Source organism: Neovison vison, chromosome 4 (genome assembly GCF_020171115.1).
Source record: "Neovison vison isolate M4711 chromosome 4, ASM_NN_V1, whole genome shotgun sequence".
In the NCBI taxonomy this organism is placed as follows: Eukaryota; Metazoa; Chordata; class Mammalia; order Carnivora; family Mustelidae; genus Neogale; species Neogale vison.
This window is the reverse complement of record NC_058094.1, coordinates 155,247,273-155,388,629: the sequence shown is the minus strand read 5'-3', so window position 1 is coordinate 155,388,629 and position 141,357 is coordinate 155,247,273. Positions and strand designations below refer to the sequence as shown.

General features: G+C 39.8%; 2 protein-coding genes across 6 annotated transcripts; one reads left to right on the top strand and one right to left on the bottom strand.

Moving 5' to 3' along the window:
• Positions 1-20,904: 20,904 nt before the first annotated feature.
• Positions 20,905-86,387, top strand: ABCB4 (ATP binding cassette subfamily B member 4). Of its 2 annotated transcripts, XM_044245942.1 has the most exons (28): positions 20,905-20,954; positions 21,165-21,250; positions 24,191-24,245; positions 27,466-27,616; positions 33,358-33,415; positions 35,266-35,457; positions 36,558-36,729; positions 37,765-37,889; positions 40,413-40,584; positions 42,863-42,976; positions 44,082-44,192; positions 44,403-44,528; positions 47,591-47,794; positions 48,158-48,328; positions 56,765-56,926; positions 62,001-62,177; positions 64,711-64,857; positions 66,524-66,628; positions 68,483-68,560; positions 69,653-69,736; positions 70,968-71,171; positions 74,327-74,427; positions 75,897-76,037; positions 78,296-78,452; positions 80,419-80,616; positions 82,089-82,295; positions 85,579-85,725; positions 86,134-86,387. In XM_044245942.1, exons 2-28 carry the CDS (start codon positions 21,171-21,173, stop codon positions 86,338-86,340), a joined length of 3,846 nt encoding a protein of 1,281 aa, XP_044101877.1. In that variant the 5' UTR covers positions 20,905-20,954; positions 21,165-21,170; the 3' UTR covers positions 86,341-86,387. The 2 variants fall into 2 exon arrangements, with proteins under 2 accessions (XP_044101877.1, XP_044101878.1); XM_044245943.1 differs by lacking the exons at positions 68,483-68,560; positions 69,653-69,736; positions 70,968-71,171; ... (5 more) ...; positions 85,579-85,725; positions 86,134-86,387 and having other exon boundaries at positions 66,500-66,531.
• Positions 86,388-89,363: 2,976 nt separating this feature from the next.
• On the bottom strand, positions 89,364-139,409 carry CROT (carnitine O-octanoyltransferase). 4 transcript variants are annotated; one of them, XM_044245938.1, is made up of 18 exons: positions 139,370-139,409; positions 138,701-138,793; positions 135,858-135,993; positions 129,475-129,599; positions 127,701-127,882; positions 127,404-127,528; positions 119,881-119,989; positions 117,013-117,106; positions 115,734-115,859; positions 114,287-114,388; positions 107,730-107,813; positions 107,544-107,651; positions 106,739-106,869; positions 96,312-96,435; positions 95,278-95,356; positions 95,095-95,188; positions 94,851-94,970; positions 89,364-90,261 (listed from the first exon to the last, which is right to left on the bottom strand). In XM_044245938.1, the coding sequence occupies exons 3-18, from the start codon at positions 135,970-135,972 to the stop codon at positions 90,141-90,143; spliced, it is 1,839 nt and encodes a 612-aa protein (XP_044101873.1). In that variant the 5' UTR covers positions 135,973-135,993; positions 138,701-138,793; positions 139,370-139,409; the 3' UTR covers positions 89,364-90,140. The 4 variants fall into 4 exon arrangements, with proteins under 4 accessions (XP_044101873.1, XP_044101874.1, XP_044101876.1 ...); XM_044245939.1 differs by having other exon boundaries at positions 139,302-139,379; XM_044245940.1 differs by lacking the exon at positions 89,364-90,261 and adding an exon at positions 93,213-94,037.
• Between the last annotated feature and the right edge of the window lie 1,948 nt (positions 139,410-141,357).

Below are 141,357 nucleotides of genomic sequence, written 5' to 3'. Positions count from 1 at the left end.
GCAGTTGGGCACCCAACTATAGCTAGTATTTAAAACTACCTTCTTATGCTGCCCACCTCTATTCCCTTTGTGCTCAGCAGGCACTCAGCTGGCTAATCACGTGTTTTTTGAGTGATTTCTGCTACTGTATGTTTTAATTACAGCAAAAACATTGAATGTGAAATTTATCCTCTTAACACATTTTTAAGTGTACAATTAGGTATTATTAACTATAAGAATTATGTTGTACGGCAGATGTTAAACACATTCATTTTTCATAACTGAAATTTTGTTTGAAAATTTAAACTCATTGAATATTTAACCATTTCCCTCCCCCCAACTCACTAGCAAGCACCATTCCTTTTTTTATTAATTATTTTTATTAACATATAATGTAGTATTTACCCCAGGGGTACAGGTCTGTAAATCGTCAGGCTTACACACTTCACAGCACTGTCGTTGTTATTAGTATTTCTTCTTTATTTTGTTTTGAATATGCATCTGTATTAAATTCTTTGTTTTCTTGCCTTTTTAATCACTCTATCATATAACATAATCAGTATTAACTTTTCATCATAGTACTTAAATTACAGGTTATCAAGGAGAAGTATGAACATCACTCAAGGACTTCCCATCCTCTTCTGGGGACAGAATAGTTTTTAATAGTTTTTAATAATAGTACACAGAATAGATGCATCATTCTAGACAGAAGTGTGACTTTGTTGTTGTCTTTATTAGGAGATTAAGTATGATTTAAGGAGAAGTGTATGAGTGCTAAATTGATAATGAATCTAGTGTGATGGTAAATTTTATGTGTCAGCTTGGATAGAATGCAATCCCCAACTCTGATCAAGCACCATTCCAAATGGTACTCTATATTTATTTTTAGATGAGATTAGTATTTAAATCAACAAAATTTGAGTCAGCATTTACATTCTAGTGGAAGAAGACAATAAATAACAAACAACTATATAAACTAGTACACAGCTAATCATATTATTAAAAAGAGTAATAAGAGAAAAAATAAAAGCTTATAAAGGGCCCCTATATGGCTATACTTGGGTTTCTCAGCAGAAACCTTGTAGGCCAGGAAAGAGTGGGCTGATACATTCCAAGTGCTGGGGAGGGGGGAATCCTTGCCAACCAAGAATATGCTGTCTGGCAAAGATCTTCAGAAAAGGAGAGAGATTCTCCCAAACAAACAAAAGCTGAGGGAATTCACCACTACTAGAACTGCCTTATAAGAAATGCTGAAGGGAGGGGGGCCTGGGTGTCTCAGTCATGGAAAATCATCAGTTTACACAGGAAGACAGCAAGAGAGAAAGAAACAAGGGAATGACAAAACAGCCAGAAACCATAAGATGACATTGTAAGTTCTGTCAATAATTACTCAGTGTAAATTGATTGAATTCTCTAATCAAAAGGAATAGAGAGTTTGGATGGATAACAAATCAAGACCCAACTATATGCTCCTATAAGAGACCCACTTCAGCTTTAAAGATACACGTAGGCTAAAAGTGAAGGGATGGGAAAAATATTCCATGCAAGTAGAAAGCAGGGGTACCTGTCCTTATATCAGACAAAATGGACTCTAACCCACAAATGATGATAAAAGCAAAGAAGGTCCTTATATAATGATAAAGGGGTTCAATTCTTTAAAAAGATAAGACAATTGTAAATATATATGCATCCAACAACAGAGCATCTAATATATTAAGCAAAATACTAAGAGATCTGAAGGGAGAAATAGACTATAATACAATAATAGCAGGAGACTTCAGACAATGCTAGAGGATTCAGGCCCCCACTTTGAATAGTGGATAGATCATGCAGACAGAAGATCAACAAAGAAATGTTCAAAACCAAATGGGTTAACAGATATGTAGAGATCATTCCATCCAATAACAACTAAATATACATTCTTCTTAAGCACGCACAGGACATTCTCCAGGATAGGTCATGTGATAGGCCACAAGTCATAGCAAATTTAAGACTGAAATCATACGAAGTATCTTTTCCAACTACAATAATATGAAATTTGGCATCAGTAACAGGATTATTCATAATAATGTAGAAATTAAACAACATGCTCCTCAACAACCATTGAATTAAAGAAAAAATAAAAGTGGAAATCAAAAAATATCTTGAAAGAAGCAAACAAATGAAAATTGAAACACAACAAACCAATATCTATGAGATGAAGCCAAAGTAGTTCTAAGAAGGAAATTTATAGATATAAATATTAACATTAAGGAAGATCTAGAATAAATTGATTTTATATGTTAAGGAACATGAAAAAGGAAAACAAGCTAAGCCCAATGTTTTCAACAAGAAGGAAGTAACAAAGAAATGAAATAGAGACCAGGAAAAAATAGAAAAGATTAATGAAATTAAGAGTTGGGTTTTTTTTGAAAAGACAAGCCTGACAAAACTTGATTCAAATTAAGAAAAACAGAAGATTCCAGTAAAGTCAGAATCAAAAGAGGAGACATTACTACGATACCACAGAAATGAAAAGGTTTGTAAGAGATTACTAGGAAGAGATTACATGCCAACAGATTGGATAACCTAGAATAAACGGATTAATTCCTAGAAACATACACCCTACCAAGACTGAACTGTGGAAATAGGAAATCTGAATAGACCAATATATAAGGAGATTGAATCACTAACTGAAACCATCAAAGAAAATACCAGGACCAGATGGTTTCACTGGTGAATTCTATATTAAAGAAAAATTAGTGCTATTCCTTCTCAAACTCTTCCAAAAAATTTAAGAGGAGGAAACAATTTAAACCTCATTTTCCAGGCCAGTATTGCCATGATACCAAAGCCAGGTAAGAATACTGCAAGATGTGGACACCTGGGTGGCTCAATTGGTTAAGTGTCTGTCTTCAGCTTAAGTCATGATCACAGAGTCTTGGGATCAAGTCCTGCATCGGGATCCTTGCTCAGTGGGGAATATGCTTCCCCTGCCTGCCTCTCCCCCTGCTTTTGCTCTCTCTCTCTTTCTGACTAATAAATAAATAAAATCTTTTTTTAAAAAAACAATATTACAAGATGTGTGAAACTAATATAACACTGAACATTAATTATACTGGAATTAAGAAATAAAATTGAATAAATGAATGGATGGATGGATAAATGAAAAGGCACACTACAAGAAAAAACTACAGACCAATATCCCTAATAAACATAGATGTAAAATTTATCAATAAAATACTAGCAAAACGAATTCAAAAGCACAGTATAAGAATCACACACCATGATCAAGCATGATTTATCCCTGGGATGCAAGAATGTTTCAACATAGGCAAATGAATAAATATGGTGCACCACATTAATAGAATGAGGGATAAAAATCATGTGATCCTCTAAATACCTGAAGAAAAAAACATTTGACAAAATACAACATACTTTCTTGATAAAAATTCTCTACAAATTGAGTATAGAGGAATATAATAAAGGCTATGAATGACAAGCCCACAGCTAACATCATACTCAACGGTGAAGGATTGAAAGTTTCTCCTCTAAGATCAAGAATTCCGTTAAGGGTTAACTTTTACCATTCCTATTCAACATACTGGAGTCCTAGCCAGAGCAACCAGGCAAGAAAAAGAAATAAAATTGGAAAGGAAGAAGTAAAATTGTCTTGGTTGTAAAAAAACAGGACTTTATATAAATAAATATATATGTTACTAAAATCCTCACCAAAAAATTTGTCTTTCTCTGTCTGGCTTATTCCACCTTGCATAGTGTCCTCCAGTTCATCCATCTTGTCACAAATGGCAAGATTACCTTCTGTTTTATAGCTGAATACTATTCCATTATATATATTTATATACATGACATATTTTCATCCATTCATCTATTGGTAGACACGTGGGGTTCTGTGTCTTGACCATTGTGACTAATTCTGCAGCCAACACAGGAGTGCTGATCTCATTTTCTTCAGATACATACCCAGAAGTGGGATTGCTGAACCATATGGCAGTTCTATTTTTAACTTTTTGATGACCCTCCCCACAGTGTTTTCTCTAATGTTGAATCACCAGATTTGTGGTGATTGGTTACAGTAGCCTCAGGAAACTGATGCAGGTCTCAAATCAAAGAAGCTAAACATATATTTTTATTTAAAAAACAAAACAGTGAGGGTAACGAAGCTCTGAATTGGGCTGGTGAGAACAGAGAAACATCTGTAGTGTATATGAGAAAGGTAGAAATGTGATAAAAATTGGGTTAAAAAATGCAGTGACATTGATGGAGATGAGGAACTCTTTTAGAAGGAAGACGATTTATTCTTCTGGTTTAGAAGTGACATCAGGTGCTCAGAAGTGCAGCCCTCAGGGTACTAACTAAGCACAGATGGGTCCTAATGTGTATTCCTTGCTTGAGTTCCACTCTTACTTTCCTAGTTCCCTTCTAGTTGTAGGATTATCCACCTGTGTCCACCTCTAAACAATGACAGCCCTTCTGTTTGCTTTACCAGAATCAAGTTCTGAATTTAGTCCAAAATGTATTTCGGTCGGTTCCTTCACACACAAAGTAGCTACTTGTTCCCAGGTCTCAGTGATAAGAGGCCTTTGTGGTTCATTTTGCTCACTCACATCTCTGTTTCAGATGCCTGCTCCCAGTTTGTAAACCCTTTGAGAAAAGGACTGTGTCTTTGCATCACTTGATTCTTGGTTTTGGCAAAGTCCTTGGTATCTAGGAGAGGTTCAATGAGTATCTTTCTTTTGCCAAGTTTTTTATTTAGTGTGTATCTTTCTCTGGTTTAGTTTTTATCACAGATTAACATCTGAAGGTCTTCTGTTAATATATAGTAAGAGAATTTTTATCTAAGGCCATAGAATTTTATATAAAAAATAGGGAGGAGAGAACATCATTACCATAAAATCTATAATCTAGCCTTTCCTACTCTACCAGAAAAATAAATAAATAAAGGCTTATGGGAATTATATCCGTAATTTTGTAAAAGGAAAAAAAATGTTCTTAAGATATTGGAGTGGTCTGGTATCAGTATTGTACCAATGTCAATGCCCTGGGTTTGATTTTGTCCTGCAGTGACTATATGCCGTCATTTGGGGAAGCTAGATGAAGAGTCAGCAGCCCTCTACAGTTTTTTCAGCTTCCTGTGAGTCTATAATTACTTCACAACACAAAGCTAAGAAAGTAGAAATAGGAGAACCAGTTAAATTTAAGGATTTGTGGCTCTTGAAAGGACAGTAATTTGGGCTGAAATCTGAAAAAAGAGGAGTTACCCAGGAAGTAGTAGGAATGGGGAGACAGGCCGTAGGGAAGGAGGGAGAGATTTAAGGTGAAGGTAATAGCCTGCTCAGAGAGATTTTGAAGTGCGTAAAGAAGGACATTGTGGTTGGAGCTGGCTGGCCAAGGCAGAGAGCGGCATGAGGCACCCAGGGGGACTAGGAGTAAGCACAGTTGCCTGCTTTCCTCTGGGAGCCCTCCCTGACAAAGTGGAGATGGGGAATGTTTGAATCTGAGGACCAGATCCTAAGCTATGTTGACATCCCCCCACCTCAGACCCAGCAGTGCTGTAAGGAGAAATCTAATGCACATGGGGAGGCCACAAGACTTGACTCAGCAGATCCTCCAGCCCACAGCCAGCATCAAGGGCCAGATGAGTGGGGATCTCAGACATCCAGCCTAGTTAAGTCTTCAGATGCAGACCCAGCCAGCATCTGACTGCGCCATCATGAGACGAGACCCACCTCACTGAGCCCAGTCAATTCAGAGAACTGTAAGGGGTGGTAAAAACCGTTGTTTTGGTTCGCCTGGGTGACTTGGTCAATTAAGCATCTGACTTTTGATCTCAGCTCGGGTCCTGATCTCAGGGTTGTGAGCTCAATCTTTAAAAAGATTAAACAAAAGATTTTCAGGGAACACCTTCTGCACTTGTAGTCCTTTGTTCCAGTTGGAATGGCTAACACCAAGGTTAAAGACCTCTGCCCTTGGAGCCTGAAGAAATCAGAATAGCAAAGAGAAAAGCAGGAATGTTTCCAGATATGTGCAAAAGGCAAAGGTACATGATGAAATATTGTTACCTGGACTCTTTCAAAAGAGCCAGTTTGGGTCATAAGGAAAAGTGACCTTGGAGCTGAAAACTAATATTTTCGCTTCTCCACTGGGCAGCTACACAGAAGTGTTTTCTCTCTTATTGATCGTCGTCTAGTGTATGGAGAAGCTCCTAGTCTCTCCAGTCAGAAAAACCTGGGCTTCTTTTTCAGTTGTCAGTTTGTATGGTTCTTAGGCAAGTTACTTCCTTTTCTCTAAGACTTTATTTCCTCATTGGCAATTAAGGTATTTCAAGAGCTCCTTGTTGGATTATCTGGGCATAAACTATTACAATAAAGGATTTAGGACAATACCTAATATCTAGAAATTTCTCTGTAAACAGAAAAATGGTGTTGGCTGCCTTTACTTCATATTTTTCTTGCCCTTCAAGGCTACCAGTTCTCTTGTGTGAAAAGGAAGTTGTGTTTTGTATTTATTCCTTTGACAATTACCTCAAGTGCCTTCTGGACTGGATGTTGGATGCACACAGTGTAGGAGACGAGAAATTAGTTTGGTCATCTGTATGGGTGCCACGAGGCAAGACGTCTTGGAAAATCAAGTAGAGAGTGATCGCTTCTCTTTGGAGTGGTTTGAGTGTTAGAAAACTTCCTGGAGAATCCAATAGGTACCTGTCAGGTGGACAGTAGGGAGAGGGTGTGGACACAGAGAACAGTGGAGAACAGCCCAGAAGCCTGGAATGGGAAGTGAGTTTGGGTGGTCAATTTCCTGTGTTGTGTGTTGGGAGGAGCAAGTGACTCATCCCACCATCCCTGTGGTGGGATGAGTCTGGGAAGTAAGGTAGGAGCCAGCCCCAAAAGGCCTGCTGGGATAGATGGATTTGTATTCTTGCTGTGGTCTATTTGAAATAGTGAGAGTATTGAGATACGCCTTATTTTAGAGGGTCCACATTCCGACACAGGTGCAGTGAACTATCATAAAATGAACCACATCTTAACCTTTTGACTTCATTACAAAGGTGAAAATATATACCTTACAACTTCCATAAGTGAGGGAGGAAAAGAACACACTTTAAAAACCTACCCCAGGGGCACCTAGGTGGCTCAGTGGGTTAATGCCTCTGCCTTCAGCTCAGGTCAGGATCCCAGGGTCCTGGAAAGGGGCCAACTGCCTTTCTCAAAGCACATTGGGCTCTCTGCTCAGCAGGGAGCCTGCTTGCTTCCCTTTCTCTCTCTCTGCCTGCCTCTCTGCCTACTTGTGATCTCTGTTAAATAAATCGGTAAAATCTTTTTTAAAATTTTTTTAAAAAACACAAAAAACCTACCCCACATCTCCCAAGCATGTGGCCAATGTGCAAGAGAGAAGCATTTCATTCCCCAGCATCGAGGAGGCACAACTCCTAGCATATTAGGCAGGAAATCACACTATTCTTTCTGAGGAGGAGGGAAAAGGGCATGGTAAGGGAAGGAGTCAAAAGAGTCAAAAGGACTCTTTTTAGTCAAAAGAGAAAGCTAAAACATATTATCAAGGTCAGGACTCTAGTTTATTTCTATAATCAAACCAGTTTTCAGCTGAGGCTTCCCTATTCAATCAGAATTGAAAAGTGACAAATTCTTTCATTTCCAAAAAAGTTCATTGTCCTTCTTCAATTCTCTTAGGCAAAACATGTCTATCAGTGTGGGCATTGACCCCACGACTCCCACCCTTTAGAGTTTAAATAGATGACTCACCTGGGATTTATCGGTGGATTTTCTACATCACTTTGGGAAAGTGCCAGCTCCAGCCAAGTTAGGGCTCAGACTGTCTGAATCATTTGTAAAAGTGCATGGCTATAATAATCTACCTCCATAAACTAAAAAATGGTATAAAAGTCTTTGGGATCTGACATATTCCAAGTCTGGAACATACAGACAAAACCTGGAGAGAAGTTATCAGGTTAAAGGGAGAAACTGCTTGAGGGTTTCCTCTATGAGAACAAATACTTAAAAGGATGGTTAAGAATGTTGGATGATGCGGTGTTTCACAGCACTTAGCATACATGAAAGTCTTTTGCATATACTTTAATTCTGAAAACAAGCTTTTGAATAGCTAAATTTTCTGTTATGGGTTATTATTGGCTATTAACAGATGAAATTAAATTTCAAATACCTTTTAAAGTCTCAAAATTTGCATTTCCACCAGAAGAGTTACTTTAGACAACAATTTTATCTATTAGCATTGCATATCAAGGCCAATGTCATAAATGAGCTATGCAAATTCTCTGCACCAAAACTCCCATATATTTTGTACATCTCTTTATTTTAGATTTTACTCTGTATTTTAATCACTTGCAGCTTCTTCACTCAGTTTTTGGTTATTTTTGCATACCTGAAGGCTGGGTCTCTATCTTCTTGTCTTTATGTCTTCGCTGGGCTTAATGCCATGTCTTGACACAGTCGATGACTACTTTAGAAGTGTTGGATGAACCATGATAGTCATAGTCAGGAAATGGCACAGTTCAAATATCTTTATCCAGTTTCCAGAGACTTCCACCTTAAGACATGTGCCAAATATCTTCCCTTTGCTCTTCCCTGTTTACTCTCCACCTTCTCTCCGCACTGCTCTCTGCCCTAGGAGATCCACTTCTGTGGGTTTAGCTGAAGGGGAGCCTGGGAGCAGCTGGAGGGGCCAACTGCCTTTCTCAAAGCAGTTTTCCTTGTCTAACACTTATTGTGGGTTCTGGCAACTGCTATTTTCCCTATCATGCCAACCTAGGGAAAGCACTGGTTTCCCCCATTTTTGTGGCTCCAATGTCTCCCCTATCCATTATGATATATCCCCTACACCCTATATTCTGCCCATATCTTTGTTACTGGTTCCTTAATTAAATCCTCCTTGAATGTCCTAATTTGAGCATACCATTCTTCTCCTGCTGAGACTTGGACCAATTAAGGACAGTATGTATTATTGCCAAAAGGACCTACCCTTCTTGACCAGTATAACGACTGCTTTCTTAAAACCATCTCGATAACCTCTGTAAGTCTAAATTCCTCCTTCATTTTTAGTGTGTAAAATCTCTTAGTGTATAAAACCTCTTCTGAACCCCACTGCATCCTTACCTGCGTCTCAGCTCAGCTAAATGAAGATCACACCTTCTTTCTTCCAGAGCTCCGCTCTTCACCCCCAGCTGTTCTTGTGTGGCGTCCCTGCTCTTGGAACTCTGAGAATACTTTTCTTAGAAGTAGCTTTACATATATGGCTAAAGAGAGCATGGATGTTGTGTTTTCATTGGGTATTGGGGGAGGCGGTGGGGGAGGAAACACAGGTAAACAAAACTGAATGATTTGTTTACTACTGAAATTCTCAGTCTTCCCTGTGCCTTGTGACCCTCTGAGAGGGGGGTGTGGTAAGCAGCATTTCTCAAACTCATTTGACCAATGGAAACTTTTATCTAGGGGACCTTTGTTACTGACTTAGTACTTGCTGGCAATCCTCAGTTCACAGTTTGGAAAACTTGGCTCTAGGGGGATACTTCTAACTCCATCCCTCTCTCCCTCCATAAATATGTATTGAATAAATGAACATATATTTACAAAATTGGTCAAAGCTCTAAAAGAAAGAAGTGAAAGACAGGGTTCTGCAACCCTTCCCTCTTTTTTTCCCCCAAAGATTTTATTTATTTATTTGAGAAAGAGAGTGAGGGGGAAGGGGTGGGGACATAGGGGGGAGCCCTATGGGTCTTACCCAAGGAGGGGGTGAGGGGCTTGCTGGACCCTAAGACTTGATCCCAGGACTCAGGGGTTGATCTCAGGACCCTGGGATAATGACCGGAGCCAAAGGCAGACCCTTAACCTACTGAGCCACCCAGGTGCCCTGACAGCCCCTTCCTTTTAAATCCATGGTATCTACTGTGTCAGGATCTTCTAAATAGGTGTGCGCTGGGAGGTGGCCAGCGCTTGCTGCGCAATCTAGTTTGAGGTACTGATTGATGGTACCTGGCTATTGATCTAGAGGTCTTCTTCAAGACTTTAATAGTAGATTAATTGCAGATGCAGTTTTCCTCTGAGCTTTCTGCCTTGATCCTGAACTAGCAAAGGGTAGAAAAAGGGGTGGACAAGAAGGAGTAGGATTTATCAGGTACTTGCAATGTGCCAGCTACTATTTTTGGATTATCTCCTTTCCTGGAGAAGCACATAGTCTAGGAAGCTTACAGGAAGGAAAAAATGTAAAAATAAGCATAACGAATGCAGTCTAACATAACGCAAAACATAGCATAAGGCGGTATGAATGAAGAGCTTGTACCCTGGTTTCTTTAACATTGCCTCATTATTCCACTATGTCAGCATCCATAATTATTGGCATTTGACTCCCTATTTTATTGTGGCGTAAGCTTGAGGCCAGACTGAGATAGTGTCCACCTACTCTCATGTCTTACGTAGAACTTTTTTTTTGTAAGTGACATAGTGGACTGGATGGTACTATGAGGGTGGAGGGAGGACATGAGCAGGTAAGTTCGAGAAATCTTTTTAGTGACTACTTCCCCTCCCTTCCTCTGTCAATGAACAAATACAAATACTGGCTAATTTGATTTTAGGATTTTCTTTCTTTGCTTGTGCATTTTATTTTTATTTTTATTTTTTTAAAGATTTATTTGACAGAGAGAGATCACAGATAGGCAGAGAGGCAGGCACAGAAAGAGGGGGAAGCAGGCTCCCTGCTGAGCAGAGAGCCCGATGTGGGGCTCCATCTCAGGACCCTGGGATCATGACCTGAGCCGAAGGCAGAGGCTGAACCCACTGAGCCACCCAGGCGCCCCGCCTGTGCATTTTATTAAAGGAAAACAGATTTAGAAAATCAGGCAGCATGTTCAAGGAAGATGGATAAGATGTATTTTTTCCTATTCCTCCTGCTGAGTCCAACTAGGAACACTGAACTTTGTATGTAAAACAAACATAAGAAGACTCTGAAAAAGGCAAACCAGATAAGGACATTTGAGACCAAAGAATGACATGGTAGTAAATTTCCCATTTTCCTTTTTTTTTTTGCCTTGTTTCATTCTTGCCCCATATGTCCCCGGCTTGGAGCAGAAGAATGTGAAGTGCCAGTGTGCACAGACAAAAAGGAGCCCCACCAAAAGCCTGTTCTCTTCAGCCAAAGGACCAGGAAAGGGGCAACCTAGTAAGACAGAAAATGTTTAGACAGTAGCTACTGTACTCTAGCCAAACAGCATAGGAAAAAGCTTGTGATATCACTCAGAGCCACACCTAAAAAAGCTAAGTCGCAAGCCTCAGCTTCCATACTTGCTAGGCTATAAGAAGGCACCCCGACCTCACTCTCTGCCTCCAGCCATGTCAGGGAAGACTAAATACGAAGCTGACTTTTCATCCTCACCTGATAGAAGTGAAGCACTCCCTTCCCTTTCCCTCCTGGGTGGTGTCAGAAGGGGTCCAGGAAGGGTTAGGACTTTTACCACCCCAAACTGGTCCCAAGGCCACCTCGCCATTCTCCTCACTCCCACCCTTATCCATACACCCCCACTCACCCTCCATGGGGCCGACAGAGACCATCTAGAGAACTCTAACAATGCACTTCTTCTCCCCCCAGCCAGGAAGTTAGCAGAGGAGGCCTAGTAGGAAGCCAGGACTCGACCAGTGCCCAGCCATCACAAGGAACCCCCCTCCCACCTCATGTGTGAATGGAGCCCAAGCAGAGAGCCTGGACTTCTCTCCCCACTTATAGGAATGAGGAAGGAATGATACCCCCTTTCTGCTGAAACAATGTCTAAAAATCAAGGAAAGCAGAAGGCTTAAGAAAAATCTAGAATTTCATAATATCATACCTCCAGTGTCAATGTTTCAGTTGAGTCACACTCAATAGACCATAAACTGGGAAGATCTCAAACTGAACATGGTAAATTATTGTACCTTCTATTCCATTTTGCTGTGAACTTAAGCTGCTTTAAAAAGAAAAACAAAAAAGAAAACTAAATATAAAGAAAAATATTATGAACAGCAAGGGAAAAATGACACATCATTTTAGGGGAAAATGATCTGAATCATACTGGATCTCTCATAAGAAACTATTTTTCAAATACTGAAAGAAAAGCACCCTCAACCCAGAATCACATATTCTGTGAAATTATCCTTTAGGAATGAAGGAAAATGAAGACATTTTAATTGAAGGAAACCTAAGGAAATAGCTCGCCTAGCCCAACTACCCTAAAAGAAGAGCTAATAGAAGTCCTCTAAACAGAAGATAAATGATAAAAGGGAGCTTGAAATATTGGGAAGAAAGAATGTGGTAAGCAAGAATATTGCTAATATAATAACCTGTCTCCTATTGTGTTTTCTAAATGTTTTTGCTGGTTGAAGAAAGAAATGGACTAAAAAATTATCACACAGCCTGGTATTGTTTTAAATGTAAGTAGAGGAAATATATAAGACCATCAGGTTATCAATAGGAAAGAGTAAATGACTGTAATGGAAATGACATTTCTACATTTCACTTGGGCAAATAAAATGCAGCAACAGTAGTAGACTGTGGTAAGTTATTCATATGTGCTATATGATACTCAGAACCACACAAAATGGGAGTTTAAAAAACGTAACCCACAATCTCTTCCAGAAAATAGAAGTGGAGGGAATGCTTCCCAATTCATATTATGAAGCTAGTATTGCCTTGATACTAAAACCAAAGACAGACAGATGGAAGGAAGGGAAGGAGAGAGAAAGGAAAGCTGTACACCAATATTCCTTATGAATTTTTTTTCCTTATGAATTTTGACACCAAAATACAATGTATTACTACTGGGGAGGTAGAGGAGATCTCTCTGTGTTATTCTTACAATTGCATATGGCTTCTAAGTATCTCAAAATAAAAATTTTTAAAAAACCAGAGGAAAGGAGTGGGTGAATACAATTTAGATTCCATCTGATATTATTAGTAGAGTTCCAAAATTGATTTACACATGATGGCAAGTTCATTTGGCTTCAATAGGATTTCTGAACATTTTATAATACCCTTTCAATGGCTGAGGAAGCCTTAGGATGCTACCATTTTAAGGCTAGGAAAGAGTGTAGTGAGTAAGAGAAAACTAATATCAAATGCAAACTTGATGTTACTGTTCCTTTTCATTATACTACTTATGGACACTTCAATATCGCAAATATCTGAATCTGTAGCAAAGTGAAGTGCATTCTTTTGAAAAGGTACAGTTTGTAATAACCTTAGGAGTAAGTCAACATAAATGACCTAAAGCATAGTAACCCTCTTTCATGCTTATTCATTTCATCTCTAACCTTGACACCCTGCAGCCATTCCTGTCCACCTAATCATTCCCTTAACCCTCATAGAGCACAAGAATTTCATTAGGCAGTGTGACCTTGGAACTCTCAATATGTGCCATTACTTCATGCTGACAGAAATGATAGGACACTGTGATTCATAGCAGACTCTTCCCAACTGCTTCTTGAAGGTCCATCATGGTACTTCTGTAAGTCCTCCCTGGTTTGAGAGGGTGTAAAGAAGAATTCACTGGGAAAGAAAGAGCTGAATTGGAATCAATCCCATCTTCTTCATCCTACGAATACCTTCCAATGTGAGTCAAATAAGTCAGGAGAATTTTACAATGAACAAAAGAAGACTGAGAACAAAAGCAAAATTTTTTAAGGAGAAAGCTAGGTCAGAAATGGAGAGGGCTTTTTGTTTTGTTTTTCAAGCAATGAAAAGGTTTTGAAAAAAGAATTTTGGAGAGAAATGCTAGATGTAGTGTAGTTTGGAGAAAGTAAAGGCAGGGGCAATCAGTCTATGAACTCTGAGAAGATGGAAAAGTTAGCAGAGGTTGGAAAGGCCTGGTGGTAGACAGTTTGGGAAAAGTGCTGTTAAGTGTGACCACGTGCAAATACAGTAGTTGAAGATAGTATCTAACCATCTTCAGAGATGAAAGGTCAGGGTTTTTCATCACAAATACAGTATAGTGAGGGAAAGACCAAAAAGCATATTATGGTCAAGCTCAAGGTCAACTGGAGAAGGAGCTGAGTCCATCATAGTCTCTTCAGAGAAAAACTCTGTACATTAATTTGTATTTAAATATAAAATAAAAATATTATGTTATTGTACTATATAAATATTACATATTATCATATTACATATATATTTTAACATGTTAGTAGATGGCATTTGTTCTTCCTTTTGTCTCTTAGAGGAAACTCTTTTTTTAATAATTTTTTATGCTATAGCTTAAAATATTGATCTATTCAATACACATTTTTTTAAAAGAGTTTTATTTATTTGACAGACAGAGATCACAAGTAGGCAGAGAGACAGGGAGAGAGGAGGAAGCAGGGCCCCTGCCAAGCAGAGAGCCTGACACGGGGTTCAATCCCAGGACCCCAGGATCATGACCTGAGCTGAAGGCAGAGGCTTTAACACACTGAGCCACCCAGGTGCCCCTAATACACATTTAATGAGCCTTCTAGTCCTGTGGAGACTAGAACTATAGGTAGGCATAGCCTCTGACTGACAGTCGTCTTCCCTAGGGGTACTGAACAGGGCAGCTGGAGTCACATGGCCAGAGTTGGAGTCTTAATGCCACTGAGTCTGAGCCACGTGGAAATTCACCTACTCTTCAGCAATCCCAATTTCTAACGTTTAAATCAAGAATAGCTTCTCCCTTATTGACCTTAAACATGATTATTGTTTTGATAATCGAATGAGATAATATATGTGTGTGATAGGCTCTGTTCTCTATAAGGCACTCTATATTTCTGCATGATTTACGCACTGGTTTATTCTCAGTCCATGGAAGGGCAGGAACCATGCCCTGTTTTCTTTATATCCTCAAACCCCAGCACAGAGTCTGGCACATTTTAAGTGTGGGCAGCAAATGTTGGCTAGCTCAGTGAATCATCTTTAGGGGCATGCGTCTTACATACTACTGAGGTGACAATAAATAACAAGGTTAATAAATCTGTGAGTTGCATAGTATACTAGAAGTAATAAATGTTGATTTGAATCTCTGAATCAAAATAGAGTGATGGGAACTGAGAGTCCCAAAGATATGGACTGCAGTTTTTAAAGGGGATATCCATGGTTGGTCTCACTAAAAAGGTGGTGATTGGGAAGAGACTTGGAGAAGGTGAGGGTTTTAGTCATGTGAATATTTGGGGGAAGAAAATTGGGGCAGAGGAAATACCTAGCTCCTAAGTTGGTGGAACTCTGCCTCTCTTGTTTGAGGAACATGGAAGAAGCCCGTGTGGCTCGGGTGGAGGGAGGTGGGGAGAGGAACAGAAACCAAGGTCAGAGAGACCACAGAGAGGTTGAGCCTTCGCAGGCATGGCTCTGAGTGCATTGGAGGCCACTGGGGAATTGGGAGAAGAAGAGCAACATGATCTGACTTATTTCAAAAGAATCACTGGAGCTGTTGCTTTGAGAACGGACAAACGCAGAAAAGGGGGCAACAACAGCAGCAGAGAGATTGTTAAGGAGCTATTGTATAGTGGCTCCTGGGCAGTACAGTCAGTTAAGCAGCTGTCTTTGGCTCTGGTCATGATCTTGGGATCCTGGGATAGAGCCCTGCATGAAGCTCCCTGCTGAGTGGGGAGTCTGCTTTTTCCTCTCCCTCTGCCCTCCCCCCGACTTGTGTGCATCCTTTCCCTCTTTGTCTCTCTCTGTCTCAAATGAATGAATAAAATCGTGAAAGAAAGAAAGAAAGAAACCATTGTAGTAATTCAGGTGAATTACTGTACCATGGTGGTAGAACTTGAGAAAGAGAAGTGATGAGATTATGGAAATATTTTGAAGGTAGAGCCCATGGGATTTCCTGACACACTGAGTATGGATTGTGGAAGACAGATGAACATGCAAAACGACTCCAAGGTTTTTGCTGAGCAGCTGGGAGACTGGAGCTGCCAACTGAGAAGGAGGCTGTTGGGGTGGACAGCTTGGAGAAAAGATCTGAGTCATTTTTCAACATAAAGGCACAACAGACATCCCAATAGAGATGTCAAAGATATAGTCATATATATGAGTCAGGAATCCAGAAAGGAAGTCTAGGCTAGACCCCTAGGCTAGAAATAATAATTTAGAAACTGTTGGATACAGGTGGTATTTACAGCCGTGAGATTGGCTGAAATTACAGAGAGCGTGAGAATAGACAGAGAAGTCCAAAGAGGGAGTCTTGGAGCTCTGCAGTGGTAGTATAAAAGTGGAAAGAAGAGGAAGACAGGGGCGCCTGGGTGGCTCAATCTGTTGAATGGCCAGCTGTTGGTTTCAGCTCAAGTCATGATCTCAGGGTTGTGAGATCAAGCCTCCCCCCACCCCCGCCCCCACCTCGTGCTCTGCACTCAGTGGAGAGTTTGCCCCAGACTCTCTTCCCTCTCCCTTTGGCTTGCTCACGTGCTCTTTCTCTTTCGCTCTCTCAAAAAGAAAGAAAAAAAAAGGGGGGGGGAGACAAAGTAGACTGAGAAAGAGTGACCAGTAAAGCATTACAAAATCCAAGAAATGTGTGGTGTCCTGGAATCCAAATGAAGAAAACGTGTTATGGAAAAGAGAATGATGAACTTGTCAATTGTTTAAATTTGTGAAATAAGATAAAGACAAAGAATTGACCTTTGGGTTTAGCTATATAGAGTTTATCAGTGTTTTTTAAAAGAGCAATTTTAGTGGTGCAAAAGACTCAGACTTCTTAGAAGAGTGGGTTTAAGGGAAAACGGGCAGGAAATGAAGACAGTGATAGCAATAATAATTTTAATATGTCTAGCTGCACAGAGAGGGAGATAAACCATAAGAGTCTCTGAATCATAGGAAACAAACTGAGAGTTGCTCGAGGAGGGAGTGGAGGAATGGGGCAATTGGGTGCTGGCCATTAAGGAGGGCACGTGATGTAATGAGCACTATGTATTATATAAGACTGATGAATCACTGACCTCTACCTCTGAGACAAATAATACTCTATATGTTAATTCATTGAATGTATATTTTAAAAAAAGAAATCTAGTTGCAGAGAGAAAGAGAGAAATGGGATGGTAATTGGCAGGAGAAGTAGGGTCAAGAGAGTTTTTTGTTTTTTCTTTTTTAAGATGGAAAAAATAACAACATTCTATGTACCAACAAGAAGAATCCAGCTAGGATGGGAAAGTTGATGCAACAGGAGGAAAATCATTCTTCGGAGGATGGGATCTATATATAAAACTACAACCATCAGACCTGGTGGCAAGTAGGGGCATGGACTTTGTTTCATGGTGGGACCATCCAAATGGTTTTGTGCTTTTTCTTTGGCAGTGTTCTTCAGCACAGTGTAGCCTTGCAGTCATTGGATCATTTAAATTAGAGTCGTGGTTTTACCAAGGGAGAGCAATACAAAGAGAGGACAAAGGAGTTGCAGATGTTTACAAGATGGGTTATGAAGGAAGAAAGTACATCAAGGAAGTCAGGAACAGTAAAAAGGTGGTGCGATCAATGGATTGGAGGATGCATGTGTTTAACCGTCTGGTACATTTGACACATCTTCACCACTCCCACTTCCCTGCCCTTGTTAAAACGGTGGCTAAGAACACTGTCTGGATTAGAGTTCTGGCTGGCAGTTATAAGATCTCAATTCTGTTCCACTTTAATTTTGTTTAGCCCTGCCCAAAACACATTGCCTCAATTGCTGTGGTTTCATTGCAAAGGTCTTGATATCCAGTAAGGTGAATCCCAAATCATTTTTCAACATAAAGGCAAAATACATTTTCAGGAAAAAAAGAAGTGAGAAAGCTCACCACTAATTAAAGGAAATACAAGAGTGTTCTTCAGGTAGAAGGAAAATGACCCAAGATAGTGACTTTGAGATGTAGGCAGAAATAAAGAGCAAGAAAGGGACAAAAACAAAGATAAATATAAGTGAACATTGACTCTATAAAGCAGTGACATTCTCATTAAGAGCCATAAATAGAGAAAATCAAAGTATATGACAACGATGGTGTTCAAGTCAGAGGTAGATGAATTAGGTTTGAGAGTCCTAAGATATTTGCATTGTTGTAAAAGAGAAGAAGGTAGCAATAGTTAAAGATACCTGTCATAATCTTCAGAAAGGGGTTAACTATTGAAGAGATAAGAGAATACATACTTAATAAGCTAAGAGAAAGGAAACCAAAATAATAAAAATATTCAATAAATCCAAAAGAAGGTAAAAATTAAGATCAACGAAGAAAGACAAAATGAATGGAACAAATGGAAAAAGTAACATAACAGAGTGGTGGTAAGACAGCTCTCTAAAAGTGAGAACAAAGGAGAAATATTTGAAAATCCTACCCCAAAGAGAAAGTTAAGATTTCTTAGAGCCTGAATATCATCAAGAAACCCAGCTTACCACAGTGGCTTAAATCTGGGCTTTGAATGAGTGAGTAACTGCATGGATGTGCAAGCAGGGTTGTTTCATTGTTATCAAATAAATATTAAAGGAGCCCTTGGAATTGGCCTTAACACAGGCAAACACAGAAACACTGTCATGTCGGCCTGGCTCCTCTCTCCACGAACACCCACTTGTCCTAGATTCTCACTTCCGTTCTGAAACACAGAAAACCCATGATAAGCACTTTTTCAGGGACCACTTTGTGAGTTGACTCAGACAGCCAGGCAAGCACATCTTGTAACTGGGAGCCTTTGTTTGCTTATTTTTTGGTTTTAGTTCAACAGATTGCGAACTGCTTCCTATATCTGCCCTTTTACTCCCCCAAAATTTCTTGTGTAGAAACCAAAGAGGCTATCCTTCTTTAGTCTACCGACTCTATAATGTCCTCCAGCTACCATCCAACCTTCATTCAAACTAAAGAATTCCAATGGCTTTCGTCACTCTGGGGACGAAATCCTGGCCTTAAAAAAGGGATATGACAGGGCGCCTGGGTGGCTCAGTGGGTTAAGCCGCTGCCTTCGGCTCAGGTCATGATCTCAGGGTCCTGGGATCGAGTCCCGCATCGGGCTCTCTGCTCGGCAGGGAGCCTGCTTCCTCCTCTCTCTCTGCCTGCCTCTCTGCCTACTTGTGATCTCTCTCTGTCAAATAAATAAATAAAATCTTTAAAAAAAAAAAAAAAAGGGATATGACAGGCGCCTGGGTGGCTCAGTGGGTTAAAGCCTCTGCCTTCAGCTCAGGTCATGATCCCAGGGTCCTGGAATCAAGTCCCACATCGGGCTCTCTGCTCAGCAGGGAGCCTGCTTCTCCATCTCTCTCTGCCTGCCTCTCTGCCTACTTGTGATCTCTCTCTGTCAAATAAATTAAAAAAAAAAAAAAAAAAAAAGGATATGGCTACCTGTTAAGAAGACTCCTGAAGAGCAGGCCTTCTGGTTGATCTGAAAAAGAATCCTCATGGTGATGGTAGACTGGATGAAGAACAGCTATTCTGAGGAAAAACTACTAAAGTAAATTCATTTCTGTCACCTAATTTGAGAATATGTCGTAGTTTCAGTCAACCCCTAGAATGTTCTTCCAGACACAGGCGGCCAAGCTCCAGATTAATAGGCAGAGCAGGATGGAGAGGAGTGACCCATGTAAGAGTGAGCATCAGAGTGACTGCCTCCTCCTTCTTCCTCATCAGCCTCTTCTGATCTTTTAGCCATAATACTTAGGTCATAGCGGGGTCTACCCAAAAACACGAGTTCCTGTGATACCTGGCTCTGCTTTAAGGTTCTCTGGGAACCCAACAAAGTCATGGGGTGACTTTCATACTAATGAGGCACCATGGAAGGAAGGTAATGTTGCTACCTGATCAGGAGGAAGGAAGGGCATATTTGTTGAGTATATACTATGTTTTAAGCATAATACTAGGTATTTACCTTCCTGATTCATTTATTCCTTGCAGTAACCTGGAACAGGAGTTGTTATCCTCATGCTGTTTATGAGGAGACTGAGGCCCAGAGAAGTGAGCAAAGTGTCCACAGTCACATAGCTTATAAGATGTGAAGCTCTAGGTTTGAATCCCACTGGCTTCAAAGCTTTCATAATGTTTTGCTCTCTGTTTTAGACCCTCTCTTTTCAGAGACGTGTCCAGAAGTTAATCAGAAGGGACGGGAAGGCCATACAGGGGACTCAAGCAGGTGCGAGGGGCAGAGACCATGTAATATAGGGAGAAGTCTGAGATCAGAGTAGGGAGGCAGGGAAGGGCCTGGAGACTGGATTCTCCACCCGCTGATGCAGCCTCAGGCAGGACTCAGCCTCGCTGGCCTCCATTTATTCCTGTTTAAAAAAAAAAAGAAGAAGAAGAAGAAGAAGGAGAAGAAGAAGAAGGAGGAGGAGGAGGGGGAGGAGGAGGAGAAGGAGAAGAAAGAAGAAGAAGAAAGAAGAAGAAGAAAGAAGAAGAAGAAGAAGAAGAAGAAGAAAAGAAGAAAAGAAAAAGAAAAAAAAAAAAGCGGTTTTAATTAGGTGATCTCTACCAGCCTTTCCAGCCCTAAAGTTCTGTGTCTCTAAGTACTAAGAGGGCACCAACAGCGTTTCTCTTCTCCCAGGATCTGTTGATTCTGGGTCGTCCCGGAGATGGTGGGGCTCCGGGCCCCCAGCACCAGACCTGCGGACGCGTTAAGTAGGAGGCAGGTCTGGGGCGCCCTCCTCGGCTCCCCTATGATTGTTGAGGGTCTGGAAACAGCACCCCACCCCGCACGGGTGTAAAAAGAAAACTGAGCCCCGAGAGAGAGTGACAGTCATTTCTGGGGGCTCGGGTGGCCCGCCCGGCGCGGCTGTCCCAGCCCCGAGCACCGGGAACACCAGGCTGGCGGTTCGTCCGGGGGGGGCGGCGGCGAGGGCGCCCGCGGAGGGAGCCCGGCGGGTGGCGGGGCTGCCCCGGAGGCCGACGCTCGGGCCGGGCGGCAGCGGGAGGCGTCGCTGGGGCGCGGCGCGCCTAGGGGGCGGGGGCGAGGCTCCCGCGAGCAAAGTCCAAGCCCCGCGGCCGCAGCGCCCCACGCGCCCGGCGGCTCGGACAGACAGCGGGAGGTCCGAGGTGAGTCAGGCCCGGCGCTCCGGGCCGCGGCGGGAAACCCCCGGGACCGCCGCGCGCGAGACCCGGACCGCGGGGCCTCCTCCGGGCGCCCCTCCTGCGCGCGACCGTGTGGCCGGCTCGCACGCCTGGGCGGCGGGCTGTGGGGAAGCTGGTTGTACCCTCGAGCTGTGCCGGGGGCGCCGGGAGCTGAGGCTGTTGGTTTCTCCCCAGGTCGAGATGGATCTGGAGGCGGGAAGGAACGGAACCGTCCCACGCCCTGGGAGAGCGGAGGGCGACTTTGAACTGGGCCCCAGCAGGTACCTCCCCGGCGGCCGCCGCTTTCCTTACAGGCGCATCCGCAGGGCCCCATTCGGCTTCGGGAAAGTGGAGCAATCTGTGGATGCCTTTGTGTCGGGGGCTTCGCTGCAAGGGTCTTGTCTAAGGTTCTGACTTTCCTCAAGGAGTGCCTCGGAGGCTCCTTTTGGAACAGGCTTAGGAAGAGGCCGCCTTTAGAAGTACCGCTTCCCCACTTTGTGCGGGGTGACTCGAGGAGTATCGGTGCTGGGTAACATTCCCCGTATTATATAACTCAAAATCTTTACAGATAACTTTCATAAACATCATCCGAGTTCGCTAGTCCTAGAGCATCTGACACCGGCTGTGGATGGTCGCGCTTCTGGAACAGGACCCGAGAGGCAAGAGAGCGACAGCAGCAACAGCCACAAAAACCCTCCTCCCCCTGTTAATTCCTCTTCCGCCAGGGTTATCCCCTCCCCCCACCCCTCTCTCTGCACCTCGAAGGTTCGCGTTTCTCCCTCCCGGGCAGTGAGGTGGGGAGAGGGACTGTGGACTGCCTCAGTCTTCCGTAACCTGCGCTTCCAACATCAGTGTTTGCTCAGGGCAAGCCTCAGCCCTTCATTTGCTTGCTAGTTCTCTGAGGCTGACTGGCTCTCCGAGGCCCTCCCTCGTTAAGGGCACTTCACAGGCCTTAGTAGGGGCAGAAATGACGAGTCAGTGGTGTGTTGTCTTTGTTTCCTCTTTCAGTGGAGGAATCGTGAATCATTTTCGCCTTTAGACTCCAATAGTTTCTGAGGCGGTTATGGTCTCTGAGTTCATGCCAGGCCACCCAGGACTGACTGACCTGTGTCATCAAGTAATCACCCGGAGGGACAAATTTATCAGGTTGTGTAGTGTGTCCTCAAGCTGCAAGGGGCCTGATTAGCCAACTGAAAGTATGCCTACCTGATGTTTAAAGAATCATTTTAGCCTGTTATCTTCTTCCTACAGTGATACTGCTCTGTTCCTTCTAACCACCATGGTATTCATTCATAGAAAATTTAGTTTGCCAAAGAGAATTAGAAAACAGATGGATGGTATTATTTCTACCAAGGGGGGAAAAATGTGGTTTTCATCAGCTGGCAATATAGGCTGGGATTGACTGTGAATCTATAAATAGATGGCATTTTTATGAAGGCTATTTATGTACTGCACTGGCTGAACATTTGATGAGTGCACAAAGGAGCTGTCCCTGCAAAAGATGCAGTAATCCCCAGAACTCAAGGGAGTTCTCAGAAATGAAGTTCACAGCCTTGTCTTGGAAACACAAGAAAACAATTCAGAAGAGAAATACAGAAAGTTAATAGTAAGTTAAGACTGTGAGATTAGGAAAGTACATGTTGAGACTAATTTTTATTTAAGAAGAAAAATCAGATCAAAGCTTATTCATTCCAAGGAAGTCAAGCTCCTTCCAGTTATTTAGGACAAATGGCAAGTCATATGCTAGTTCCAGTCATCCTGCTATACTGCCTATGGCACCTTCTTTTGAACAGATTTAGTGGCAGATGTCTGTCTGATTTTAACAAGTGTTCTAAATAATTTGGGATCGAGTTTTAGGAGCAAAATTTATCACCTACCTAAATTAAATAATTAAATTAAGCTAAATGAAAGTATTTTGATTTTAAAAATCTCTATCCTCATGGAGTTTGCATCCTTGTTGGGAGGACAGACATAAAGAATACTTGTGCAAAATAAGTCAGCTACAGCAATTAGAAGGTAATGAATGCTATGGAAAATGTTAATCAAGGCTAGGGAATTGGGGAGGGCAAGGAGGAAGTAATTTGCAGTTTTAAATAGGGCCCTTAAGATAGGTCTTACTGGGAAGGCAGTATTTGAAGAAAGACCGGAAAAGACATGAGAAAGAGGGTGGTGTGTGGGTGTCTGAGCATTCAGACACAGCATTCCTGGCAGAGGTATCTGACAATATAAAGATCCTGCTGTGAGAACGTGTTTGGTGTGTTCAGAGAACAAGCAGAGAGGCCAGTGTGGCTTGAAGCAAAGCAAATAGGAATAGGAGTAAGAAATCTGGTGAGAGGATGCCTTCCTTGGTGGCTCAGATGGTTAAGCAGCTGCCTTTGGCTTAGGTCACGATCTCAGGGTCCTGGGATCAGGTCCCATAATCCAGCTCCTGGCTTAGTGGGGAGTCTGCTTCTCCCTCTTCCTCAGCCTCTCCCCCTGCTCGTGCTCTCTCTCTGTATCTCTCTGCCTCAAATGAATAAATAAAATCTTTTTTAAAAAAGAAATGTGATCCAAGAGGTGACAAAGACATCATGTAGGGGCCAAAAACCCAATGTAAGAATTTTGGCTTTTACTTTGAGAAAAATGGGAGCTGTTGTAGGCTTTTGGAGCATAAGAGTAGCATGATATGACTCGAGCTTGGGAATGATTATTTGCATGATGTGTTGAGGGCAGACTGAAGTTGGCACAACTGAAAGTTGAGAAACTAGGCAGGAGTTCTCCTGGGCTATTGGGATAGCAGTAAAAGTAATGAGTAGTGGTTGAATTCTAGTTGTACTGTGAATATAGAGCCAACAGGATTTCCTGATACCGCTCCCTCTCGTCCTTCGGAAGAGTAGACTTTACTCTATTTTTAGATCAATACATATTTTTTTAGCAACAGAAGAATTTAATTATTTGGCAGATACTAACCTATGTATTTTCTTTCCATGTATGAGCTCTGCAAGGCAGGTGACCCTTTCTCATCCATCCAGATATCCCTGTAGTACCTTGGACAGTTACCTTTGCACTTGGTGATTGCCTTGCAGTTTCTTAAACTGGTTAATTTGGACACTTTGTGGATTTCGCTGTTTTATATTTGAAAAAAATAGATGTGGTAACTACTCAGGTTTATAGTCAGTGACTGTGAAGCATTTGGTAACAGTTTTAAATTCAAACAATTATATATATATATATCTTTACAGCAACCAAGACAAGAAAAAAAAGAAGAGAATGAACCTGATTGGACCATTAACTTTGGTAAGCCATGAAATATTATATATGAATAATTCTTGTTTCCATTCAAATTTGGTGCCTTGAATCAACAGATGTGGAGTCAGTTCTTTATGATTGTCCTAGGTTGGTCATCAACAGACCACATTCTCAAGGTACTTAATAAAAAAGGTAGGGATAGGCTGGCTATGAAACAGGGCAGAGCTAGGACTTGTGTTCATAGCACCTCATGCAGAGATGTGTTTTCCTGAAACAGATCTCTGCATTTGTTTTACACACACACATATACCCAAATTTTGCTTAAAATAAGCTTGCATATAAAGAAAGTGATTGTTAATTACAGAAATTTAGAAATAAGGAAGAAATCTATATTCCAAGAAAATTGATTACATATGGAGCAACATTTTGAGATTTTGATTATGTTTAACACAATTGTCAGTGGTTTTCTGCTAGTACAAAGCAAGTCAACATATTTTTGGGAGAGGTCTAATCTGGTTTTCATTTGTAATATGTCTCAGAATGGTGGGCCAAGAAAGTGTTTCCCACATTGAGTAAATATGATGGGTTTCAAACTCTGACCGATTATTCCATAGCAAAAAAGATGGTATTAAGTGTCATGTCAGCTGAAACCTCCAGCTTCGTAAGTAAATGGATGAAAAGGCACAAACATTCTTAGTCTCAAACACTGGTGCACGTTTCTCATGTCACAACAAAGCCCCTATTCATACTCTTCTCCCTTATTGTTGTAGTGTTCTTATTTTAAAAATTTAGTGCTTTAGAGAATAAATTGTTTATAAAACTAAATCTGCTTTTAATGTGCATGTGTTAGATCTGCCTCCTATAGCAAATGAAACAACACAAACTTTGAGGCAAGAGCTTAGTACCTTTAATTTGAACTTAAAAGTTAAAATTTAAATTAAATTGAAATATAATCTTTTCTTCCTTGGAATAGATACTTTCTTTGTCCTGAAAGAGGTTCAGGACAAAACTGTTTTAAACAAGAATTAGAAATTCATTGTTTGGTTGAAAATCACTTAAATTTAAGTTTGCTTAAGAAACTGTGCTATTGCTGTGAAATGCTTATAATTTCAAATTTAAGCTCAGAGACAGTGAAATTTTATTTAAATAGCATGAAAAGCATTTAAAATGATTCTCGATTTTATGTAAATGTTCACTAAAGAGAACCTGACATGATGATCAGATCCTGTGCTTGTAACTGTGGTCAGTAGACCCAAGTGCTCTATGTCCCTTCCTCAGAGCCACTAAAATGAACCTTGGAAACACTAGTCCTTTTTCTAGCAATTCTGGGATACTTCTCCATTTACTCTTGACTTTACCGACTCCCACTTCTCCATTTACTCTCGACTTTACCGACTCCCCTTGATCTGCTCCAAGCTCCACCTAGCTTCTGACCCTTGTCTCTTTTGGCACTCTAGCTTGCCCTGTGTGTTTGATGATGGAATTTGGCCTTCCCATACTGAACTTCTGGAACTCTATGAGAACAGTTTGCACACCCTCCTCCCCACCAAATGTGTCTGACCTTAGACTGTCCTGGCCTGTTGACCCTGTTTGACTCAGCTTCAGCTCTCAAAGACCCCACTCTGCCAAGCCTGACTTGTGACTCATTCTCCCCATGACTGTCTTGTCCCCAAAAGGGGTAGGATGAGAAAATTGGGTGACTCAGTTGATTAAGCATCTGCATTCAGCTCAAGTCATGATCTCAGGGTCCTGGGATCAAGCCGTGTATCAGGCATGCTGCTCAGCAAGGAGTCTGCTTCTTCCTCTCCCCCTCCCCCAACTCATGCTCCCTCTCTCCCTCTCAAATAAATAAAAAAATCTTTTAAATAAATAAATAAAAAGGGACAGAGGTAAGGTATAGAAATGGAAATGTAAGGGAAGGTAGATGTAATCTAGAAGAGAGGAAGAGAGAAGACAACAGAAAGATCCATAGAACAATAGTAAAAAACTGGAAGAAAACATGAGAAATGAGAGAGGGCTAAAAAGACAGTGAGGGACAAAGTCTTGGAAGTCCTGTGACATTGATTGGCTGGTTAGTTCTTGGGCATTGTGCATGTCACTATAACAACTAGTGTCCGCCTTCTAAGTGATAGTACTAAATACACGGTACAGTGATACTTCAAAATCTAGGACCCTTGGTGTGGCCAAGGTGTGACCCACCAGACCTTTTTTGCCTCTTTCTAACATCAACTCCCATACTCTGCACTCCAGGATTTCCCCTGCAGGGAGTTCTCTGAGCACTGCATGCGATTTCGAGGTACCTTGCTATTCTAAGCCTAAATACCCCCAATTCATCTGTTCCCTCAATTCTTCTTCTGCAAATTCTCCCTTATCCTTCCAGATTCTTCAAGGAGCATCGTCTCCTTAAGCAGGACTTCCCTAGAATACACATGTAAGCACTCCATAATGCTTTTTCATTTCACTTCTGAGCTGCCTTTTAAAAAGCTACCTGAAACCTCTTAAGAGGAACTTATCCACAAGACTCAGGGGATCTGTTTCGTCCTTATTTGTAATTCTCTCTCTGAAATATTTTGAATATTGTTTTGAAGGATGTGATGTGTGTATGCTTAGTGTTTTCTCCTAGCTGCTTTTAACTGACTACATAGTAGCTCTGGAAGATCAAACCATATTTCTTCATGGAGCTAAACTTTTATCCCTTCTGATTATATTCTAATCATTCAACCAAAGAAGATACTGATGAAACAGAATCAGATTATTTCTTCACAGGATATAAAACAAAGAATCATAAAATTAATCTGTCAATAATTTGGATGGAAATCCTCCTTTTTCCCTATTACATTTATCTGCAACTACTGACCTTAAATAAAGTACTAACCTGAAGTAATAATATTGACCTTAGAGGCACCTGGATGGCTCAGTTGGTGAAGTGTCTGACTCTTGGTTTCGGCTCAGGTCATGATCTCAGGGTCCTGGGATCAAGCCCAGCAACGGGCTCCTGCAGGGCTCTTGCAGGGCTCTGCACTCAGTAGGGAGTCTGCTTAAGGGCTCCCTCGCTCTCCCTCTGCCTTGCTCCTCAACCCCTTCTCACTCTCACATAACTCTCTCTCTCTAAAATAAAATAAAATAAAATAAAATAAAATAAAATAAATAAATAAAATTTAAAGAAAGTACTGACCTTAAATAAAAATCCAAAGAATATATAGTTGCAGAGAAAGAAAAATTCTTTTCTATAATATATTATTTTATTTTCTTTCTTTTTATTTTGTAGTTTCGGTATTCTGACTGGCAGGATAAATTATTGATGTCCCTGGGCACCATCATGGCCATAGCTCATGGAGCAGGTCTCCCCCTCATGATGATAGTATTTGGACAAATGACCGACAAATTCGTTGATACTGCAGGAAACTTCTCCTTTCCGGGTAAGCATTTGTCTATTTTTTTTTTTTTTAACATACATTGTACTCCTTTAACTGGATGAAAGATCAAAGGTTGATTTTGCTCTTTCTCGTCCACTTGATTAATGGTTTGTACTCTGGCTAACTCCAGGTATCACTGAAGAAGTTATAAAATTCTCAGAAAATTCCTTGAATACTCTTTAAATTTCAACCACTAGACCTATCCTGTTTGACTTTTAATACAGAGTAAGAAAATGTACAAAAACATTTGCATCTAAATAAAGCAGGGAAATCCCTATCCTTGAGGACAGCAGAACTGTCATCTGAGTACACCTATGCAATGTCCATCCCTCTGGTGATGACAGACATGTTTCAAAAGACTTCCGTTAGTATGGCCATACTTCTTAGCTACACTCAGCTTGTAAATCTTTTGCTGGCTTTCTTTTTTCTTTTCTCTTCCTGCACCCTTTTGGTCAACATTCTGTCCATCTTCTGACTGTATGTGGTTCAACCAGGTTGACTGGAGCTTGATCTAACACTTCAATAAAGAGTAAACGGTTTCAGTATGAGAATGATGTGTTTTGAAACCCACACAGAGGAGTGTAATTACTAAAGAGCCAAGGATTCATAAGTTAGTGTCACCTGTAAGAGGGACTGTGGCAACAGCGCTAGAGTCAGGTTCCAGTGGACAGAGTCATTTTCATATTAGCCATGTTCAACACAGATGGTGAAACCTTGATGCTTTCTACCAAGCCTCATGGCCCAGCTCCTCCCAAGAGACCTTGTAGGCACTAGGCTGGAGAAGATTGAGGGAAGCTATATTGGCACACAGATGGTAGAAAGAAGGGAAAAAAAATTGATAAAGATATGGCAGCTTACAATGCAAAGATACCTAAGAAAAAGTGGACTCTGGCATTTAGATCAGTTGGCGTTTTCAGGGTTTGCTGATTCAGAACTATGTATTTGGTTAGCATTGCAGAACTTAAGTGTTGTTACCTAAGAGAATAGGATTGCTTGATTTGTACAATAAGGTCTATTTACATAAACATTAATATCTTTTAGAAATCTAGTAAAGGTACCTTTTAAATTTTTATTTATTTATTTTTATTAAAGATTTTATTTATGTGTTTGTTAGAGAGAGGGAGAACGCACACAGATAGGGGGAGTGGTGGGCAGAGAGAGAGAGAGGCTGGGATCCCAGAGGGGACCCTGGGATCATGACGTGAGCCAAAGGCAGATGCTTAACCAACTGAGCTACACTCCGCTGCCCCTAAAGAATAGACTTTAAATAAACATCATCTCTACAAGATGAGCAACTGTGTTCTGCTAAGGCTAAGTACAGATATGTACCGATCCTCTCAACTTCCATGATTTTTGCTAAACTCTAGAACTCTCAACATACCAGTGAGCTCTCAGGATTTAGACTGAGTAGGAAATTTAAAGATTTCACTTTCTCCAAAACGGTATGGCAATATTATTTACAAACTACTGAAGAGTGGGCATAGGAAATTAATAACATTTAAGGGACTTCTCATCGCAAGTCCTCTGAGACTGCCTATAAGCCTGATGTCAGATGTGGCTGTGGAAGACCAAGGGTCATTTCATCTGGAGGTTACAGAAAGTAAGTTGGCAACTCTGGGGAGTTTATCACCCCAGCAATGACAGGTTTTTAAGTGATTTGCTCATGCCTTTCCCCTGAGAGACCTTGAATTTGACCCTGGGCACAGCACATGGCACCTGTCTGCCATGCCCAGCTTCAAAGCTACTTGGTTGCATAATTAGAAACAAGTGAAAAACAAACAAACTGTTCCAAATAAGAAAGTTGTGGAGTTATTCTGGTCCTAGTGAAAACGAAAACAGGACTACTAAAATGGATCCAAACACTAACTTATCTGTGTTAAGTGTAGGGCATTATTTTAACCTCATTTAAAAAAAAATTAATTGAGATAAAATACATAACAAAATTTACCATCTTAACCATTTTAAGTGTGCAGTTCAGTAGTGTTAAGTATATTCACACTGTTTTATAGTCAATCTCCAGATTTTTTTTTCATCTTGTAAAAACTGAGATTCTGTACCCATCAAACCACCAGCCCAGCATGAGGCTCTGTACTCAGCATGGAATCTGCTTGTCCCTCTCCCTCCCCTGTCTTGCTCTCTTTCTCTCCCTTAAATAAATACAAATCTTTTTTAAAAGGCACTTTTGGGATGCCTGGGTGGCTCTGTTGGTTAAGCATCTGCCTTTGGCTCAGGTCATGATCCCAGGGTCCTGGGATAGAATCCACCATCAGACTCCTTGCTCAGTGGGGAGCCTCCTTCTCCCTCTCCCTCTGCTGTGCTCTCTCTCTCTCTCTCTCAAATAAGTAAATACAATCACTTTTTTAAAAGTCTATTCTTAAAAATTGTTGGACCCTTGGACAGTTAGACTTACTGGGAGTCAAATAGGAAGGGAATGTTAAAAGAAAACAAGGTTTAAATTACAAGAGGGTTTGACAGTGAATGATTGTGAAGAAAGCACATCCTGTCAACAGAATAAAGCTCCTCAGTGACAAGGTTTTTCCCCTCACAATGACTCAGTTGTGCAGAAACTGAGCTACGTGTGTTCTGTATCCAAAACCTCAATGACAGAGTCAAAGGAGACATTTTTTATGAAGAGTATCAGGAACTTAATAGATTTTATGTCAAGTATGTGTAACTGTAATGATCTAGAAAATTCTGTAGAGAAATCAGTATACACTGCATGCCTTTGTATTGCCACGTGGTTGAGAGGAAAAGGCATTTTGGAGACCCCAGTTATTTTAAGTAACTATACGTACTAAGTTGCCTGGACAAACACCAGCTCTTTGCTTTGTGCTGGGTATTTCCATATGATAAGAGAAGTTCTAGGCAGAACTGAGGAAGGCAGACATTGACTTGAGACTTACATGCGACATTTAGGACTCTCTGTATAATGTCTCCCTAGGCAATCCTTAAGATATGCATTTATCCACTTACTAGCTGTATGACCTTGGGCAAGTTACTTAACCTCTGTGATTCTTACTATGCTCATCTTTAAAAGGTGAACATAGACTTACTGACAGAATTAAATGAGATCTTTACCAAAGTATCTAGAAGAAGTAAATGATTGATAAATGTTGGGGAAAACTAACTGTGAATACTTGGAAAAGAAGTGACTGCTCTAATCCATCCATCCACGGACTTTATGAGAGCGCTCTAAAATGAATAGGCAACTTCAAGAATTCTCCATTTCCTTATTCTGGGAAGCATTCAGACAAACCAGAGTGAGACCCATCCTAGCACATTAGAATCAAATGGGGATAGTTTAGAAATGTGATGCTCTAGACTCAGCCCGAGGTTCTGACTGAACTGTTCTTTCATGAAGCCTGGGCAAATGTATTTTTTTCAAGCTCTCCATGTGAGTCTAACAGGCACATAGCACTGAGAATCCCTGAACCAGGTGACTTAGAGATTGTTTATGAGACTGAGGTATAATGTTTGTATGCATCTGAGAAGACCAGGACTAGGCCCTTTCAAATATAGAGTCCCATTAGATTTCCAGATATAGAATTTCAGATCAAGAGGCCCATGAGATGTCCAGATCTAGAATCTTATGATATTTCCTGATCTAGAATTTCAGATCTAGAGTCCCATAAGATTTCCTGGTCAAGAATTCCAGATCTAGAATCCCATGACTTTTCTAGGAACACATCAACACACATCTGCCTTACCTTAGTCCTTGGGCAGCAGAAACTTTCCTAGGAGCTCCTAGGGTTATTAACCCAGGCCTAGATTGCCATTCTTGGCTTGGACTCTAAGGAGCATTTCAAATTTTGAATGCCCATAGATTCTTATTTTCTAGGAGAGAGAATCAGTCTGAGTTATAATGTGCTCACTGAGAGAGTGTAAACATTTGAAGGAGGCATTTAGAGGACAGTAAAATTCATTCAAGATTCTACCTGATTTTTAAGTTCTGGGGGAAAACTAACCCTGTACACACATATATGTGGTGTTTCCCCAAGGTTTGAACAATGATTTCCACCATTACCAAGCTTTAAGTAGCTTGTCTGCCTCTAATTCCAAATACAATTCCAATTTGGCATCTGAGAGCTGCCATATTTAAGAACTCAGGGAGGAAGTGAGCACACACAACTGAACTGATAAGAACAGAAGTGAAATAGGGTCTGATTCCTCAAGGACCTGAAAGCTGATGGAGAGCTAGATTAATAAGCAGAAACATTTTACCATGAACATCAGTGGAAGTTACAGTTTTGAGGGAGAAATTATGTTATAGTCAGGGCCGCATGCCTGGTAATTGATCCTGACAGTAGTTTAAGTTTTAAATAAGTTTTAAAGTTTAAGTTTCGACTTTAGCCCCTTTGGAAGAAGATAAGGAAGATACACCACAACCAGAAAACATGACTATGGGGTTATTTATGCATGATAAGTGAACAAAGACTAATTTCTGTCTTAGCACCATGGTAAATAGGGAAATATCTACTCTGGTATGTTTTCTCAACAGTGCTGTGGTGGTTATTTTGTTCTATTATTTTGACATGGATTGTTTCTTTTATACTTTTTCATTTTGTGGTTGTGTGTTTTTCAATTTTTAAAGACTTTTATTTATTTATTTGAGAGAGAGTGAGAAAGAGCATGGGTGGGGCAGGAGAGGGAGAAGCAGACTCCCCTCTGAGCAAGAAGCTCAACTCAGGGCTTGATCCCAGGACCCCAGGATCATGACCTGAACTGAAGGCAGATGCTTGGCCAACTGAGCTACCCAGGGATCCCTCACTTTTGTTTTTTAAGAAGTGAAGATAGTCATTACTGCATGAAACCATCAGTGTACTATGAAGTTAGGAGCTATATGTATAGTGTGAGGACTCTCTGCCTCCTTGCTAACTGTGTGACTTTGGACAAGTTACTTTATCATCTGTGCCTCAATTTCCTCATCTGTGAAATGGGAATTCACAAAGGAGTCCTACATCATAGGGGTGTGATGAAAATTAAATGAATTAATACATGTAAAGTGTTCAGAACAGAGCCTGGCAGATAACAAATGCTCAATACATGCTAGCTATTATTACAACAGGAATGGCACATAGACGTTTTCATCAAATTAGTTCAAATTAATATACAATAATATTTCCTTCCAATCAATACCACTTTAAAAATAACAGAATATAGTTTTGCCAACAAACAAGGTGTGGAATCCAGGATCACAACCAATTGCCAGTGAGCAACTGTCGTGTCTTTAGACAACTGACTTATCTTCCTTGTCTCTAATTTTCCCTCCTTTACAATGCATGTAATTCAGCCTCTGTACCCCTGATGGGAAAAGGAAGCACCTAAGGGAAAACACACATGTAATCAAACAAAATTAACAAAAGCAATTATCTATAAAGTGCATTTGGCCTCTAAGAAAAAATGCCCCTTAAATTCTGTCCTTTCTCTTGAAACCATTTCTTTTTTCTTCCTCTGCCTTCTATATGCTCTGCCTGCCCTCCATCCACTCCTCTCTGCTGCCTTAGGAACCTGCTTTGCTAAAGTCCTGAGACCGCCAGGATCAGGGACGAACCTAGGAGAGCGATCTTTCCCCATCTGGGCCCTAGATGTCCTGCATCTAAACCTGTGGACTCTCTATTGGAGCAAAGTGAAAAGTATTCATTGAGGTTGAAAAAAAAAAGAAGATTTTTAAAACCTGGTAACATCTATTAATAGTTCAACTTTTCAAAAATGTCTTATTTTTGTTTTGTTTTGTTTTTATTTAGTGAATTTTTCATTGTCAATGCTAAATCCAGGCAGAATTCTGGAAGAAGAAATGACTAGGTAATTGGCTAATACGTACATATATATATATATGTAGGTATTCTATATATAAATATACATTTATATATATAAATATGATGTACTTTTAAAAATGTTTTATTTGAGAATAATTGCAAACTTTCAGAGAATTATAAGAATATACAAAGAACCTCTGTATACTCTTTACATTTTATTATATTCTTTGACCTATTGTTATCCTTGATTTTTTTATGATTTATTTATTTTAGAGGGAGAGAGAGAGAGAGAGAGAACAGGCGTGGGTTAGGGGCAGAGGGAGGGAGAGAATCTCAAGCAGACTCCCTGCTGAGAGTGGAGCTCCAGTCCAGGACCCCGAGATCATGACCTGAGCCAAAAATTATGAGTCAGCAGCTTAACTGACCGAATCACCCGGCACCCCCTGGCTGGTTGTTATCATTATACCCAGTCCCCTCACCGCCACCATCTGATGTAACTTGCATACATCATCATGGCCCCTTACTCATAAATATTCAGTGTGCTTTCTAAGCATAGGATACTCTCTTCATAACCATAGCACAATTATCAATGTCGGCGAATTTGCTGATACAGTACTTTGATCTAATCTATCATTTGTATTCCAGTTTGCCAGCTGATCCAATAATGTCCTTTATGGCATTTTTCCCTTCCATCATCCTTTTTTTTTTTTTTTTTTAAGATTTTATTTATTTGACAGAGAGATCACAAGTAGGCAGAGAGGCAGGCAGAGAGAGAGGGAAGCAGGCTCCCCGCCGAGCAGAGCCCCATGTGGGGCTTGATTCCAGGACCCTGAGACCATGGCCCAAGCTGAAGGCAGAGGCTTAATCCACTGAGCCACCCAGATGGCCCCCTTCGTCCTTCTTAAAAGAAATCTCAAAAGCCTGTGCCATAATGTTTGTATGCTTACTTATCAATTAATCCTGCTGATTTAAATGAGCTCCATCCATATGCTACTGCAGGCCTGAAAGGCTTCTTTCTGGAAACAGTTTGTAAAATTATATAAAAAGTATCTTTGAGAGTATCAAAACTGAATTTGTTCTTTTTTTAAAACTCTATTTATTTGAGAGAGAGAAAGCGAGCATGAGCAGGGCAGAGGGCATAGGGAGAGGGAGAAGTCGACTCTCTACGGAGCAGGGAGCCCGATGTGGGGCTCGATCCCAGGACCCTGGGATCATGACCTGAGCTGAAGGGAAATACTTAACCAACTGAGCCACCCAGGCACCCCAAATTTGTTCTTTTTAATGATACTAACTTTCCTCTAATTTAGTTAAGACTTCGCTCAAAGTTAGTTTGAATTTATGTTTTTGGCGTACTATTAAATATTTCTGAATTATGCCAGAGAGCAAGAGGACTTTTTGTTTTGTGTGTGTATGTTTGTGTTTTGTTTTGTTTTGTTCTTTTGGCAGGGTGGGGGGGGTCTTTCTGTAAACAATACAAGAACACTTATATTAAGAACCATTTTACATGCTCAATCTGTTTATTCCTATACCTATGGTATGCGAATAGTAGTGAACTTTTCCAATACAATAAGATATGCAAGTCTGGAATCTTAATTATGAAAGAAGAATCACATCATTATCTACAAATTGTATCAGTTTTATGATGATCCATTAACACCATTATTTTTTGCAATTAAGCCCCAAATGTTTCTGTTTTCTGGCAATTCAAGCGAACAGATTTGCTGTCATCCTCTTATAGTTTAAGAAAGAGAAGAGAAAAAGATTTCATGTGTATTTGTTATGATGTCCTACACAATCTATATGATTTTGGTAAACTGAATCCCCAGTTCCGAAGATTTTCCTGAAAAAGATGAATAAATAGGAGTATTTAAAAGAAACTTCCTAATTATTTTCCAGGTATGCATACTATTACTCAGGGTTAGGTGCTGGAGTTCTTGTCGCTGCCTATATACAAGTTTCATTTTGGACTCTGGCAGCCGGCCGACAGATCAGGAAAATCAGACAGGAGTTTTTTCACGCTATTCTACGACAAGAAATAGGCTGGTTTGATATCAACGACACCACTGAACTCAATACACGGTTAACAGAGTAAGTGTATTGTTTATGTCACACTTTCATAATGAAATTAACCACTAACTATGTGAAAATGTGCCATGGTTAGATTTTAAACTTAAAAAATTACTAGATGAAACATTTGGATACGTACTGGGAATAGATCACCTAACAGCCGTTTCTAGCATCTGTAGCTTATGCCCCCGTGTGTTTTCCTTATCAGTTTGTTCTCCTCAGTGATTTAGTAGGTTAATTTGAAGACTGGGCTCACATCTTATATTTGTTTATCTCTCTGTGGAGCTTGCTAGAGGGCCTAGCAGATGTTATGCATTCAGTTAAGACGGTTGAATGAATGAGTACATGTGTGAATGAAGTCACAGCGAGGCTTGTCTTCGTAATTGTTGGCTCTTCACTTATTCGACAAATACTTGAGGGCCTATTACATGCCACGCACTCTTCTAGATGTTTATGATATACCAGTGAACAAGACAAAGATCTCTACCGTCCTGTTGCTTACTTTCCAGCAGGGGGAGATAGATGGCAAACTTTGCCTTACTGGGATTCCTGGCAAAAGAGTCCTGAGCAAATGAAGTAAAAAAAAAAATCAGGCAAAGTCAAGGCATTTATTAGGACCTGGTTGGCCTCACTACAGACTTCAGCTTTAACTCCTAGTGAAATGGGCAGCCATTGGGAGTTTTGATCTGAGGAGGAACACGCTGAGACTTCCATTTTCAAAGGATCGCGTGGGCTACTGTGTTGAGAAGGGAGTGGGTTGAGGGTAGGGCGGAGGGTAGAAGCAAGTAGGCCTTCCTTATTAGTGTTGCAATGCCCTTCCTGATACCTGCTTTTAAACACATGGATTCATACGTTCAGAATGCTAGTGTTTCTCGAATGGGATTAACTAGTTTAATAGCATCAACTTTAATGATGCAAACTTCTTAGAGGCATGAACTGAACCTGAATTTCTTCCTTTGTGCAGTATTTAGGTGGGGAAAAATCTCATTCAAGAGGCTAAGACTGTGAACGAGGCTTGCCGTAGTGTGAATGAGATTTACCTATGTGTTTGTCAGATGTCTGCTTCAGCCCTCTGATTGAAGACCTCCTGCCTGTAACCACTTAGGTGTGATCTTTTTTAGTGACATCTCCAAAATCAGTGAAGGAATTGGTGACAAGGTTGGAATGTTCTTTCAAGCAGTAGCCACGTTTTTTGCAGGATTCATAGTAGGATTCGTTAGAGGATGGAAGCTTACCCTTGTGATAATGGCCATCAGCCCTATCCTGGGACTCTCTGCAGCTGTCTGGGCCAAGGTGTGTGAAACGGGGGCATTTTCCTGTGTGTTAGCCCACACTTTCAAGAGTTATTTTTTAACACGCAGGGTTCGGGGTCTTGTAGTTGTCCATATCTGTGCGACATGTCAGTTGAAACATTTAAAAGCATTCTGTAATGCCATAATAAAGAAATTCATTTTTAATGTGATTTTAAATGTCAGTTGTTATCTCAATTATGGATTTTTTGCACTGTTATTATTTGTTCGGATAAATCTGCTGACATAGTAGTTTAAACTGCTTAAATGGTTATGTTCCTATTTAAGGAAACACAATTTTAAAACCTAACATTCTACCAAACCATTGCATGAATATTTTTTTTTTAAATGAAGTTTGTATTTGTTTTATTTATTTTTACTGTTACCTCTGACAGTTAGGTGGCACTCTGCCAACTTGGCCATGCCATAAAAATGTTTGTTAACCTGTTCTACTTCATACAACACTGCAGAGTTGAGAAATGTTACTGGCCATTTTGCTCTTTTGGAGGTTGATGATCTGCTTAGTGACTTACTTGTAACTTTTATTTTGATCATTCCTTTACCTGTCTCCCGCAATACCTTGTTTAGCCATCTTATTATAAAGCAGAATGCCCGTGAGTAGATCTGGAGGCATTGTTCCCATAGTACTTAAAATCATGATATGATAAAGAATAGTGACTTTCCAAAGCAGTAAGATTTTATTTTAGTTCATTTTGCAATTAGCAGAGAAAAAAACACAGCGGATGTGGAACTTGACGTTATTCCTCAAGGCACTATTAGAGAATTATATGTGGATTTTGTGTTCCTGAATGCTCTCGAGGAGTGTACCACCAGGGGGGATCAGATCTAGCCTTTGTAAGGGGTGGAAGGAGTCCCAGGGTCTGGGACACGGACTGTTGTTCACTTCATGACTTCAGTGTCTGGAAAGGGATAGGGTTTGGGAAGAAAAAGCAAGTTAAAGAGTTGACCAGACTGCCTTTTAACTTTTCTTCCCATTCGAAAGACACGAATGTTTCTCCTCCTATCTCCCCATATCCAGATACTCTCGGCATTTAGTGACAGAGAGCTAGCCGCATATGCCAAAGCGGGCGCCGTGGCAGAAGAGGCTCTGGGGGCCATCAGGACCGTGATAGCCTTTGGAGGCCAGAACAAAGAGCTGGAGAGGTCAGGAAGGTTCTTTGTCCACTAGATCAAAGAACCCACCTTTGCATCTTGTTACTCATCTTTTGTTGTGTATGTCTACTACTTTCCTTTCCTTAGTACTAACCCCTCCCTCCCCCAATATAGGGACCCTTTCCTGATGTCTGGAGTTTAATGTCAGCCTCTAAAGCAGGGTTCTTACTCTTTTTATGTTCCATGGACTCCATTGGCAGTCTGATGAAGCCTACCGACCCTTCCTTAGAACAGTAATTTTAAATGCATAAGACAAAACACAGAGGATTACGAAAGAAACCAATTATAGTGAAGTACAGTTTTCAAAATATTTTTTAAACTGTGATACAGTAGATATTTGCCTTTGCTGTTAGCATATTAAATAATAAGAGCGAACTCTGGGTTCAGTAACTAGTGTAACTCTGAAGTAGAAGTGCAGGTGAAAGATACTTCAAGATACTTGTTTCAAGTGTAGCATGATCTAAAAATGATCCAAGATCTCTATTGGCAACAAAGGCATGGTTACTGCTAATTCTGCAGTGGTTTGTTGCCTCTGCTAAGAATCCAAGGAAATGCTATCTTTCAGGTATAAGTTCGTGAAAATAATGATATAATTGTTTCCACATTTGAATTCCTTGACCATGGATCCCAGGCCACGTAGCCCTGCTCTACAGGAACCTGATAGCCAAAAACCAAAGTGCCCAAACAAAGCCCTCAGAAAAGGCAAGTCTGCTTTTCTTTAATGCCCCCAACCAGTTTTCTTTAGCTAGCATGCCCCAGTACAGTCGAAGTATGATTCTGCGTCAAGTATTCTCTCTTGCCGTCCTGCCAGACTCCCGATACCCACAACTTTTTGCAAGAGAAATTCTCTGGAAATTCTTCCTCCTAAGAAGCCAAGTTGCCCCCAGTTTCCTCCATTTTCTTTTCCTCTTTTCCTTTTCCTGAAGCCCTCTTCACAAGCGCCATGTTCCGGTTCTCTAATCTCTTCCTTTTTCTCTCTCGCTGCTGCTTCCTGCACACAGTAGCCCCCACAGAGCACACTAACCCTCCCTGGGACCTCAGGATGGGAGTGTAATCAGTACCGCTCCATTAGCCGCAGTAAGCAAGCCGCCTCAGCGAAGGTAATTACAGCATGTCCTCCACTGTCACCGGAGCCTGGTGTCACACGGGGGCTGACCTGAATCTCCCTGGGCCTTGGGGCCCCGCCACAGGGGACTAATCACAGGGCTGGAGGCGGCCTGCCACGGGCTTCCCAGGGACACAGATCTGTGGAAAGAAAGCAGTGCCCCGAGCTGGGCAGGGCACACTGAAAAGTCAGCTGCTTTGAGTAATCAAACACAGAAACTTTTTGGTGGCAACGGCATTTAAAAAAAAACAACAAACATCTAATGAATCGTCAACATCTCATTTGGTTAAACTAAAAAGAGAAGTGTTTGTTTTTGTTAGAAACACACTATTTTATATGATATTTCCCCAGTCTCATTTTATAGACATGTATTTTTTTCCCAATTTTAGGCAGCCAGAATTAAGTTTTACACACTTTCTGTACCTAGCATGGAAAGGTAGATTTAGTTTAAACTGATGGAAACAAAAATCATAATTTATCAGACCCACTGTAGACATTTATATCTTTGTATCAAATCCTAGAAGCCAGAAATATGAATTTTAATTACTACTCAGAAATGTAATATTATGTGCACTATTCAGGGAGAGATTAAATACTAAAACAACAGTAGGAATAATAAGAGGAATAAGAATCACCAGGTTTTGCCTGGTGTGCCAGCACTGTGGTAACTACTCTCCAGAATTCTCTCTCAGTATCAGAATGATCTTGCAAGGTAGGCATTATTAACTCCATTTTATAGATAATGTAACTAAAATCTAGAAAAACCGAGTAAGAACCCCATACAAAGTGACCACTTTAGAACCTTGCACCCTGGCTTGACAGTGGAAGATCAGTCTGACCAAAAAACAAAACAAAACAAAACAAACAAACAAACAAAAAAAAAATCAGAAAAAAAAGAAGGCCGAAGTTTAACACAAGAATGTGTGAAATTCCGGTGCTCACCCAATGGCGCAACAAAAGAAGTCTTTTCTCTTCTCTAGAGAAGAGAAATTGAGCAGTGTAAAGAATCTGTTGTAAGCATCCTGAAACGTATGTAAGTTTTAGAGCCGTTCTCATTTGGTTTGCTTTTTCTTCTCCTACCTGAACCTCGGCTCGTGATGCTGGCCGGGAAAGTGATGGCTAAAGCTCCCATATCCCAGGAGAGGAGCTCAATCCTGGAACAGCTACAGGAACCCTGGTTAGACTGTGAGGGACCAAAGGAGATGAGTCCAGGCCAGTAAAGAGAAGGCTCAGATGGGTTCTAGCCCTGGCTGATCCTGAATTGGTTTGATTGCCAGGAAGCTGGGTTTCAGTAGGGTCTCTTACTTGGTTGGCTCTGTTCCTTAAACCTCCAACTACGTAGGAGGCAAATACGGCTCTGTTTATAGATTGTTTTCTTGTTACAACATTTTCCCCTCATTTTCTGGTAGGTATGAGAAACATCTAGAAAATGCCAAAAGGATTGGAATTAAAAAAGCTATTTCAGCAAACATTTCCATGGGCATAGCTTTCCTGTTAATATATGCATCATACGCATTGGCCTTCTGGTACGGATCCACTTTGGTTATATCCAAAGAATATACTATTGGAAATGCAATGACAGTAAGTAGTTTTCCTAATATTTATAAGAAACCAAAAATACTGTTTATCCCTCTACCTTGTGTTTTCTTTCATACTCCTCCTTTTCAAAGAATGAGCCTGATTATAGGCTTTTTTCTTTTGGGTAATCTTTGCTCTGTCCCGTGGGCAGACCTGGCCTTCTAGAATACTCAAGACATAATTATGAGTTGAGGGCAAAAAAGTAGCATGTGGATGGACCACTTGGAAGCTTTACAGCATATAAAAGAAAGTAAAAATTGAATGGATTTATGAATGAACAAATATGGATTGGAGGCATCCTCTTTCTGCCATTGAGTTTCATAATATAAGAAAGTTAACATTATTATAGATCAGTCATAGTATGAGAGAATGCCAAGCTTATATAATATAAAACATCAGCTATCCAAAATATAAGATGGACATTTATTTTCTGTTTTTTTAGAATGAACATAGATTTTATGATTCAGAAAATGACATATACTAGTTATACAAAGGATTAGAATACAGAATTTTTAGAATTACACATTACTTAGAATTTAATCATCCATACATACTTAGTGATAACTTTTGGTGTAGATCTCCTACATTATTATATATATTTTTTTCTTTGAAAACTGGGATTATATTATACATATCTTGTTATAACATTTTTTAAAAAGGCTTATTTATTTTAGAGAGAGAGAGCACGCACAAGCAGGGAAAGGGGCAGAGGGAGAGGGAGAGGAAGAGAATCCTCAAGCAGACTCCCTGCTACGTGCAGAGCTTGACATGGGGCTTGATCCCAAGGACCCCAACATTGTGACCTGAGCCAAAATCAAGAGTCAGCCACTTAACTGACTGAACTACCAAGCACCCCTACTAACCTTTTTGTATAAACCAGCAATATTTTGTGACCATCTTTACATGTCAGTGATGATCCAAACAACATGTAACCATTCAAAGAGCAATCTTTTAAAACCTACAGTTTCCTGTGTTTCTTCTACGCAGAGCATACTGATCCCAATTTGGCTCTTTGGTGATGAATGGGGACCATTAGGAAAATTAATCATCTCAAAATGTTTTTTGGAATGGTATCTTCAGATTCCATTAGGTGTTGAGGGCTATTTGCTGGATGAACTTTTGTAACTGTGGAGTGGATTTTTCCTTCCTTTTCTTTTTTTGGGGGTTGATTTGTTTTCTCATTTTGACCTCCTTTCTGGTGGTCAGCTCGGAAGCTCTCCACCTTCTTCACTTCCTCATTTGCTAAATTTTGTAAAGAAGAAAGAAGAGAGAGAAAATCCTGACTCGTCTCTCTGGCCCAGTCTCCGCATTTGTACGATGTGGACAGAGACGCCTCCCCAGCAGGGCTGGAGAGCGGAGCCGTGCTGCTGAGAGCCCAGCCACACCCTCTGCATAAAGGTCAAGAGTTCTGGTGCATGACCTTTATAGCATCTACTTTGGTAGAGACTTTTCTTGCTTCCTTACTTGTTCTCATCTGTATTGCAGTCAGTAGATTAGATATTGGTGGGATATTTGAATTCTGGGTTTGTGAAGTGTTTTTCACTGTGTTCAGAGAAAAGTCAAGCTAAATGTAGAAGTTTCATCATGCCCAGAAAGAAAGGAATAATTTCTCTACATTTGTTTTCTTCAGTTAAGTTATGCTAATCATATGCATTCCTGAAGCCATATTCTTGGCTTTTCTCTAGTAAAAGGAAATGTGTTAATTTCTGTTTGCCATAGTATAGAATAATTGTGTTTAAAAGAATTATTAATCAGTGCACACAGGTGTGATTTAGTGATTTATGTGTGAACTATTACTTTTAATATAAAAAAGTTATCAAAATATATATGTAAAATGCTTTTTTTTTTAAGGGAAATTCCACGGGCCCCCAATCTACTGTGTTTCATCTTGAGAGTTTTGTATAATTCCATGCATAGGTAGAGAAAGTCCTAACAATTTGAATAACAATATTGATGGGCAATGTTTCCCTCTAGTGGCCATTGGCTTCAAAGTCAAGGAACTAGGTCTGAAAAACCGTTCTGACTGTATTAAGTTCAGGAGAAGAACAACAGATGGTCCCACCAGCTAGACAAAGAAGGATTTTTGAGGTTAAAGAAGCCTATTGTGCAATGAAATGTTATATTAACATCATAAATTTTGCCCTTTTGCTAAAAATTATATTTAATGGGATAAACCTAAACTTAATCCTTAGTGTAGTAGGTGTTTCAGAGAGTCGTATTTGAGATAATAACGGGCAGCAGAATGGGGACTTGTAACTGTTCCCCATGTTCTTTCGCTCAGGTCTTTTTTTCAATCCTGGTTGGAGCCTTCAGTGTTGGACAGGCTGCTCCGTGCATTGACGCTTTTGCCAACGCAAGAGGAGCAGCCTACACGATCTTCAACATCATTGATAGTGTGAGTCATTCATTTTCTCCACGGCAAAAAATTCTTTGAGGCTCACATACTTAATTCTGCCGTTAGATGAAAAATCATGTGAAAATAAGGGACCTTTTCTTAGTAATGAGTGGAACAAAGTGCCTCTTCTTAATGTTTCTAAAGGTTTCTCTTGAAATAATAGAACACTGATCTCATTTTGGAAAAGAACCTCTGCACCAATGTGTGATTACTAAAGTCCAGAGCAAAGATGTTTGCTTTTCTGAGTTTTTTCTTCTCTGCTCTTGCATCTTTACCCACTGAGCCACCCAGGTTCCCCCTGCTCTTGCATCTTGTAACTGGGCTAGGAATATTATGATTTCTATACAGAGAATGAGCGGGTGGAAGAATTATTGGTGGGACCCGTAATGACAGTGTATTTTCCTGCGGGTTGCCCCCTTCGAAGAAAAAAGTCATTGCATGATTCATATGACTTTGAATCAACTATGCTGAATGCATGCAGCGAAGTAAAGAAAATCATTTTCACATATTGAAGCATGTCCCTGCATTACACAGATAAAATCCAGAAGAGGTGCCTGAAATGTGGTCATGTAATCCAAGCAGATCCTCTGGGTTCATTGACCCAAGTCAGGAGAATCTTGCTCAGCTTCTGATTGTATTTACAGTTTATGTTGCTCCTAAATAACTTGGACTTAACCAAGTCTTCTCAACCCAAATCCATTCCATTTGCTGTTTAAGAATAAGCTCATTTTCGTTAAATGCTGAAATATCTGGCTTTATCAATTCTAATATGTCTTGTTATCTCACTTGTAGAAGCCTGCATATCTGACCATTTAGAAAATGTATGGGGATAGGCCAAAAACTTAAAGAGAGGCATTATAAGAAATGAAATCAGTATACTCCCATGTATCAGAAAGTGTCTGATTTTTGCCAAGGAATATTTGCTTACACACACACACACACACACACACACACGCACACATATTCTACAACTAGGTTTTGTCTCTTGGGAAGGAAGTTGTGATGCCTTTCCAACTCCTTTTTTTGGAAATTGCTTAGACATATTCCTTAAAAGTGCAGTTGTTTGTCCTATGATGGAATAGTCATTGAGTTTTGTTTTATTTAGAATCCTAAAATTGACAGTTTTTCAGAGAGAGGACACAAACCCAACAGCATCAAAGGGAACTTGGAGTTCATTGATGTTCATTTTTCTTATCCAGCTCGAGCTGATGCCAAGGTACCGTAAGTGATACTTGTAAGAATTCCTAACTCAGATTGATTGTTTAATCATCATAAAGAATCTACAGTCTCTATTGTTTTGATATTTACATACTTTTTCCTTTTGGGGTTTTATTCCTTTATGTGATGCTTTTTTCAAAATTCAAACTGAATCAAATTAGTCCCCTTTTAGGATTTAGTTGTGATTGTGTTCTCTTTGCCCTCACAGATCTTGAAGGGCCTCAACCTGACGGTGGAGAGCGGGCAGACGGTGGCGCTGGTCGGGAACAGCGGCTGCGGGAAAAGCACGACAGTGCAGCTGATACAGAGGCTCTATGACCCTGATGAGGGTAGGGTAAGTGGGAAGACACGTTCTCAAAGTGGCCAGCAGGGTACCAATTAGCCCTTTGAAAGTGTTTTTTTCAGTAGCAAATTTGCATGTGAATCCAATTCTGGCAAAAGGCTATAGAATTGCAATCCATCTAGATAATGCATTCAAATATAGGGAAGGATTAGAAAAATATTCAAGATGATAAAAGCCTGGAAGCCTGGGTGACTCAGGGGGTTAAGCCTCTGCCTTTGGCTCAGGTCATGGTCTCAAGGTCCTGGGGTCGAGCCCCCCCCCCCCCCCCCCGCCACCCCGCGCGCCCCCCCAATCTGGCTCTCTGCTCAGCAGGGAGCCTACTTCTCTGCCTGCCTCTCTACCTGCCTTTCTGCCTACTTGTGATCTCTGTCTGTCAAATAAATAAATAAAATTAAAAAAAAAAAAAGATGATAAAAGCCGAAGAGGCTAGACAATACTCTGTTCTGTTCTAAGTAAGCATTTCATAACTCACTAACTCAACAGGAAAACAGTCATCCAGGCCACTGAGACTGTTATTTTCAAGAAATTATTGGGTTTGCTAAAAAATATTCCACATAGCAATTTTTGAGAAACTGATACTCAAGGTCACAAGGAATCTCAGGACAATAATTAAATTCATCAAAGATGGCTGAGCTTTTTAAATGCTGGGATATCTGAAGGGGAAAGTGGGGTAGTCTTTTCAAAAACTTCTGGGGACTTGTGAGACATTAAGAGTCTAGAGTAGATTTTTTTCCTTTCAAAAACTTTCTTATGAGGTGCCTGGGTGGCTCAGTCAGTTAAGCATCTGAATCTTGATCTCAGAGTTGTGAGATCAAGCCCCACATTGGGCTCCACACTAGGCATGTAGTTTACCAAAAAAATAAATAAGTAAGATTAAAAAAAAACTTTCTTATAAATTGAAACTTAAAAGTTACAAGCAGGAAACACATACAGTCTTCACCCAGATTTACTAATTGTTCATATTTTGACCCATTTACTTTATTGTCTTCTCTCTCTATCCACATATATAATAAATACACATGCACACACACACACACACACACACACACACACACACACAAGGGCATATTTTTTTCTGAACCTTTGAGACTAAGGTAAGGACATTATGCCCCTTAACCCTTACATACTGCAAAGTACATTTTCTAGGAAGAAGGACATTCTCTTACATAACCACAAAACAATTATCAAAAACAGTAAACTTAATTTTAATACAATACCAGCCCACAGTATAGATTCAGATTTCCTCAGTTGTATCAACTTTAGGACATTGAATTTACCTGATACTAAAATAGCTTATGAATCAACAATTATGAAAACAGAAGATTAGAAGGTATAAAGAAAAACAAGGAAAAAAAAGACATTAAGAGGCATTGAGATAGAACAGAGTTTTTTGGAATGAATACAGAGTTCTAGGGTACATGAATTATTTATTTATTTAACTTAATAAAATACACATTTTTGAAAAAATCTGATATTATCAGGGGAAATATAATCCTATCCCCATTTACTAAAGCAAACTCTAGGTTGGTTCAAGTATAAACATTTTTATTTTTAAAAAAGAACTTAGTAAGATACTAACCATTAAGAATACACATTTGAAAATATCTTCTTTTTAAAATTATTATTGGAGTAGGATCACCTGGCTGACTCAGCTGTTGGAACTTGTGACTCTTGATCTCAGGGTTGTGAGTTCAAGCTCCACATTGGGCATAGAGCCCAGCTAAAATTTAATAAAAAGGTTTTTTTAATGTTGATTAATTGAATTTAAATTATAAAGAAGAGGGGCACCTGGGTGGCTCAGTGGGTTAAAGCCTCTGCTTTCGGTTCAGGTCATGATCCCAGGGTCCTGGGATCGAGCCCCGCATCAGGCTCTCTGCTCAGCACGGAGCCTGCTTCCTCCTCTCTCTCTGCCTGCCTCTCTGCATACTTGTGATCTCTGTCTGTCAAATGAATAAATAAAATCTTTAAAAAAAAATTATAAAGAAGAAAATTTCAAATAAGAAAAAAGAAAATAATTATTGGAGTAATATTTTTTTTAAATATACATGTCAACATGGAAAAAAGTCTTCAGAAATTCTCTAACTCAGAGGTATGCACTGTTCACATCATGATTTAGCAATTTTCTTACTAAAATATTAAAAGAAATGTCCAGTGATGCAATTTATTTATTTAATTTTTCCTTAAACTTTTCTTTAATTAAACATAGTAAAGCTACTATAATAGGATATGAACATAAAAATCTTTAGAGAATAAATACGTATCTGTAAAATTTTTCAAGAAATGTTCAGCCTCATTTATAAATATATACAAAACCAAGCAAATATAAGGCACCAGTTTGCATTTATTAATTAGAAAGAAACAAATTAAAATGATAAAACCCAGAGCTAGTAAATTGCAAAAAAGCAGATACATTTACATATTTTTGCTGACACTATAAATTGTTAAACTCTTTTTAGAGTGTTGTCTATTCAGCCTTTATCCAACAAATAATAAATGCCCAACATGGCCCAGTCATTGTACAGGTAAGCAACTGTTATCAGAGAAATAAAAAGAAATCTTACTCTTCAGCCTGGTAACTCTACTTCTACAATGATTGTCTTTCTGTGTTCTTTGAAAGAAGTCAAGTACCTAGCAGGTGGGAAATGCTAAAATAAATTATGGTATAGTCCATCTAGTAAAACATCATTATGCCATCAAAATGATAATGTAGACTATGTAGGTAAATGGATACTTTATTCAAATTTAAATAGTGATAAGCAAAAAATAATAGTATGCCAAAAATATATAACCTCCTATCGCTTATAGGGAATAATCCATCCATGAAAAATCTGTATGTGTAAGATCATAAATATGCTTTTTATTTTTATTCTCACTCATTGCTATTTGTTTGTAATTCTCATTTCTAACCACTTGTAGCCACAAAAATAAGTTAAATAAGTTAATAAGTTAAATGTTAAATGGCAGCCAAGACTTTTTGGATCAAATTAAAGAGTCTTGATGCTTTAGATGTCAGATGGTTTAAAATATTAAATGGAAATATTTCTTTCTTCCAGATTAATATTGATGGGCAGGATATTAGGACCTTTAATGTAAGATATCTCAGGGAGATAATTGGAGTGGTGAGTCAGGAGCCAGTGCTCTTTTCTACCACAATTGCTGAAAATATTCGTTATGGCCGTGGAAACGTCACCATGGACGAGATAAAGAAAGCTGTCAAAGAGGCCAACGCCTATGACTTTATCATGAAACTACCACAGGTAAAGGCTCTGTTAACATCTTTGCCCTTGAAATTTGAATTTGACTTTGTGCGAGCAAGTTCTTCCTTCAAAGTTTAAGCTATGAATGTTTAAGATGTAAGGCTGTTCAACCTTCCTTAGGCAAGTCCCTTGCATTATTCAGTTGGAGGTATAAGGAGTACGGCCTAGTACAGGAATCCCATAAAACATTATACAGAGTATGTGGTACTGGTTTTTTAGAATTCAGTATTCATTGATTTTACTATAATTTGGGACTCATTACCATAGTCAAAAAGAAGCTCCATGTTGTCTTCATGAACTTCTATACTCTATGGCCTTTTCTATTTAAACTACATGAATTCCTCCCTGTTTTCCGTGCTGTAGAAATTCGACACCCTGGTTGGAGACAGAGGGGCCCAGCTGAGTGGTGGACAGAAGCAGAGGATCGCCATCGCTCGGGCCTTGGTTCGCAACCCCAAGATCCTCCTGCTGGACGAGGCCACGTCAGCCCTGGACACTGAAAGCGAAGCAGAGGTTCAGGCGGCCCTGGATAAGGTCAGTCAACCTGAAACGCCCAAAGGACCAGCACACTGAAGGCTTTATTGGAAATTCTTGCCGATGCTTTGTGATTCTAGATTGAAAAACATAAATGTGAGAGCAAGTGAAGCTCTCTCCTGGGGCTTTATTGATTTCCCTTTTCTGTCAGGTCACGTGGCAAAGAGAGGTAGGTGGCCCATTAACCGGCTTGCTCTTACCAAAGCACACGGAGCTCCAATCAGGCGTATGCTGCAAGCCACTTGGTCATGAACTCCTTGCTCGGAGGCTCTTGCTTTGATCAAAAGCAGTCCTGTCAAAAAAAATAAAAGTCATGTTAAAATGTCCAAAGAAAAATCTGGTTACCTAGACACCAGTCCAGATAAAAAAACAGCTCAAAATACTTACCTTATTCTGTAGAAAGGCGGTACCATTATATTTATTCACGAAGGTGAAAGGAAGGCCAAAGGAAGTAAAATCCAGTTTGTGTGTTTATCTAGGCACATAAATCAGTAACACATTTTAAGGATGTTGAGCTCACATGCCCAGCTCTGGAATCTCTGAATCTCTCACAGTCATTTTTCAAAGCTGAAGCTTCCCAGGAAGAACCTTATGCTGTGATACTCTTGTGGTCACTGCTGATGTCATCTGTACTAAGGACCCAGGATAATAACCAGAGTCAGAGGACACCGTCTCAATGGGTCTCAAAAACATAAACACCACAAATATATTTGATTTGAGAATACTTAGTAATCAAATGTGCAACTGACTTCACAGCTTCTATTCCAAACTACCTCTTGCGATTTTAGAGACAAGTTGTATGAATCTTATTTTCTCAGGAAAACTTACACCTGAATCATAAGTAAACACTGTATGTGCTATAAACTGGGGTTAATCAGTGCTTCATGGTTTTTCAGATTAATATTTTGGCTTATTTTATATAATTTAATCTAATAATGATTAATGAGATGATAGTTATTCCTCATAAATTTTTGCACCAAATTATATTGCTTTCATGTATGTTAAGTCTCAGTATTAAGGAACCAATATATAAACACAGGAAACTGGCATTTGTTTGGTTAATCAGGCATGACTTAAAGCAGGAAATTATTTTTTAACTGCATAAATTAAAACATAAAACTTAAATGAGCATTCATGTGTTGACATAGACTTTTTTGGAGATGTCAGATAGAATAAGAAAGATATTTTGGGGGGAAAATGTCCCATTCATCCTTAAAGCTTAGGTCCCAATACTTTCTAGGATACAAATATACAATATAATAGCACTTTCTGTGCTAAAAGAACAGAAACAGAATTATTAGACATGTTATTTTTTGTGATATGTATCCTATCAGAAAAATTGTAGTCTTACAAGTTTTAATTGATAGACAAGTTACTTCATGCAGCTTTAGCAATTTGGGTTCTCTAGGATTGTGACTCACTCCCCAGTTGATAAAATTTTAGGTTTTAAAAATAGCTGATGAATCACTTGTAACTTTTTTTTTTAAGTCCCAAGAAAAGCCATTAGCAGCTTGGGGAAGGGTTAAGAGCACAGGCTTTGGTGCCAGACTGGCCAAGGCTGGAGTCCTGGCTCTCTGTCCCTTTCTAGCTGCATCATCCTGGGTAAATTAACTGACCTGTCTCTAAGCCTGAGATCTTGCAGAAGTAACTGGGGAGAAGGGGGAAAATTATGATAAGATGGTTGTAAAGATTCAGTGAAATCTTTACAATGTAAGGTTGTAATTTTTACATGTAAAGTGAAATCTTTACATGTAAATTAACTAGCGCATGCCTTGCACATTGGGAACTATGTGATAATGTTAGCTGGTGCAATTATTATGGTGACTGCCATTACCATGATTATTAACTATACTAACTGCAGAATTGGTTACCTATTGCTACATAACAAACCATGCCAAATTCAGGTGTTTTTTTTTTTAAAAGGTTTTATTTATTTATTTGACAGAGAGAGATCACAAGTAGGCAGAGAGGCAGGCAGAGAGAGAAAGAGGAGGAAGCAGGCCCCCCGCTGAGCAGATAGCCCGATGTGGGACTCGATCCCAGGACCCTGAGATCATGACCTGAGCCGAAGGCAGCGGCTTAACCCACTGAGCCACCCAGGCGCCCGGTGTTTTTTTTTTTTTTAATTAACATATGATATATTATTAATTTTTTTTAAATTAACATATGATGTATTATTTGATGATTCTGTGAATCATCAGTCTTACACAATTCACAGCACTCATCATAGACATACCCTCCCCAGGGTCCATCACCCAGCCACCCCATCCCTCCCCACCCTTTCCTCTAGTAACCCTCAGTTTGTTTCCTGAGATGAAGAGTCTCTTATGGTTTGTCTCCTTCCCGATCCCATCCTGTTTCATTTTTCCTTTCCTACCCCTCAGACCTCCTACTCTGCCTCTCAAATACCCTCTAGTTCCATCCATGTCATTGCAAATGGCAAGATTTCATTTCTTTTGATGACTGCATAGTATTCCATTGTATGTATACACCGCACCTTCTTTATCCATTCATCTGTTAATGGACATCTAGGTTCTTTCCACAGTTTGGCTATTGTGGACGTTGTTGCTATAAACATTTGGTTGCCTGTGCCCCTTCAGATCACTACATTTGTATCTTTAGGGTAAATACCCAGTAGTGTGATTACTGGGTCGTAGGGTAGCTCTATTTTTAACTTTTTGAGGAATCTCCATGTTGTTTTCCAGAGTGGTTGCACCAGCTTGCATTCCCACCAACATCCTCACCCAAATTCAGTCTTAAACCAATAATTCTGTGGATTGGCTAGGTGGATCTTTTGCTGATTTCACCTGAACATATTGTTGCCTCTACCTGGAGGGTTGACTTAGCTGAAATAGTCCAAGATGGCCTTACTCCCATCAGGCTGTTGACTGGGCTTCTCATGTGGCTTCCCATTCTGGTACTCATACAATAGACTAGACTGGCTGCCTTCTATGGCCTTCTTAGGACATTGTCCCAAGGCAGAAGCTAGAAGACATCTATAGGCTTAGACTTCAGGACTCACACAGTGTCCCTTTCATCACATTCTATTGGTCCCAGCAAGCCACAGGGCAGCCCAGACTGAAGGAGTGAGGAGACAGAGTCCACCACCTCTTGATGGGTGAGCTCTAAAGTGTCCGTGTCCATATTTAACCTTCCACAGCACACTCTCTCCCACAATCACTCACCCTTCTCCCACCTGCAAGATAAATTCACCTCTTCCCAATACCCTCAAAATTTTCACACAGCTATGACATCAGGTTCAAAGTCCAGTACCTGAAGATCTGTATGGGTCCAGATATGGACGGATTCTTCATGTTATGCTCATCTTGATCCAAGATCTGTGAACTCAAGAGACAAGTTGTCTTCCACACACCCCCCCAACATGCAATGTTGATGCAAGAACAGGATAATAATAATCACTCCCACTCAAAAATTAGAACAGGAAGCACATAGCAATTACTGGCCCTTAGTAATCATGCAGTGCAGTCAGGTGCATATAGCCAGTTACCCCACCGCCCCAGGGAAAGAGCTCGCTCCTTGATTAAGTTTCCGTCCCACCCCCAGCAGTGGAGTGATCTCCTTGGCTTTGGGCTCTACCTTCTGGGCTCTTAGATCCTCTCTCTGAGAGATCTTTCCTTTGTGATAGAAATGGCCTGTGCCTGTAGCTGAATAACTTTCTCAAAATGCTTTCTACCCACAGAAATTTGGGATCTGCGGGCCTCTATGTTTTCGATTTTCTCAGTCTCCTTCAGTGCAGGCCAGTAGACACTCTTAAGGACTGTGAGCTTGCTTGCAATCCGACCGTGGCTCACTCAAGCCCCAAAACCTACATCTATAATTTTTTTTTTCCAGAACGAATCTCTACTTTGGACCATGTGTGAAGCTGCCATGAGAAAAACCTTAAGAGTCTCTGGAGCCCTTTTATGTAGCTGTGGGTGTCTACCAGAATCTGCCTTAAATGTCTCAGAGATTTTAACAACAAAAAAAAATCTTATACTCACACACTGATTGGATATTTGGCTTCATTTCACTGGATGACTAACAATTCATTCCCCAAGCAAGCAGGCACTGGGTCTCCTATGTTTCCTCTAGATTTGCCCTGCAAGCCAAACAGCTCCTTCTTAAGTTCCCGTAGCTTGTAACAAAGAGCCAGTGGAATCCCACTGGCATGTCAACATTCTACTTAGAGATCTCTAGAATCTTCTTGGCCAGATGTACAAGTGCAGTAGATAAAATACCCTTCTTTCAAGTGACTGCAGGACACTTTCTTCTCCAGATACTCCAAGGCTGTATAATGCAGGTTACCCTCTTTCCAGGCTCTAGTAGCAACGTCCTTACTTTTCTTCCAGGCTTCTGAGATTTCTGCGTCAGCTGCTTTAAGTCAAAACTTAGGGAGACAGCTGGTGTTGTTCCTCTGTTGGTTTTCCTAGTCTCCCTTAGGCAGCTACTTTCAACTCAGGGTCCGCTGGGCTGGAACATTCAAGATGGCCTCACTCTTGTGCCCGGCAGTTGGTAATGGCTATTGCCTGAGGCTACTCAGTTGTGCCCATGAGGCTGTTCAGTTCTGCCCATGAGGCTTCTCATCTTCCAGTAGATTAAACAAGCTTCCTTTTACTGTGGTTTCAAGGTAGCAAATCTAAGGCCTCCTGAAGCCCGGATTCTAGAAATTGCCAAGTGTCAATTACTTCACTTTTTTTTTTTTGGTCAAAACAAGTCACAAGGCCTGCCCAGATTTGAGGAGATGGAGAAATAGACTTCACCTCTGGATGCAGTGTTTGTGGCCGTGTTTAATGAACCGTGGTCGCTATGACTACTTTATATTCTACCTAATTGACTCCATGCTTTGCAAGATAAGCAAGCTGATCTATTTTGCAAACAATAAATAACATCTTTAAAAGGGAAATCCTTTGTTACTGCACCTCCCTCAATGATCCTAGTCAGTCACTTGGGCCAGTCATTCTAAGGTCACGATAATATTTTAACAATGACAGGTTGACTTTGTAATTTATTATTTTTCCTCTGAGGAACATAAGGATATAGCATAAGGATATAAGAACATAAGGATATTATATCTATTGCTATTTGTCCCTGATTACCTATCCTGTAAGAATAATATTTTTCTTTTGTGAATTCTTTATACATTTATCAATACTTTGGCACCAATTTTTTGTAGTTATTTATTTATTATATATATTTATTTATATGACTTCTCTCTCCTAGAAAGATTAAATCCTCTAAGAGGCAGAATTAATAAATTGTTCATGTTTATATTTCTTTTTTTTTTTTTTTTTTAAAGTAAGCTCTATGCCCAATGTGGGGCTTGAACTCAGGACCCTGAAATAGAGTCAGGTGCTCTACTGACTGAGCCAGCCAGGCGCCCCTATGTTTATATATTTTTAACACTTAATCAGCACCATGCTGATTATGCTTATGTAGATATGATTATGTAGATTCTACGTAAGTTTTTACTGAATTATGTTCCAGCTCTTTGAAATAATACATGTGTATGTAAAAAAAAAAAAAAATTAAGGACTATATCAGCTGTTGACTCAAAGATAGCTACTATTTATCAAAACAAACAATAGGTTTTTCTATGTAAGATCTTAAAGAATACAAATGCAGATTTGTTATTATGGTTTTTAAATGAAAGTCAGTAGTCACAAGGTTTCATACCTACATGACTCTTCTACTCACAGTGTTACCATATTGGAGGGGCAAGAGAAAAATAAAAATTAGCCTCCATGTGATTTTATCAAATGATTTCAAAAGTTTCATTTTATGTCCCCTGCTAGCCACCCCACCCCCGCCTCCTTTTCCCTCAGAAGTTCCAGAAAGCTAGTGGATTAATACTCCCTTTGTTTGGACCTGCCTTTTATCCCTGCACATCCAACATTAGCAGAAGGTCTAAATTTCTTAACAGTTGGTGTCCTTGAATCTGGGATATTTACTTGTCAATGTTTTTTCATCATTGGAACATCTGAGAGCTCTGCAAAAATATCTCTTTGTGTCAAATCTCTACTCTGGCCAGAATTTCATGGGTGACACTTGCTAACTTTTTTTTTTTTTTAAGATTTTATTTATTTATTTGACAGAGAGAGATCACAAGTAGACAGAGAGGCAGGCAGAGAGAGAGAAGCAGGCTCCCTGCTGAGCAGAGAGCCTGATGCGGGACTCGATCCCAGGACCCCGAGATCATGACCCGAGCCGAAGGCAGCGGCTTAACCCACTGAGCCACCCAGGTGCCCCGACACTTGCTAACTTTTAAATTCACTAACACTTCCTTTGTTTCTCTTACGTATCAATCATTTGCTCACAAGTCTGGCTATAATTCCTCTGGGCTTTTTTAAAATGTTGACATAGTATCAACCTATGGTTATCATAATATTAATATAGCCATTGTTAGCAATTTACTCATCCCTATTAGTATCATGAATATGATTAGAATAATAAAATGATTTCCTACATGCCTTACCATACACAGACCAAGACATGCAACCTCCACATCGACAAATACATATGAACATTTTTGAGGGCCTGGGTACTAAAATCTGAACAGTCAGAAATGTTATCCAATAGATAACAATAGCTCTAGTCTTTGTTTTTTGCTATGGTTTAACTCTTTTATACTTATTTAAACATAGTTGATGGTGGTAATGTTAGTGTAAGGACTGATGGGAAAAGACCACATTATTTTTTTCCAGGTGATTAAACAGTTGGTCCATACCATTTATTGTACAATCTACCCTTTTCCTGACTGATAATGCCTTATTTATCATACACTAATTCTTAAATGTTTTATATCTATTTCTGGACTCTCTATTTTGGTTTATTGATCAAATTGCCTATTCACTGATAGCTTCCCCTGGATTCTATTTAATTACTATTTTAAATAGTCTTTTATGTGTAATATTTGGTGAAGGTATTCCCCTCTCCTTATCTTCTTTTTCAGAATTTTCATGGCTGTTCTTTGTTAATAAAAAATTGAGATATAACTCATATACCATGATGTTCACCCTTTTGAAATGTACAAGTCACTGATTTTTAGTATACACCAAATTTTGCAACCATCACCACTAATTGCACAAGATTCATCATCCCCAAAGAAAACCTTGTACCTCTTATCAGGTCACACCCCATTCCATACTCACCCCAGCCCTTGACAACCACTAAATCTACTTTCTGTCTCAATGGGTTTGCCTATTTTGGAAATTTCATATAAATGGAATCATACAATGCAGACCTTCTGTAACTGATTTCTTTCATTTAGTGTAATGTTTTCAAAGTCCATCCATAGTCAAGCCTGTATCAGAATGTTGTACCTTTTTATGGCCCAATAATATTCTATTGCGTGGATGTACCTCATTTTGTTTATCCTTTGATTAACGGATGAACATGTGGCTTGTTCCCACTTTTTGACCATTATGAATCTAGGCTGTCATTTTTAATTTGCATTTTTAACTACTTATGTGAATTAAGCTATACTCTAATAACCATCCTCTGCCTCAGAGTAGGAGTGGTCTTAAGAAGCTATAGGCTAACAGAGCTAATGAGTATGAAAAAGAATAACCTTGGGCGCCTGGGTGGCTCAGTGGGTTAGGCCTCTGCCTTCAGCTCTGGTCATGATCCCGGGGTCCTGGAATCAAGCCCCTCAATGGGCTCTCTGCTCAGCAGGGAGCCTGCTTCCTCCCCTCTTTCTGCCTGCCTCTGCCTGCTTGTGATCTCTCTCTCTGTCAAATAAATAAATAAAATATTTTTTAAAAAAAAGAACTACCTTCATAAATGATATAACATGAATAATTTGATGAGCACTTTTCAGGGTTAAAAGCCCATTGATAAACCCACCAAGCCAACATGTGAGTTCACAGAACTACTTAACGGGATGATTTGCAGATTTTCGCGTGCATAACACTCACCTGGGACACTTGTTAAAAAAGCAAAGTTACTGACCCCACTGCAGAGTTAGTGATGTAGACGGTCCCTGAACTATAATTTAAACCATGTGCTCCCCAAGTACATTTTCATCTAAATTGCTTGCATGCAGCCCATCAGAATTATAGCTAAAGTCAGGTTCCCCAAAACAAACCCTCCAAGAGTGCCCCGGAGAAGGCTGCGTTGGACATAACCAACAAAGAAGGGTCCTCAGACAAGTATGAAAACACCTGAGAAAGGTCAGGCCTTCTCTTGTTTTTTTTCTCGGGCAAGCCTACACGACCGTGAGCCTCCAGAATTACCCCCATCCTCGTGTGGAGGGGTTGGCCTCCTTTCTGGTCCAGAACTCAAGCCTCACCTTAGCCTTCCATGGATGAGGGTGCCCATGCGCCCTGCCCGCAGGGCAATCTGCTCTCATCAACTGCTAACACGTGCGTCCATATGCGGAGCCATGCATGCTCCCGGGCCTGCTAAAGCCTGCAGCGTCGCGTCCGTCCTCCCTTTCAGGCCAGAGAAGGCCGGACCACCATCGTGATAGCCCATCGGCTGTCCACCATCCGAAACGCAGACGTCATCGCTGGGTTTGAAGATGGCGTCATTGTGGAGCAAGGAAGCCACAGGGAGCTGATGAAGAAGGAAGGCGTGTACTTCAAGCTTGTTAACATGCAGGTATGTGCGTCCCAGGATTTTGTTTTCTGCTTCTCAGTAGGGTGTTCTTTGTATCATCAAAACATCAGGCCGCTAATGCCATGCTGAGAAATAGAAAGCTTCAGGAAGATACTGAAAGCGTATGTCTCAACCTTGAATTCAGAATCAGCCAAAGAATCCTGAGAGAGAGAAAGGTGAGGGAGGAGAAAAGTAAAGGAAGGCGTCAGAAATGTTTCAAATTTATTTCTCAGGACAGAGATCCTTAATTGCCTGGGGTATGTGTTGAAGCTAGAAGGTCCTTTCCACTGTGAGACTAGGGACCATCGGAGAAGTGGCAGGAGCCAGAGATGCCAGGATCTCCCATGGTTAGAGGAGGTCCTATGTGAGTTTTAAAATGCTTCCTAGATGATCCTAACAAAACCAGCAGCAGGAGTCATGACTCTAGGAAGTGAATAGAGCAGTCTTCTTTTTTTAAAAAATCATTCACAGGGGGCGCCTGGGTGGCTCAGTGGGTTAAGCCGCTGCCTTCGGCTCAGGTCATGATCTCAGGGTTCTGGGATAGAGTCCCACATCGGGCTCTCTGCTCAGCGGGGAGCCTGCTTCCTCCTCTCTCTCTCTCTGACTGCCTCTCTGCCTGCTTGTGATCTCTGTCTGTCAAATAAATAAATAAAATCTTAAAAAAATAAAAATAAAAAAATCATTCACTCTAGTTCCTGAAACAGGTAATATTGATAATTGTTGGCTTCTATTACAATTGTATTATGCTTACTTGTTCAACTTTGCAAAATAATTAAGCTAGAAATATTTTTTCTATAAACATTCTTATATCAAAGCAAAAGTTGGGTATTTAGTTTATTTCCAGTATTTCTCTAAGTATTCTAAGATTATATTTATTTATTTGAGAGAGAGTGAGAGAGTGCATGTGTAAGCACGAGGGGGGGCGGGGGTGCAAAGGGAGGGGTAGAAGAAGAGAAAATCCAGCAGACTCTCCTCTGAGCTCCGGGCTCAAACTCACCACCCTGATCATAACCTGAGCTGAAATCAAGAGTCGGATGCTTAACCAGCTTCAGCAATTTATTGCACATTATTATAATGGATTGCTGAGTACCCATTAAAATGTTAGCGTCCAGATGATCTGTATCTGAAATGTTAAGAAAAAAAAAACCCATACATATCCTAGTTATGGTTATATTTATAGAAGTATATACTTTTGCTTTGATATAAGAATGTTTATAGAACAAACTATTTCTAGCTTAATTATTTTGCAAAGTTGCACAAGTAAGCATAATACAACAGTACTACAAACCAACAATTATCAATATTACCTGTTATAGGAACTAGAGTGAAACTCTGGTTAGTGAAACTACCAAATGAAATGATGGAAAGTCTTACAACTCTCGCTTCAATTGGCCAGAGAATGTTTTCCGGCAGGAAGGGAGTAATTATTGTGTTTTCACTAATTATTTCCATATGGCCTACCCATCACAGGGTCTTCATCATTTCTCTCATTAAGAAAATAAGTATAGGGGCGCCTGGGTGGCTCAGTGGGTTAAGCCCCAGCCTTCGGCTCAGGTCATGATCTCAGGGTCCTGGGATCGAGCCCAGCATAGGGCTCTCTGCTCAGCAGGGAGCCTGCTTCCTCCTCTCTCTCTGCCTGCCTCTCTGCCTACTTGTGATCTCTCTCTGTCAAATAAATAAATAAAATCTTAAAAAAAAAAAAAGAAAATAAGTATAATGTTCCTTTAATTAAGTTTTAGTTTTCATTTTGTTAATGGTTCCTACAGCTCTGCAGTTTTGCCTGTCAGATGTGGTAACCACGGGTCGCCTGGGTGGCTCAGTGGGTTAAAGCCTCTGCCTTCGGCTCAGGTCATGATCCCAGGGTCCTGGGATGGAGCCCCGCATCAGGCTCTCTGCTCAGCTGGGAGCCTGCTTCCTCCTCTCTCTCTGCCTGCCTCTCTGCCTACTTGTGATCTCTGTCTGTCAAATAAATAAAATCTGAAAAAAAAAACGTGGTAACCACTTTCTCCCCTGGCTGACCACTTCCATGCCCCAGAAAGAATGACCTTCTATTCCCACCAGCACTTAGGTTCGGAGGCCACCGAGGCCGCCAAGAGGATAAGGACAGCTCTGACGTTTCTATATTGTCCTCCTTTCTTTTCTAGGAAAGAAATAGCTTTCTTTCCTAGAAAAAGACATACAATTGAAGACTGAACAGTGTCCTGTGATAGAAGAGGCTTGTCACCAACTAAGCAGTGGTTTCAGCAAGTCCTTCCTGGTTCACTGAGGAGAGAATGTCCCAAGATGACCGCTCATGTTGCACCAACTCTGACAGTCTGTGATTCTTAGTTCCCATGAACTTGGCCACCTGGGCACACACACGTTTCCCACTTCTGGTTTACACTTTGCCTCACCAATTATTTGTTGATGCTGGTGCAGAGATGGAGGAAAGAGCTTCAGTGAGCCCGGGTGTTCACTAAATGCTCACACCAACATGCTGCTTTTTCCTCTCGTCCCAAAGACGGACCAACCTAGTGTAAGAAAAACCTTGTCTCGGTTTTGTTTTTAAGTGGAATGTTCATTTGCTTTTTCATTAGCTAGACTCTTAGCTCTTCGTTGTTTCTTTTAAATGTATTTTTTTCCCTGATTATAAATGTAATGCATTCTTATTTTTAAAACTCCAAGCGTTAAAAAAAAAAAAAACTCAAACATGAGTATCTTAGAAATTTGAGAGACTCCTATAATTCAAACCCTTGTTGATAAGCACTACCGGCCACTTGGTATTTATTTTTCATCTTTCCTAACCTAAAAGAGTTAAACAGTATTTCCAGATTTCTTTCATTATTTATGAGATTATCTTTTCACATGTTCATTGGCCATTTCTGTTTTTTCCTCTGTTAAAGCATCTTTTCCTATTTTAGGCCATTTTTCTGTTGGGTCGTTCATGATATGACTTATAAGAACTCCTTACGTAAAGAGGAAATCCACTCTTGCATGTATTAGAGATATTTTTCCTGCCTTTTTCCTCTTTTTTTTTTTTTTAAGAGGGAAGGGGGAGAGAAAAAGTACGCATGTGAGCACATGTACACGTCCGTGCATGTGAGGAGGGTAAGTGGCACAGGGAGAGAGAGACTCTCAGGCAGATTCCCCCCTGAGCACGGAACATGTCACAGACTCTATCCCACCACCCCGAGATCGTGACCTGAGCAGAAATCAAGAGTCGGATGCTTAATTGACTGAGCCACCTGTGTGCCCCGCTTTGTTCTTTTAATTTTGCTTTGTAGTTTGTTTGGCTACCATTAAAAACAATAGAAAGAGGGGTGCCTGGGTGGCTCAGTGGGTTAAAAGCCTCTGCCTTCGGCTCAGGTCATGATCCCAGGGTTCTGGGATCGAGCCCCGCATTGGGCTCTCTGCTCGGCAGGGAGCCTGCTTCCCTTCCTTTTTCTCTCTGCGTGCCTCTCTGCCTACTATCAAATAAATTTAAAAAAAAAGAAGAAGAAGAAAATAGAAAGAAAAGCAAAAACTTTAAAATCATATGTAATTATATTATCTTTTCCCCCCCCCTTCATGTGTTCAGGATTTGGAGTTGTTTTTAGAAAGGATATTCACCCATATTTTCTTTCAACATTTATTGTTTTACTTTTCATAATTAAATATTTGAGCCAGCTGAGGTATATTCAGGTGTAAGAAATAAGGGCTATCGGTTTTAAATACATTTCATCACCTGGTAAAAGTGGCCATTTTGACTTTGGAGCTCAGTGAACTCAGCACCCACCAAATGAGGGCTTCAGGTAAGGCACAGAAAAAACTATTAAGGGAGAGAGAGAGGGATTCTTCATTTAGTTACAGAAGGCTAAAATCAGAGTGGGCTTATTGGTAGAACTATTCATTTTGATGGACCCTTTGAGAGCATAGAGAAGATAACAAAAAAAGGAAAAGAAGAGGCATTCACAAGAGGTGGTCCAGTTTGACTTGCCATGAACTAGAATTTGAGGGGGCCAGGCATGAGCGTACGATGAGGACCTGTGGAAGATTTTTTGAGCTGGGATGTGATTTGAGCACAACTGCTCTTTAGGAAAATAAATCTGCTAACAGTGTGGGAGTGGAGGGAAGGAAGGATGCAGGAATCAGAAATCTAGGGCTTTAGGTTGGTTTGTGTTGGGAGATGGTGGAAAACAGCTCCAATTATAAGCAAGTAAGGAAGTCCACCATGCAGAACCGCAGAATGCGTCACTCCTGCAGTTCAAGGCACGTGGGTGATGTTCTGTCGGGTATCTAAAGCACAGCTGGAATGCTAGGATGGGATAATACGCAGAGCTCTCGAGAGGCTGCTGTAGGTGCCGTGAGGCACTCATCATAGGCTTGGGTTGGGAGACAGGATCTGAAGAAAAGGAGCAAGAACATGACATCACTACAGTAACTCAGGTTCTGGATAAACCATTAAGAGTTTTAGACTCAAAGTTAGCTGCCAGCAAGGTTGGCTTGATGTTCCTCACCAGGCATTGAGCTGGAAGTTGGAAAATTTCCCTGCCCCTGCCCCTGCCCCCTTTAAGGAGAGAATTGATCCCACTGAAGCTTAGCCTGCAGGTGGGGTCACCTGGGGTGAGATGAGTCTGAGCGGGGATAGAAGGAAAAATATGAATGTACTCAGCCAGTGAGGGAAAGCAGTTTAATTGCCTCCCATGGGGAGCGACCAGCTTTTTCCTTGTTTGTAGCTTTAAAAATTACCCTCAGGAATAGTTCTATTCTTCTTCCTGCTGGTGGTGGTCATGAATTGTTCGCTGCATTCTTGAGTGCAGAGAAAATTCCTGTGTACCTGCTGGATGATGGAAAACTTGCCTTATAATTTTTAGGAAATACTTTTATTCTCCAGTTTTTATATTGTTCAAATGAGATTTAGCTTTTGTGTCCTTTTAACACAACTTCTCTGTGTTGAAACACTTCTTGACGGTCTTAGGGCTAGTCTTGATTGAGAAGCTGTTAGGAAATGGACAGGTCATGATACATGTAATATTCAGTATGGCTTTATGGGTCTAAACTTGACATTATATCCATCTGAAGACACACACAAGTACACAACTTAACATTTTCTTTTCAGACGTCAGGAAATGAGGTCCAATCAGGAGAATTTGACCTTGAACTAAATAATGAAAAGGCTGCTGCAGATATGGCCCCAAATGGCTGGAAATCTCGCCTATTTAGGAATTCTACTCGTAAAAGCCTTAGAAATTCACGGAAGTATCAGAACTGCCTTGATGTGGAAGCCAAAGAACTTGTAAGTTGTTTTTCACTTAAATCTTTTGTGGTAGAGTTCTACTGTCAAAATTCCTACCTTTGCTAGTATATTACAGGCACAGACGATTGATTCCTACTCTGAATCTACTTTTCCTTCCTGGAAAAAAGGAAATTTGAACTTTTAAATGCATTTCGCAATGAATTAAAATCAATTCCAATTAAAAGTGGATTTCCTGTTTTGGGGGGATATATTGAGATAAGTAGTCTTTGTGTTTAGATGCTTAAACGTAGATATTCCATTCATCCTTGAGATCCAGAGATAAAGCTCCAGTGAAAGGCCCTGATATCTGCATTCTGTTAGGAATGATTACCTCTGATGGTCTATGCTGAAAAGCCAGAATAACATCATTTCAAACAAATGAAGAGTTTTCATTTCTTTCACCTAAGAAAGCCTCAGTGGTAAGAAATCCAAGGCTAGCGTGGTGGTGTCCCCACAGTTCCCTTGGATTCATGCTCCTCTCATTCTTATCTTCACTATGCTTGCATGTGACCTTCATCCTCAAGGATCTAAAAGGGCTTCTGAAGCTCCAGCCATAACAGCCATAGTCCAAACAGCAGGAAGAAACAAAGAGATTTTCCAGAAGTTCCAGACATACTTGACTTACATGTCCTTGGCCATAACTTAATCCCATGGCCATACCTAGCTACAAGGGAGGGTAAAAAATTTAATCTTTTTACTGTATGCATTGCCACCCTAAATTAGATTGGAATTATCTTACTAAGGAAAGGGACAGAATGTCGAGAAATAGCAAAATTCTATGTTCTTTAACTCTTCCCACCTGAAGACTTGTGATATTAATTCAAGTTAACTGAAACTTTTATAATTGTAAGGGGGAATCTATTCTAAGAAAATGTATTTTCTTATTTCAAGAAATTGTTTGAAAATACACCTGGATGTTATTTGGTAAAGGGGGTTTATTTTTATTCCCGTGTTGGCCCAAAGAAACTCAACCTACTGAGAGTTCACTGCTCTGTTTTTCTCAGTATTTACTGCAGAGATTAAGATTACAAAGGCTCTTTTAAAGGTCTTCATCTTGGTATATTTATGGAAAGAAAAGTAACAATTACACTATCAAGTGAAGTTGCTTTATCTTAAGTAAGATAAACAATTCGCACCTACCCTCCCCCTTTGGCTATGGAGGTATCCACCTTTTGTCTTCTCATTTATCTTCAGAGCTATGCTGCTAAGTCTTGAGAGTCTGGCATTTTGGAGGACCATTCTCTTCTCTTGATGAATTGCACAAAGAGGGGGAGGCAGGACATGCTACAATCAACAAGATTGTCCCAAGTACAATCAGAGAGGGTTCGATAGTGTGCCCAAGGGGAGAGAGGAATTAAGTGTGATGAAAGGAATCCGGGGAGACCTGTTTTTGTGTGTTGAAAGAGTAGTCTGGGGAAAAGGCTCATTTATCCGGTTGGAGACCGGGACTTAAAGATAATGCTAACTAGGAAGAAAATAAAATGAGAGAGAAGAAATAAAAGAAGTGAAATAAAAGAAATAAGAGAAAGAAAAAAGAAAATACAAAGAAAGGAAAATACCAAGAAAAGAGGAGAAAATACAAAGAAAATTGGTGACTTGAAAAAACAAAGCTGAAAAGAACCTAACACTATGTTCTCTCTGTCTTAGAGACCAAACGTGGTCTCTGAAATGACCATAAAGCTCTGGGATTCCATAGGCACCTTCTGCATCTAGTTTAATTCTAAAGGAGAATATTCTGACTATAGAGGTAGTTTATGTGACCTAAATCCTTCCTGTTTGAGCAGACATGGAGTTTGACATTTGCAGAGACTCTGGTGTGTGCCAGGTATTGGGATAATCTCTATGGATATGAAGATGTACAGTCTTCACCTTTAAAATCAGAACTCCTATATTAGAAAAAGAGGCATATAAATACATAAGAAAAAAAATCACAAAACAAGCTAAGCTTTGAAACAGGAGAGGCCTGCCAAGGACCAGTGATAAAAGGGAATGGGATAATTGATTTGGTTTTATCAGTTAGGACCCTGTCCCAGAAAAAGGCAGCACTGGACAGGGTTCTGGGGGTGAGGAGACCAGGCCTGTGTTCTCAGGTTACTAATGGTATCCTACATTTGTGGGGATCTTTATCCATCTGCTCATGGGTATTGTCTCATTTGACCCCACCATCACTGACCCTGAGTGGAGTTGGGACTTGAACACCAGAGCATTTCGTGCCTGGGTCTTGCCTCGTCTCCCTCTGCTGAGGCTGGAACGGAGATGGGCTGATGAAACCATGGAGACCGCTTCTTGGGTGAACGACTCTCGCCCAGCTTATGCCGTGTAATCACTGACCACTGTTGGGATTTATTAAACAAACTGTCTCACTCTTCAATGGTTGCATGTGGACGGGTCATCTCTGCACCTCATCTGCAAGTTCCTCGAGGGCAGTGCTGTCCTTGTCTACACACTCCGCTGACTGTTGTGTCATTACCGGCTGGTCCTGACCTGTCTATATTTGTGTGTGTGTGTGTGTGTGTGTGTGTGCGCGCTCTAGGATGAAAACGTGCCACCGGTATCTTTTCTGAAGGTCTTGAAATTGAATAAGACGGAATGGCCGTACTTTGTGGTCGGCACAGTGTGTGCCATTGCCAACGGGGCCCTGCAGCCGGCCTTTTCCATCATCTTCTCAGAAATGATAGCGGTAAGTTTGCAAACATCCCTCAGGAGCTTGAATTGAATCCGTTCTCATGCCCACATCACCCCTGGGTCCGTTTTGGAGTAAAGCAGCCTCAAATTAAAGTACGCCCACGTTTTTAATTCCCTTTTGAGGAAAGCCATGAGGCAAAAGAAAAAGTAGCCTTTCAACCCATGCCAAGTTAGAGCATTAATGATATGATAAGTTAAAAAAAAAAAACAAAAAAACCTTTGGAGGCATTGAGTTGTGTGTCTGCACTGGGGTGAAACTGAGGTCAGGCAGTCCTCCTCTGCCCGCCCCTGGAGGGGAGATGCATGCTTACCCTCACCACAAGGCTGGGGGGTGGGGGCGTGAAGGAAGGGCAGGCTCTAGTCAAAGCCTCTGAGAGGCCAGATGCTCAGGACGGCCGGCTCGCCACTTCCCAGCTGTGCAAACTTGGGCTAGATGCTGTCCCTCCTTGGGCCTCAGTTCCTTCTTCTCTAAAATAATCCTGCCTCCGAGAAGGCTGAGGCTGGAAGGAGATGGCACAGATCACTCTAAGGTGAAGCGCTGAGGAGCGTCTGCTCCGATGTGAGCTTTCAAGAAGCAGTAGAAACTCATCACTGTTGGAATAATCCTTCCAAGGCCTGGGGAGTCTGAGACCCAGAAGATTTATCCAATTGTTAACTTCAGTGGGGGATAATTGTAGGAACTTTCCAGAAATAGCTAAGGCTCTCTCAAACCCACCATTTATATTGTGTGGTCTTAGTCAACCTCTGACATCATTGGAGAGACTTTCTTGTTCAGGTGAATTACTCTTCATCGTTGTTACAAGTTTATTGTACTTGCATTAGACATTGGTCTACAAGTAAGAGCACCAGCCAAAAAGTTAACAAATTACCAAGGACCCTCCAAATATTTTAAAATTAGAAAGCATGGCTTTCTAATGGCTCCCTTGCCATTCAGGACCTGTGTGGACTGTATTGATATGTGGGAACCTCTCCTGTGCGCCAAGTTGCTGCTCCGGGCACTAGAAATCAGGCAGAGAGTAAAGCAAGACGAGCACTCAAAGCAGTTACTTTCTCCTAGGACAGACACGGCACACACAGGAAACAAACACCGAATGAGTCACGGGATAGCAGGTGTTAGGCAGGACCTGGCAACAGGGGAGCTGGGGCTGGAGGTGCTGTTTCGGGTTGCTGGGTTGGGAGCAGGGCTGGGACCTATTGAGAAGGAGCTGGGGCGGAGGGGACAGTGAGTGCTGGGGGAGAGGAACGGATGCCAAAATGTGCAAGCACGCACGCTCCGCCCACGGTGCCTCAGCCCATGTTAATAAGCACGCGCTCCTCAAATTGGCCACAGGAAGGAGAGAGGTTCTCAGCAGGCTGGGGAGTGGGGATGGGAGAGTTACTGTTGATGGGGTGCGGAGTTTCAGTGTGGTGTGCTGCAGAAGTTCTGGATGCGGGAGCTGGTGAAGGTGGCATCACACTGTTAGTGAGCTTCATGCCACTGCACCGGATTCTGAAAAATGGTCATAAAGGTAAATTTTTTGTTATAGGTATTTGGCAATAAACACCCCTCCCCCATATGTTCAAAGCCTAGTGTTTCAATTGTGACGCTCAAGCCATTATTTATGGGAAGAGTGAAGAAGATCATGTAATCCGAGTAGGCATTTTTAAATGTTCTTTTGTAGGTTTTTGGACCAGGGGATGATGACGTGAAGCAGCAGAAATGCAACATGTTCTCATTGCTTTTTTTAGGTCTAGGAATTATTTCCTTTTTCACTTTCTTCCTTCAGGTAGGTACCTATGATTCCATCTTCTCAGCAAGTCTACATTCCATTAGAGAATATAAATTTATCTACTAGCTAGATTTGCATTCCTTATCACTACACATTAATTACCAGTTCACCAAACCCTAATGGAGCTTCCAATTCTTAGATCAAAATGAATTGCAGGGACTCCTGGGTGGCTGAGTTGGTGGAGCATCTGCCTTCGGCTCAGGTCATGATCTCAGGGTCCTCTGATTGAGTCCCCGTGGGGCTCCTTGCTCACTAGGGAGCCGCCTTCTCCCTCTGCCTGCCGCTCCCACTGCTTGTGCTCTCTCTCTTCTGGACAAATAAATGAATAAAAGCTTTAAAAAGATGCAGTCCGTGAGGCTCTTCCAGAGAGCAGTGTCCTGAAGCAGTTACTTGGGGAATCCTAACTCCCCCGTGTGCTAACTTCTGTAACGTTCCAGGTTTGTCCCCAGCAAACAATCATTACAAAGGGAAAAAGAGACTTGAATTCATAAGAGGATGGAAGTGCCAGATAAATTCAATATAAACCTGGGGGGAAAAGTCAGTACAACAGTATTCGCTCTTCTGTTGTGACTCAACATGAAGTAATTTCTCTGATCTCTTCCTCCTTGATGGAGGAACTCTGAAAGAACAGGTGCCCTACGCATTTAGACACTGTGGCCCCAGCCACAGTGAACTTGTCCACCTCGTTCTGTTTGTCCTCTTCCACCTAGACCCATAGTCCATTTCTTCTGTCTGTATCTCAGCACCACACGGACCTTTCTAACACAGGCCATTAAGTCAGCAAAATGAGCTTTCCCAGTCCCATCCGGCATACTTGCCTTCTGCCATCGTTGAATGGATGGCAAAAGCAAGACAAACATTGTCTTCAGAAATCATTGCCTTACGAGTCGCAGCTCCGTTCTCCAGTCCAGCCCAGGCCTGGGTGTATTTGGGAAGTGGAGCTGGATTTATAGTTGAGTTTTGGAGCCTGGGACACCAGTGGGATGGTGCACAGAACTGCTGTGCCCACACTGCCCTTGAGCGATGTGCCAGCCAAGGGAGGAGTCGTCAAGCCAGTCTTGGACACTTGGGGCTGATGCCTCCCCAGGCCCTGAGCACCGTCCTCCTGGATTCCTAAAGAATCCCGATGTGTCCTCCCCCCAGCACCCCACACCCACACCCTACTGATACTCTGTGTGCCTGTAGGCTCCGACCTATCCCAGCAGGCCTGGAAGCAGGCCCAGCTGAAGACATCCGGGCTTCTCTTCAGTTGGAACAATGGTATAACTTAGAAAGAGGGACATTTTCTGGCAGGGATGCCTGCTGAGGAAGAATAGCCTAATTGTTCCCCAGTCTGAGAGTAGGTGGAGCCTTGACAGAGAACCAGCAAACTCCTTTCATTTGGAGCTTGATCCTACGAACCTCCTCCTTCCCTCTGCCCTCCATTCTCCCCTACAGGAGCCAGAATGTATTCCTGGACAGTGTTATGTTCCTGTTTCCAACCATCTGAAGTATCAGCAACACAGAGTTATAATTATATATGGTATTGCCCTTACTGAGATGCTGTCCTTAAAGTCTGGAAAAGGAAATAGACTTAGAATGTTTCAAAAGCCAGAGCTGGACCTTTGTAAGGCTTCTGGCGTCAGGCTTCTTTCTGCATGCTCGCGATTGCGTAGCACCTGGATTTGAAGCTGAGACTTCGAATTAGTGTTTGGTCATAGACTTGTGTTACCTGAATGGTGGATTAATATGTACGTCACATAAAAATCAATGTGAATGTACCTACTTGGGTCAGAATCCTGATGATCCAAAGGGTCAATAGGGTTGGTTTTTTTTTTTTTTTTTTTTTTAATTTGTTTTTATCTCAACCAGGGCTTCACATTTGGGAAAGCTGGCGAGATCCTTACTACCAGGCTTCGGTCATTGGCGTTTAGAGCAATGCTGAGACAGGTAGGTGTGTGTGCTGGAGAATGCCCTCTGTTTGGATTTCTTACACTCAAAGCCCAGTTCCGTTTGGAGTGTGCTGTAGTTCACGTCTGTGCCTGCCCACCCCACCCATGCGTTCCTGCAGGGACTGGCAGGGGGGCCCTGCACACCATCCTGGGCTTGGAATGTCCCAAGTCTTCTCAGGGATCTCAGTGGAGGGGGCTTAATTTAGGTGGCTTTTGGGGCTTATTTTGCCACTGTTTCTATCCACATGGATACTGTCTTTTCAAGGACCTGTCGTTCTTCTCTGGATTCTCTGCAGGCCCTAGCAAGGCATTTGAGACTCCAAGGTATCTTTTAACAAAGGAAAATGTGGTAATATTCATGATTGATTCTGCTAATCATTTCCCCAAATGTTGGTAACTGAGTTTTGCTTTTGTCTTATTTGGGCTCTGTTTTCGTGTTAATTCACCTGTTAGTTCACTCAGTCCTTACCAACTCTGTACCAGTGTGCTAGTAGCTGGGACGAGAAGGTGCATTATCTACCCTTTCAAGAAGTCCACAGTCTGGTGCAGGACTGGAGGGAAATGTGCAAATTTCAACTCTCTGTTTTTATAGTGAGGCCTTAAGAGAGGCCCAGAACATTACCCATACACTTGGCAGGATTTGATTATATTCCTGCTCTATAAAAGAGCCCATAGAAGGTATCCTATTTGGGACATGTCTGAGTTTACAAACTATTTTCCAGTGTCTTTTAAGGTGTTGCTATATAGTGAAAATTATTTTCTATGAAACTAAAAGATGCATGGATGAGTAGCCTATAGTTAAAATCGTTTTTAACATCTTTTCAATTCTTGTTTAAAAAAACAACTACACATAGTGAGAAACCAGGGCTGATCTTCTCATGCCTAGAACTTTCAAGAATTGGGTTGAGCATAACCCAAGTGTGCCTGCGCACGGCAGGGATTGGGGATCTCCACTCAATGTCACTTCTCCCCTAACTCCAGGGCCAAGTTAGGTGTGGATATCTCCAGCACTAAAGGTTGTGGAGGTTTCATCTACTTTACTCTTCTTGTTTTAATTCTGAACTCATATAAAGGTGTGTTTGTGCCACAGGACATGAGCTGGTTTGATGATCATAAAAACAGTACTGGTGCACTTTCTACCAGACTTGCAACGGACGCCTCCCAGGTCCAAGGAGTATGTAGACTTCATGCTATTCCTTTTTATTGTGGGCTTTTGTTGTTTTTAAGATTTTATTTATCCATTTGAAAGACTGAGTAAGCCCTGGGGGAGGTGCGGGGTTGAGGGAGGGAGGTGTGTGGAGCAGAGGGAGAGGGACAAGAAGACTCCCAGCTGAGCTCTGAGCCCTCCAGCCATGGGGGGCTTGAACCCACAACTCTGAGATCATGACCCAAGCTGAAATCAAGAGTCGGATGCTTTAACCCACTGAGCCACCCAGGCACCCCAAGAGTCGGATGCTTTAACCCACTGAGCCACCCTGGTGCCCCTTGAACGCGGTTTTGAATGAACATACGGCATAGCTGCTTCCGTGCAGCTGCGTTCAGCCAGAAATCGCAGGACAACTCAAACTGACCTGGACAATAAAGAGGAAGGTTGGACTTCAGGGTTGATTGATTCGTTGACTCAAAAATGTCATGAAGGACTCAGGTTCCCTGTGGTTGTGGCTCTGAGCTTTTAGTCCTCAGAGGTGGCCTCACCTTAACACTCTTTCCCTCGTGGCCCCAGGATGGCTGCTGGCTGCAAACAGAATAGTCCAGCGAGACCGTCCCTACCCATACCTCAACCACCAAACCACCACCTTCCCTTAAAACTAAGACTTTGGCTAATTTGGGTCATTTGCCCAAATCTCCACAGATTGCCGTCTCTGGGGACTGCCACTTCCCCCAAAGCCAGAGACAGAAGGCAGTGTCCAGTGCACCGGCCCCCCTCCTTTTCTGAGCCCTACGAACAGTAGTTCAGATCCATGTATGGTTGGTGGCAGATGGTCTCTTAAGACAGATCCATTTCGTAGCAGATGGTCTCTTCGGGGGGGGGGGTCAATTTCCCCCTTATACATATGCAGCAAAGTGTTCTTAAAATGACCAGAGTATGCTAGGGTTGGTTTTCTCTTTAAATGTTGCCTTTGTGCCCATGTCCCTGTGCCCCAACGTCCTCTCCCCAAACCCAAGCCACTGGCCTGGTTTTGTCCGGCAGAATTGGTGTGCGCAGGTCAGGAATGAGAACCACCGGGCACGAGCAGAGAAAAACCTGCAGGGCCTCATGAGCCAGACACCGGGGTGTTGGGTTGACGGCAAGGAAAGGGAGCCAATGTAAGCCAGGCTCACAGCCCTCTCCCCTTCGGACCGGGAAGCCTCAGATGGCAGCTTTACGACTTACAACACAGCTCCGTCTGTGTTTGTTCTTGCAGGCCACGGGGATGAGGTTGGCGTTAGTTGCACAGAACACAGCTAACCTTGGAACCGGTATCATCATATCCTTTATCTATGGTTGGCAACTGACCCTCTTGCTGTTAGCAGTTGTTCCCATCATTGCTGTATCAGGAATTGTTGAAATGAAAATGTTGGCTGGGAATGCCAAAAGAGATAAAAAAGAACTGGAGACTGCTGGAAAGGTGGGTCACATAAGCTTCAGTGAGTATAAGTAGTGCTTTTAGACGTGTGTTTTAGTGGTGTACTTGATTTAGTCCAAAATGCATGATTGGGTTAACTGAATGTTCTCCCTACACCGGATAACAGTCACCGCAGCGTAGGATATTTACTGTAATAATAATACCTGTAACTTGATGATGGGGTAATTAACTGAAATCTCTACGCCTGTCAAAAAGCACTTTATGTGTGGTTTTTATATGAACCTGAATATCCGATATATATTCCTGAATATCCGAAGTCCCTTTTCCCTTTGATTTAATAACACAGTCTCATTGTTGACATGAATGTCACCCCTATGTTACACAAGGAGTCCTTAGGGCAGAGACTGTAAGTGAATTGTTTAATTGCTGGTCCTTGGGGGATCATCCTTTCTTTCTTGGTTGTGATGGCTACTGTTAAGGTAGGTAGCCCCCAGATGGCAGTAAATGCTTCTGTTGGTGGTTCCAACAGAACCACCATTGTGGCATTTGGGCAAACACTTGTGTTTGGTCTGTGCCCACTCTGGTGTTAAATACGTGGTCCGACTCATTACACTGTCAGTAATCCCATGAGGCAACTACTATTGTTATAAATGGGGAACTTGAGAAACTGGGTAAAGGCATGGCTGGGATTCAAATTCTGGCTTAACTTCAAAGCTCTTTACTCTGTAGTCTCTTCATATGTGTTGAAATGTATTTAAATCGAGTGAGAAACATTTTATTTATGTGTACATGAATTTAAATATTTAAACTACAGCCCAGAGTATTTTTACTTACTTGTGTCAGCATTATCCTTTATTGACACGTGAGGAGACAAAGCAGACACTGATAAAAATTGTGACAGTTTCTGCAGCACCCCACAGGACAAAGCCCTTTCGCACCTCAGGGCAGCCACCTTTTTCAGAAGGGAGAACGGCCAGTAGCTAGAATGAAGATCACATTTTCTTAAATCAGTTATATGACTCTAGTTAAGATAACAGTCATAACTCTATTAAAAATGGCTAATAACACTGAAAGGTATCAGAATTTTGGCAGGAGTAAGGCAGTTAGAAATGAGCTTATGGCAAATGGAACATAGCCCCTTGGATTTTTAGTCTTGGTCTTGCTAGTCATGGCATGGGATACTGAAGATCTCCAACTTCTCTGGACCTCCCTTCACACTTGAACGAAGTGGGAAACTATGGGTTCATGTTCCATGTTCCTTCCAGCTAATACCCTCATTCTAGGAACCTGAGAATAACTCCGAGGGAACAAAATTATTTTTAATAGCCACTTAAATCTAACAAGCTTTTTTTTTTTTAAATACAGTGTGAGAGATTGGACATTTTAGATGTCAATTGTTAGCAGTCAATCATAATTCAATTTTGTTTACTAAGTCAGGTCTTGATGTAACACAGAATGAGGGTTAGAAAGAAGGTCCTGGAATTCTCTCCACCCGCATCACTGTCCTATGTTTTTTGTGTTTTCAAAAGAAAAAGCTCTTATTAACCTGGGTGCAGATTAATCATGGTTAAAGTACATCAGAGTCTGGGATACGTTCCCATTTTCATTTTTCATAAAGGGCTTGGTAATGAAGGTGTTCACTCCTTGGCTGGTAAGGAGGTAGGGAGTGTCTGCATTTAACCCTCCTGGATTCAGGCCCTGCGTCAACTGAGATGACAGCCCTGCCCCACCAGGATGAGGCCTCTGAGCAATTAATCCAGAACCAGAAAATCTGGAGTTGAATGTGAAGTCATTAACAACTAGCTTCCCCCTGTATACGTTACAAAGATGGGGAAGCAGAAACGCATAATGGGTTAAGAACACATGCTGGGCATCAGATAGCCTGATAAGGAATCCTTGCCTCTACTTATTAACTCTAGGGTTAATAAATTAGAAGCTGCTGAGGCAAGTCCTTTGACTTCTCAGTTCCTTCAGCTGCAGCAAGAGGATAACACTGATCTCACAGGGTTGTGTGAGACCAAGTGGGAGCCCGTCCATGAAGCAGAGACTAGAAACTCACTAATGTGCTCCAGGCTGGCTCTTATTGCCGTTGGGTTCTTCATTTCTGACTGAAGAGAGAAGGTTGTTCAGCCTGAGGTAGCAAATACCTCGCCTTCATCTTGTGACAGACGCTGAGAACTGAGGTATAAAGTCTTAAAGCTGAGGAAAACAAACAAAAAAAACCCCATCAAACTAAAATCTGATGCTCTTTGTGTTCACAGATTTAGAGAAGTCAGCTAGAGAACCAGGCTTTAAACTTCACAGCTCAGTCACAGGCCATTAACATTAGTCCAGAACAGTTTGGCTGGAAAAGTCAGAAAACTGCTCTGGCTGGTTTGGGTATAAAGGAATTTGAGGTAAAGATGCACAGAACTGCAGGGAATACAGATGGAGAGTATTCCTGTGAAGCTGCAGGCTCTCAGAGCCACACGCTCCGACGGGGTGGAGTTCTCTCCATACCCTTGTCCTGTTCCTCACCTGCTGAGGATTCGGACCTGCTGCCTCTGCATACCCAGTGTGGCTCCCCAAATGGAGACCTTCCTCTCGGAGTCCACACAACCTCTCCATTCAAGCAGTGGCCTCCATCCAATCCAGGAAACGGATGAGTCTGGTGTCCATCCCTGGCTTAAGCGGGGACTGGAGGCAGGGCCATGTTGTTTATAGTTGGGATCTTCGTTCCAGCTATGACTGGCCGGTCTGTCTCAGGAGGGATATGTGCCCAGAGGAAATGACTAGCTCCTCCAAGGGGTCTTTAGAAATCATGTAGCCTAATGCCCTCTTTTAGGACCCTACCCTGTGAAGAAAGCAAAGCCACCCAAGGCTGTGGCAGAGCCAGTCAACTGACTGGTGGCAGGGCTGGGGATAAAATCTGGCTTCTGGTGTCCAGGACACCGTGCTTGGTCTCAGCATGTCAGTCTCGTTGGGCATAGGAGCACTCACCCACTATATTTGGTACAACCAGATTTGCTTTTAAGATGGGCAGCTCTGCCATAGAGCTCATCTTGAAGAATACATTATGCCTTTGCTTTCAAAACCGAAAGAATTAAAAACCTGTCAACATAACCCCAGGATTCCTCTAATAGAGCCCTAACATTTCTAATTTTCATGATCCAGGAATAAAAGCCCCACTTCTAACCAAGATCTGTTCTACGTTACAGATTGCAACAGAAGCAATAGAAAATATTAGGACAGTCGTGTCCTTAACCCAGGAAAGAAAATTTGAATCGATGTATGTTGAAAAATTGTGTGGAGCTTACAGGTAATGAACATGAATGATTGTTACTCAGAACTCAGAGCTTTCCTGAGGCTAAATAATTGTTCCCAAAAGATAATAAAACTTCTGCTCAAAAAAAAAAAAAAAAAAAGAAAGAAAATGATAAGGCTGAAGAATGACATATTTTTCAATAGCTCACTGAGAAAAAGTAGCCTTTGGATGCGATTGGAGTATAGGATTGAGTTTTTACATCTCTTATAAAAAGAGCAGAGGGGATCTCTGAGATGGAATAGGTACAGAGGACACACCAGTGTGTGCTCCTCTATTTCGCTAGAGCGTCCCATGTGTTCTCTGGATGAGGACGAGATCCAACCTACTCAGAAAACCCACACATAGCCTATTTAACTGGTTCATAATTGACCAACTTAAGAAACTCCAAGAGGCACAACTGGCCGCTTGCTTATAAATGAATATATTTCAACACTATCAAAATTGAACACAACTTAGAATACAACTTTGCAGACTAGCACAGTAGCCTGAATGCTTACAAATTTGAGAAAGAAAAAGTGACATTTTGATTGTATTCCATCTCATTAGCTATATATACTCCACGAGATTATACTTTACTCTCCATTTGATGTAAACATATAGGTAACATGTAAATATGTGCATGCCATTACTTAAGACGTAGGGTTGATTTGTACTTCAAGGGAATGAAGGAGGAGCTAATTTTTAATTTGATTGTAATTTAAAGATGGAAGAGCACTGCAGATTGAGTAATTTTAAGTAATGTAACCACACTCACATCATGTAACTTAAAATATCCAAATCAGTAATAGTTTGAATTTTTCCAGAGTCTTTCCAAATGCTTTCCTTCTAATCTGGGAGTAAATAAATCACTGTTCTCTTGAAAGATGTAGAATACAAAGTGTAATAAAGCAGCTGTACTCATGAAGGATAGCATGTGGTCTACTTAGAAACAGGGCAGAACAAACTATTGGGACTGGTGGGATCTAGCTCAAGGAAGAACTTCTCATGTGTGTCTGTATATACCGCAGTGACCCAGCTTCTCCAAATCTGAAACATGAATTGTAACATAAGACTATAACTAGTCACAGAAGACAAGATAATACTGAAGAAATCGCATTCAGACAATTCAAACTTTAGACCTCGCTTTGACATCCCCTAATGTTTTCGATTCAGCAGTCATGTTGATACCATAGGGGTTGGATATCTATTGACTAGATATTAACATGTAATAATATCAGCAACTATCAATTAAAAAAATCAGTATGAGGTACTATGCTAGACATTTATGTTGTTTCTTTAGTTCCCAATTCTGCATCGTATTGGATATCCCCATTATACAAATCAGAACACTGATACATGAGAAGCTGTCATGTATGCAAACTAACAGAATGGGAGGCAGAATATATACCCAGGTCAACCACACTTAGAAGCTGCACTAAGAGAGGCCACAGCGATGACTATGAATATACGAATTTGCCTTTCAGGAATTCTGTGCGGAAGGCACACATCTATGGAATTACTTTTAGTATTTCACAAGCATTTATGTACTTCTCCTATGCTGGTTGTTTTCGATTTGGTGCCTATCTCATTGTGAACGGACATATGCGCTTTAGAGATGTTATTCTGTAAGTAATTTTAAAAATTTAAGATTATTCTATGTGGTTTTGGTAGGTCCATGCAAAATTAGAGTGTGTGTGTCGGGGGTGGGGACTCACTTGTTCTAAAATGAGGTCAGAGTTGAATCTACCACAGAAATCTGATCTTACTAACACTCCAAGTACAGTTGAATCATCCAAGTGGACTAAAATTAGCCAAGTTCATCAAAGTCATAAACCAGAACTGTAGTAATACAGAGAACTCCAGTCAGGAGGATAGAAAAACTTTCTCATTGTATAGTGTAGGCAGAAATAAATCATAATGAGAAAACTGTTGGTTACCATGGACTCAAACCAGAGGGTTAAGTAGCTTGCTGTTGATCTGCAACCACAAAATGGCGTTGATGGAGGGATGGGAATGCTTGACTGAAATCTGGCCAAGGCTTCTTCCGCTGGCTGGGCCTGGGATAATCCTGCCAACGTTTGGCCTTGTAGCCTCTCCTTTTTTTTTTTTTTTTTTTTTTTGGTTTCCAAGGCTAACCAGCAGTCTTTCTAATTGATGCACTTGTTTTTTCAAAATATGCTAACTACATTCAATTAGGTTGTGTTCTTGTCTTGCCAAAAGGAAGCCGTTCTTTTTAAGATCACTTGGCATATTTCTGCTCTGGTGGGATGATTTTAAAGTAGTAGTGGATAGTCTCTTTTTTGAACACAGGGAGGACAAGGAAAGTGTTTTCATCCAAAATGAAAATAACTACGAAAAAAGTATATATAATCTTTGTATCACTCAGGATTCCAGCAGGAAACAAATGTCCTTCAGATGGGGTAACTAGGGAGAGTGCTAAAGGGTCTGTTTATAAAGGTGTGAGAAGTTAAGGTAAGCAGGACCAAGAGCTGTCAACTACCCAGCAGTTCCCAGCTACAAACCACTAAGACCCTCAACCTAAAGGGCAAGAGGAGGGAAAGAACCCAAGGGGGGCTTTTGTGGTCCTTGGTGGAGGGATACCAACCACATAATCAAACAAGGGAGAAGCCAGTCAGACAAATGTCCTCACTTCCTGCTAGTGCCTGTCACTACCAAACTCCACCAGAAGCCAGGGGACAAGAAAAGCATTTGATGCAGTCCATGAAGGTCAGCCTCTCAGGCAGGGAGTGGGATGGTCCAGGGTAGAGGTGGGTAGGGAGTAGACGGTGGTTTTGGAGGGATAAATGGCAATATCCAGCTCTGGGAATTACAACTTGTAACACTTTGTTGTCTAGAAGAGCATCTCTGAGGAAATGGGCCTGGCTTTTTTTGTTTCCTTTCATCTCTACCAATAAAAAATTCTGAATAATTGGAAGACAACTTTTTAATCTTTTAGGTTAAATCTCGATTACAGGCTATATAAAAAAGTTAGGCAACATGTGGGTTGTTCATCACTATTTTAAAATTTCATTTTTGGTAACCAACCTTAACAAATATTTAAGGGATAGCCTTACTATACCCACCATTCCTGCTCCCTCCACCCCCATACTTAAAACACACTTTAATATCTTAGATTTAGAAGTTTGGGGAATAAAATGCTTTCTTGAGTTCTCCAGTATTAATAGATAAAAAATGTCCTCCCATTGCTGTTGTTCTAGGGGAGCTCAGGGGTCAGGAGTAAATAGCCTCCTGCAGATGTAGATCTCAGAATCCCAAGCCCTTCCTCAAAGATGTTATAATCGCTTTCCAGTCTTCAAAGAGCATATCACTAGAAAATTGAACTTTAGCTAAAGGTGATTGTTTTTATCAGGGTAGTGCCAGTAGTTCCATTAATTATAAGAGAAAATTGAGTTGTTGTAAAGGCTTATTGTCCCTAACACAATTTCTCTAACTGCAGCGAGCCGTACTGGGTGTGTGGTAGCTCAAAGGTGTCTATGAACTGGCAGTCAGGGCCAGCGAATCAGTAGGTAGAGTCACTCCTTGTCCAAGGCTAATGAAAGCCCTCCAGCATTCTGGGCCTCAGTCCAGAGTCCAGAAAGAATAGAACTAGTCACTAAAGTTACTGGAGGTCACAAGTCAGTCTGTTACGAGCCACTTCACGAACGAGGACTGTGGAAAGTTATGTGAACTCTGGCGTTGCCTCCAGATTTCCTTTGTTCATGGAATCCCATGGAAATGCGTGTTGTGGTTTTGGCAGGGGCTGGGTGGAGGGCCTGCCGGAGTAGTGAAGAATGATACTAGTATAGTGGTATGTCTTTGGATTTTGAAACCTCACAGTGTTAATTATAGACGCCAAGTTGTTAATTGCCCTACTTCTGTCCAGGGTGTTTTCAGCAATTGTGTTTGGTGCCGTGGCTCTAGGACATGCCAGTTCCTTTGCTCCAGACTATGCTAAAGCCAAGCTGTCTGCAGCCCACTTATTCATGCTGCTGGAGAGACGACCGCTGATTGACAGCTACAGTGAAGAAGGCCTGAGGCCTGTGAGTTCTCTGCTGCCTGATGAATGCTTGGTCAAGTTTTCTTTCTTTCTTTCTTTCTTTTTTTATTTTTATTTTATTTTTTTTTTAAGATTTTATTTATTTATTTGACAGAGAGAAATCACAAGTAGATGGAGAGGCAGGCAGAGAGAGAGAGGGAAGCAGGCTCCCTGCCGAGCAGAGAGCCCAATGCAGGACTCGATCCCAGAACCCCGAGATCATGACCTGAGCCAAAGGCAGCGGCTTAACCCACTGAGCCACCCAGGCGCCCCTCTTTCTTTTTTTAAAGATTTTATTTATTTATTTGACAGACAGAGATCACAAGTAGGCAGAGAAGCAGGCAGAGAGAGGAGGAAGCAGGCTCCCTGCTGAGCAGAGAGCCGGATGCGGAGCTCCATCCCAGGACCCTGAGATCATGACCTGAGCTGAAGGCAGAGGCTTTAACCCACTAGCCACCCAGGCACCCGCTTGGTCAGTTTTTCATTAAGGTTTGCTATCTGCTAGATCACCACAGGAAAAATTTGTCATGATTACACTGACCTAAATTTAACTTACTCTGTGATACTTATAGCCTAATATTTGGCCAACATTCTTAACATTTAAAAATTTCATGGGTGGGCAGAGGAACCTGGGTGGCTCAGTGGGTAAAGCATCGGTCTTCAGCTCATGTCATGATTCCAGAATCACAGGATCAAGCCCCAAGTCAGCCTCCCTGCTTAATAGGGAGTCTGCTTCTCCCCCTCCTCCTCCCTCTGCTTGTGCTTTCTCTCTGTTAAATACATACATACAAACTACATACATACATAAAATAAGATTTCATAGGGATTTCAAGGAATCTGAGGTTGAGCACATCAAAAGTAAAGAAAGGGGTGTACGGCTGGCTGAGTCAGTGGATCATGACTTCCTTGATCTTGGGATCATGAGTTCAAGCCCCATGTTGGGCATAAAGCTTTTAACCCAATTTTTTTTTTTTTAATTTAAAACTAAAACCTCCTGTATTGAACAAAAATCATAATAAACTTCAATTTTTTTTAAGACTTTACTTATTTATTTGACAGAGCACAAGCAGGGGGAACAGCTGACTGAGGGAGAAGCAGGCTCCACACTGAGCTGGGAGCCTGATAGGGGACTTGAACTCAGGACCCTGGGATCATGACCTGAGCCAATGGCAGATGCTTAACTGACTAAGCCACCCAGGCACCCCCATAATAATAAGCTTTACAGAAAAGTTAAAAAGAAATCCAGATGTACTAGAACTAATTTCCATGAAAAACGTTAATTATTTCTGCATGAAGATCTATGCGTGTGACTCTGTAAGTAAAGGCAAACAGGATTGTGGCTTTAATCACATTTTGTAATGACTGAGTGTTACAAGTGGTAAGAAGGCTACTTTATTCACGTTAGAAGTAATAATCCTGTACGACCTTCAAAGTTTAAACTCAAATTTAGATCTGAGTGTTCTCTTTATGACACAAGCTGCTATATATATTAATGCACAAGCAGCAGTATGCATAGACAGTTTTTCTGGGACTTTACCATGGATTTCATGTGCTGAGAAAATTCCTGTGCCCCATGAGTAAGCTAAAGAGGCAGCCAAGGTTTGAGATAAGGGCCATCCACTGAGACCTCAGGTAGACACTGTGCCAAATTCCCGAGCCTTCGAGTCTTTGGCCACTGGCTTTGCTCTAGCCTCAGAACCATCACTGGGAAATCTATTTGCCTAAACCCGGAAATCAAGCTTAGATAACAACTCTGTAATGTGACTCTCTCTGTTCTTTTACTCCCATCTCCTGTCTTCATATTATATAATAGCTTGCTCTCAGTAGTAACTGGTGCTGACATTTAGACCGAATGTGAATTTTATGTTCCTCTCCTACACTCTTTGGTAAAGTTTCTGTGAAATACTTCTTATTCCAATAATTATCAGACTAATTATAAGAGCAACATTAAACTTTTTTTTTTTTTTTAGGATACATTTGAAGGAAACGTGACATTTAATGAAGTCGTGTTCAACTATCCCACTCGACCAGACATCCCCGTGCTGCAGGGGCTGAGCCTCGAGGTGAAGAAGGGCCAGACGCTGGCGCTGGTGGGCAGCAGCGGCTGTGGGAAGAGCACGGTGGTCCAGCTCCTTGAGCGGTTCTATGACCCAGTGGCTGGAGCAGTGGTGAGCACACTTTAAGTCCGTAACCTGATTTAAGGTTTTATTTCAAGTGGCCAATAAGCCAACATTCTTATAAGAGGAAAACAGACAAACAAACAAAAAGGCTTATAATCCTGGCTGACGCAATGACCACATTCTAAAAAATCCAAACTGGTGTCCATACTTGGGCAAATATATGAGGACAAGAGGGTAGAACATCTGGAGTTTAGTGTAGTTCAGAAAATATTGAATATGAGGCTAACCTTTGCCCTGCTGTGGGCTTTTGGAGCCAGCCTGATCCTTCTAAGTAAATATCCACTTCCTGGCTTGTAAAGGAGAGCCACAAACTTTGGCCAGGATTCTAGGCAGACACCCGAGACAAGCTAGTACCTTCTTATACCCCCATACCTCCTTCTGCCTTCTCTCTTGAATCCTGAACTCAAACCTCTCTGACTTTGACCCTCATCTCCAGACCTTTCATACTCAGCTTTTCATCAGTGATTTTCTAGTACCTAGATCCTCTCTCTGTGATGAGTAAACTCTTGGCTTTTACTGATAATGCCTGCATCTCCCATGACCTGGGATGGCACCCACTGACCAAACTGTAGGAGTCCATCCCCATTTAGATGGTCACCCAAGTGTTAAACCTTGTGTAGGTAGCTCTTTTTAGGAAATTTTATGCTTCCACTATTAAAACTACTCTGCAGGTATTAATACAGGCAGACCAGTTTGACAACATGATGTGCTAATACTGTGGTAGAATTTTTCTTTATTGAGAGATCAAGACTAATTGAACTCATTTCTACTCCTTCACCCCAAAGGAAGCTGCATTCTCAGTTGATATATCACAAGCCTCCTCTAGAAGCAACATGTCTCCTGCTTAAAGCAAATGAAAAAATAACCACCAACAAAACTGTGCTCCCAAAGACACTGGGGTTTTTTTGAGCTTGTTCACTTTCCATTGAACTCTTATCCTCAGTGCTATTGAAGAGAAATGGGTGCAGTTTAAGGCTGGTATTTCTTGGGAGAAAGAGGTAGGACAGGAAGTAACCAACTTTGAGAATCTGGGGCTACAGTACTGATGAGTTTTGTTATCTGGCTGCCTGGAGGTGGGGAATAAAGTCAAGTTGAAAGTTTTGAGTCGTTCTGGGAAGAGCAGATACGAGTGGGACACCTGACTGCAGACTTCTTAGAAGCAGGATGATGTACATGCCTGAAGGAGTACACATAAGGAAAAGAGGAATGTGGAAAGACAGGGCCAGATGGGCTGTCATTTCACCAGTGAGATGAAGAAAGGATGGCTTAATCACCAGAGAAATCTTTTTTTTTTTTGGCCTCCAACGTTAAGTGCTGAGAGGCTTTGAGCCTTGGTATTTCCCAACCAATGATGCCCACATGTCACAATGCTCCAAATGGTTAATCTGTTAATTTATGATTTAGGGGTATTATTTTTCCTTTTTAAGCCCTTTTTATAGTTTGTGGACTTTGGTTTTCAGCTCCTAGATGGTCAAGAAGCAAAGAAACTTAATATCCAGTGGCTCAGAGCCCACCTGGGCATTGTGTCCCAGGAGCCCATCCTGTTCGACTGCAGCATTGCGGAGAACATCGCCTACGGAGACAACAGCCGGGTCGTGTCACAGGATGAAATTGTGAATGCAGCCAAAGCAGCCAACATACATCCTTTCATCGAGACCTTACCCCATGTAAGTTAACTGGTAATTTCTTAGGATGAAATCACAAGCAACTACAAACTTTTCAACCTCAAAACAGGTTCCCAAGTTATACAGCAACAGAATCTTGTAAGAAAACTTGTCTATGTAGTAGCACTAGGACCTTAACACACTGAACTGCAGAAGTTTTCTAACTGGCAAATGAGAATATCAGGCATCATGTCTAGATCTTATAAATGCAGTGCGAGGCAAATGAAGTGATCTTAATTGTAGGTAAACTGGTGGTTGTGGGCTGCATTCAGATAACAGTCGTGTTTGATTTATCCTTTATGGTACTTGCATTTTTAATTATTTTTATTTTGAGATAGGTATATATTCACATGCAGTTCTAAGGAACAGAGATTTTATGTAGCTTTTAGCTAGTTTCCTCCAGTGACTTCTTGCCAAACTGTAATACAATATCCCCACCAGGATATTGACATTGACCTAATCCACTGATCTCATTCAGAACTCCGGTTTTCCTTGTAATCATTTGCATATGATTTATGCGTATTTAGTTCTGTGCAGTGTTACTGCAATGTGTAGACTCACTTATCCACCACCAGTCAATATGCAGAACATTTCCTTGTATGCCTCTTAAAGTGAGACTTGAAGTAGAGTTGGCGGTGCAAAAGTAAAATTAGATCATGTATCCAATACACAAATAGATTCTGAATACTGACTCTGTGCCAGGCCCCATTTTGGGAGATGGGACACACTGGTGTTAATAATTTGACAGAACAAGCTGATTGATACACCCAAGGTTGTATTGTATTTCTCCAAGGCAATAAAGATATCTCCAATCAGGTCCTGTACCCAAGGCTATTCTTTGGATTAGTCTATGAACTTCATTCTTAATTTAAAAACAAAACAAAACAAAACAAAACAAAAACCCAGAACATATCCATCAGCACTCCGGTCCCTCATATTGCCCCTTGAGAGTCACATACCTCTCTTCCCTTTTGTCCTCACACCACCCAACCTCTGGCAACCACTAACTAGTCTTTACTTTTTTTTTTCGTGGCTGCCCAGAGGAGGGGAATAAAGTCAAGTTGAAACGCTGGTGTCATTTTGGGAAGAGCAGACAGGAGTAGGACAACTAACTGCAGGCTGCTTAGAAGCAAGGTGGTATATTTGCCTGGAGGGGGGCACTTAAGGACAAAGAGGGATGGGCTATCATTTCACCAGTGATTTTCTACTTTAAAATGTCATTAAGCACACATACAGTATCTAGCCTTGTGAGGTTAACTTTTTTTCACTCCGTGTAATTCCCTGAAGTTTTCTTATCTACAGTTTATTCTTTACTTCTTTAGTGGCATGCTTTTTAGTAGGACAATTAGGACTACAGGACATGGATTGTACCACAGTTTGGTTAACCATTCACCTGTTGAAGTGTATCTAGGTTGCTTCTAAAAAAGTAAAAGTAAAGCTGCTGTAAATATGTGTGCACAGGTTTTAGTGTGAACCTGAGTTATTTCTCTAGGATAAATGCCCACAAGTTCAATTGCTGGGCCGTATGGTAATTACATGTCTAGTTTTTTAAGAAACTGCCAACCTGGTTTCCAGAGTGCTTCCGTCAGCTTACCTTATTCTCTCACACCAGAGTAAGTATGACTGACGCTTTCTTTGCCTCTTTGCCAGCATTTGCTCTTGTAATTCTGATAGATGTGAGATAAATCTCTTCGTGGTGGATTTTCTAATGGCATATGATGACTTTAAATTTTTTATTAAAGGGGGAAGAGAGAGAGTCCTAAGCAGGGCTTGGTCTCACACTGCTGAGATCATGATCTGAGCCGAAATCAAGAGTCAGATGCTTAAGTAACCAAACCACTCGGAAGATCCCATACATGTTTTTATATACTTGCCACCTGTATTTCCTTTTTGGTGAAATACCTTGTTTTTTATGCCCATTCTCGAATTTTCTTCAAATGTTGAATTTTGAGACAGTTTTATATTTATCAGTCCTTTGTCAGATACATAGTTTGCAAATACTTTGTCCCAATTGATTGCTTGTTTTTCATCCTTTAACAGGGTCATATGCAGAGCTAAACTTTTTAATTTTGATAAAGTCCAGTATAACAGTTTTTCCTTTTATAGATTGTGCTTTTGGTGTCCAATAGAAGAATTCTTTGTGTAGCCTATGCCTTCTAGGTCCTAAAGCCACCTGGGTGGCAAACTTGTTAAGCGTCTACCTTTGGCTCAGTTTATCATCCAGGGTCCTAGGATGGAGTCCTGCATCAGGTTCCCTGCTCAGGGGAAAACCTGCTTCTCCCTCTTCCACTCTCCCTGCTTGTGTTCCCCCTCTTGTGTCTCTGTCAAGTCGATAAAATCTTTAAAAATTTTTTTCTCTATTTTTTTCTCTTATGGCTTTATGATTTTACATTTTAGTCCATGATCCATTCTAAGCTCATTTTTGTATAAGGTTTTTCTTTCATCTTCCATTTTATTCCTTTGGTGAGGACATATACTCTACAGTTTCCATGGTCCCCAACTGTCCCTTGTTAGCTTGTTATAGCTGCTATGTCCATAGCCAAAGTGCAGTGAAATCAGTATGTATTTAGAAAATAAGGAAAAGTTCAGTCAAACAATTTTCTTCAGTAATTGGTAAAGGTGAGTCCACCCACAAAGATATTCTGAAGACACCAGAAGTGACGGCAGGGATCATTAATCTTGTGGTATGCATCTAGCTTCTAAGGTTCTACTGAATTAAGTAATTTTACAACTGTATTCTGCTACAATTAGCAATCACTTTCAAAAACTTTCAAATCCTCCATCTTGATTAGCCTTACTCACCCTTAAGAAGGTAGTTATTGCCTTCAATCAAGGATAGGATTTGATTAATAGAAAAACTTTGCTGATACTGGACTTTAGGAAATTAATTCACATTACTGTATAAGTCCTTACTTTTTTGGCTCTTTATACTTTTTTTTTACCCGAGAATGTTCTTCCCATGATCAAGCTTCCCAACCGCTGTACAAAGGTATCTTTCCTCATGCATCTCTTTCTCTTCCTACCTTATCTCCATAATTTCTATTCACTTCTCATGTTTCCTAGCATAGTGAGTATACCTCTCACTTGGTACATACTGGACCTTATATGAAGGCTGTACAACCAGTTTTTCTCCTCGCATTATAAATTCCTTCTGGGTAGGAATTTTTGTATTTCTCAAAGTTTTTGGTATAAGAGAATAAACTGGGTTCCATGTGGGTCCTATGAGTATTTCACATTAAGTAACTGGGTTAGGACTTGATTAACTTTACTAACGGCTAACTTGCAGAAATATGCAACAAGAGTGGGAGATAAGGGAACTCAGCTCTCAGGAGGTCAGAAACAGAGGATTGCGATTGCTCGAGCCCTCATCAGACAACCTCAAATCCTGTTGTTGGATGAAGCTACATCCGCCCTGGATACTGAAAGTGAAAAGGTGAGGCCTCTCTGCTCACATTCCATTTAATTTGTATAATAGGAGTTTCTCAGTACTCTCAAGCCTGAAAAAAGTCAATAGAAATTTCCTGTTATATTTTGAAGTAAAAAACTTTCTTACTCCTCCTAGTATTTCCCAAAATTTGTAAAATGATTATTTCATAAGCCAAAAAAATGAAGCAAAACTGCATACTTCACATTTTTAGCACATTAATCATGAAAATTAGAAAATAAAAGGGAACTAGCAAGATATGTCTGTGGACTTGTGATTTAGTGTGAGAATTCACTTTTATAACTAAAAAGGAACTGGACTATAATGCCATTCATGTAAAAGTACACATGCATAATAAAAGGTAACATTTTGCTCTGATGGTAAAGTTTTAAGGCTTCTGTTCTGATTCATCATTAGATTGTCCAAGAAGCCCTGGACAAAGCCAGAGAAGGCCGCACCTGCATCGTGATCGCACACCGCCTGTCCACCATCCAGAACGCAGACTTAATAGTGGTGTTTCAGAACGGCAAGGTCAAGGAGCACGGCACGCATCAACAGCTGCTGGCTCAGAAAGGCATCTACTTTTCCATGGTCAGTGTCCAGAATGGGAAACAGAACTTATGAACTCTTGTTATATCTTAAAAATAAATAATCTTTTACAAATCATAAAATACAGGTGTATCTTATTCCATATCAATTTAAAACATCCCATGTGATGTTGATACGATAGCATGTGAAATTTAAGAGTAAAAAGTGAACCTGCCTTGTAAGGTATAAAGACAGCAGCCTAGCTCTTGAGTTACCAGAAGCATACAGAGAAAGCAAAGTTCAGATATATAAGCTTGTAGCTCTCACAGAAATCAAGACATAGAGAAACTTCTTAGGGTTCTGAACAGTTGGGTATATGATAGGATGTTTGGGGAACAGTTGTCACAGGAAGAAAGTTAAAATATATTGTTCCATTGCCTACTATCTCCTTTGCTGACTTTCTCAATTATTCTTTTGGGAATGGAGGCTTGTTTTTTTTTTTTTTTTTTTTAAATAACTATTCCCAGCTTTATCATCAAAGTCCAAGAGGAAACGAGATAGCCTTTATACAAGCTAACTACAGGCACACATCTGTTCATAAAGCAAAAAGAACAGAAAACAAAAACCAAAAAAGACCAACCACATACCACTGAATAGCTCTGAAAATTTTAACGCAATACAAATTTATCTCAAGTGCAATTTGAAACATTAGAAATAACAATGAAATGCTGAAGTTCTATGGCATCTCCATTACTTTTTACAGTAATCTTAATTTGCCCAGAATATGTTTAGATACACACACACACACACACACACACACACACACAAAAACACAAATTCTAGGTTACCTTTAGAAGCTAACCACACCATTATGTTTTTCCTTAATTTTCCATTTGTTTCCTTTATAAATAACTGAAGCAACATCAGTGTTCACCACTATCACAGGTTCTTTAGGTCAGTAAGCTACCCAAATAAGTTCCTTTATCTGTAACAAATCAAATCTTACCAAAGATGTTTTCAATGAAACCATGTATATAATGGACTAAATTTCAGATTAACCAAGAGAATGGGACAAGGGGTACATTACCTCAGTGACTCAAAACCTCTGGAAGTTCTCACTCTACAGGTCTGAGTAGAGGCTCAGAAATCTTTGTAAAAAGCATTCCAGGTGATTTTCAACTTCTGGCAGATGAGGGAAGCATGTTAAAGTATCACTGCAGGATTTCTCTGCACGAAGTGAACACTTTCTAGTCTTTAGACATTTAAAAACAACCACCTGAATGATTCTAAAAGCCAATCACAGTGTAGTCTATAAAACTGTACTAGTGAGGAAAAAGGTCCACAGTATAGAATGGGAAGAAATCTGTTCAGGACATATCAAATGCCACAGATGCCAAGTCAGTGTTTTCACAAAGTAATAAATGTCTTACCAAATTCACAAGATAGGAAAACTTAAAGGAGGTATAATGTAGAACATTGCTACAAAAACAGCCCTCAGCATGTGCACCCGAATGTTTATAGCAGCAATGTCCACAATAGCCAAACTATGGAAAGAACCTAGATGCCCATCAACAGATGATTGGATAAAGAAGATGTGGTACAGATATACAACGGAATATTATGCAGCCATCAAAAGAAATGAAATCTTGCCATTTGCGACAATGTGGATGGAACTAGAGGGTATTATGCTGAACGAAATAAGTCAATCGGAGAAAAGCAACTATCCTATGATCTCCCTGATATGAGGAAGTAGAGATGCAATGTAGGGGGTTTGAGGGGTAGGAAAAGAATAAATGAAACAAGATGGGATCGGGAGGGAGACAAACCATAAGAGACTCTTAATCTCAAAACAAACAGGGTGGCTGGGAGGAGGTGGATAGAGAGAGGGTGGTGAGGTCATGGACATTGGGGAAGGTATGTGCTATGGGGAGTGCTGTGAAGTGTGTAAACCTGGTGATTCATATACCTGTACCCCTGGGGCTAATAATACATTATATGTTTATAAAAAAATTTATTATGCCTCCATCAGAAAGGACGAATATCCAACTTTTGTAGCAACATGGACGGGACTGGAAGAGATTATGCTGAGTGAAATCAGTCAAGCAGAGAGAGTCAATTATCATATGGTTTCACTCATTTGTGGAGCATAACCAATAGCATGGAGGACAAGGGGTGTTAGAGAGGAGTAGGGAATTTGGGTAAATTGGAAGGGGAGGTGAACCATGAGAGACTATGGACTCTGAAAAACAGTCTGAGGGGTTTGAAGTGGAGGGGGGGTGGGAGGTTGGGGTACCAGGTGGTGGGTATTATAGAGGGCACAGCTTGCATGGAGCACTGGGTGTGGTGAAAAAATAATGAATACTGTTTTTCTGAAAATAAATAAATTGGGAAAAAAAAATTTAAAAAACAGCCCTCAGTAAATGCGCCTACTTATGTACATTTACAAAATGACTTCGCAGTTTCTCCTAACAAGAAATGACATTTGCTGCCACTCCTTGAATCTAGACTGCCGTTGCAACATTTCACCAATAAAATGCAAAGTAAGTAATATCCTAGGACTTCAGGGGATAGTTCCCTTTTGGAACACTCCTGCTGCCAAGTACCTAAGTCAAGGCTAGAATACTGAATCATCAGAGAGCACGTGGACAGAGTCCCAGGTGCCAAGTCCCCAGGCAGCAGGGGGAGGCATCTCCAACTTTACAGCCTTAGCCCAGCACGCTCAGGAATGCAGCTGCATAAATAAACTACAGCAAAACCAGAAGAACAATCCATCTGGGCACAATCAACTGGTACAACCATGAGAAATAATAAATTGATTTAAGACAGTAAGTTTCGGGTAGTTTTTTTTTACACAGTAATACATAACTTAGATCAGAAAGTATAAGGTCAAACAGGAGTAGATTTTTTTTTAATTTATTTATTTGACAGAGAGCACAGGTAGGCAGAGAAGGAGGCAGAGAGAGAGGAGGAAGTAGGCTCCCCTCTGAGCGGAGAGCTTGATGCGGGGCTTGATCCCAAGGCCCTGAGATCATGACCTGAACCACAGGCAGAGGCTTAACCTACTGAACCACGCAGGCGCCCCAGGAGTAGACTGTTTATCCAAACACCGAACAAGAAGCTACAGGATTGAGAACTTTATTTTCTACTTTGAAAAGCAGGGGGAAAACTTGTAAAATCCTGAGAATTTGATTCAGTAATCTTCAAGTCACTAACTCTAATTTTAAAAATAAGTGCTTTAATTTTATATTCAAAAACCTAAAAATAAGTGCTTTAATTTTATATTCAAAAACCTAAGTACAATATATTATAATGAATTTTGTTAGGGTTTTTCTGTGTGTGCTTCGGAGTATAAACCTTGCTCCAATTCTTCTAATTTCCTCTAATTCTTCCAACACTAAGTCTACTTTTAGATGATCATTCAATTGTAGTGTCTTTCCCATCAAACATAGTAGGCCTGTATCCCTGTGGTGAATGTGGAAGGCAATGATTTCAGGGAAGTTAACATCTAATCATGTATTCCATACCCTTTGGCAAGTAGGAAATGTTAAAGTGCTTGACAAACCCTATAATGATGATCAGAGACAGGATTTATAACCTATATAGGTAACCAAGAAAAATCCTTCTAAAACTTGCATTATTAAAATTTGTAGATTCGCATTGTTGAGACTTATCTTCAACTTTTGCATAGTTCTATACTTCATTATATCAATTTGCATTGCTACTGCATCAGAAGAAGCTTAAAAATCTTTTTCTTCTTATCTTAGAATAAATTTAGAGCATGATTCTACTAATTTCTACATTTAACAAGTTTCCTTTAATATTCCTTCCTATCATCACCAACCCATTCTCCATACCCCACTTAATATTTTTATAAATGCTAAATAAATGTTTAGTCTCTAAAGATGAGCGGTGTTCATCAGCTGCATCATATCATGGAAAGCCTGAAACACCAGCAGAACTAGCTTTTCTGCATCAGTCTCTGGACATGATTTCCAGGCTGAACAAGCCACAACAAACCTGTGAAGCACAAAGAAAAAGTTAGTGAGAACTACACAAAAATCACAACACAAAGAGGTTCCAAATGCCGATGACAAATATAGCGATGAGTTTTACTCCATCTAGTTATTCACATATCAAGTGTGAATTCTTACTGACATTAGGTAAATGTTACTGGACACAACTGAAGGGTAAAGCCGTGTGTATACATAATGCTAGGAATACCTAATCTACTGTGTGACTGGAGAGTAAGGACAAAAGAAAACCAAAAATTGGCCAGAGATCAAAGCGTGCTCTGGAGTAAGGTATTAGTGTGTTCAAACAACCCACCCACCTCTTCCAAAATAACAAGAACAACAAAAAACCTTCCTAACATTTCCTAATGTAGTAAGTTTGAGGGTGAATTCACGCCACTGTCTGCAATGAGACTATTTTTAAAGAATATAGTGCTTGAAGACAGTTCAAGAAAGAAAAAATTAGAGAAAGGGTAAGAGGAGAGGAAAGATGTTTCTAGAAAAGCCAGACAGAAACTCTCTTGGGATTAGTCACCTCCCTCTATATTCTCCTGACTTAAAATAATAATAATAATAACAATCCCCTACGTGGCAGTTCAAACTCTCTTGAAACTAGCCTTCCCCTTTCCAGACACTCAGATTTTTATAGCAAAATGCATTAAGCATAAATTAAAATCAAAATGCTGTTGTACAATGTAAAGCTTGTGGACAATCATGCAATGTTCACATCATTAAAAAATACAATTACAAAAAATACAAAACTTCAGCATGTGCTTTTGATTAAGCAGAATGAAATAAAAACATGCTCTGGCCCAGTGTATAATGATGAAACCAATGTTTGACTGGATTATATTTGCTGAAATGTGTACAGGAACCCAAAGAAAGTTCTGCCTTGTTTTCATCTAGTGATTCACGATCACCCATCGTTTTCCAACTATACTGTGCATACAATTCTCAAATATTTAGCAACATCTAAATATATTTCTTTGCAATGATTAACAACTGGGATTTAAGCATTGAAATTTCTTAAAATTCAGTTATACTTCTAAATCACGGAAAGCTTTCCTATATGCAGTTTACAAAAGAATGTACACAGATGTCAATTAAGAGAAAATTCGCTTTGTAAGCATTCAAATTATGTTATTTTTGCCTATAGACCTGGCCAACAATGATTTATAATGCCTAGAGTTTGCAACGATGTGATGAAATGAGTATATACTATTATACATGATTTGTAATGATGAAAAACTGAAAACAGGGAGACAGTTACATAAATTATGGAAATCTGTGAAACATTATTCAACCACTAAAACATCTCAAAGTATGGGGCGCCTGCGTGGCTCAGTTGTTAAGCCTCTGCCTTTGGCTGAGGTCATGATTCCACGGTCCTGGGATTGAGACCCTCATTGGGCTCCCTCCTCAGCAGGAAGTCTGCTTCTCCCTCTACCACTCCCCCTGCTTATATTCCCTCTTTCACTGTCTGTCAAATAAATAAAATCGTAAACAAAAACAAAACAAACAAACAAACAAACAACTCAAAGCATATTTAACGGCAGTGGAAATTGCTTGAAATAATGTTAAGTGGAAGTGAATTTCCCAAAAAGGACACTAAAATATTTAAAATGTGATCTAAATTTATGGAAATTATATACTATGTGCATTGTAGATTAGAAACATTCTAACAGTTTTTGTCTTTTAATTGTAGATGACTCTGTTCTTTTTCCTTTTTTTACTGATTTTTATAAGCTTGCAGTACATTTAAAATAAAATGCTATTTCAAAAATAAACCAATTTTCTGTGAAGACATACAATTCTCAAGTTTAACAATGAATGAAAAAGCTTTCCAGATAGTTTCCATGTATTTCATTTGGAAACTATTTTTTATGTATTCATGGTAAAGACTTATAAATGTGTAACTCTAGCCCTGATCTCTTGTGAGCTTCACAGTCATGTAACCATATGCCTACTGACACATCTTCTCATATATGAAGATAATACCTTCCTTATTAGATGAAACAAAATCAACATGTATAAAACAAAATTCTACCCTAACATGCCCCAACCATAGTCCTCCCCTAATTTTCTCCATTCCAGTAAATGCTACCATCGAAATCACCAATTCATCAGTTAAATCACCTCCAAAGTTGCTCTCAGATCCCTCCACTTCTCTCCACCTTCATTACCTCCTGCCTTGTCCAACTTCTCGTTTATGCTGAGTTCTCTCATCTCATTCTTGCTCCTGTTACTTTCCACTTTATATTTCATGTAAGAGCCAAAAGTCCCTTATACATTTCATGCTTAAAAGCTGGTAAAATGCTCCCATTATCCTTAGGAGAAAATCTCCACTCCTTACCATCTCACAAGGCCCTATTATCAACTGACCACCCCAAACAAATCAGTGTTTCCAAAAGAAATATTTTTAGAGCTTTCTAGGTGCTTCTAATGTGCACTCAGAGTTGAAAATACTGTCCTCCAAGATGCAGCTCGTACCGACCTCTCTTCAACTTCTTCTACCAACCCCCACTGCTGCAACTTAATTGCTAATTTATAGCCATAATGCCTCTTTCTGTTCCTTATGTCAGGCCACGTCCTAACTGAGGACCATATAATTATGTTCAGCAACAAAATCATTGTGAAAACATGTATTATTTACAAGGCATGGTTACAAAGGTGGGGATACAGCAATAAACAAATCAAAAACCCTGTTCTTATGGGTTTATATTCTAGGAAAGGAAGAAAGATTGCTATATCAACAAATATGTATACCCACTGGATGGTCGTGTTACAAAGAAAATGTAGCAGGTGTGGGAGGTGGGGAGTGCTATTACAGATCATCAGAGGAGGCCTCCCAGATGGTAGCAAATTTTAAGCAAATACCTGCATGAAGTAAAGGCCCCCAAGCTACTTATTATATATATTTCAAGGAACAGTAGGAGACAGAGAAAATCGTAACTGCAAATGCCATGAGGAGGGAGCCTGCTTGCTATATTCAAGGTACAAGAAAACAAAAGTGTCTGGAGTGGAGTGAAACAGGAGGAGCACTGTAGAACATAAGGTCAGAGTGGTGAATGACAGCCTGATCACGCAGGATCTCGTAGGAGGCCTTTGGATTTTACTGTGAGTGAAATAAACTCTTGGAGGATTTTGAGCAGAAGGGCATTTTTAAAAGGGCATCAAAGGGTTTTGTGTAGACAGTGTTCTGAAGGGAAGGAAGGGCTGAAGCAGGAAGACCGCAGGAGAACCTGTTGCAACAACCTACGTGGGAGAAGGCAGTGGCTCAGCCTGGCAGGTGGCACTGGAGACAGCTGGCAGCAATCAAAGTCTGGAGAGCTGTATTCTTGGTTATTCATGTGGTTCATTCCCTCTCCTCAACATCTCTGCTCCGCTGGCCCTCTCTGACCACACTAAATGAAGCAATGCTCCACTCCCGCCCAGTTTGTCTCTATCACCTTACCAACTTGCTTATTCCCTTCGCAGCATTCTTCACTAGTTATCTTGCTTGTTTGCTTTTGTCTCTTTTCCCGAGTAAAAAACCAAAATCTTTAAGAGGGAAATCTTGTCTGTCTTGTGTCCTCAGTATGTAAAAAACAAGTTCTCATTACCTACTTCGTGAATGAGTGACTGTAAGTTCTGCCCCAGGATCAGGACTTTTTCTCAAGTCAGACAGCTGAAGTGTGTCTGGCTGGAGCTCCTGTCCATGTGCGCAATACAACATCCAGATGTGTCAGGAAATATGACAGAATGCTTATTCTCTGTGCCTGATGATGATTTTACACCTTTGACCTTTTATTACGAAAAAAAGAGTAAGATCTATGTTTAACCTCTGTAATTTACCCTTTAATTTGTACATTAATGTACATAAACTGAATATTATGGGAATGGATAATTTAGGATGTAGATGCTAATAAATACAGGTAACACTGGTATAACATGCCATGCACAGGTGACATTTGACATGGAGACCGATAATAAAATTTTGTACAATAACACTGACTGTAAGCTCTTTCAAAAATGTAAAGTATAAAAACATTACACATTGAAATATGCCTACATATGATCATTCTAATTTTTTATATTCCATTCTAATTTTTTATATTCCAATTGCACCTATCATCTATTCACTGTACTAGATGTAGCCACTTTATTTTTTATAAAGGCCCCCAAGCTACCAAAGACCTCTGAGAGGAGACGGCCAGACTATGTGAATGAGGACCCCCCAAGCCTTTCTGCTAATTTCATATTACCTTGCTCTCCACCTACCAGGTTATAGCATTTTCTTTCTCACTCTTTCCATAAACCTCATACAACACAAATGAAATGTATAGGAATTGGTAAAACATTCTTTTACAGTACTATCTATGACTATATGAACCAACACATATTTATAGGCGATCAAATTTTACCTGAACTTAGCATAAAACATGTTGGGTGGAACAAATATGCTAATATGTGTACTGGGTTTTGAGAATGATGATGGTATGTCACTGAGTCAACCTTAAATGGTGTTCTGCACAAAACACCTAAAGGACTGATTTGCCAAGTGTCCCAAAAACTGGACAGAGAAACAAACACACATTAAATGCCTAACAGACTTACCTGTCATCTCTGATATGGTAGAAAAATCCATAGCCATTGTGGACCATGGGAACTGCCACTCCCTGGATTTTAAAATAACCAGTCAGACTTGTTGAGAGAACAAAGTTTCCACCTCCTCCACTGTGTGGCATAAAGAGAGGTTATTTTACTAGGCTTACAGAAACTTTCATTACTTCTGAAGAGCTTTTAACCTTCAGAAAAAAGGATCTGATGGATCAAGTTATAAAACACTGTATCATATTACCTTTTGGAGAAAAGAGGGTCTGTAAAGAGTTCTGGAACAGGAAGACCTTCCTCTTTTGCTATGAGTAAAAGCCCTAAAAGATGACGGTCAAATCCTGCAATGAAACCAGAAGTATGAAGATAGAAAAAAAATGTTTCAACATGAGAGAATTTTTTAAAGTCAGAATAATTCCAATATCAGTACCTTTTCCAGCTGAAAAATCTTTCATCATTTTATTATGTTTTGCAAAAGCTTGTAACATCTTCTGCTGCCTCTCAAGAAGCTGTGTTAAAAATCAAGACAATACTTCAGTCAACTATACAGAAACCAAATTTTAAAAACCCTGAATTCAACATGATTGAACATAATTTGAGAAATCTGAAAGAGAAAAGATTTCTATGAAGATGCTGAGACACAGGTTTCTACATATTTTCCTTACTTCTTCTACTACCTTTTCTTTCCTATATCGTCCTTCATCTTGATTATTTCTTTCTAAGGAAGGAAAATAGAAACTTGTGGGCAACACCGAAGTGATATTCATAAGTGTAAAGACAGAAGCAACTATGATTTCAAAACAAAGAACTGTTCAAAATGATAATGAAATAGTTCTATGCTATTAAAATAAATGAACATATATATAACCTTGTCTATCAAAACTAAATAACAAATACAATACCAAAACAGCAGTGGAAGGGAACCACCCTATTGTCTAAATGGCTTTAAAAAAAAAAAAAAGTACAGGGGCGCCTGGCTGGCTTAGTTGGTAAGGCATGTGACTCTTAACCCAGGGTTGTGAGTTCAAGCCCCACACTAGGTATAGAGACTGCTTTAAAAAAAAAAAAAAAAGAAGTATAAAGCAAAACTGTTCTGGTTCTAATACATGAAAACAAGAATCTGTGATTTCAAAACCTTTCAACCATATCAAGGAACAGCATCTTTTTAAGGCACTTTAGGATAGTCTGTACTTCACTGGTGTTATCCTAAAGGTAGATCAGTAATAGTAAAATATCCATGGTATCAAAGATACTTTGCCCAGAAAGTGACACAACTGAGCTTCTTCTCAGGTCTTTCCTGTTTCATATTCTTTCCAAGTATATACACTGAATGCATGCTTTAAACACCTGAGGGGCAAATATCTGAAACGATTTTACTGATCCAGGGGAACTGAAGCAAAGAAGTTGGTTATTCAAGGACTAAGTTTCCTGTAAACAAGTAAATAATAACTTTTCAATACTCACACCAGTAGAAGGATCCTGCATGGACTGACACCACCGGAGCGCTTCTATAGTACATGAGCGCATAGTCTCTGTACGGCCATGATAAAAGCACCTTGTCGTAGCTGTCTCATAGCAACTGCCAGGGCTACAAGAAAAAATGAAAATAAAAGAAAGCGTCATAACAAAGAAAATACTCAAATATTATTACAAAAAAACCTGACTTAGTAAAGCTGGCTTTGGTCAGAGACTAAGTTCTACACTACAGACCACTGTTGTGACTTTCAGTAACCAAGAGACTACTTTCAATAATCAAAGAGTAAAAAAATAGTCTGATCTACAGGGTCTGGGACACCACGGCTTCCCTCCTTCCAAGGCTTGGCTGTGGTCAGGTTCTATACTGCAGTGCATCTGTGGTAGGTAGCCTCTAAGAAGCACCCCCAGTGATCCCTGACTCTTGGTAGTAATACTGTGTGTAACTCCTCAGTTTGAGTGTGAGATGGACTTGTAATTTGCTCCTAATGAAAAGAGCAGGACAAAAGTGATGGGATGTCGCTTTTGAAATTAGGTTACAAAGAGAGATCTGAATCACTCTCACTTCCTTAGTATGAGGAAAGCAGGCTGCCTCACTGGAAGGTGCCCTACAGAAAGGCCCAGAGGATGAGAAACTAAGGGTTGCCTCTGGAAAATAACCTGGAAGGAAGTGATCTCCGCTAATAATCACAAGTGAGCTTGGAAGCAGATCCCCTCTGAGGAACACCTTTAAATGAGAAGAGAGCTGAATGACACTCTAACTATGACTTCAGGAAACTTGAAGGTAGACGCATCCAGGAAGCCTGCACCTGGGTTCTTGTGTGACAGAAAATAAGAAATAACATTTACTGTCTTATGCCAAATGAGTTTGTGATAACTGTTACACAGCAATAGATAATACCGAGTCCCTGGCCTTTAGTTCCTTCATATACTACATGAATCACTACAGGATTAAGTAAAAGCATTCTCTAAGAAGTTCCCCAGAGTGACGACTGTTTTCCTGAGTTGAAGAATGATATAAACAATTTTAGATATAGAGCTCTCTTACTTAGGAAACATTATTATTTCTGGTGGTTGGAATCCAGAGTTAAAGAGATCAAATGGAGTGAGAGGAAAAAATGTGAACATGGGCATTAAGAAGGCTCAAACAGAATTACTAAGCCTCTTCCGCCCAGTGTATCTATAAGGCTATCTCCCTGAGCTGAAATAGTATCCTTTTCAAGTATGAAGAGGAGAAAGTGTAAATAAAAACTTAACACAGATTAAAAATAAAAGCAGTAAATAAAAATATCACTGCACTGTAACCTCTAACAAAAGAATATATCTTGGTTATGATCATCAATGCCTACTAAAACCATTAGGTAAAAAACTCAGGGAGGAAACTTTATAATGGACATTGGCTTACAAATCCACTCAGTCTCAATAGGATGAAACAGAAAACAAATGACGTTAATTACTTGATGTACTGTCATAAAAATTAATAAAAATAACTGATTCTTAGTCTCAAGTCTCTAGATCTAACTCCGAGTTTATGGAGAACATGGGAGACAGAGCAACATGTTTAATAGTTATTTTTCTTTCATTTAAAAGGCAAATGCATAAAACAATAATATAAACCTGTATCAATGGGCACACAATGTATAAAGATGTAATCATGAACAAAATAGAGTACAGAGATGTACAGAAGCAGAGTTTTGTATACTACTAAAACTAAGCTATTATTCAATGAGGTTGTTACAAATATTAAATATGAATTGTATTCTCCAAGTAATCATGAATAAAATAGATTAAAAATGTAAAGAAAAAGAAGGGAACCAAAATGGCACACTGTAAAAAAAAAAAAAATCAAACAAATAAAAAAGAGGTAGTAGAAGAGTTTAGAAACAAAAACCAAATAAGACCTACAGAAAACAGAGCTAGGTGGTATAAGGAAATATTTATCAGTAACTATTTTAAATGTAAATAAACTATTCGATCAAAGGCAGAGATTGACAGAATAGATTAAAAAAACCCATAATCTAGGATCTTATATTCACTGTAGATAAAAAGACATTAAGAGGTTAAAAGTAAAAGGACAAAAATAGATATTCCCTAAAAATAGTAAGTACAAGAGCTGGAGTGGCTATGTTATTATCAGACAAAATAGCTTTTAAGCCAAGAGTTAAGAGGCAAACAGAACACTATATATTAATGAAAAGCTTAATTCATCAAGAAGACATAACAATTATAAAAAATATATGCACCTAAAAAGAGCCCTAAAACATACGAAGCAAATACTGGGAGAATTGAAGAGACAACTAGACAACTCTCCAATGGCGGCTGGAAACTTTAATATCAAACTTTTGATAACTGAGATAGCCCATGTAGACAGGCGATAAACAAGGAAACAGAGAACTTGAACAATAGTATCAATAACCAGACCTAAGAGACATATATAGAACATGCCACTTCCAAACAGTAGAATACCAATTCTTCTCAAGTACACACGGAACACTCTCCAGGAAAGACCAGTCAGTAGGCCACAAAACAAGCCTCAATAAATTTTAAAATACTGTAATGATAAACAGTATCTCTTTCAGTGACAATGAAATGAAGCCAAAAATCATAACAGAAGAACAACTGGAAGATTCACAAATATGAAGACATCCAACAAGTCATAAACAACAAATTGGGAAAGGGAGAAATCACAAGGGAAATTAGAAAACGCCTTGAGATGAGTGAAAATGAAAACGCAACCTACCAAACCTTATAGAATGAAAAGTGCTCAAAGGGAAGTTTATAGCTGTAAATACCTGTATTGTGGCGTAAGAAGCCCCTGCAAATCAACAGACTAAGGGCACACCTTAAGGAACTGGAAAAAAGGAGAGCAAAGTAGACCCAGAGCCAGCAAAAGGAAGAAAATAATTAAGATTAGAAATAACCAAAATACATAAATTAAAAATTAGAGAAAGTTAACTGAACTTGATTCTTTGAAAAGGTCAATAAAACTGACAACATTTAGCTACAATGATTAAGAAAAAAAAAGGGTAAAAACTCCAATTACTAAAATTAGTTATGAAAGAGAGGGCATTACCTCCTTTACAGAAATAAAAAGGATTTTAAGGGAATACTATGAACAACTGTAAACCAATAAACTGGATAACCCAGATTAAACAGACATATTCTGACTCAAGGAAAAAAAAAATCTGAACCTACTTCAAGTAAGGAAATGAATGTGTACTCAACAACCTCCCCACAAACAGAAGTCCTAGATCACGTAACTTCATCAATGAATTCTAAGACTTAAAAAATGAACACCAATCCTTTTCAAATTCCTCCAAAAAACTAAAAAGGAAGGAACATTTCCTAACTCAAAGGGAAGCCAGCATTACCCTCCTACCAAAAACAAAGACAACACTAACAATGAAAATATAGAAAGGGAAATTAGAGAATTGATTCCATTTACTATAGCACCAAGAACTGTAAGATATCTGGGAAGAGGGGCGCCTGGGTGGCTCAGTGGGTTAAGCCGCTGCCTTCGGCTCAGGTCATGATCCCAGGGTCCTGGGATCGAGCCCCGCGTCGGGCTCTCTGCTCAGCCGGGAGCCTGCTTCCTTCTCTCTCTCTCTGCCTGCCTCTCTGTCTGCTTGTGATCTCTCTCTGTCAAATAAATAAATAAAATTAAAAAAAAAAAAAAAAAAAGATATCTGGGAAGAAACCTAACCAAAGAGGTAAAGGATCTGTACTCGAGGAACAACAGAACACTCATGAAAGAAAATGAAGAAGGCACAAAAGATGAAAGAACATTTTATGTTCATGGATCAGAAGAATAAACATTGTTAAAATGTCTGTACTGCCTAGAGCAATCTATACTTTCAAAATTCCACCAGTATTTTTCAAAGAGCTGGAACAAACAATCCTAAAATTTATATGGAACCAGAAGAGACCCTGAATTGCTAAGGGACCTTGAATTGTTGAAAAACAAAACTGGGGGCATCACATTGCCTGATTTCAAGCTTGACTACAAAGCTGTGATCACCAAGACAGCATGGTACTGGCACAAAAACAGACACATTGACCAGTGGAACAGAGCAGAGAGCCCAGATATAACCCTCAACTCTATGGTCAAATAATCTTTGACAAAGCAGGAAAAAATATATGGTGGAAAAAAGTCTCTTCAATAAATGGTGCTGGAAAAATTGGAGAGCTATGTATAGAAGAATGAAACTCGACCATTCCCTTACGCCATACACAAAGATAAACTTGAAATGGAATAAAGACCTCAATGTGAGGTAGGAATCTATCAAAATCCTGGAGGATCTTTGGCCACAGAAAATTCTTTCAAGACATGTCCCCAAAGGCAAAGGAAACAAAAGTGAAAATGAACTTTTGGGACTTCATCAAGATCAAAAGTTTCTGCACAGCAAACAAAACAGTCAACAAAACAAAGAGGCAACCAAGGAATGGTAGAAGATATTTGCAAATAACACTACAGACAAGAGCTGATGTCCAAGATCCAAAAAGAACTCCTCAAAATCAACACCCAAAAAACATAATCATGTCAAAAAATGGGCATAAGACATGAACGACACTTCTCCAAAGAAGACATACAAACGGCTAACAGACACATGAAAAAAAGTTTATCATCATTAGCCATCAGGGAAATTCAAATCAAAACCACATTCAGATACCACCTTACACCAGTTAGAATGGCCAAAATTAACAGGACAGGAAACAAGTATTGGAGAGGATGTAGAGAAAGGGGAACCCTCTTACACTGTTCATGGGAATATAAGTTGATACAACCACTTTGGAAAACAGTGTGGAGATTCTTCAAAAAATTAAAAATAGAGCTACCCTATGACCCTGCAATTGCATTTTTGGGTATTTGCCCCAAAGATACAGATGTAGTGAAAAGCAGGGCCATCTATACCCCAATGTTCATAGCAGCAATGGCCACAGTTGCCAAACTGTGGAAAGAGCCAAGATGCCCTTCAAAAGATGAATGGAGGGGCACCTCGTTGGCTCAGTGGGTTAAAGCCTCTGCCATTGGCTCAGGTCATGATCCCAGAGTCCTGGGATCAAGACCCACATCGGGCTCTCTGCTCGGTGGGGAGCCTGCTTCCTCCTCTCTCTCTGCCTGCTTCTCTGCCTGCTTGTGATCTCTCTCTCTGTCAAATAAATAAATAAAATCTTAAATTTAAAAAAAGATGAATGGATAAAGAAGATATGGTCCATATATACAATGAAGTATTATGCCTCCATCAGAAAGGACGAATACCCAACTTTTGTATCAACATGGACGGGAGTGGAGGAGATTATGCTGAGTGAAATAAATCAAGCAGAGAGAGTCAATTATCATATGGTTTCACTTACTTGTGAAGCATTAAGGAATAACACAGAGGACACTAGGAGATGGAGAGGGGAAGTGAGTTAGGGGAAACTGGAGGGGGAGACAAACCATGAGAGACTCTGGACTCTGAGAAACAAACTGTGGGTTTTATAGGTGTTGGTGAGGATGTAGAGAAAGAAAACTCTTTGGCACTGTTGGTGATGCAAACTGCTGAAGCCACTCTGGAAAACAGTATGGAGTTTCCTCAAAAAGTTAAAAACAGAACTATCCTACAACCTAGCAATCACATGACTGGGTATTTATACAGAGGACATAAACATAGTGATTCAAGGGGGCACATACCCTCCAATGTTTATAGCAGTATTATCTATAAAAGTCAAATTATGGAAACAGATAAAATGTCCATTGAGTGATGAATGGGTAAAGAAGATATAGTGTGTGAGATTACTCAGCCATAAAAAAGAATGAAATCTTGCCATCTGCAATGATATGGATGAAGCAATAGAGTACTATGCTAAGCAAAGTCAGTCAGAGAAAGACAAATACCATAGGATTTCATTCATATGTAGAATTTAAGAAACAAAACAAACAAGCAAAGGGTCAGATGGTGGGGAGAGAATAAGGCAAAACAAGAAACAGACTAACTATAGAGAACAAACTGATGATTACCAGAGGGGATGTGCATGGGGCATGGGTCAAATAGGTGATGGGGATTATGGAGTGCACCTGTGATGAGCACCAGGTATTGTATGGAAGTGCTGAATCGCTAAATCGCTAATATTACACTGTGTTAACTAACTGGAATTTAAATAAAAGCTTTAAAATATAGCTATTATAAAAAGACACAATAGACCAATACCCCTTTATAAATAAAGATGCAAAAATCTTAGAATTACTAACAAACCAAATTCAGCAGCATGTTAAAGGGACAATACACCACGCCCAAGTGGGATATAGTCTTAGAATGCAAGGGTGGTTCAACAAATGAAAATCAGTCAGTGTAATACACCTTAGTAATAGAATGAAGGGTAAGTCCCACAGGATAACTGACACAGAAAAGCATTTGACAAAATCCAATACTCTCCCATAATAAAAACACTCAATATACCAGGAATAGAAAGAAACTTCCTCAACATGTTAAAAAAACATTTATGGAAAACTCACAGCTAACATCATACTCAATTATGAAAGACTAAAAACTTTCCACCCCAAGTAATATGACAAAGATAATTCGGCATACTATTGGGTGTTCAAGCCAAAAGAAATAAAAGGCCTACAAATTAGGAAAAGAAAAAAAAAAAAGCAGAACTATCTCTATTGACAGATTATTTGATCTCAAGTCCACAAAAGAGTATTAGAATTAATAAACTAATTCAACAAAGCTTAAAGACACAAAACCAACACACAAAAATAAGCTGCATTTCCATACACTAGCAATAAATGACCTGAAAAGAAAATTAAGAAAACAATTCCACTTACAATAGCATCAAAAAGTATAAAATACTCGAGTTTAAACTTAACCAAAGAAGCAAAAACACTATACACAGGAAACTACAAAGCAATGTTTAAAGAAATTTTTAAAAGCATAATTAAATGGAGCAGGACTTTGTGTTCTTAGATCGGAGACTATCATTAAGGTGACAATGCTACCCAAAGGAGTCTAGAGATTCAAAACTCCAATATTTCTGAAAAACATGTAAAAACTAACCCTAAAATTCATATGGAATTTCAAGAATAGCCAAAACAATCTAGAAAAGAACATAGGTGAAGAACACACACTTTTGCATTTCATAACTTACTACAAAGCTACAATAATCAAAACAGTATGGTACTGACATAAGAAGAGACATATAGACCAATGAACAGAACTGAAAGCCCAGAAATAAATCTTTACACATATAATCAACTTATTTTTAAACAAGAACATCTAGACCATTCAATGAACAGTCTCTTAAAAAAATAATGCCAGGGGGCGCCTGGGTGGCTCAGTGGGTTAGGGCCTCTGCCTTCGGCTCAGGTCATGATCTCAGGGTCCTGGGATTGAGCCCTGCAGGCAGGGTGCCTGCTTCCCTCCTCTCTCTGCCTGCCTCTCTGCCTACTTGTGATTTCTCTCTGTCAAATAAATAAATAAATTCTTAAAAAAAAATAATGCCAGGAAAATTAGATATCCACTTGTCAAGGAATGAAGTTGGACCCTTACCACACACTATACACAAAAATTAATTCAAATAGCATCAAAGACAGGTGCCTGGATGGCTTAGTTGGCTAAGTGTTTGACTCCTGATTTTGGCCCAGGTCATATCTGAGAGTCATGAGATCAAACCCTGCATTGGGCCCCACACTAGGCATGGAGTCTACTTCTAGATTGTTTCTCTTCCTCTCCTTCTGTTCCTCCACCTCTCCAACCACTTGTGCTCTTGCTCTCCAAAAAAAAAAAAAAAAAAAAAATTAAAAAAAGAAAACACATCAAAGATTTAAAGAGCTACAGCTATAAAACTCCAGGAAGATGGGGCACCTGGGTGCCTCAGTGGGTTAAGCCTCTGCTTTCGGCTGAGGTTCTGATCTCAGGGTCCTGGGATGGAGCCCTACATCAGGCTCTCAGCTCAGCGGGGAGCCTGCCTCCCCCTCTCTCTCTGCCTACTGCTCTGCCTACTTGTGATTTCTCTGTCAAATAAATAAACAAAATCTTAAAAAAAAAAAAAAAAAACCCTGAAAGATAATATAAGGGCAAAACTTTATGACACTGGTGGGTTCCTGGGTGGGTCAGGCGGTTAAAAGTCTTTGGCTCAGGTCATGATCCCCAGGGTCCTGGGATTAAGCCCCACATCAGGCTCCCTGCTCCACCCAAAACCTGCTTCCTTCCTCTACCTCTGCCACTCCCCATGCTTGTGCTCTCCAGATCACTCTCTGTCAAATAAATAAATAAAATCTTACAATAATAGTAATAATAATAAAACTTCATGACACTGGACTTAGCAATGATTCCTCCAATATGACAATAAAAGTACAGGCTACAGTTAAAAGCAAAATAGATAAACTGTACTTCAAAATTAAAAACATAGTGGTATCCTTTGATGCACAGAATAAAAAGAAAAACCACAGAGTGGGAGAAAAATACTTGCCAATTATGTATTGATAAGGGTTTCATATCCAGAATACATAAAAAACTCACTCAATTAAAAAAAAAATGACAACCCAATTACCAAAAACACAAAGGACTTCTATAGACAGTTTTCCAGAGAAGATATACAAACATATATACATCTGGCCATGCAAATGGCCAACCAACATATGAAAAGATAAACCACCTCATTAGTCAATAGGGAAATGCAAATAAAAACCACAATGATATACTACTTCAAAACCAATAGTTATAATTTTTTTAATGAAAAAAATAAGTGTTGGCAAGGATATGGACTAATTTGAACCTTTGTAAACTGCTGGTGGGAATGTAAAATGTATAGCCATGGTGGAAAATAGTTTGGCAGGTGCTCAAAGAGTGAAAAAGAATTATCACACAATCCAGCAATCCCACTCCTAGGTATAGACTCAAAAGAAATTAAAACAGGGACTCAGATACTTGTATGTGAATGTTTACAACAGCATTATTTGCAATACCCAAAAGGTGGAAACAAACCAAGTGTCTATCAACAGATGGATGGATAAAGAAAATGTGGTGTATCTACACAGTGGAATATTTAGCCATAAAGAAAAATGAAGTTCTTATTATACCATATGAATGAACCTTGGAAACATTATCCTAAGTTAAATAAATCAGAGACAAAAAAGACAAATATCCTATGATTCCACCTAGAGGAAATATCTAGAATAGGCAAGTTCATAGAGAGTGAAAGTAGATTAGAGATTACCAGGGGCTGAGACAATAGGAGAAATTAGAAATTACTGTTTCATGGTTATAGTCTCTCTCTGAGGCATTGAAATCATCTTGCAAATAGACAGATGTGATGCTTGCACAACACTGAGAATGTAATTAATGCTACATTATGTAATTAATGGCTAAACTGGAAAGGTTGCTTTTTTGTTTTTTGTTTTTTTAAGATTTTATTTATTTATTTGACAGACAGAGATCACAAGTAGGCAGAGAGGCAGGCAGAGAGAGAGGAAGGGAAGCAGGCTCCCTGTGGAGCAGAGAGCCTGATGCGGGGCTCAATCTCAGGACCCTAGGATCATGACCTGAGTCGAAGGCAGAAGCTTTAACCCACTGAGCCACCCAGGTGCCCCTGGAAAGGTTTTTTTAATTTACATTTTACCACAAGGAAAATAGATAATCCACTTCTTAATGTCAATAGTAACCGTGTATTGTGAGGCTTACTACCTTTATAGAAGTATAATATACAACAACAGCATAAAAAATGGGAGAAGCATTCTGTTTTAAGGTTCTTATGTTACACTTCAAGTGGAAATGTTACTTGATGGTAAACTTGGGTAAATTAAAGATATATTTTATAGACCCTGTGCAACTACTAAAAACAAAATAAAAGAGTGTATCTGACAATGGAGATAAAATGGAGCAATTTTTTAAAAACACTATGAATTCAAAATAAGATAAAAAAAACAAAAATCGGATATGATAAAAAGAAAAGAAAGAGCAATATGGTAGACTTAAACCCAAACTTGCTGATAACTATATTAAATTCAAATGACCTAAAAACCCATTTAAAGACACATATTCTGAGACTAGATATTTAAAAAAGCAAGTTCATAGAGCTTCTACTCCTGCCTAAGATGTAGAAAGTCACAACACACCATCTCTCTTATCCTAAAAATTAGTCAAAACTGGATAATCTTTAATATCATAAACCCATCAGGAAACAGAGGCTACAAGGAAACCAAGTGATTTAAATTCCAAAGAACAGTAAAACCTCTCTTAAAAGACAGTCGACACTCTGTAGAAAGTGTCACACATCAAAACTCCAAAACACTGATGATGGAAGTCCAAATTAGGACACAGTGCCGCTTGTGGAAAAAGTCAGGAAAAACACTGGGGAATGAGGATGGAATAGCTATGCTAAAGATATACCCTTGGACTTCAAGATGCTGAAAATGGAAAATGAAGGGTTCTCACCGTCCATAAAGTCTATAATAGGCCAGCTGAAGTGCAAGCTGAATAAATGTATCAGGGTGAAGCAGCTTCTTCTTGGTCAGGTTTTTGCCAAAAGATGTAAAGGGATACACCACAATCTGCAGATCGGATGCCTAACAAACAAACAAACAAATAAATAAATAAAATGGGAAAAGTGAAAAATCAGCTAAGAAGAATACCCCAAAGATAACCAAATCATCATCTGCATTAAACATTACATATAAAAAATTAAAGGTATCAAAGCTCCAATTTAAAATGTTTTAATGTTGGGGCATCTTGGTGGCTCAGTTGTTAAGCATCTGCCTTTGGCTGAGGTCATGATCCCAGAGTCCTGGGACAGAACCCTGCATGAGGCTCCCTGTTCAGCGGGGAGCCTGCTTCTCCCTCTCCCACTCTCCCTGCTTGTGTTGCCTTTCTCACTGTATCTCTGCCAAATAAATAAGATCTTTTTAAAAAAAATGTTTTAATGTTGTTTGGGTGCTTGAGTGGCCCAGTCAGTTTAGCATCAGACTCTTGATTTCAGCCCAAGTCATGATGAAGGGTCGTGAGATTGAGCCCCATATTAGTCTGGGTTCAGTGGGGAGTCTGCTTGAGATTCTCAGCCCCCCTCTCCCTCTGCCACCAGCCCTACCACCATGTTTATGCTCTCTCTTTAAATAAATAAATCTTTAAAAATAAATAAATAAATTGTTTTATGTTGTCATTGTCAGATGATGACCCAATTTTTATATGTGGTAGTTGAAAGAAAAGCCTTAGTATCTAAGAAAAAAAAGTTTAAAAAATCTACCTGCTTGAGAAATTGGGCTTTAGCTTGATTTATATCATTTAGTATTTTATCATCCACAGTGAAAACAAGTTCCTCTGGAAGTGATATATCCCGTACTTTTTCTGAACCCTGAAAACAGGGAAAAAACTTTAAAATATTAAATAAAAAAAACTATTAAGAAAAAATGAAAATTTTTTTCTAACATACCTTCCATCTTCCTTCATTCTCAAAAACTTTCTCATTAATATAATGGCTGATGTTTACCATAACCATTCCATCAAAAGGAGCATGCTAAAATGAAAATACACAAGATTTTGAATACTTTATGTCAACTTAAAACGTGACCCAATATTTTATTTTCAATTTCCCTTCCCTCCAATCTTAATACATACTGAAGTACAGAATTCAAATGCCTCACCCAAGGACAGAGAAATCCTATGGCATAGTAAGTGACTGCTGTATTTTATTTGCTGCAAAGGAACAAATACTTAAAGTTGGAAGCACCTAATGAGGGATCTTGAGGTAATGGGGAGGGGTGTAAGTAAAGCAACCATGAACTATCTAGAGAAAATAACCATTATTTAAACTGGAAATGAAAGCAGGTGTATGTGTGCAATGCTAAGACATTCTGAAATTTGAAAAGCACTGTGCAAAAAGCAAAGGAGGATGACAGACTTTTTGAAGGCTAAATTGAGCACTGTATGAACTTTATCAGTAAAGACAGGCCACTAGGTGAGCATTAAAAAGCATAATCAGTTTGTGTTTATGTCTACAAGAGTGTTTAGATGCAGCAGAAATATTTCTCAATGTTTAAGGAATGCTGGAAAGATGGGCTGAATTATAGGGGTATTAGAGATTTAACAGCTATATTGAGAGGAAGGAACTTCAACTAGTGAATTTTTCCATCATTTATTCTGGAGGACAAATTTTTGCTTTCTTTTCTCCATGTCCTTTGGCGACAATTCCATCAGTTTTTTTCCCTCTATGTTACTGCTATCACTTTACATTAAACAGTTACCATTCATGAACTGAATGTGGGACTACCAGCCTTGGAGAGAAAGAAGGAAGGCTTAAGATATGGACTAGCACATCTGGGTCCACATTCAGAGCAGTAAATTAAGTGTCTTGAGAATCACCCTAATATTACAGAGATCTGTTGGCCTATCTCATAGCCCAGTGGAGCCTAGAAATATAGTATGAATACTGTTACCAACTAGATAGCAGCTACAGCATCAGAAAAGACTCTTGAGGGAGGTCTGAAGTAGATGCATGAGCAACTCACCCCATCTGTCCTTTGATACAATAATGACACTCACAGGTCATTGACAAGTCCATTTTCTAACTGCATCTAACAATTTTACAAAGAATTTGCAGAGATATCACATATTGTTTCATTTGAAACAGTAAAATTAATTTCTAATTCTTTTACTGGACCCAGTAAGAAAGAGCAAGGTTAAAGGATAAAAGTATCTCTGATTGGTAATTCTACCTACCCACCACATGGTGGAAAGCTAAATATCAATTTTTAAAATATGAAAACTTCATATGCTTTCCTGATGTTTTATTTGTTCATTTAGCTTTTTTTCCCTTTTTTTTATTTATATGGAGACAATATGTGTAACATACTTTCTAGGAATAGAGCTTCAATCCTGTGTCCACGCTCTACCATTCAACTATTGTGCAACTGTTGAAGTTACTTAATTCTTAAGTTACTTAATCCTCATCTGTTAGTGGGGCTAATAATCATATAGTTGGTGAACAAATGATCTTCATAATGCTTATAAAGTGCTTCCTACAGAACGTAGACCACAGCAATAATCAGTAACTGCTGTTAGTACTTAACTCTTTATTACATGCTTCCTATGTGCTCGTCACAAAGCCAAATAATAAACCCTAGATAGAGAAGACAAAATAGTTGACCCCGGATTTTAAATCCCAAGAGGGAAATGTAATTAACCACTGTGATCACGAAAGTACATATTTAAACTCCAATGGATGGGGCGCCTGGGTGGCTCAGTGGATTAAGCCGCTGCCTTCGGCTCAGGTCATGATCTCAGTGTCCTGGGATCGAGCCCCACATCGGGCTCTCTGCTCAGCAGGGAGCCTGCTCCCCTCTCTGTCTCTGCCTGCCTCTCTGCCTACTTGTGATCTCTCTCTATCAAATAAATAAATAAATAATCTTTAAAAATAAATAAATAAACTCCAATGGAACAGAGCAGCAACATGGCATTGCATTTAGAACAGACCAACTTTTACAGTATATAGTATACTGCTCACCCCTGAACAACGCTGACCTCCCATGCAATCAAAATCCACATATAACTTTTCACTCCCCAGAACTAACTTAATTACTCATTGCCTGTTGTTGACCAGAACATAACATTTGCCAATACAGAAACAGTCAATTAACATGTTTTGTGTTGTATTATGCACTGTATCCTCACAATAAAAACAGAGAAAATAAAGTGTTATTAAGAAAATCATAAGGAAAAACCTATGTAGTACAGGAGTAGAATAAGGCACCACACATCTCCTCATCCCCACCCAAAGTTAGCAAAGCTACCCAGGAACATGGGCAACCTCCTTTCAAGCAGAGTCCAGGGAAAGGCAAAGAACAGGGGAAGGCACAGCACTGTTATCTTCTCTCTAGGTTGCTTTCTCCATCCAGTCCCTCCATGTGGTTCTAATTCAGTTTCTGGCAAGCTGCTCCCAGCAATATTAATTCTCTGCTGTAGAGAATATTCAGCACCTCAGACAGCTCTCCTTCCTACCTTGGGCCTTATAGCCCACATTACTACCTGGTGCTATCCCGCCCTAAGTATTTTCCTGGACCCCTAGGGATGGCGGGATGGGGGGAGAGCAGATTATCATTCTGTGGTCCTTGGCCAGCTGTGGACAATGACTGGTCTTGGTACCTTGCTGAGAATCCCTCTCCAGAGACAGCCCCTTCACAACTTTTTGTTGAAAATCTCAGTGAACCAAAAACTCTGCACAGGTAGTACGATGATGAGTGCCATAAGCATGTTCCAGCCTTCTCAGCAACTCTCCATCACCTTCCCTTCACTTTTAGTCATGTGGCAACTTCTACCTTATTTTTTAATCACAGAGTAAAATATGTATTTATTGAAAAAAAAATCCATTTAAGAGGACCCACACAGTTCAAACCCATGTTGTTCAAAGACCAACTATATACAATTTACTAATGATGTTTTACATAGGTTAAATTGCTTTTTCTACAATCATCTTAAGTTACGAGGGAAACCAATATGGGATTTTTAAAAGCAGATTATCAAGGAGAGATAATCAGATCAATTTTATAAATAAATGGATGTTAATACATACACATAAAACATGTCCATACAAGTACAACAACAAAGATCTCCTCTGTGGTGAGCTGTATGTTTATTATGGGACCAATATTCTTTACTCAGAGATAATGAAGATCCCTACAGTTACTTTCATCCTAAATTTGACCAAATAGAAAGAGTTTAGTACTATTAATAAAAATCAAAGTAGTGCAAATGGGTATTTACCCCAAAGATACTGATGTAGTGAAAAGGGCCATATGTACCCTGATGTTCATAGCAGCAATGACCAAAGTCACCAAACTGTGGAAAGAGCCAAGATGCCCTTCAACAGATGAATGGATAAGGAAGATATGGTCCATATATACAATGGATATATGCCTCCATAAAAAAGGTGATACCCAACTTTTGTATCAACATGGACGGGACTGGAGGAGATTATGCTGAGTGAAGTAAGTCAAGCAGAGTCAATTATCGTATGGTTTCACTTACTTGTGGAGCCTAAGGAATAACACGGAGGACATGGGGAGATGGAGTGGAGAAGTGAGTTGGGGGAAATTGGAGGGGGAGACAAACCATGAGAGACTCTGGACTCTGAGAAACAAACTGAGGGTTTTGGAGGGGATGGTGGGGAGGGGGGTTGGGTGAGCCTAGTGGTGGGTATTATGGAGGACACATATTGCATGGAGCACTGGGTGTGGTGCATAAACAATGAATGCTGGAACAGAAAAGAAATAAAATGGGGGAAAAAACTTAAAAAAAATCAAAGTAGTGCAATATGCTTTTTGCGTGTGTGGAGGGCGTTGAGGGTTGTAAGTGAGTACGGCAAGTAAGATGATGAGCTCTTGATCATGAGAACAACTTAACCTTATGTAATAATATAACATCCAGTTTGAACAATATACAATGAAACAAAATTCTCAAAATGAGAAGAGATAAAAACTAGAAAAGAAAAACTGCTACATCAACTGATGAATGGGTAAAGAAGTTGTGGTATACATATACAACAGAGTATTATACAGCCATAAAAAATGAAAAAGTTCTGCCATTTCCAACAACATGGATGGAGCTAGAGAGTATTATGCTTAGCTAAATGGGTCAGAGAAAGACAAATACCAAATGATTTCACTTATATGTGGAATTTAACAAGCAAAACAAATGAGCAAAGGGAAAAATAAAGAGAAAGACAAACAGACTCTTAACTATAGAGAACTGATGGTTATCAGAGGGGAGGTGGGTAGCGGGTAGGTGAAATAGGTGATGGGGATTAAGGAGTTCACTTGTAATGATGAGCACTAGGTGATGTATGGAATTGCTGAATCACTATACTGTACGCCTGAAACTAATATTGCACTCACGTTAAGTAACTGGAAGTTAAACAAAAACTTAAAAAAAAAAAGACTAACTGCAAGCTACCTATATAAAAACAGTCAATGAAACTATTAAAACAGGAAGAGAACACACACAGGAGGGAAAAGTGAGACTTAACATTAGGGTCAGAATCAGCAGCTGGGAAAAGGCTGTTAAGATGGAGGCAGTGTCTGAGTACGTATGAGGAGGAAATAGAGGAAGACGGTAGGAAGTAGTAAGCTACTCCACAAAGGATAGTGTTCCAGGAAACAGTGATAATATAAACCAAACTGAGAAAGTCAAGAAAGAAAGAACTCAAGAGAAGAAAACTGAGGCAATTAACAAGAAATATTTTGTCAATAATGAACTCCAAGGAAGAGGAAAGACAATAGATCTTTAAAAGCACTCATAGTAACCTTTCACTCTGATGAGCTACTATAACAGACAACTAGTTTTATTACCTGCTCATCAACCACTTAACCTTCTTCTGAGATTTTTCTGCAGGCAACCACCACACATCTGTAATGGTTTGAATGAGAATGATTCTACTCCCTAGATTCTAAGGTTTAACATGTGACCCAGGCCAGGTAATTAAGAGTACCTGACTCCTCAGAACAGGCATATGATAGACAAAGGCCAATAACAACCAGTAAGCATTATTCCCAAGACTTGTGTTGGAACCACTGCAGGGAAGAAGGGGGAGGGCAGCCCTGGTAAGCTGGCCATTTCCATTCGGAACACTAATCTGTGAAAGGAGCTGTGAAGACATGAGATTGTGGATACAACAATCAAAGGGGATAGTCTACCTGAAGATGAAGTCAAACAAAGGGAAAAAATGCCAAAAAATGGAGAAAGAAATTTCTTATGAAAGCATTTGTACACTGGAAGTCAGTCTTACCCAAACTTAACTGTACTCCCATGCCAACGAATACCTTCTTAAGCTGATGTCAGTATAATTTAGGTTTCTATCACCTAAAACTGAATAAATACTGATTAATACAGCTATTGAGCCCAGATCAGTATGACAGGTCAAAAAAAACTACCTCACACTACTTTATAGTCAGTTCCATATTTTATGAAAGTCCTTACAATGAGATTGTAAATGTATATTGCAACTTCTTGTTTTTTAATTTTCTAGGTTCACAGACTTCTTGAACGTCTATCAGAAAATGGCAAGGTAGAGTTAATAAAGATGATCACAGGAGAATAAAGAGATTTTTTTTTTTTTTTTTAGATTTTTTCTAAATCACAAGTAGGCAGAGAGGCAGGCAGAGAGAGCGGAGGAAGCAGGCTCCCTGCAGAGCAGAGAGCCCGATGCGGGGCTCGATCCCAGGACCCTGAGATCATGACCTGAGCCGAAGGCAGAGGCTTAACCCACTGAGCCACCCAGGCGCCCCTAAAGAGATTTTTTTAAAATAAGGAGGTAAAAAATAGTAGAAGCACCTGATACTTTATTATCTATAGTGTAAATAAATGTTCCAAAGGTTATGTGCTATTTTAGGAAAATAATTAAATTACTGGGAAAAATCTAGAAATATATGCACAACTACTTCTCTGTGCAAAGAACATAGACATAACGCTGAATCTTTTAAAATAAGTTGTAATTCAGTCACCTGGGTGGTTCAGTCAGTTAAGCATCTGCTCAAGTCATGATCCTTGGATCCTAGAATGGAGTCCTACATGGGGCTCCCTGCTCAGCAGGGAGTCTGCTTCTTCCTCTACCCCTCCCCCCTCCACTCATGCTCTCTTCTCCTCTACCTATCTCTTGCAAAAATAAATGAAAATCTTAAAAAAAGAAATAGGTTCTAATTCTCAATAGGTAATAGTGCATTTTAAAGAGCTTCATAATTCTTTAAAATCCGTAACTACATAAAATACATGCAACTTCCACTTTGCAGATACACACCAAACTATTAGCCATACGACAAATGAAAATAACTTGTCCTATTCTCTGTTTTCACTGAGAATTCAAAACTAAACCTTTTAGTATAATGTCACAGAGCTATAAAAGTGTGTATTTATATGAACACAGAACAGCCTCCCTAGTTTATTGCCACTAAATTAACCTAAACAATTGAAAAGAAAAATAACTTCAGAAAGTTGACTTACATCACAATTACAGCCAAATACTCCATTGGAAAAGGAAATCAAGTTATAAGATTTGTCTCCCCAGCGTACAGTTGGATCTCCTGTAAGGGTCATTGTGGTTACCTAAAATACATGTAGTATTTTAAAGTTAAGAGAATTTAATGTTAAGAGGTTTATAAGTATTTACATCTTATATGTCTGTGTATATTATATAAGTACCCACACACACACACACACACACACACACATAAGATGCCACTTTTCCTCTTCAGGTAAACCAAATTTAGTAAAATGATAATAATTATACTCAAGAGATAATACTAATTCCAGCCCTGCCTTTAAATATTTCTCAAAATCTCAAAAATCCTATGAAAAACAGAAAGCTGATACAATAGTCATGGGGGTTTAGAGAACTTAAAAAGAAAAGACAAAGCTTTTACAGCTTGAATAGTCTAAGAAGCTGTGGTAAGTTTAGTCATTAGAGTCCACTTATGAAGAACACATTTTAATAATATTGTAATTTACACTGAATTCATATCCACTAAGCTTGTTTCTCAGACAGTAGGCTTTGGCCCATTAGGGAGTCATGAAATTGATTTAATATATCACAGTAAACATTCATTACAAAAGAAAAAAAAGAATACAAATATTAGACTCTATCACAGATAGTAAAAGTAATTACTATTTTCTGAAACTTCCGTTACATGTGTGTATATATGTAGTAGACTGCAATCTAAACGCAAGTCTAACTAGATTCTGGCAGTGAAAGTTCAAATAGTACTACATTAGAATATATTCTTCCTCAAGAAGTTTGGTAACTCTCCTACTTAAAAAATAAAGTTCAATTTATATAAAAGAAAGCTATTTCTACCTACAAGATTTTCCAACTCTGTACTATTTCTATCATTTAATATAAATGTTTTCAAAAGACCAAGAGACGTCTACAAATAAGACTACTACCTTTTATTATTTCCCAGAAAATGATAATGTTACCCAGAGTGGGTGGGGGAGGGGAAACAAAGACCACATTTACTCTTAAACTCACTAAAGTCTGTCAATAAAACTAACTGCTAAAATAAATAACTTAGAAGAGTGCTGTAACTCTTAGGATAGACCCCAGCAACTAAGATGTCAAGATACACTGGTGTGGGTAATAGGCACGTTCTCATGTCACCCCTGGCATAAGCTCATTTAGCCCAGTGTCCTATGCAAATTTTCTGTACATGCAAACAAGTCATACTTCTTTAAACAATGTCCAAGATATATCTACATTACCTAAACAATGACAGTAACAATCCTTTATGAAGGATTATTTATGTATAAGCTCCAACCTGGTAAATATATATGATAGCTACGAAAAAATTTTAAGACCCTGCATATATCAAAAAAATCTTCTCATCTTTGGTATGCACAAGAGTCTTCCAGAATAATTTGTGAGAAGAAATAGCAGAGCAAGATATTTACGTACCTGAGAATAATCTTCTGGTGTTACATGTGGACTGCTATCCTCTATGGAATATACCAGTAAACTGCTCTGAATTTTTTCTAACATAGTCAAATTGTCTGGATCAAGACTAATCAAATACTCTCGTGCCTAATGTGTAAAGAGAAAGTGATTAAATATTACAAATTAACTGTATCCAGAAAAATCTCAAAATAATTTGTTAGGGAAAGGTTCATCAAGAAAAGTGTAAACTGCTATCTGGAAGTAGAGCATTCTTAAGTCAAACGGTAAAAAGCAGAAAAGCAATTACTATTAATTTATATGGAAAAATGTTTGAACATTCCTGGGCCCAAAAAAATGACCTCTCTTAGACGCTTTACTGATAACATAGGACACATTCTGGTAGAGAACTTACAAATAAAGTGAGATAAAGCACAGATGCTCGTAGGCACTGATGTTCAAAGCTTGATGCTGAGATACTGAGGGCAGCTCCTGGGAAAGGAGCTTGTTGCTGCCAGGGAGGCACATGTAGAAAAAAAAAAAAAAATGCTGAACACTATTTTTGCTTTTTTTCACTACAGCAAAAATCCTTTCTGGGTTTCTTTCAATGGACGAAAACAAGTACTGAATAGGTCCTTTGTGAAAGTGAAGTGACATAACACAAACTTTCAAAACATGGAGGAGGTCTGTAAAGTTAATAATGCTGTATTACATATTTGAAAATTGCTAACAGAATACTTCTTTTTAAAAAAAGATTTATTTATCTATATATCTATTTATTTAATCATTTGAGAGAGAGCATGAGCTAGGGGAGGGACAAAAGGGAGAGGTAGAAGCAGACTCCCCACTGCTCTGAGCAGGAAGCCCCACGTAGGGCTCAATCCCAGGACCCTGGGATGATGACGTGAGCCACCCAGATGCCCCCAGAATCTTAAAAGTCCTCATCCCAAGAAAAACAATTTGTAATTATATGAGATGATGAATGTTAATCAGATTTATTGTGATCATTCTGTAATACATATACACAACTATCTAATGATTATGTTGTACACTGAAACAAATATAATTTTATGTCAAATATACCTCAATTAGAAAAAAAAAAGAGGGGCATCTGGGTGTCTCAGTCAGCTGAATGTCCAACCCTTGATTTCAACTCATGTCATGATCTCAGGGCTATGGGATGGAGCCCTGCATCGGGCTCCACGCGGAGTCCACTTGAGACGTCCTCTCTCCTTCTTCCTGCTCAAGCTCTCTTTAAATAAATAAATAAAATCTTAATAACAACAAAAGAAAACCATATAACCTTAGCCCATTGAGTTCGTTCTTCACTAGTCAATGCTGCTATCCCAGGTCCATCAGGTTCACTATGGCACTTCCTGTGAATGTATGTCAATTGCCTTAGGAAAGATTAAAGAAAGAGTATTTAAAAAGAGCATAAGCATGATCACTAGCTACTTTTAGCCTTTAATAGGTCATAATATTTATCAGTACTTATGTTTTCATATATTATCCAAAGAAAGGGATTATGATCTCAACAGCAATGGATTTAACTCTCATACCCATCTTATTTTTTAAAAAATAAGTGAGTATGTGGCCTATTCACACAAAAGTACATTTAACAACAGCTTAAGTAAATAAATGGACTGTTTGGCTAGTATTACTTATACTTCCAAATGTTCTTGTACTTCTAAGGTCCAAGTCAATACTCCTTACAATAAATACCTCTTACAATAGAGAACTTGAAAAATATTATGACAAATAATATTACAAATATTATGCATATCTTATCTAACTAAAAGCTATGTGCATATGTACTTCAGAAATTACACTATATCTGATTAATATTTGTGTGTAACCCCAAACAGAAGTACTATGCAGTCAGTTTGAAATATTTTCACATTTGCTGTTGCTACTTATCATCATTGTAAAGATTATTAGATGAAGACAAATTATTTCCTCTCAAAGTACTTGCTCCTGCCAATCTGATGAATTTCATCACATTTTTACACAGATGACAAGTAAATAATGGATTCTTCAACAAAGCAATACATTTTCATCAGACAAAAATCTACAGGTTTCACAAAGACAACAAAAGCACAGACAACACAAGTAAAAACAGACAAGTAAGATTACATCAATCCAAAAACTTCCACACAGTTAACAACAAAATTAAAAGGCAACCTAAAGAATATGAGAAAGTATTTGCAAGCCATATATCTGATAAGAATATTTATATCTGATAAAAATATCCAAAATATATAAGGAACCCCTACAACTCAGCAAAAAGAACCAGTCTGACTTAAAAATAGTCAAAGAACTGACAGACATTTCTTCAAAGAAGACAGAAAAATGGTCAACAAGTACATGCAAAGGTACTAAACATGACTAATCATCAGGGAAGTATAAATCAAAACCACAACGATATATCACCTCACAGCTATCTGGATGGTTATTGCCAGAAAGATAAGAAATGAGTGTTGGTGAGGATGTGGAGAAAAGAACCCCTGTGCACTGCTGGTGGGAGTGTAAATTGGTCCAGCCACTATAGAAAACAGTATGGATGTTACTCAAGAAATTAAATGTAGAACTACTTTGTGATCCAGCAATCCCAGTTCTGTGTATTTATCCAAAGGAATTGAGATCAGGACCTTGAAGAGACATCTGCACTTCCATATTCACCACAGTATTATTCACAATAGCCAAGAGGTGGAAGCAACTTAACTATTTGTTGACAGATGAATGAATAAACAAAGTGTACTAAAGATACATACACACAGTGGAACATTATTCACCCTTAAAAAGGAAGGAAATCTTCACAGCTATTTGGATGGTTATTATCAGAAAGAGAAGGGGAAATCAGCAAAGAGTTAACTTTGTGGTGACATGTGAACAGAGACATAAGGCATGAGAAAGAATGCTTGCTTAATTCAAAAGGTGGATAAGGAAGAAAAGGGCATTCCAAACAGAAAGCACAAGTACGTGCAAAGATTACAGATAACCTGATGTGTTTCAAGAATTGCTAACAAAGAGGACTTTCTAAGATGGTGGAGGAGTAGGAGACCTTAGTTTCGTCTGATCCCTGGAATTGAGCTAGATAGCTATCAGATCATTCTGAACACCTCTGAACTCAACCAGAGTTCTAAAGAAAGAAGAGCTGCAATTCTACAAATAGAAAAGCAACCACTTTTTGCAAGGCAGGAGATGTGGAGAAGTGAATCTGAGGAGATATACAGGAAGATAAACCATGGAGGGGAGGGAGCTTCTAGCTACTGGAAAATTATCTAGCAGCAGAGCACAAAATAAGAACTTCTGAAAGTCTGTTCTGGTGAAGGCCACCCACCTGAAAGGTGCTCAGGTGGTGAAGTGAGGTGGAATCCTAGTTGGGACAGTATAGTCTCAGGATCCCCAGGGTCACAGGAAGATTGGGGTGCCTGAGTATGACAGAGCTCCCAGGCATAGGAGTGGGGAAGCCAGCTGTAATCAGCTGGCCCAGGAAGGGGATTTTAGCTCGATGTTGCCGTAAACCATTAATCATGGCATGAAAAATGTTCCACATCACTCAGCATTAGGGAAATACAACTGTTCCACATCACTCGGCATCAGGGAAATACAGATCAAAACCACAATGACATACCACTTCACACCAGTCAGAATGGCTAAAATTAACAAGTCAGGAAACAACAGATTCTGGTGAGGTTGTGGAGAAAGGGGAACCTTCTTACAGTTGGTGGGAATGCAAGGTCTGGCAGCTGCTCTAAAAAACAGATGATTAACGATGATTTTTCTTGAAAAAGTCAAAAGATTAACAAATGCTACAGCAGAAACGGGCGCCTGGGTGGCTCAGATGGTTAAGCATCTGCCTTAGGCTCAGGTCATGATCCCAGGGTCCAGGATGGAGCCCAGCATCGGGCTTCCTGCTCAGGGGGGAGCCTGCTTCTCCCTCTACCTCTCCCTCTGCTCGTGCTTTCTCTCTCACTCACTCTCTAATAAATAGAATCTTTTAAAAAATTTTAAAAATAAAATGAAATAAAAATACTTTTGAAAAATCAGCATACATAAAATTCTTCTTTTTAGCTTACTCTTGCCTATATAAAAGGCAATTCTGAATATTTATTTTTTAAACTCAAGCAAAGGCTTAACACCTCAAGACTCAAGAAAGTAGAATGAAAACCTGTAAATCTCTGGTGGGGTGATCAAACATCCTTCATGTATTATATCGAAGACAAAAACTCGGCCTCGACAAAGCACTGCAATGTGAGTTGGGGACCGTCCTTCACTCTCTGGAAAAAGAAACAGAAATACAAACTCAAGCTCTCAAAGTTACATAAGAGTAAAACTGCGTACTTACACCCAGTAGAAGAAAATAACCCTTGCTCCAATACTTCGTCATATACTCATCAAATATATGAATAATAAGGTGGACTTTCAACTATGATATAAATATACACTCTTGAAAACTGTCCATGTGAAACATGAAAAACCCATGGAGTTTCAAGTATTTGTACACCCTGAGACTCGTATAAATCCCAAACTACTGCAGGGCTCTCTGGTTTATTCATGGACAGCAATGACAAGGGGAAAAGGGTAGCAAGGAATCCTAGAGAAGAGCTATTTGAATTAATTTTTCTTTGGGTTTATTTCAATGTTGACCACTCATCAGATAATTTAAATTGCAGTAATATCTAGCTATGGTTTCTAAATAAAATAGTTTTCAGTTGAGAAAGAACACTCTGCCTGTGTGGCAACAATGCTTTTGCCAAATCTAGTTTTATTTAAGGTTCTAATGATACCTGGTAAGCCACTGATAACTTATTCTATGATTTTCTGGGTATGCCTTAACTCCCCAAGAACTACTGCTTTGCTGTAATCTCAGACTATTCTGATTTAGCCTCAATTTTCCAATTATTATTCCTTTTAACAAATGGCTTCCTATATGATCTCTGCTTCTTCCCTCTAAGAAAAAAAAAAAAGAGAAGACATATATTACCAACAGAAGGAAATTTACTGGTTGATACGTACAAAACTGTGGTAAATGCTTTGCACACATTATCTCCCAAAATTCATCAACTATGAGAAACACCACCTCCTCACAGCACTTTTTTTTTTCTAATATCCTATTTTCTCATGTCCTAGGAGGTAAGGCATGTATTTTTCTGGTCTTTCATGACTATTTCCAAAACACTTCTTCTCTCTTCTCCTTCAAAACCCTCCATATCTTTTTACATTTAATGCTACCTTTTTTTTTTTTTTCCTGTCATTTACTGACCAGGTCCTAACAGGTCTGGGGACTAGAAGTCTGAAATGTGTCTTAGTAGGCTAAAATAAAAGTGTCAGCATACCGTTCCTTTTGGAGGCTCTAGAGGAGAACGAATTTCCTTCGCTTTTCTAGTTTCCAGAGGCTACCCATACTCCTGGACTCAGGACTCGCCTCTTCCATCTCAAAGCCATCAAGGGAGGTTCATGACTTTCCATCAATTTGCTGCCATCAGTTTGATTCTCTCTATGCCTCTCTCTTCACTCATGACAACTCCTGTGATTACTCTGTACCCACATGAATAATCCAGAATAATCTTCCCATGTTTAGGTCAACTGATTAACAGTCTTAATTTCATCTGCAACCTTTACTGCCCTTTACCATGCAACCTAAAACATTCAACAGGTTCCACGGATTAGAAAACGAACATCTCTGGCGGGTGGGGAGGCATCATTCTACCTAACAGATAGGCTACTACATTTAGCGATGCAAAGACTGCTTTACATTTGTTGAGAAGAGGAGTCCATTAGCTGAGAATAAGGAAGGAAAAAGGCATGAAATAGTCTCTCTGGAAGTGAGAGAATAACATGACAAAACAATATGGCAAGTTCATGCTGTGGATCCATTTGGGGTTTGAGAAAATCAAATGAGGTTTTCTTGGTTTTCTCAGGCCAAGTAAATTGGTAGGGTAGGTATCTTTAATATATAGAGGCAAGACAGACAATGAAAATTAAACCATGATGGGGTGTGGGTAGAGTGAGGAAGGAGTGAGTGGGCAAAGATTTCAATGTGTATGAAGGAGTTAATTCCAGTGAATAAGCACAGAAAGAAGTACAGATTGGGGGTGGAAGAGGGAGGACTGGAACGGTGAAGAACTATTCCATATCTCAATTGAAATCACAGCATGGTCAAAGACATAGCTAAGGCTGACTAGTAAAGGAAGTGAGTTGTGAAGAGAAGGTGGAGATCAGAATGAAATGCTTATAATTTCTATGTTAGAGGACATGAGTTTTTTATAATAACAAGTTCTACGGCATGACCACAGGTGTGTGGTTGCCTGAGAAGGAGTGAAGGTACAGATTACTGGATGAAAAAAGTGAAGGAAAGGAGATCATGGATTATCTACAACTAAAAGCTAAAGTCATTGAGAACGAGAATGTGGGAGGCACCTGGGTGACTCAGTCGGATGGTTAAGCCTCTGCCTTCAGCTCAGGTCATGATCCCAGGGCCCTGGGATTCAGCCTGCATCAGGCTCCCTGCTCAGCAGGGAAGCCTGCTTCTCCCTCTTCCTCTGACTGCTGTTTCCCAGCTTGTGCTCTCTCCCTCTCTCTCTCTCTGTCAAATAAATTGATAAAAACTTTAAAAAAATTAAAAAAAATTAAAAAAAAAAAGAAAAGAATGTGAATGAAGTAGTGATGAAAAGAAAGATAGTGAGACTGGTGATAAAGCAATGGGGGAATACTAAATTCTACCTCAGAAACTAATACCATATATGTTTAATTGAATTTAAATTTTAAAAATTTTGTTAAGAATTAAAGGATAAAAGGTCACTACAACAATGACAAGCTCTGGTGACATAACTGATAGCTTTCCTTTTTTCAAGAGCTCGAACTGTAAGGAAGGTGAAAAAAAAAGGGGGGACAAGGGCCACCAGAAATAAAAAGGACACCAACATCTCCTATATATCCTCTAGTACCACAGTATGACAAAAAAATATACCCACTTGAGATGGTTATAGGGAATGCAGGGATCTCAAATAACCAGGTTCAGTAATAGTACCTTTCAAAAGGAAACAGGAACTTCCAGAGAAAACATTGAGGATATAAAGGATTTTGCTGACCATGAGCTCCAGAAAGTATAGCAGAAGAGTCAGGGAAATGGAGGAAGGGTGGGTCACAGTAGTGGGAAACTTGGATCAAATTAGGCTACACAGAAATCCCTGAATCTAGATAAGAGATGACCCGAGAGGTTTGAACTGCTCAGGCAAATGAGGTAAAACAGGATAAAAGGCATGACTGAATTAGTCTTAATGATCTCTTAAGGGGTAAGTAAAAATAAAAATAGTGCTCAACTACTGCCTCCTTAATGACATTATCCTCTTAGCCAGAGCCTTACATGCTGCCTTTGCATGCATAATCTCTTCAATTTTCTCTGTATCAAAGATAGATTCCATGGCCCTGCATTTTAATTTCTTCTTTGTAAAACCCTTAAATCTTTCACTCTCTCACTCTGTGCCTGCCTGATTGCTGCTGAAGAAAAAAAACACAGTCAAATCTAACTTTAAATTCTTAAACACACCATTTCAAATGGGCACTCAACACTGATCAGCTACCCTGCATTCCCCTAGTACATTTGCTTCTCCCACTTTCCAAAATGACTAGTATTTTTTTTTTTTTAGATTTTACATATTTATTTATTTATTTTGAAAGAGAGAGAGCAAGCTGGGGGAAAGGCAGAGGTGGGGGGAGAGAGAATCTCAAGCAGACTCCATGCTGAGCATGAAGCCCAACATGGGGCTCATCCCACAACCCTGAGATCATGACATGAGCCCAAAAACAAGAGTCAGATACTTACCGACTGAGCCAGTCAGGTACCCTGCCACAATGACTAGTATTTTAAACCTTCTCCTTTCCCCTCAAGTCTTCTACCTCTGCTAATGACCTCAGTTCTCATTTCACCAAGGAAAACACAAAGATTACATAGACCTCCTCATCTTCCCACAACAAAATTGACCCATCTATTTCCACCCAGATGCACTTTCTGCATTCCTTCTAATCCTTGCTCCTATCAAAGACCAACCCTCCACTGTTTCTACTCTTGATCTCTCAGTTCTTATCTTTTCAATGACTTTGGCTGCTTATCCTTTCCCCTGCCAGATTATTTTTCTCTCTCTCTACTATGTCATTCCTATGTTAAATACCACTCATTTTAAAAAAATAAATGAAGTCCCTCCCACTGCACATCAAAGCTTCTTCTGTAAGCATTAGTTCCAACTGTTGTCACTACTTACTTGGTTTGCTTTCACCTCCTCCGACTGAGTTCCATCCCCAAGTTCCACTAAGACTGCTCTTGTCAGGGCAGACTCAGTCCATATCATGTTGATAAATACAATGGTCACTTTTTTTTTTTTTTTTTTTTTTTATCTCATTTGGCCTCTGGTGCATTTGATACAACATTTTCTTCTCCCGGCTTCCAGGCGACCACTGTCCTTCCTTTCTTCCCACCTTGGTCTCTTTTGCTATGTTCTCCTCTTCAGACTACCAAATAACCTATTTAATTGTGGTAAGATTCGGTATGAGTACTGAATCCCCTGATAATCTCCATCTCCAGGTGTCACAAAAGTAGCTTTAGCTACTCTTATGCCTTTAAAAATGTATTTTATGCCTGAATCCCTATGTATGTGCAGTACCGAAATCTCTTCTGAACTCCAAACTTTGTAGCTAACTGCCTACTTGCATTTCCACTTCAGATGTCTAAAGGGCATCTTAAATTCAACATAGTCTAAGGGACCTCTTAATTTCCTCCCTAAGTATTTCCTCCCAAACTTTCCCACCTCAAGAACCAACACACCTATCTATGCCATTACTCTGTAATGGGCCAAATATCTGTAAGTCATCTCTGATTCTTTTTCTCTCACATATCACAACCAATCTATGGATAATTCTACCAAATCCAAATCCAAAATATATCCAGAAGCTAGCAACTTTTTACCAGCTCCATGCTATTACCTTAGTTACGAGACATTTTTATGGCTCTCTTGGATTACTGAAACAATTTTCTAACTGATATCCCTGCTTCTACCCTGATGTGTTCCTAAAAATCTTACTCCTCAAATAGCAGGTAGAATCATCTTTAAAAAAAAATATAGGGACGCCTGGGTGGCTCAGTTGGTTGGACGACTGCCTTCGGCTCAGGGCGTGATCCTGGAGTCCCGGGATCGAGTCCCGCATCAGGCTCCCAGCTCCATAGGGAGTCTGCTTCGCTCTCTGACCTTCTCCTTGCTCGTGCTCTCTCTCACTGTCTCTCTCTCTCAAATAAAAAAAAAAAAAAAAAAAAAAATCTTTAAAAAAAAAAAATATATATATATATATAATTTTAAAAATTTTTTTATAAACATATAATGTATTAATAGCCCCAGGTGTACAGGTCTGTGACTCGCCAGGTTTACACACTTCACAGCACTCACCATAGCACATTAAAAAAAAAAAAAAAAACAACAGATTTTATTTATTTATTTGACAGAAAGAGATACAGTGAGATAGGGACACAAGCAGAGGGAGTAGGAAAGGGAGAAGCAGGCTCCCAATGAGCAGGGAGCCTGATATGGGCCTCAATCCCAGGACCCCAGCATCATGACCTGAACCAAAGGCAGATGCTTAACAAATTAGCCAGCCAGGCACCCCTAGAATCATCTTTTCAAAACATAAATCTGATCACATCACTTTTTTTCTCAAAACTTACTATATATTCACATTCTTTAAAAAGCCAAAAACCTTAGTTGGCTTACAAAGTACTATATGATCTCGTCTCTAGTCAATACTCCAATAGTCCCCTCTGCCTCCTGCCTACTCTAGTCCATCCATATTCCCCTTCAAACATGCCAAGTTCATTCATGCCCAGGGTCTTCCCTCCTCAACACATAAAACAACAAACTGAACTTAAAAAAAGAAAAAGAAAAAGCCAAAAAACTGCTGGATCATCATATCATTCAGATCCTCTGAGAGGTTTTCCCTGACTAGCTAATCTAAAATAGCCACTCAGTTACTCATATTATCTTAATTCTCTATACAGTATTACTAACTCTGTTATTTTTTTTAGTTATTCCCTCAGCTTTGTCTACATCTCAGCTATCTACATATCTTCAAATGGTCTTAAGTACAAGAATATACTAACCACAACAGCTTAAAGGACTGCATTAAGAGACACATTATTAAATTAATGAATCTGAATTTTACATACTGTAACTTGAAAGATTACCTTATCTAAGGACCTATGAAGTGAAAAAGATTAAACTGAAAACCAGGTCTATTGATATTAGATCCTAATTGATAGGTATAATTCTCTCTTTGTTACGGCTGTTCTCCATTTTCTCCTATTCATCTTTTCCATTCATATTTAGCCATTAAACTTTATGCCATAAATAACCAGGGCTTCCAGTTGCAACATCAAGATAAATATGAGTGGTCTTGAGGACATTAAATATCGCAAGCATCTAATGAGGTTTACAAAGATGAGTTGAGTTATATATGAAAGTAAACTCATATTCCCCACACTACAAACAAAACTGATTATAGAAATTTTACTTTTTTTTTTTTTAAAGATTTTATTTATTTATTTGTCAGAGAGAGAGAGAGGAGCGAGAGTGAGCACAAGCAGACAGAGTGGTAGGCAGAGGCAGAGGGAGAAGCAGGTTCCCTGCTGAGCAAGGAGCCCGATGTGGGACTCGATCCCAGGATGCTGGGATCATGACCTGAGCCGAAGGCAGCCGCTTAACCAGCTGAGCCACCCAGGCGTCCCTAGAAATTTTACTTTTAAATGAAACTTCAGTTAAGAAAAATATTATATTCCACAGTAACCATAATTACATTCCACAGTAACCATAAGCTATGTTATTTTTTTTTAAGATTTATTTATTTGATAGATCACAAGTAGGCAGAGAGGAAGGCAGAGAGAGAAAGGAGGAAGCAGGCTTCCCGTTGAGCAGAGAGCCCAATGAGGGGCTCAATCCCAGGACCCTGGGATTGCTACCTGAGCCGAAAGCAGAGGCTTTAACCCACAGAGCCACCCAGGCTCCCAACCATAAGCTATGTTATTAAATTTATAAAAAAGAAAAAGATCCTGAAATAACTGTAAAACAGCACTTACAAAACTATTTTCCATTTTAAGATATGCTAGTACACCAAGGAGAATTTGCCATTAAGCTGACAGTAAAACTTTGATGAGTCAATCTGAACTCATATGTCTTCGAGAAGACTGATATCATATGAGGTGAAAAGGCTCTCACCTAATATGACTGGGGGTAGAAGGAAGGGCCTACTCACAAAGAGAAATGGGGCATGATAAGCACAGATAAGCACACTCAAAAAGAAAATTCAAAGAAGAGGACAGAGATAGATAGATCCAGATCCTATGCTCCAGACTGCCTAATACTCTGATTAATAATACTCTTTAGAATTTCAACTCTCAAATGACACAACGTAATCATCAGGTTTTGCACAGAACAATATAAGATTCAGTTTACAAAATCCATTCCCATAAATTATTTCTGACTAATTACAATGACTGAAAGGTTCAAAAAAGCCTCTGATTAGTCAAAATCCAGTGAAGAAATATTTAAAAGAGTATGTTCCATAGTGTCATAGTGTCATAGTAGAAACTGCAGCAAAACTACCCAAATCCCAATGCCTTTACCAAAAAAATCACCCATGTTTTCTACTTACCAGTCCTAAAATAACTAATAACTGAATCTCTAGTAATTCCTGGAATCCTGCAGGTGGAAAACAGCATTCGGAACTGATTCATATCTAGAGGACTATTTTCAGATTTATCAACAGGCACTTTTTCTCTATTAAAACAAACAAACAAACAAAGTATTTTGATCAACAAGTCATTCTAAAACTTATAAACCAAGTAGTCACAACTGTAGGATCCTCAAAACAAACAAATTAAGCTTCTCAACATTTTGCCATGTCAAACTTCGAGTAAATCTCTTACTAAATTCACATAACTGTCCTTACTTTCTTAATAGCTGCCAGTAATTCAAGTTATGCCAAAGATTTATACTTCCTCTTTCCAACTGAGTGCCTTCCTTTGGAGGCCAGTAGTGTTCAATATAAGGTGCAGGACCAGCAAAATTGACATTCAGTTGCGATGGTAAACGAACATCCAGATAGGCACAATTCAGCCACCACTCTTCCAGCTAAAAGAAATTAAGAACATCAACCCAATGCTGAGAATACTCAGCAAGGGGGAAAAAAAAGTTGTATTTGTTCTTTTCTCTTTATTCTTTAACACTTAGAAACATGTTTTCTTACCCATGCCCATTGTACACTGATAACAGATTTTATTATATGTAAATTTTACCTTGGCAAGTTTGTTTTGAAAACAAAACAAAAAAATTAAGAAATAAAGACATTTTCTTGTTTTAAATCATGGTAGATATTGAAAAATGCTACTGTGATCATTTCCTTTTTTGGAACTATCAGATCTTAAATACTATTCTGTTTAACTACACTATCAAAAACAGGCAACAAGAAAACAATGAAAAGGCACCTTTTCAGAAAGATCTTATTGGAGTCACAAATACCAAACTAAGTACTTAGGTGTGTTTTCTCAGAGCACCTTGGGTAAATAAATATAAAACAAATCCTCATTTAATTTTAACAACTATTAAGGCATTTGTGATTACCCTTTTCCAAGCAAAAACTGAAATACTAAATCAGAAATCTAAAACCTTTTCAGTATACTTAAAACTAATTTAGATTTTTCACAGACAGGGCTTTGTGTGTCTGTCTTTTACAATCTGCAATTGAATTTCATGCTTAGGTAAACAGATCCCATCAAACTACATGGAGTTATTTTTTAAGGAACTGATGTTATAAACTATAAGCTATAGTTTATAGTTTATATGTCAAATGTTTATATGTTATAAACTATAATCAATCATTTAGGAAAAGAAATAAGCAAAAGGATACAGACTTCTTTATCTTTACCCTGATTTAATTATAAAATCACTCAAGTCTCAAGACTGAGAATAAAGGAATCTGGAAATATAAAATTTCATTATTCCATCACAGGTATCAATGACTAATGAAAAGATCAGCTTCCTTTTTATTTCTAAAACTTAAAGATAGCTACAATCATTATTTCTAGAGTAAGGCAATGTTTTTTAATTACAAAAACTTATCCTCTGGTTCATACTACAGAAGTAATTAAGCTGAAGAAGTCAAAGACTCCCTGTAGAAAATTAGTGCCTCAGTAATTATTATACTAACATCTCCCCTTCAATCTATTTAACTAAAATACATAATACTCATAATCATTCTCCACTCCAGTTTTGTAATGGCCCTTTCTCTCCCATATGATGTTTAAATATTTGTATACCACCTATGTGGTATCTATTTTTGGTGTCTGGAGTTTTTTCAGACTAGGATTACCTGAACAAAGTCTTTCTCACAAGCAAGGGCTACAGAACACCTCCATCAGAACCACATGGGACAGCTGTCAACATAAGGGTTTCTGGGCCCCCATTCAGAATCCCTGGTCCCAAGCAATCTGTATTTTGACAGGTTCTCCATATAAGAGAGGAGCTCACACACAACAATCAAAACTCCCTAGAGTTAAACAACTTATTAATTCTTTTGGATGACTATAACAATGGCTGAAAGGACTTAGGCTAATAATTTTAAAATGAAAGCTATTTAAAATGAATATTTTAAATGAAAGCTATTTTTATTTTTCATTCTTTAAGCATCATCAATTTTCTAATTCTAAGTACAATAACATAAATACCCAATTTCTTTTTCCTTTTGCCCTTTCAAGTAATTTCTGGTGCAGTTTTCTTCCAATACCATCTTGAAATTTTTGGACAATTTCTTTAGTTTTTTTATATTCTTCTTTATTTGCAAACGGCTTTACTATAAGGAAAAAATATGCGTTAAAATATTTCGACATCAAGTAAAACAAACTCACCTCCACTATTAGACAAATAATGAGACTCAATTATGTAAGATATGCAGTAATTATCACAGTGGTCCGATAAACCATAAGAGAATTTACATGAAAATGACTGAAAAGCAACAATGCAAAATGCTAAAAAAAAAAATTAAACAGTGGGGGGTGCCTGGGTGGCTCAGTGGGTTAAAGCCTCTGCCTTCTGCTCGGGCCCTGATCCCAGGATCCTGGGATCGGGTTCCGCATCGGGCTCTCTGCTCGGCGGAGAGCCTGCTTTCTCCTCTCTCTCTGCCTGCCTTTCTGCCTCCTTGTGATTTCTGTCTGTCAAATAATAAATAAATAAATCTTAAAAAAAAAAAAAATTAAACAGGGGATACTATGTAATCTGATAACCATTTTCTGAAAAATTACTTCAAAATCATTCTGGATGATGACAGTTAAAATGATGATGACAGGACTATCCTCTAGCTATTGGTTCAACAGAGAAGTAAATCCTGTATAGCAATAAATAAGAGAAATCAAAGCTTCTTTCCACTAATGTTCAAGCAGAGACTTGAACATCATGTATGTAAATGCAATATATATGTAAATTTAAGTATAAAGCCTGCCCATAGAAACCATTTTGGTTTCCTTCCCCAAAAGTGGGGGAGGGGATGGGAAGGTTCCTAGTCCATGAAAATGAAAACCAACTGTTCTGAAAATTAAGCTACAGACAAGTCAATTAGTAACCAAAGGACATTAATATCTTCCTTCTGTTTTATTTTGTTTCTTCAAAGTACTATCTTAAAGTCAATTTAAATAGCTCTGGAGAAAGTACAAGCAAAATGAGTAATAAAAATACAGCAAATAAACAGTAAATTTTTTAAAAAAGAAACTAGAATTCCCAGATGAAAGTAAATGAGGAAAAAGAGAGAAAAAAGGAAGTAATTATAAAAATATCAGAGGACTTTCAGTTAAACAAAGTGAACTAAATGAATACATTTATCTCTAATCCTTCAAGAAACTCACTAAACGGACAGTAATTAAAAGATATAAATCTATAAGGACAAAGAATCTGAAAGGAGACGGCAACAGACCAGTTAAACTAAGATTTCACGCATTATAAAAGAGATGAGAAAATGGTAACTCAATTTGTAGAATGGTGAAAGTATCTAAAGCCTGGAGAGTAGAAGGTAGGAAGAGACAAGGTAGGGTTAAGTGCAAACCAGGAAGCAAGCAAATGGCTGCAGTAAAATCCCAGAAAGGTAAATGGACTTCCAAGTCCAAGGCAAATGGACTTCCAAAGTGGGCAAACAGAGACTGATAACAGGTTGCTTAAAAATATTCAGAAGCAAAACTATAAAGTACTCATGAAAGAAATTGAGGAAGACACAAAGAAATGGAAAAATGTTCCATGCTCCTGGATTGGAAGAATAAATATTGTGAAAATGTCTATGCTACCTAAAGCAATCTACACATTTAATGCAATTCCTATCAAAGTACCATTCATCTTTTTCAAAGAAATGGAACAAATAATTTTAAAATTTATATGGAACCAGAAAAGACCTTGAATAGCCAAAGGGATATTGAAAAACAAAGCCAAAGTTGGTGGCATCACAATTCCGGACTTCAAGCTTTATTACAAAGCTGTCATCATCAAGACAGCATGGTACTGGCACAAAAACAGACACATAGACCAATGGAACAGAATAGAGAGCCCAGAAATAGACCCTCAACTCTATGGTCAACTAATCTTCGACAAAGCAGGAAAGAATGTCCAATGGAAAAAAGACAGCCTCTACAACAAATGGTGTTGGGAAAATTGGATAGCCACATACAGAAAAATGAAATTGGAGCATTTCCTTACACCACACACAAAAATAGACTCAAAATGGATGAAGGACCTCAATGTGAGAAATGAATCCATCAAAATCCTTGAGGAGAACACAGGCAGCAACCTCTTCGACCACGGCCGCAGCAGCTTCTTCCTAGGAACATTGCCAAAGGCAAGGGAAGCAAGGGCAAAAATGAACTATTGAGATTTCATCAAGATCAAAAGCTTTTGCACAGCAAAGGAAACAGTGAACAAAACCAAAAGACAACTGACAGAATGGGAGAAGATATTTGCAAACGACATATCAGATAAAGGACTAGTGTCCAAAATCTATAAAGAACTTAACAAACTCAACACCCAAAGAACAAATAATCCAATCAAGAAATGGGCAGAGGACATGAACAGACGTTTCTGCAAAGAAGACATCCAGATGGCCAACAGACACATGAAAAAGTGCTCCATATCACTCGGCATCAGGGAAATACAAATCAAAACCACAATGAGATATCACCTCACACCAGTCAGAACGGCTAAAATCAACAAGTCAGGAAATGACAGATGCTGGCGAGGATGTGGAGAAAGGGGAACCCTCCTACACTGTTGGTGGGAATGCAAGCTGGTGCAACCATTCTGGAAAACAGCATGGAGGTTCCTCAAAATGTTGAAAATAGAACTGCCCTATGACCCAGCAATTGCACTACTGGGAATTTACCCTAAAGATACAAACGTAGTGATCCAAAGGGGCACGTGCACCCGAATGTTTATAGCAGCAATGTCCACAATAGCCAAACTATGGAAAGAACCTAGATGTCCATCAACAGATGAATGGATAAAGAAGATGTGGTATATATACACAATGGAATACTATGCAGCCATCAAAAGAAACGAAATCTTGCCATTTGCGACAACATGGATGGAACTAGAGCGTATCATGCTTAGCGAAATAAGTCAAGCAGAGAAAGACAAATATCATATGATCTCCCTGATATGAGGAAGTGGTGATGCAACATGGGGGCTTAAGTGGGTAGGAGAAGAATCCATGAAACAAGATGGGATAGGGAGGGAGACAAACCATAAGTGACTCTTAATCTCACAAAACAAACTGTGGGTTGCTGGGGGGAGGGGGGTTGGGAGAAGGGGGGTAGGGTTATGGACATTGGGGAGGGTATGTGCTTTTGGGTAAATTGGAAGGGGAGATGAACCATGAGAGACTATGGACTCTGAAAAACAATCTGAGGGGTTTGAAGTGGCGGGGGGGGGGGACGGGGGGGTGGGAGGTTGGGATACCAGGTGGTGGGTATTATAGAGGGCACAGCTTGCATGGAGCACTGGATGTGGTGAAAAAATAATGAATACTGTTTTTCTGAAAATAAATAAATTGGAAAAAAAAAAAAAAAAAAAAGAAGGGGAAAGGGAAACTAACTGTTCAGGACAGAGAAACTAACATGGGCAAACGCCCGGTGGCTAGAGAAAGCTTCAGCTGAAAGTGAAGTGTGACTGTAGCATGGTAAAGGAGAAGTCAAGACAAATTCGGACAAAGAGAGAGAAGAGGTATACAATGAGAGAAATAAACAAGAACCAGTGCCTTCAAAAAAAAAAAAAAAAATTCAGAAGCAGCAGACTATCATCTCATTCACACCCACACCTGTAGATCTTTCTCCATTCTAGAAAGCCAGGCAACTGCCTACCAACACCAGAAGAAGTCTAGAGAAATTGAACCAGACAAACAGTATAAATAGATCCTAACCCATACTGGAAAAAAGAGAGATTATAATAAAAAAATAAGCCCTCCAGCCTCCTTTACCTAGTTAGCCCACAAAAGACTAGACATTAGGTTCATGCCTTCTAAACAAAAGAGGATTCTTCTCTGGGGAAACGGATCAGTCCAAGAGAAGTATCACATATCTGGGCATGCTCCAGTCGAACTGCTAGATCTCTGCAAGAAGGTTCCCTCAAAGGCCCACTGGTGGTACCAAGCCCCTACCCATGCACAGAGCTCTCAATCAGCTTTTTAGGGTCTCTTAAAAATGAATGACTAGTGATTGTCAGATATTTGAAGAAAGCCTCTCAAATGAGAATCAAAGAGCAGAATGAGCAAAAACAGGATTGGTGACACCCAACACTAAGCAAACCAGAAAGGGAAAGCCACTAAATAACAAGGGAAATAATTTTCTAATGAAAAGTTTAGTCCAGGGTGCCTGGGTGGCTCAGTGGGTTAAAGCCTCTGCCTTCAGCTCAGGTCATGATCCCAGGGTCCTGGGATGGAGCCCCGCATCGGGCTCTCTGCTCCGCAGGGAGCCTGCTTTCTCCTCTCTCTCTCTGCCTGCCTCTCTGCCTACTTGTGATCTCTGCTGTCAAAAAAATAAACAAAATCATAAAAAAAAAATTTAGCCCAGAGCTCCCCAGATCCAATTAATGGGAGTTCCAGAAAGAGAGGGCAAAGAAAGGAGGAGAAAACTATCCAAGAAAAGGTATTTTGAAAATTTCCTAGAATAACATGTTTTAAACTTAAAAGAATCTACTGTATATTCAGAGAAATAAATGAAAAAATCTATACACTAAGGGACATCAAGAAATTCAGAATTGGGGGGGGGGGGCGCCTGGGTGGCTCAGCAGGTTAAGGCCTCTGCCTTCGGCTCAGGTCACGATCCCAGAGTCCTGGGATCCAGCCCCGCATCGGGCTCTCTGCTCCGTGGGGAGCCTGCTTCCTCCTCTCTCTCTCTCTGCCTGCCTCTCTGACTACTTGTGATCTCTGTCTGTCAAATAAATAAATAAAATCTTAAAAAAAAAAAAATTTAGAATGGTAAGGATAGAGAAAAAAGTTTCCAAATACAGCCAGAATGTAAAAAAAACAAGTCACATATAAAGGACCAAACAGAATGGCATCTCAGGAGGAACATCTCAGGAGAAACAAACAGTACCTTCAAAACTCTTAAGAAAAATCATTTCCAACCCAGAATATTTTATTCTCAGCCAGAAAATCAAGTACGAGGGTAGAATAAAATTTAAGGTCTTACATTCTTTCCTTCCCAGAAACTCTTTGTCTCAAGTAGCTACTGAAGATGTACTTCACAAAAATAAGTAAAAAGAGGAAGAAATAGACAGCCAGGAGCCAGGGAATCCAACACAGGAGAGAGAGGTAAAAAGAACTGCCAGAGATGGGGGAAGGAAAGCTCCAAGCTAACAGCTGTCCAGCCCACTCAAGGAAAGTGAACACTAACTGAAGCAAGAAGGCAGAGGGCCCCAGGAGGGATGTCTCCAAGAAATGAAACCAAGAGAATAGCTCATGTATATAATGTACAGGTACATATCTATATACTTGTACATATCATATGTATATATATAAATCATTTTTATATGTTTTATATAAAGTATATAATGTAGTCAGGGATTTTCAGTATACTGAGGTATTTGAGAGTGAATTACTTACGGATACAAAGCAAAGTAGGCAAAGGAAAAATAAGCAAAACAAAACAAAGAATGCCATAAAAAGGCATTCGAAGTAAAATGAATAGTGCTCTTGTGAATAGCTGCCTAGTAAGAAACCCTAGATGGTCAGGTAAATTAACTCAGGTACATACAGATTTAAATCAGCTGAAACCTGGAATTAAATCAGGTGAATACTAATTTAATCCCAAATGGTGATTTTGTACAACTATACTGAAAGACTGAAAAGGAAAATGTGGATATGTTGGATTGCCTATATGTTGGGTGTGAAGAGGGGGAAGGTTAAAGGTATGAAAGAGCTAAATCCACATCTTAGGAACAAATTTATAATATCCACAACTAAAAAAAAAAACCTAACTACTATTTGTTTAATAGTAAGTTTATTTTAAGTTTAAAGTAAGTTTAAAGTTTACTTTAAATCTGGAGGTAAACAATACCAAAAAAAAAAGATAAAATATTTGACTGAGAGAGTGGGATTTGGGTGAGAAGTAGAGCGTAAGGCAGAGGCCTACTACTTTCTATTATAAACCTAATAGTAGTATCTGGCTTTTTAAACTAAGGAAAAATTAACTTGAGAGATACAACAAAGTTCTGGACATTTTTTAAATGCCTTTTTTGCTGTTGTTTGTTTTTTTAAGAGAGTGAACGAGAGCGGGTGGAGGTGGAGGGGCAGAGGGAGGGCGAGGGGGACAGAGAGAGGATCTTAAGCCGGCTCCATGCCCAGCTCAGAGCCCAACAGAGGGCTCAGTGTCAGGATCCTGAGATCCTGACCTCAGCCAAAATCAAGAGTTGGACATTCAACCGACTGAGGCACAGGCGCTCCAAGTTCTGGACATTTTAAGGATACTTTAATTATCATGAGCCTAAAGGAAAAAACAGTAAGAACTTCATCAACTTCTAATACTTTCAGTTTTCTAAGTTGATAATAATATTAATATTTACTAGAAGATCACAAACATACCTGCTTCAAGGTATTTTTTTAATGAGTCTTCAAGGGAAGGAACAGGCAGAGATGGAAGAGAATCCTGGTACTGAAAAGTTTGCTCTTCAGTTGATTTAGCCAACTGATTTTCCATGATGCAATCAAAACAGGAAAACTAAAGAAAAAAAAGCCCTGAGAGTTTAAATCTCATAAATACTCTTATATATGCTAGTTACAGTTCACTAAATCATTATTTAGGGATCACAGTATATCCAGAATTTGGTCCTAGTCCTTAAGGAATTCATAAACTTGTCAGAGGAAATCAATTGGAAAAAAAAAAAGTACAGACTCCAATTGCTGGAATTCAAGGAGTCATCAGTAGAATTAGTATAATTTTGATTTATCGAGCACCCACTATTTGCCAAGTAGTACAACAGGTGTGATAGAAGATAAATATCTAATCTTCCTAGTATCTCTGCCTTTCTGCATTCCCCTCCATTTTATGTATGAAGAAATCAAAATCCACATCTCTTTCATTAAAATCTTTGCCCTACATTAAAGCTAACTGAGATTGTGAGCAAACTCCCTGTAGGTCTAAATGGGTAGGAAGAATTCAGATGTGTAGCAAAGTATGATGAGTGGAAAGAAAGAAGTCTCTAGAGTAAAGTATGAAGAGCAGAATAAGACTCAACCAGCTGTAGGATATCACAGAACACATAAATCATGACAAGTTCCTGTAGCCTACTTATGCAGATGGTTTGAGGTCTACACGAACAGCTTCAAGTATCCCAAAGCAATCTTAAACATTTATCACAAATTTATTAATTTTCCTCAAAGAACTCAAACTAACCCAAAATGTGAATGTATACAAATGTTAAATGGAAAATGAGATTTCTCAAAGAAGTCTTTAAAAAATAAGTTATTATATAACTATTATATAGCAATTAAGAAATCAAGGATCTTTAACAGGAATTACCTGCCTTTCAAATGCCACTTTTTAAATTACAATAGCAAAGCCATATAAAATACTCCACTCATAGAAGGTTACAGAATAAAACATCATCAAAAGCAAGGATGTGACAGACCGTTATCAGTCGATATAAATTTTCCCCTTTTTGTCTTAACAGAATCCTGAGTTCTAAATGGGTATAAAGCCACACAGCTTTCATTCCTACCATGCCTTAGAGGTCAGTATGACTTTGTAATGTGTCTTCTCCAGGTCATGCCCCTATTAAGGACTAACTACACTTACTCTCTCTATGCTTTCTCTCCTCACTGCCTAACAAGTAGGACCAACCAAAGCAGCACCATGGAACTGTTTATGGAAGCCATGTATTGAGGTTGTCAGAATCTTCCTACTAGCCCTAGACTCCTCCCAATGTATGAAAAAACACTTTTATTCATGTCATTGTATTTTCATGTCATTGTTATTGTAAAAGAGTGTAACCTACACCACTGAAAGAATGATACAATCTGGGGCACCTGGGTGGCTCAGTGGCTTAAGCCTCTGCCTTTGGCTCAGGTCATGATCTTAGAGTCCTGGGATCAAGCCCCACGACGGGCTCTCTGCTCAGTGGGAGCCTGCTTCCCCCTCTCTCTGTCTGCCTCTCTGCCTACTTGCGATATCTCCCTCTGTCAAATAAATAAAAATCTTAAAAAAAAAAAAAGATATAATCCAAAAATAAGGTACAACAAAGATCTCATAATTCCTCAGCTTCTTCCCATATAGTGACTTTGGCTGCACTTTATTTTGACCACGCATAAATATAAATTTTAGACCAAATGGAAATATAGGTAGATACCAACTCCACTGCTCTCTAGCCACGAGCCCCTGGACAACTAACTTTCACTGAATTTCCTTATTGTAAAGAGGATAATCATAATCAGAAAGAGAGGTTATTAGGATTATTTTTAAATGCCTACCAAAAAAAATATAAAAATAACGTAATCTAGTTGAGACAACCAAACTATGCTAGGCAAAACTTCTGGGAATGGCTCCCACGATTCCACCCTTATACTCCCCAGAACCTGTGAATATAAGGAGATCGTCACTTCCACGCTTGTGATCATGTAGTCTTACACAACATAGTTAACCTTAAATAGATTATCCAGGTGGGTCTAATAACTGGAGCCCTCAGGAGCAGAATGCTTTCTCCAGCAGCTGGCTGCTGGTAAGTGAGGGAGATTAAAAGCAAGAAAAGGACTGAAGGTACTCTCTGGCTATCAAGATACAGGTGGTCTTATGGAACTGAAAAAAACCCCAGCTGGAACCCAGTGAGGAAATGGGAACCTCAGCTGTAAAACTGCATGAAAATGAATCCTGCCAACAACCTTAATTAGCCTAGAGCTGGCTTCTTTCCCAGAGTCTCCAGTCAAGGGCCAAGAACTACAGAAAACTCTATTTCAGCTTTGTGATATCCTTAGCGGAATATTCAGCTAACCCTACCTGGACCTCCAATCTATAGAAACTGTGAGAAAACCAATTTGTGATATTTATTTTGAACTGTTAAGTTTGTGATAAATTGTTGTCAGCAGTAAGAATCTAATACACATATACAGAAAAAGATACCCTATTCCTTGTGTACCTCCCTGCTACTTAATAGACCCTAGAAAACTCATACCGAGACTACCAATCCCATACTAGTCTTAACTCACCAAAAGGTACACTGAAAATAGAAACTACCAAATTTGTTCAGGAAGGGTTATTCTGAATTCTCTACCACGAAGATTAAATAATTCCACAAGAACCACAAACGCCTTAAGACAATGATGTCACTGGAACGAATTTACAGTAGGCTTCCTGGAGCAATAAAATGTAAAGCATGTAAATAAAATGGTAAACAGAATCAGGAAGGTAAGTAAACAAACGTAGTGTCACATACCGGTACACTAAGATGAATTGCTTAGGACTGCCAGGAGCCTGCTGCACCGATCCCGTTTCGAGAATACAGGGTTTAAACGAACTAGGCTGGTGACTGTGGGAAGGAAAAAATATTTTTATATTAGGGGGATATTTTTGGCAAAAACTGGTGAACGAACGTGGAAGGCAAAAATTCTGGAAACTGGGAAGCCCCAAGACTTAAACTGTTGGGAATCAGAGCAAACACGCAAAAAAGTTCATCTGCTAAACGCTGGCTCGCAAGGACTACAGGAGTCACCAGGTTTGCGGTGATCACACTCTCATTACACAAAGGATCTCTGGGGAAGGAGTTCAAAGCTCGACTGGAGAAAACAGGGAGCGCAGAGTGCGACGAGAGCTCAGCCTCCGCGCACCCCACCAGGAGCAGCTTTGCACACTCAACGAGGCCAAGTGAGAGAAATGCGAGTTAGCAGCACTGTGGACAGCCCGGCGACCCAACCTCAGGGCTAAGTTTCCGACCCCCACAAGCAAGATAGAGAGATGCCGGCCAACACCACGCTCCCGCTGAGTCCCGGCACTTCCGCCGTTCTACTTTTATTCAGCTCCCTTCGAAGCAACCTAACTTTTCCTCACGATCCCCAAGGGCTGAGGGAGGGAGACAGCGCTGTCCCGTCAGGCCTGCAGATCTCACCGCTTTCGCTTCGCCTACTCCGCCGCAGCCCACAGCCGCCACTGCCCGCTCCTCCGCCGCCGCTGAGGAGCAGGAATTGGACGGAAAGCCGCGAGGGTCCCGCCCCGCGGTCACCGGGGAACGAGGATTGGATGGAAAGCCGCGAGGGTCCCGCCCCGCGCTTGAAGCCGGAGACGAGCCGGGCCTGCGATCGGCTAGGACCCAGTCCCGCTTCCCGCGATCATCACACTCTCTTCTTCTTAGAGGTCTTCATAGAGGTCTGTCCTAGACTGCGCGCCGGCGAAAGGCTGCCCCGCCGCGGGAGGAACGGCCCCAAGCCCTGCGGCATCGCAGTTAACCACTTGGTGCTGATGGAGCACAGTATCGGGTCAGGAGGCTCGGGTCCGGTAGTGCTCCATCCACGCAGGTACCCTTAATCCTCTGGGACCGATTCAGGAACTAGTGGCTTAGACTCGTTTTCACCCACTTTGTGCAAGACTCGGCGCCCTGTTGCCCTTTCTCTTCTAGCCCCAGCTCCGGCTTACGAGCCGCTCCTCCTCCAGTGAGACCCTTTGCAACCGGCAAGCAAGAAGTTCTGAAAGGAATTCTGTTCTCTGGCAAGAGAGCAGTGACCGCAAAGATCTCTACTTTCTTTCCCTTTATCCAACTGAAACTGAAGTTAGCCCAACGTAGATAATGGCCCGAACACTCCGCAGCATCCCTACCTTCCCTACCCTTCTGCCCTTCTTCTTGGTACCAGGGTCCGTGAAGCCCCAAGAGATGCTCACAGTACGAGCTTGGGCCTGATCTGATGTCTTGTCCTATTGTGCCCCCAAAATGGGAGTTTTTAACCAAAGTGGAGCTCGACAAGTTCAAGAGGATCATGATGTAATTAACTTAGTTTCACAGGCTAGTCCATTATACATTTAACTTTTGAAACAAAAGATACTGTTTCAGTTTTCGTTTTAAATACATTGTTCCTTTTTTGGGGGAAGAAAAGACCAAGAGTTTGCACTGGCTCTGAACCAGGTATCAATGATAAAGAACCGGATTTCAGATAAACATGTCATTACATTAAACATGTCAAACCAGTCATTTATCTGTCTTTCCTAAATCCCTTCTAGTTAAATCTGACCTGAACGGAATTGAAGCCATGAATAAGTGGATATTTACTTAATGTGAACAGTCACTGAGTTTTCTATGGAACAATTAACGTGTTTAATTACAGCGCAGCTCCAACCCATGCTGGAAGTATTGCATAATATAGGACCGCACACCTTTCTTTTATATATATATATATTTTTTTTTTATTTATTTATTTGACAGAGAGAGATCACAAGTAGGCAGAGAGGCAGGCAGAGAAAGAGAGGAGGAAGCAGGCTCCCTGCCGAGCAGAGAGCCCGACGCGGGACTCGATTCCAGGACCCCGAGATCATGACCTGAGCCGAAGGCAGCGGCCTAACCCACTGAGCCACCCAGGCGCCCCGCACACCTTTCTAACAAAAGTTCTGAATTCTGAGATGTACCAGGCCAAAAAGGCTTCAGATACGGAATTGTAAATTGCTTGTAGTAGTTATCCCCGAAGCTGTGATAAGAACATTTCTCAAAATATGTAAATGTTGTGTTCTGGATAATGTTAAAATTGACTTACAAGGTAGTATTCTTAAACAGAGTAATTTTTAAAAACTGCTCAAAAGCCTTCATTCTACTTTTTGCTTCTTCCTAGTGAGTTTTGGCACCTCTTAAAAAGTTTGTGCATGTTTAATGGCTGTTGGTGGCATAGAACTTACCTTTGCTGTCTTCTCCTACTCCTGATATGAATTTAAAGGGAAGCAAATTATTTCTGTAAAGATTCCTGTATTCTTGGAAGGGGGAAAAAATGTGGACTGAATGAAAATGACAGGAACGGAGACTTGAGTATGCAGGGCAAAAACAATGTAATCTTTTAAAATATGTTATATTGGTAAGTGCATGTACCCATAAACCTAAAAAGCATGTAAGTGATTTTT

Bases quoted from the DNA above. Each gene is read 5' to 3' on its own strand.
- ABCB4 (XM_044245942.1), top strand. From the start codon at position 21,171: ATGGATCTGGAGGCGGGAAGGAACGGAACCGTCCCACGCCCTGGGAGA. The intron at 37,890-40,412 runs GTCAGGAAGGTT...ATTTTCTGGTAG, and splicing joins CAGAACAAAGAGCTGGAGAG to GTATGAGAAACATCTAGAAA. The intron at 74,428-75,896 runs GTAATGAACATG...TTTGCCTTTCAG, and splicing joins AAATTGTGTGGAGCTTACAG to GAATTCTGTGCGGAAGGCAC.
- CROT (XM_044245938.1), bottom strand. From the start codon at position 135,972: ATGGAAAATCAGTTGGCTAAATCAACTGAAGAGCAAACTTTTCAGTAC. The intron at 106,870-107,543 runs GTAGATTTTTTA...TTTGTTTGTTAG, and splicing joins AAGCCCAATTTCTCAAGCAG to GCATCCGATCTGCAGATTGT. The intron at 95,357-96,311 runs GTGAGTATTGAA...TTTTTAACACAG, and splicing joins TGCAGGATCCTTCTACTGGT to CTTCTTGAGAGGCAGCAGAA.